The sequence below is a fragment of the Cebidichthys violaceus genome, unplaced genomic scaffold (assembly GCF_023349555.1).
Source record: "Cebidichthys violaceus isolate CVI_PGR_0920_01 unplaced genomic scaffold, fCebVio1.0.p SCAF_13, whole genome shotgun sequence".
Classification (NCBI taxonomy): domain Eukaryota; kingdom Metazoa; phylum Chordata; class Actinopteri; order Perciformes; family Stichaeidae; genus Cebidichthys; species Cebidichthys violaceus.
This window is the reverse complement of record NW_027176296.1, coordinates 6791068-6934144: the sequence shown is the minus strand read 5'-3', so window position 1 is coordinate 6934144 and position 143077 is coordinate 6791068. Positions and strand designations below refer to the sequence as shown.

Sequence of the window (143077 nt, the reverse complement as noted above, 5' to 3'; positions counted from 1 at the left end):
CTGTTTAAAAGTGACCCAGTATGCCAATGAGCCTAAATCTGCAAAATGGCATTCAGCCATGAATAATTTAATTATTTACACCTGTCCTTTTCCTATTGTGACATGTCAAAAAAAAAGGGCTATCTGGAAGTCAGGACCAACAAAGGTAAATCAGATAAAGGTAAATCTGAGGGGCCACATGTCGAGTAAAGAGATAAAAAAAGAATAAAATCAATGTTTAGGTATCACGCAGACCGGAAGTTTCGCAGTGAGCTTTAATATTTGCACATGAATTTTAAAATGGACTCTGCACTGAACCCATAAGGTGGTTAAAAAAACAAAACAAAAAACAGACAGGAAAAGAAAACAAGTCACAAGGTACTGTAATGTCTTGACTCGCCTGCTCTGAGACTGGAAGTTCTGGGAAGTATGGGATGTTTCTGGCCCACTCGATGGTGCTGAAGAGGAGCCGGGCAGCCAGCTCACAGATGCTGTCGATACCCATGACGGAGGCTCCACTGGCAGATGCCTGCATCTGGGCCTGACTGTACGGGTTCACATAGCGGCTGCTGGGGTACGGCTCAGCTCGGAGGAGCTGGGAGATGAGCTCTGAAACCGGCTGCCCGTTGAAGTAGTCCGCCCCAATGGGACCTGGCCCTGCACCTCCAACCCCACCAGCCAGGGAGTTGGGACTGATACCTGAGTGAGATGGAGGGATTCGTCCTCTCTGGACTGCTGCAAAAAGACAGACATCAGAATGAGGATCTGAACATCCTGGTGGAGATGTGTGTGCTGTCTGAGAAACAGGTCCTTGTCCCTTTTCATCATCATTCAAACTCGTCATATTGTCGCTGTTCTGTGAAAACTATGTGTAAAAAACCTTTACAGCTGTCTGACGTTTTAAATGATATATCAAGCTTAAGAGGTAGCTAAATGTTCTCAACCCAAAACTTTTTCCTTATGGGTTATATTATTTGGCTTTCTTTGGAAAAATGTCCAAAATGTAGATGTTTAGTCAAAAATGAAATAATGTTTTCATCAACAACCTTTTAACAATGTAATTATGAGGCATCGATTGCAGTACTGAGAGTGCTACTCTTATTTGTTGTCCTTAGTGATTATAATGTAAGACCTACATCTTGATGTGAGCACTCTGTCTGAGGTTAATGGAGAGCTGCCCTCTCTGCACCAAACTTTAATGAACACCACTGACTGTATTAAATATTAGTGAATAGGCTGTAGTTTCAAAGGCCAAAATCTCACTTAAAGCAGCGAGCATGTGCTTCCCTGTCTGGGTTAAAGGTGAAACAGACGTTCCCATCTAATATGGAAACAGTGCAGTCTGCGTCATGGGCCATGGTCAGCGTGGTTCATTAATAACCAGGCTCAATATAACCCCTGGCAGACTGTCACCTCACTGCACATTATGTATGGCACAGCGGCTCGCGGTGTCCTCTGACACAGACTGAAATACAAGTACGGTTATAGGGAACTGGAATACAATTACAAATGCTTTTGAAATAATTTGTGATGTGATAATGAGGGTAAGATTGCTGGTATGAATATAATTACACCAGGGGAAATGGGAATCATCTCTTCTTACTACTAATCAGCCATGCAGAAATTAAGCAAATTATAACTGTCATTAAATGTATATATATATATATATATATATATATATATATATATATATATATATATATATAGACACATGCTATAAAGAGACTCAGACGTGTCAGTGTTTTGAGTGAACTTGTCAAATTCGAGCTTGACAACATGCTTTGGTTGATAGTATAAATATTGTGCTTGGATCACTGGCAAATGTCAGTGGCTGTTTCTGTCGAAATCAGCATTTTCCCTGCGGATTACTCATTTCTTATATTTTTGTATGTGTGTTTCTAGGTATTTGTGCTTTGCTGAAGGGTGTTTGTACATGAATCAGGCTATTTGTTGGTATGTAAAGGAGAAGATATGATTGGTTTAAACCTCAGTGCTAGAAAGTGGCTTCGTACATATACTTAAGTACTGTATTTAAGTACAATTTTGAAGTATATGTACTTTGCTTGACTTCCATTTCATGCTACTTTATACCTCTATTCCATTCAATTTCAGCTGGAAATGTGGTATTTTTCTTTTTGCACTACACTACATTTATTTGACAGCTGCAGTTACTTTGACGATGAAGATATTATATAAATAACATATATGATTGTATTATAAAATATGATTAAATTCATGTTTAAACTAACCAACAGTATATAAAATACAAATTGGCTCCATCTCGCCCAGCTACAAAATTAGAATGCTATTATAATACTACTACTAATAATAAATGTTTACCTACAAAGTAAGTAGCTTACTTTTAATACTTTTAGTGCAATTTGCTGATCAGTAAAATGTTGAAAGCAAAACTTTAACCTTTAAAGAAGGATTTTTCAACTTTTACTTGAACTCACTGATTTGTTTGGCTACTTGGAAGCAGCGCAAAAGCTGTAAACATAACACTAACACAGTATTATCCCATTTTCAATGGGGAAGAAAAGTTATCCAGCAGTTGCTTATCTACACATCCAGCGATTAAGGAGCAACATTGGTGTTCCATTTGGGTTAAGTCCAATACTCTCTTTTAGCTCTGTTTTTGGTCTCCACCAACTCCTGAGGAAAGTATCTGTCTTTTAGCTGCTAAATGCTATGTTCACTAGTTAGTCACTAACTGTGTCTGTTTGATGTTTGATGTTTGCCATGCAATGTACATCGAAGCTTTCTGTTGCTTCTGGAAACACTGCTAATGAGAGCGAACCAAAACAGTAAAGTTGATGAGCTGAAAAATGCTAAAATGGTCTTTAGAGCTGATGGTCACACATAGTCAGTAAATCAATTAATACAAAAATAACAATTAGTGCAGCTTAAAGGATCTTCCACCACTGTGATACCTAAACGTACAACAATAACCTCAGACATTCATATGACATGGTTCAGTCTTAAGATTTTTCACCTCTTGCAATAAAAAACAAACAAACTCAGTCACGTCTCTACTAATCCTAAAATAAAAACCTTTTAACCTGCTGTGCAATGAATGACAGAGCTTTGATACCTTCTTTGCGCATTCCTACACGGAAACATTTCTTCAGACGACAGTATTGGCACTGGTTGCGGTGATGCTGGTCGATTTGGCATTCTCGATTTGATCTGAACAAAGGAAACAAATAATGAAACACTTAGTGAAGAGCAAAACAAATGATAGTCATGGTGATAGTCAGAGAAATTTAAATAAAAAGTGCTTTCAGTGAGTTTCTAATAATGAAAGAAGTTGACATTTACATCTTTGTCTTCCCCCTTTCGCTCCCTCTATCCTTCTCATTGACCCTATGGTGAGTGAACTATGTGAGCTCTGCGAGGTTGAAAAGCTGGCTGTGACCTTTGTAAATCAGAGGCCTTACCCGCCCTTGGCTTGCCTTTTACACTAGAACAAGATCTGCCAACATTTCACCGAGAGCGTTTTTCAGACATGACAAACTGACTGGAAAGGCACCTTCCATTCAGCGTTAGTGCAATTTTATGTGGAAGAAACAACTACATTCAGAGGCTGAGAGTAGTCTCAGTAAGAGCAGAGAATTAAGTTGCAACATTGGGTTCCTGTGGTGAAGAATAATGGGAATGTTGACCTTCTGAGGCAATCTATCCTCACATGACTGACCTTCAGGGCTTTCATTTATTTTCTTTTTTTCCCCATAAGCCTGTTTGTGAGACATACCCAAGGCTGGAGCATATCACTCTGAGTGATAGCTTGAGAAAGGACTAATCTGCTGTGTCTATTCATAAATGTGAATGTCGAAAAAAAAAAACCTGGTACATTTACCTCCCACCCCACATTTAGCATTTAAAAGCACTATATAAACATTTACTAAATGGTTTATAAAACACTATAAAGTAGTTGTACGCAAATATAAGGACATTTTAAGTGTTTATTGATATAGATTATTAGTCATCAATTACATCTTCTCCTATAAAGACATATTTAATATTATTACGATATTGTTGCTCATTATTTGTTAATACCCTAACCTCCAATTAAACAGGAAGAGATATGTTGTTGACAAATACATGAATAGCATTAATATCTGCTGACAACTACCTTTATAGTGTGTTATTAACAATTTGTGTTCCCAAAAGTGTTACCAAAAGAGACATTTTAGTCAGACAAGAAGAGCAAGCAAAATAAATTAAACGCGTGTCCTTTAACTCTATACTGTTCAAACTATAAACAAAACAAGACATCACTTTGAATCTCCCAGCAGCTCTCACCTGCAGGAATAGTTGAGGTTTCTTCTGATGCTCCTCTTAAAGAAGCTCTTGCAGCCCTCGCAGGTGAACACACCATAGTGCTTTCCACTGGACTTGTCCCCGCACACCACACAGTCCACCACGCAGGTCTTGTCTTCGTCCCCGACGTCTACGTCGCTGCTCCCGGCCTGAGGTGAGCCCTCCTCTTCCTCCCTCCTCAGGTAAGCCTTCTCCCCCAGTCCATTAGTGTCCCCGTTGGGGTTGCCCCATCCCCCGCTCACCATGGCCATATTCTCTGAGACACGCAGCTCTGTGAGTGGATCATACACAGACCTGCCCCGTCCCCCAGCCTCCGACTACCCTTTAAGTCTAAAAACTGATCCCAGACAAGAAAACAGCTCCAGACTTGTATTAAAGTCGGGTTTTGTCCAAGAAGATCTAGAAGTGGGTTAAAGAAGTTGTCCCGGACTCTCCCGTGTTGACCTTTCTCCCCTTTGCCGTCTGGTTGTAATGACCCGGAGGTCCTTCCCAGTGCTGTTTTCTCTCTTGCTCTTCTTTAATCCCTCTGCTCTCTCTGTTCTTGTCTTTCACTCTTGTGTTCTCTGTCCTGACCTTCGATCAATGGCTCCCGAGGTCTGAGAAAACTTCAGACACACATTGAGTGGTTCAGAGTTCAGGCAGGAGAAAAGGGTGCAGCCTTGCTCTTTTCACTGGAAACAATAAATTACACTTTGACTCTGTCTCTCTTTCTTCTTCCCTCCCACTTTCTCTCTAAGTCCCCCCCCCCCCCACCCGGAAGAAGTTAAAAAAAACACCTTACCTATCCCTAAGCATAGTAATGTGGAACAAAACAGAGTCGCTCTCCAAATGAAAAAGCGGCTCTGCCCCTCTCTCAGTGCTAGAATTTCTCCCAAAAGGACAAGAAAGTGGGAGGAAAATAAAACGCCGCTCTCCTTCAGCCAGGGTTAAACTGCCCTGCCCTCTCCTCCAACTTATAAACTAGTCCAACCAGTTCCTGCCGTGCAGAGGTGTTATCTGCTGATCTGAGGCAGTTCTAGTCCAGACGCACTCTTGACTTGTCGGGGCTGTTATAGAAGCAGAGGTGATTGTGATGAAGAGGAAAAATAAGATAATATTTTGCTCTGGAAATGCAAAGTCCCAAAGGGAAAAAAAAGAATTATGGGGAGTTTTGGAAATTGGATTCTGTTTTTCTTCTTTGTTATTCAGAGAGGACCCGACCACAAAGCCTCATCAGCTTTTATATAAGTATTTTGGCCAGGAACACCTCTCTGCCCAATAAATAGCCAAAAAGATCCAGCTGAAACTGATTCCACACTTGATATTCGAATAAGAAGTGGTGAGAAAGACAATACACTCCTTTCACTTGTGGAATTATGTCTTTGTGGTCTCTGCAGCTACAAAGTTCATCAAATATGTCCTCCTCTTCTGTGTCTGTGGTGAAATGATGTTTTCTTGTGGCTCCCCCAACTCTTCAGAGTCTGTCGTGTCAGAGGCTCGAATGTCACAGAAAAAACAAACAACAACAAGCCAAAACAAAAAGCAGAGTTGAGAAACCTCCTCCTCTCTCAAAGCTCCACAAAGTGTTGTCTCCTGTTTTGTCAGTGCTTGTCCATCCAGCAGTAACAACCAGAGGCCAGAACCTCTCCACATTCCCTGTCAGCAAGTCAGGGTGTACTGTTGCACTATTTACTATTCTACCCGTCCTTTTTTTCTTTTCCGCCCGTCTTTCTGCTGGCCCCGGCAGGAATAAATTAGGCAAACAAGCGCAGGAAAACCCCGGTCATGGACCTTTTAGTGAAAGCCAGACGCTGCAGTGGAGAGCAGCCCTGAGATAGCCTCCTCTCCTGCTCCTCTCAATCCCCTCTCTGTGTCTCTGCCTCGCTCCCTCCTTTAGGGAGAGTGAGCGTGTGTCTGTGTGCTGAGGGATTTGACACTGCTATTCAAGCCCTGCCGTTGCCATGGCACTGGATGCCTTATAAGGCCAGCGGAGTCAAAGAGCACAGAGTGGGCTGCAGCCACACACACACACACACACACACACACACACACACACACATACACACACACACACACACACACACACACACACATTGAAAGAATGCCTGGTTGCCTGACTGGCTGCCTGTTTCCCCCCTGACCCCGGGCCAGCCTGGAAGCAAAGGGGGAGTTAACCCCAACACTGCCGTAAGACAAAGAGGGGGGCCTCGGGTCGACGCACAGCGAGCGCATGGCACTCACACTCATGTTCTCCACTTCACTCTAATCCCAAAGAATTTCTCCGACTTTGCTGACCCAATAATAACAGGGACGGCCTGTTGTTATTGAGCAACTTGTCAAAAGGTTATATGATACGCCACTGGCTCCTTTTCACACCTGCTGCACACACTCACTGGTCCTTGTGAAGGAGATCCTGGTTAACTGCTGTCTCCTGGATGATTATGTTTGAGTTTTTCACGTGCACCTTTGAATGGGGTGATCAGAAGTTGTTGGCAGTAACACAGATGAAAGAAGAAAAGTTTAGATATACTGACTTTTAGTCCATTCTCTCTATTCTTTACCCTTTACCCTCATAGCTGTTATTCCTATTTCTGAATGCAAAAAGAGATATGCAAAACACAGCAACAGTCAACCATGGTCAAATTCCTTGTATGTGCACACATGCTTAGCCAACAAAGGTGATTCAATCTGTCGTTGTTCCCTGAAACCTTTTTTCCTGTGAAGGAGGTGCTACCTTTCTGAGGGGAACGCAAGTTATAGGATGGTGTTCTTGGTGGATGATGGGCATACAAAGCGCTGGACTTTGACAGTGGTGACTGGGGTTCACGTCCTGGTCCCTGCAACCACAAACATGTTTCTTCATGCTTATATATCTGTATGGGTGATACTGTATAGGAAAACCAATGAAATACATTGTCAGTGAATATGTTACTCACAGTTCAGTATCAACAGTTTATGTTGATAACGCGTACCCTGGCATCTCTACATTTCCTGTAAGACGTATTTGCTGTTACAGATTATCAGTGTATAGATGTATTTCATTTAATAGACAGGTTGACAGTGCGTAGTAATCCTCCTGTTTTCAACTTATCTTGTAGGTCATCTATCGTCTTGGCAGTCAGCAGTGCTCCTGTGGAATTTTCTTTGTCTGTCATACAAACAGTATTGTCATGTGAGGGGAGGACAAAATAAACAATCTGGCCTGCAAGGTTTCCAATAACAGCCTTCAATTTTAGGAGAAAAAAAAATACCCACAGAGGAGGTATTCACTTCCAAGCATGCCTGGTTAAAAGAACCTCTATGTACCAAAAAGTGTTTGCTCATCACATGGTTTTAAAGGAATTTCCCCAGAATGACAAAATATTTTGAACTTGTGTTGTTCAAAGGAATGTTTTGTCTCAGAAGATGCATGAGTGTCAAAGGAGCAAAGAGGTAAAAGTTGATAACAAGGCTGGCAGAAGGGGGAAGGACTTCTCTTGCGCAATTTTGTGTCTGTGATGTTAATTCAACCTTTTTGAATGTGAGCATAAGGTAACTTTAGCCCACATCCGTCACAGCGAGACTCATTGTGCATGGATAGGCCTTTTGTTTGGTTAAGAGGTCAAGCTAAGCTGCTGTAAGTTGAATTACTGTTTTCTTTTAAGCCCCTGTGTATGTGTATTAGCAGAGGTTGGATAATTTTGCAAAGATTTGGTTGTGGAACATCTTTAAAGAGTACAACTTAAATATCTTAAGTCTAACTATCCAGTAATCAAAAGAAACATATTGCATTTATTTTGTAGATATCCTCTATATACTTTTTTGGGGATGCAGATTTTTTTTAAATTACAGCAGATTTTGTGGAAACTGTTTTGTTGTACATGTGCTTCAAAGTTCACAAGTTCATTTAGTCTTTGAATCTTGTAAACAAAAACTAAGTGAAAGTGAAAACAAGACTTTCTGAAACATTTACAGGATGATTTGGGTCAAAGAAAAGTACAATAAAACAGTTTTTAAAAAAAACTATTATCAGTAACAATAAAACTCACAACGAAGCAGACCACAGTGATAAGTGCAGTGTGGATGAAGGATGTTGGACCATTGACCTGTCTGTCTACACATGTTTTTATCGCTGGATTTTCTGCAGTGTGAGGTTAAAACCAAAGTGCCCATGTTTGCAGCTATACTGTGTTTTGTTTGTGAGCCAACAGATGCAGTACTTCTATATATGTTTGAGTGTGCTTATGTGCACATGTAGCAGTCATAGCAACATAACAATGCATAAAAAGTGTGTTTTGTGTGTCTGAGGAAGAGTGTGCATGTGCCCTTGTGCATAAGTATATGCCTTATATATCTGGGAGTTATTGTGTGTGTGTATGTGTGTGTTCTTTGCTCTTTGAACTGCAGGTCAGGAATGCAGTTGCTCTCAGCGTGAAGTCGACTGTGGCGGAGTCTGCACATTCTCAACACAGTCAGGAGTCCAGAGCCACCAGAGTGAAGCAAAGAAACCGTTAGTACACTCACCTGAACACTGCACACACACACATACACACACACACACACACACACACACACTGACATGCACAGTGACATGACAACACACCTCCGATGTAATCCAAATGCTCCCTTTAAATAGCTCCCTCAGTTTATTGGAAATTAAAAACATTTTCACACTTTGTATGTGCTTGCGTCAGTGCTTCCAGAGTATATGCTGCTTACATCAAATGAAAATAATTTGGATGCCACTAGAATATTTCCCCAAATATTGGCTTGATGTATTTATATCAACTGTTATTGGTCAATCAGTGTTTTGGCATTGTCAGTATCAAGAAGGGACTATGTGATATTTATTATAATATTTTTCATATGGGTGGTTAAATTGCTAAACAGGTGTGTTAACAAACAGTCTCTCATGTCATCTTATTAGGTGGACTGGATGCTAACACCGATAGCATAGACATTGTATTATGTGAGCTTGTGTGTGGGTGATTCAGCATATTTTAACACATTTTTATTACATGTTTTATGATTTTATTTTTTTAAATGTTTAATGGTAAAGTCTGTGGGCATTTTGTGTTTCACTTGGCTGCCAGACAAATTTTCCCTTTGGGACAATAAAGGTAAAGGTAAGGCTGAAGTCATGAAAAGGCTTCTGTAGACATTGAAACACACGCACACACACACACACACACACACACACACACACACACACACACACACACACACACACACACACACACACACATCCGATTTACTTACATGGCATGTACATACAGGTTTAACCAGCTGAAGCTCTGCAGGCTGTAGGAGCTGCTTCTTTAATCTCCTCAGTTTAACAGAAGAAACTTGTGTCATTGTATCAGATACACATTGATAATTAAACTACACATTATATAATATACTGCTGCAATAGGTCACTTCTTCCTGTATTTGTTTTTAGAGAATGTGTTAATAGATAACAAACACAACCAATATAACTTCCACTGTCATTGACATTTTATTTTAAGTGTTACATTGGTTGGAAACAATTAAGGTGATTCTCTGCAAATGGTGGTGAGATTATTGGTCTGGAAGTGTGTTAACTGCATTAGTTAAAGTGCAGAGGAATTTGAAAACGTGGGTTAAACTTTAACTCTAAAGAGAAACTGTGGGTGAACAAGCAAGAGCACATAACTCTCTGCTCCTTCCTCATTAGCCTCTGCTGCCCTTTGGCCCAGAGGCCATAGGAAAAAAAAAATCATCTTCTCTCCCCTTCTCTCTCTCTCTCTCTCTCTCTCTCTCTCTCTCTCTCTCTCTCTCTCTCTCGCTCTCTCTTTACACAACACTCTCTCCATCCTCGGGCCTTTGACCTCAAGCCAATGACGGCGCAATTTACAATACACAGAGCAGTGGAACCTGCCAAAGAAAAACATCTGCTGGGGTGACTCCAGAGCAACACAGCGTCCAATCAATATTTGCCCTCCTCTCCGCCCAGGACCTGCTGGAGATGGTGGGAAACTTCCCATTTGGTGTGTGTTGTCATTCAAATCAGCTATATTGTGTTCGCTGTGAACAAGGTATCAACCCATTGTTTGTAAAGGAGTCAATGGAACTATGTACTGTAATAGCAGTGGAGCTTTCTTCTCCATGTTTTTGCTGTTAAGATAAGAATGAGTTTAAACTGTTGCTCTGAACTCTTTCGTTAACAATCTCCTTGTTTTGTTGTTGAATAGCTTCACAGTTACATAAAGCATTTTCCGCACTCTATTACATTCTGTTGGCCTACCTGTGTGTTCCAGATGAAGATATACCTCACTTTAGGAATAATAGAGTTTCAGTTATTTACTTGCAGAGAGTTAGATGAGACAATTAAAACCACTTTAATATTTGTGTACTACAGTATGAAGTTAGAGCCAGAAGGCAATTAGCTTAGCTTAGCATTAATACTAGAAGCAGGGGGGAACACAAACTCATCTCACAGACCACAACCTCTTAACAGCACATTACATGGTGGTGGCAAGTATGACCATGGAAACAATTTAATATTTAAGCAAAAACACTTAGTTACGTTAAGGAAAAACATCATGGTTGGGCTTAAAATAAATACATAAACAAAAGTAGAATATGTAAACACGTGACATAAGTACAGGAAATACGTTACTTCAAAATAACTCAACAACACTTTAGGACACAATCAGTGGTCTCAAAACCCGGCCTGGTTGAAAGTCTTGTGTTTATGTTTGTACTACGTCACCAGCTCTGGTCGTTGCATATTCACATTGATACCTTTAATTTGTGTGTCAACCCAGCCCAGTATTATGGCAAGTGGTGACACGGATCGTCTATTTTTACTTGTCACTCAGCACAAAAACAAGATAAGAAATTTGTCTTGGACACATACAGTATCTGCTGTTAAAAAATACAAAAATAACATAGTGCATACATACAGTACATACACAGACTGTCACCAGTCCACATGCATGCACACACTGTACCTACAGTACATGCACAGACTACCATTGTTTGGGAACAAAGGTTCCCAAACAAAATCAAACCAGGAACATGACGGTTACATTGTACACTTCTTAAACCACTTAGCCATGACAACGCCCTGAGATGACTTCAAACACAAAACTTTTACTGTTAAAGTAGCAGAATGACATTGACATATTATCAGCTTATGAAGTTGTTACACACACTAACATTAGCGTTCATTTGGAGTCGTGTTTCAAGCCACCTGATTGATGTCAGTCCAATACTCACTCTGCTATTAGCTTTGGTTTGACCTTCACAAACTTGTCAAGGGAAATATTCAACTCTTTAGCTGAGAAATGCTCAACTATGTTCACTATTCTCTGTGACAATCTGCTGTTTGGTGCTGCGCAGGAAGTGAACAAGGTTATTTCAGAGCTTTTCCGCTGCTTTAGCTGGAAATGAGTGATTATAGGGAACTAAACCTCTAACCAAAACAATGATCTTAAAGATAATTCTCTGCAGCAACACCTTTCACATTAGCTCTACTCGTTTGACTCATTGTTAAAAAAATAATTGTGCAGCTATACATTTTAGTTGACGTAATTGATTACAATAAGTTTTAAATATTCAAATGCAGATTATTTTTTATGGCTGGCTTTGGGGTCACTTATGTATTCACATTTTCATTGATTTGTATGGAACGCCATTATGGTCGTAATTGCTTTTATTGTTTGTCTTCTTGCCATAATGAAATGTCGTGAACAAAGCATCAAAGTATTTACACCCTTGACCAACATTGCTTTCAGTATATTCAATATGACATGATTTTAAAATATAACTGATGGTTTCAACTCAGACAACAGAAGTTTGTAATGATGGGGTTGAAGAGGCTGATGTGTACCAACTAGCTTTACTCAAACAACTATTTCAATCAGGAGAGACAAGTCAGATGAAGAAAAGATTATTGTTTATTATTAACAGAGGATTTGTATGATCAAGTCTTGTCAGGTGTTTGGACTCTGCAGGGAGATTTGTAATCAAGGGGCGTCTGCCCTGAGCGGCAGCCTGTAGAGTATTGGCTGATGAGGCTGATAGAATGATGAGTTGATGAAGCAGATGAATCTGCGAAGACTGGACAAAGATGGGGAGGTGGAGGGGGGCGTAACAGCAACAATAACGTACTGAAGGTAGAGAGACATTATATTTAAAAAGAGACGGCAGCAAGATGATAGGCGAACAATGTTTTTTTGTTTGTTTTGTTGTGCTATTGTATAGAGGAAACCTGGTGAGCTAAACAGCTGATATCATGATTGACAGCCCCGAACATTGACAGCAATGAAATTATGAGTGAGCATGCGTGAGGAGTGATTGGCAGATGAGAAATAAACTACGGGCTTAGGCATGCAAGGGTATAATCTTCCTGACTGAACTTATACTAGAGCCTCATTTAGCTAAGTGTTTTGCTTCGGATGTAAAATGATTACCATTGACAGATTGTCAATATGGATTTCAAAGATGAACTTGTTTGGCTTTTAACATCCAATAATTCCCTGTCTGAAAATATATTTTCAGACAGGGAATTAACCTAACGCTCTCTCTAGCCACAACAATTTGATCGTGTTCCCAATCACCAGGTTCAATCTCTTGTAAATCTGAGTCCAATCTGTTTCTCCCTGTTTGTGCCCTATAGGTCAAATACGTTGCTTGGGATGGCAGGAAATTAACCTAATAAGCTCAGTGAAGACAACTCAAATGCTTTAACAGGATTACGACGAGGCCACTCCCTCTGCCATGTTTCCCCTGAAAACACCTTATTGCTCTAATCTACTGCTCACAAGCTGGCGAGCTAATTGACCTCTTCTACGATCATCTGCTCTGGTATTGGTCTGGACTCTAAACTGTGCTCAGCTCAATTGTGACTTACCTGTAACGACTTACTAATTTAGGCCTACATCACAAAAACATGACAAGCTCTGTTCAGAAGAGAATTCATGGATTCCTATCACGAGTAAGCGTTAAGTTTATTTTCACAATACAATCAATGGAAAGGAAAGAGAAAACCAGTGGGATCATGGAAGACGGAAAAACATTTTTTTTTTCTGGTTGAATGTCATTCCCCATCTCGCTCCTCTCATTTTCTGTCATCTCTCTACTCAAACAGAGAAAAATGTTTAAAAAAATAACATAATAGAACCTGTAAAGACTGGCAAGGTCCTTTGAAGAAACCTTGTGATGCATTCTGCAAAATGTATTTCAGGTTAGGCTGTTTTATTTTTATGGGTAACAATTATTTCCACAGTTTGATTTTAAAAAGTACAAAAAGGGTTCACACAATTGTACACTTCCCTTGCAATGAGGGAAGGTTTACAGTGAGGCAGATCTGTGGATGCCTCTGACTGCAGGTAAGCACCTGGTGCATATGTTGGTAATAAGTTGATAATAGTTAAAGAAGGACTATTTTACGCTGTAGAAGGCAACCGAAAGAAGCTGAAGCGGATACATTTTGAGATTCAACACTGAATTTAACTGACTAACTGAAAACTTTTGGGGTTCAAACCACCTTTTTTGTTCTTTAACTTTGGTTAACCACGTCTCATTTGTTTTTTTGTCCTTCGACACAGTTTGAGTCTACAAGCATCTGGATCTTGAGGGATGAAACAACATTCCTCCACAAGGTATTTGTTCATTTGGTGTTTTGTTGATGGTGGTTGAGAAGATGTTGGTCCAAAACCTCCTACAGGTGTTCAACTGGGTTGAGATCTGGTGACTGTTGTCCACATCAGAAGGCAACTCCATGTCTCATGTTTCTCCAATGATTTATTGAGAATTTGTACTATCCCATTTGTTGGAATGAAGCAATCTGTTTTGTTAGTCATACCATTATCTAAAAATGGCATATGGGATCACATGAAGGGTTAATTTTTCAACTTTATGTGGTGTTATTGTGGTTCATGATGAACCACAATAACACCACATAAAGTTGAAAAAAAAAAGTAATCTCCTTCAGGAATTTTCGAATAAATGATTAGTTTAAAGTAAAAGATAATTTGTTCAATAGTCCTTATTCCAAATAAAAATAATCTTTACATTGTTTTACCATTTTCCCCCAAAAATTACATCTTATTTCACTTTACTAAATAAAGAACCAAATAAAACAAAGCCTTCCTGCAGTAAGTGTGCCAGGTGATCCAGGATGAATTTCAGACGTCAAACTCTTTTAACCTCAAGACAAGCAGGCATGCAATCCTTTGAGCTTGAGCATGTAAGTCCCCATTACTCGTCTCAGTTTCACCGGCAACAAGATTTCACTCTTTATCTGGTGGTTTTGGTGGTTGGTCTGAGCTATTTAATGTCATTATCTGACTGGGTGAGAGCACAAAACGGATGTGATCGGCCATTTGATTGAGGTCAAATCTCTTTCGTGCTTCTTCATGCCAATTGCACCCCCATCCTCCTGACCTCTCCACGGGCTGACTGGAGTCAGAAAACTCAGGAGAGCGGTGTCAGGTCAGCGTAGCACAGAGCAGAGAACAGAGAGATACAGAGACGAGGAGGAGATGAGAGGGGATATGGAGTGGTTGTGACAGGTGAGCTAATGGCTTTGAGAGGGCAAGGGGATGAAGCCCGCAGGCTGTGATCTCTTTATGCAGCTTACAGACGGACAACTTATTAAAATGAGGAACGGATGCAAAGAGTAAATGAGTTGACCTAAAACCCCTAGGTCACTGCCCCTCCCTTCTTGTGGTGGTGGTGGTGGTGGTGTGTGTGTGTGTGTGTGTGTGTGTGTGTGTGTGTGTGTGTGTGTGTGTGTGTGTGTGTGTGTGGTTATGAGATTGCGTCCACCCCCCACACTGATTGACAGCCTCTGTCGTTGTCTAATAATGGTTTGAGTATTTTTCCCAGGCACTGAAAAACTCCCCTATCCACAGATTTGAATGCTGGCTGTTACATGTGGGGGTTTTAAAATGTGTCCAGAGATGTAGAGCTTTAAAGTTACCAGATGAGAGTGTCACAGCCTCTATACCGTCCAAAAATAAATTACTATTTAAATACCTAATCAGTCCGTTCTCATGCGCTTTGTTTGCCTTTCTTATCTCACTTGTTCTTTAGTGCACTTTTACAAAACTGTATTTCAATGCATATTTCATCACACTAATAAAACTACAATCATTTTATCAAGCAAGATTACAGGAGACCTTTCATGCTTTCATGTTGGGTCAAGGTCAAAACAGGGTTTTAGTCATTCAACATAGAAATGTTAAGGAATGTTTGAATAACATTTATTTAAAATCAAAAACCTCCAGCAGTTCAATGAGTTCCAGTGGGAGAATGTCACATACACTGTATTGAAGTACAATGTTTTATATAGTTTACCTTTAGTATTTCCTTTTGATTCATATACTCCACTGTCCACTGGCAGCCATATATATATATATATATATATATATATATATATATATATATATATATATATATATATATATATATATATATATGTAACTGTATTTTTTTTTTTAAATCAAGAGAATGAGAAGTAATCATACAACAGTCCTGAGGCTGTAATACTGAGATAGATGCTCAAGTACAATTGCTAGTAATGTTAAATGTAGGTACTTATTCATTGCTGGACTATTGCTGGACTATTTTCAAGCTATGCTACTTTGTACTTCTACTCTGCTACATTTCAGAGGCAAATATTGTTATTAATATTAATATTTTATTGCAGAACGAGTGCTTTTACTTTGATCATTTAAGTACTTTCTGCTGGTAATATCTGTTCTTTTACTTATGTAAGATTCTGAATGCAGGACTTGTAATGCGGTACTTTGACATTGTTGTATTGGTACTTTCTTTGAGCTATGAATGATAATAAAAAAACGTTTTTCTTTCCAGAGGACAGTTTTGGCATAATTTGGCCTCTTTGATACAAGAGTCACCCAGAGGTTATAACAATCATGTTGTCTAAAAAACCTTTGATGAACTCAGAAGCTTAACATAGATCTTAGAGAGACAGAACACAAAATGGAACGATAATTGTATCATCTGCTCTAATGGCGGCTATTACAACAATAGAGATGGTGACCTGGAGGTATGGGGGGAGCAGCGAGGACCGGCCCTCTGTGGTGACCTCTGCTCTGGAAAGGGCAAGCTCAGGCAAGAGTCAGGGCGTCAGGGGCTCGCCACCTCGTCTGGCACTCTGAACCCTCCATTCACAGTCTAAGACAACAGCGCTGCATCGCTGTGACCCTGTGGGCGTGACACTCAACCTTTGCCTTAACCTCCTGACCGCCGGTCACAGCTGCAGCTGACCGGCTCGGGTAGGTCAGGGTGGGGGGGTCGGCTGGAGGGGGGAGAGGGGATGGAGATGATTGAGAGATGAGTGAGGAGAGAAGCTGGAGGGAGAGGAAATGGAGGTATGAGTGAGGTAAAGAGGGAAGGGTTGGTATAAAAAGATGGTCAGAGTTAGCTGGGTTTTTAAAGAGGTGGTTCACCCAAATTTAATTTTGTTTCTCAATTATTGTCAGTTGTGTCTGTTTGTTTATTTGTACAGATTTTGAAATATATAGCTTTTGCATTGGCAACAAATAGGCTACAATGAAATTACCAAAACCAAAAATGTGTTAATGTCCCAATACTTTCGGTTTTAATACTACATTAATAATCAATATTGTTTCATGTAAATAATCCACTTTTTCCCAGTTTCTGTCTTTGCTTGAGGCTACATTAACAGCTACTGGCATAACATACCCGAATCTCCAACCCAACTCTTGACGGTTGAGCTGCATTGTGGGTAATGTAGACGCCAGGTTTTGACAAGAAAGAAGAATGCATTGAATGAAAAAGATCATATCTTTGGGTCTGCTGCATCAATTTGTATCCTTGTCTTTAAACTGTTCATCGCGAGTCTGACAATGTTATAGGATTTAAATGATTAAGTGGAGTGAAGTACTCATTTAACTCTAAAAAAAAACTAATTTAAGCAATTGCTCTATTCCAAGAGGATCAGTTTTACACCAATGTCTCGTCATAGCCTTTTTTTCCAGCTACTAGCAAACCATTGAAAAGAAGGGGTAACAGTGAAAGGCAGAGAGAACTATGAAAGTGCTAAGAAGACAAATGGGCTGGCCGTACATTTTGTGTGCACATCAGCCATTGTCCTGGCCCCCATCCCCCTTCTCTGAGCTCTGTGACGACAGCACGGCCGGCCGGGGAGGGGCTTTTTTACAGTCAGTCGGCTTGTATGGGAAAAAGAACATGTGCACTCTCGAGGTCAGTCCCGAGCTCCTCAGATGGCTCAGTCCTTGAATCAGCCTAAAACATTCATGACTGCATGACAGCTGTTTCTGAAATAGGGAATGTCTCTTGTGATATGTCAGTCCTGTTAGACAAGTTAAGCTCTGGATTCCTTTTTCTGTTTATTGGTGACTCTCACAAAGGGTGAAAAGGCAGAACTTAAACTGCTTTCCATGTTCTACTGCCCTACATTCGCTATATTTACCTCTCTCAACCAATGAATGCCTGAACAAACTGCTGTAGATGTCCTTGATGGGTTGACAGATACATAGATGAAAAGGTACATATATCTCATACAAGCAAACTAAGTAACAATATAACATCTTAATAAGAAGACTAAGAGTCTACAACCATGCTAGCAGCTCTGTGAGGCCGTAGGCACAGCTTTGAGCGAAATGCTAACATGCTCACAGTGTAAATAACTCCACAAATTATAAAAAATACATATAAGCAACTTAAATTAATGATGCATTTGACTATTACAGTACAGCTGATTCTCTGACTGGAGAATCGTAGGATCACAGAACCGTCTCTTCCCTCCTCCACTCCAAGGCCTCCGCTGCAGCTTTTGGTGCTCCACTCTGGAGATGGTGACTCTCCATCACGGCCGCCACTTTCTGCTCCAGCCTCCACACCTGCTCCCGGTATTTCCGGCGAATCTGCCGGTACGAACTCAAGGCTTTACTGGAACAGAAGAAACCCACCAAGTGAGATACGATTTAATACACTCACATAAACAATGACACTACAAAACTACTTGTTTTTTTTAGCTTAAGTTGTACACGCAGAAAGATGATGATGAACAAGGACAAAAACATGCAGTCTATTAAATACCTTTCTTGAGATGCTTACCTGTGAGCTTGTGTAAGCCGGGCAATCTGCTCTCCATTGTCCCTCCTGTGTGAGGTGGTGTCTGACAGAGCTGTGTTTAGTGAGTCTTGAACTAAAGCCAGTCTCTTCTTCAGGGCTTGTTCTCTGAAAACAAAAATAAGATCAGATGAAACACAAGGGAGAACATCATGTAATTCTGTTCATTTTACTTAAGGCACTAAAGATCCTTACATAAACCATTTATAAACCCTATGTGAAATATCATAAATGTCTTTATGATGAGTCATAGCGAATGTGATATAGAGTGCTAACAGCTGAGCTTTGTTCAGAAGTATTCACTACTCGAGGTCAGAAGAAGAATGGGATGCTCTCTGAAGCATCTGATGGAGGGAACAAGAAGCCCTTTATGTCCAAAGTCTGCATTTCTGCTGACAGTGTTCCTAAGCAACAGATAAAACCAGGCAACAGATGTCTGAATGATTCATTTTCTACACTGACTACATTCATCAGGTACCTTTTTTTATTTACCAATGAATACCCAGATTTTTCTAGGAGACATTACATTCAATTATTTAGTAGGTTTCCTTGTTAACACACTCTAATAGGGTAATATTTAAATATTATTTATATATTATAATATGTGCCTTTACCAATTGTATTTTATAGTAAAGTATTTAATTAGTGCTCTAAATATTAGACTGCAGTGCACAGAGAAATTACAATGTCTCACCTTTGCAGGACGGCCTGCAGCTCTTTCAGAATGGGTCTGGTTCGAGGATCAGTGATGTCCCCATCGCTACCCAGTTTAGCTGCATTTTCACAGAGCCTCTGAAACATAACATTCAATTGTGATTATCTTTAAAGCTCAAAAGCTATTCCCCATTCAATTCCGTACTAATGAACATGGCATACAGTTATTTGAAACAGTGTTACAGTGTTGTGAGCAGTTTAACCAAAGAAGGATTTCTGTTTTATTTAAATTGGCTTTAGAGGTCTGAAGCAGTAAACGTATCCAGTATGTTTGAATAAAAAAGATTGAGAAAAGTTAGAAAAAATATACTTTATTAGAGCAGAAATATTTTGTTGTTCTTATTTTTTATCTTGTTAATCACCTTGCGCCTCCTCAGACTTATCTATCTTTAAAGGGACCCGACCCCTAGATTGGGAACCACTGCTCTAAAGATTGAGAATGAACCGTGCAGGACAGAATAACATTTATTATCCTGCAATCAGAAGCCATTGGGATTTTGGTTAAAATAGTGAAATAGCTAACTGCAAAAAGTCAATTATTGAGGCTGACCATGTACATCCAGATAAAATCATTGTTCTTCTAAACCAGTAAACATATACTGTATATTGAGGAAGAAAAGAAACCAGTTCTAGAGAGAAATTTTAACCCTTGAGGCACAAAGTTTGCGTAGCCCTTGTTTTTGAGGCCCTGTGTCTGCAGTGATAGACTGAATGCTGTGTTAACTTAAAGTAGCTGTTCAGCTCTTTCTCATTTGACAGTGACAGAGGTGTGTGATGAATCTGTGCTGCCGCGACAGGACAGCCCAGCAGAAGACCTTGTGGAACTAAAATATCCCTCTAGGCCTGGAGGGATTCTGCTTTGGTAGATGTGTGATTTCCCATGTGGGACACCCAGATTTGAATCAGGTCTGCCACAGTAGACCAACATCCTGCTCCCTCTTGCTCATTTCACCTTGACTTTGTATTATTTGATGAATTGAAAAAAAGGTCTCTGTTGCTGCTGTAAGAGTCTGACCTACCTGTTGTTCGGTCTTACAATCCTCTCTCTCCTCTCTCAGGCTTTCTTGTTCGAAGGCTCCAGCTGCTTCCTGGGCCTTCTGGGCCATTAAACCCCACTCCAGACACCTCAACTCTTTCTCCTTGAGGCGGATTAGCGCTCGCAGATCTGACATCTCCTCCTGAAAAAGTTAAACCATAATCCACAGTATGTTAAACGTAGATACAACGTAAGGAGAGCTGTGTATGTAGTAGTGGCAGAAGCACAAGATGTAGATATTTTAGCACAATCAGCAGGTTTTACCTCCACTTCTGTGGTTGTTGTCGGAGGTTAAAGCCCCAGTATTTAGAATTTGTATGTGATTTTTGCATTGGTCCTTTGTTGGTATTGGCCCTATATAGTTTTTAAAATCCATGGTTATCTGTCTTATCCCAGGTCCCCAGCTGAAATAAAACAGTGGAAGGTGGGATTATATGCGCCTTAACAATTTGACTACCAAAATGCAAACACCTCAAGTTTTGAACAATTTGAACAAATGAGATGTAACATCTTAATTCGTGTGTTTTAGAGGTGCTGGTAGGTATATTATGCTACCTTTTGACACAGACAGTCTAGTTGTTTTCCTGTTTCTGGTCTTTGTGTTCAAAATGTCAACCTTTTCACCAGTTTCAGGCCTCTCAATGCTCCCTGTTCTTACTACATACAGTGAAGTCAGATGGACAACTGCCAACAGTGTCTTGTACTGTGTGTACACTCCAAACACTGTGTGTTGGAATTGTACGTGTAGTGTTATGTAGTACAATATAGACGTTGCCTCAAACAAATCACCCAGAACAAGTATGACATTAGGACAAAGGCCACTTTTATGTCATGATGTCTTTGCATGGATGGTTTTGAATGCTTTTTATCAGTTTTAGATCTTGATTTCTCAATCATATAGGACACACCGCTCCTACCCTGACAGAGATGAGTTCACAGAAGAGGGAAGCCTTCTCTTTCTTGGAATCAGGAGGTTTGGCGTTATCTTTAGTCACATGTCCCCCTCTTGATCCAGCCGGGTGACCAGTTTCGGGGTTCATTTTGCCCTCAACTCCTGGGCTCAGCTTAGGTCGACAAATGGCTGCCCGGTCTCTCTTCAGGCGCTCAATTTGCTGACGGAGAACCGCCTCTCGTTCCACCAGCTCAGGTGTCCTGTGGGGTTATAGGTAGTGAGTGACCTGGCAAAAACGTGGTCCAAGAAATTAACATTTTTAACAATTCAAAAGTTCTTTATTATTGTTACACGTCATTGATTCCTGATGATTTTAAAACATTTAGTTAATAGCATGTAGATCTCTGGTGCTGGGACAGAATGATATATGAATACATGCAATATTTTTAAAAGGTTTATATTCTTCTATTTGCAATTTCAGTCTAGCAATAATGAGAGACAAACATTTTCCTTTCTACTCATTCCTATGACTGTGCTCGAATGTACAAGGAGCACTTTAAAACGTCACCTCTGCCCTGTGTGACTCTGTGTTTCCGTCTCCTCTGTGACTCCTGCTGTTGAGAAAGAGGTGGACAGCTCTTCAGGTCCCATGAGCTGAGCTGATGGATTGTCGGGCTGCTGCCTGTCACCAACTGCCTCTGATGAGAGGAGAAACTGTGAGCCTTACTGTGTGTGTAGGTGTGGGGGGGTTGACATGCATACATAGTCGTTTGTAGTATTAAAACATGGTATTCAAACACCTGCTGAGTCTGTCTGCAGAGGAATGCTTTGCTGCTTCTTGGCGTCATAGAGTGACAGAAGCTCACTGTAGGCCTCTTCACACTCCTCACTGTCAATCACAACCACAAAGACAAAATACGACGTCACTACATGAGAAGAACCTACATTGATACTGTTAGATTGCAGACATGTGCACATTCATTATTTTAAACATCCTTGAACGGCCTCTGTGTTTGTGTGTCAGATGTTTGTACCAGTATCTGAGAGCCATCTGCAGGGCAGAGCAGTTAGCCTCAAGTCTGTTTAGTGCAAAACTGATCTGTTCTGACTCTCCCTTCCTTCGCTCCAGAGCTGCAGTCAGCCGTTCATTTCTGGCCCTCAGTCTCTCAATGCACCTGAAATAATGAGGGAGAGGATGGGAGAGTTGAGAGCAAAAACGGGAGGGAACACCTTTGTTTCATAAAGAGTTTTAACTACAGAAATAATAAAGCTTCTATGTAGGAAGAAACCGTTTAACCGTATTGGTTGACTCAGACAAAATAATCACTGGTTTCTGTAGCCGTGCCTACTTACATTATCTAGATCCTCCTCAGACTCACCTGTTCAGTCGTTCTGTCTCAGACTCCAGGCTGATGGGACTAGGACAAGGACTGCATGAGGTAACAGAGCCCACTGGAGAACCATCGCCACCCACAGACAGAGGTGTTACAGCTCTGGCTGTTCTTCTGTAGAGTAAAGGTGAACCAGGGAACGGAGGAGAGGCCCAGTCAGGACTGAGAGCCCCTGCAGTGGGCCAGTAGGAAGGAGAGCGACCGCCTGACCTCCAGGACTTATGAAGACCGACCAGCTGAAAGACAAAAGAAGGGGTGCTACATTTATTTTTTTAACTCACGAATTGTGCTGAATTATCAAATTTGTATAGTATTTATGTACTCACAATTCTTATATTTTGCCTTACCCCTGTTATAAACAAAAGCCTCTCATCTACCTTGTTCTTGTCCTCTTCCATCTGGCTGAAGGTGCTTTGTGCTCTCTCCAGCTCCTCCTGGTGACTCTGCAAGGTGCTTCTGAGAGCAGAGTCTCGCTTCTCCGGATCCAGGATGTCCTCCTGATATTGGTCCTTTGGCAGGCTTGATGGGCATGAAATCCCAAACTCTATTTCCATCTCCTCTAATATCTGAAACCAGTGAATCGAAATTACTAAAGGGGCTGGTGGGATTCTAAAGATAGTCTACACACTGACAAATTGTATTCCTAAATTGATCCATTAAAATTCAGACAGCAATGATTGAACTCATTATGTCACTTTTGGAGTTAATCAGTGTTTTTTTTCAGAGTAACTCTCAAGTCAGTTTAGCAAAATTTGTCAGTAAATTTTATCTGACATAATTTTTTTATCTGCAGCTTTAATAACAGAAATTAAAAAATGTCAAGGAATCATGAGAGTTTTATAGAGTTTTGATACCTGAGTGGCCTTAACCCAGCTCTCCTGGGCTGCCCGCAGATGCTCTCTGTGCTTGTCTTGGTCAGAAGCTGTGATGGGGGCGGCCCAGGACCTTTTACAGCTGATGGAGTCCTCCACTGAAGATAAAACCTCCTGTAGTTTAGTCCACACTACACCACTGCCCCCTTGTGGATGTAATGTAGAGGTGCAGTTAATCGTGTTAAAATAAGTGAGTGGCAGTTTTACGTCTGAACTAGAAATAATACAATAGTTTCTTTTAAACTTTGTTAAGCATACTTTGTTTGTGTTGTTTGCTCCATATCCTCCAACATAACTTGCTGTATTTTACAGACATAGTGCATGTTTAAAATAATACATTAGTTTTCCGGCCTGGTTGGAGGAAAGATCTTATAAAGTGCAGGTGGAAAGCATCCAAAAGATGCATTTTACTGATTAAAAACAAAGTAATGTTGTTTCAGTGCCAACCTCGGTCAGTCAGTGGAGGTTTAGATGTGGCAGCAGAGGCAGTGCTCCTCTCTGGGCTGCTTCTGGCCAGCCTATGGGACAGGAGGTCTGGGACCAGAGGTCTGGATGGTCTTTGTGGTCTCAGATCCCTTGGTTCACTGCAGAATACCAGCAGCATTAACATTTTTGATTGTAAATACCACTTTGTTTACTTTGAGACAAACTAAGCAGACCAATATATCATTTATTAATGGGAAATATGTAACAACAAACCACCAAAATATGTATTTGGAGTAAACCCAAATGCGTTCATTCAGATCAATTGTATGGCTCGTATCAGTGCCACAGTTTAATTAATCCACACCTGCTTGCTCTCTTCACTAATGTTACCTTGGTGCCTTTAATGACCCCATCTTCTTGTTCAGTTCAGCAATGATGCTGAGCAGCGTCCCCACTTCAGCTTCACACTGAGCCAGTTCTGCTGGCGAAGGCTCCAGGTTTGTTGTGGGGTCAGAGCCCTCAGGGTCAAGGGTCATATGGTCGATCGGGGTCATCACCTCGCGGTCACACCCTGAACCAGCATCCAGGCTGTCACATCGAACCCGACAGGAATCCTGCAGACACTTGAAGTTGTATTTGGATTGTAAGAAAAATAATTTGCCGTATGTAAGTAATTATTTTACTGTTTTACTGTATATTAAAGCAAATGTCTTTTTTTCCCTTCAGTTGTACTCATATGTTTGCATATACATAATGTGTATGTTCTAATAATCTTACGCCATTGAAGAGCTGCTCATTATTAAACTGAGCCCAATAATACGTTCTGCTCCGTGTTAACCAGACATTGTTGCTGCACTATTTAGCAGCTTTTGTTTTGAGCAGCGGAAAAGGAGGAAACAAAAACATCCTGAGATCCAACTTCCTGCTGAGCAAATACTTGTGGACCAAATCATCTTTTATTGCGCACAAAGAATGTTCAGAAAAATAAAATTAGAATAAATAGTTTCTGTTTTATTCTATTCTCTATTATAGGAAATATATATGATGCCATATATATACATATATGTGTGTGTGCAAATGGATAAAAACAAGAAAAGAAACACCGTGGACAGGTCACAGGCTAAACAATCACATTCCTAATTTTAGGATAACACTTAATGTGTATAAAACATGCCACTCAGTCATCAATACTACTAAACATTTGGCTCCCATCTGGTCTGATCTGGTTTCAGGACAAAGTGCATCATCTTACAGTAGCAGGCAGATGACAGGTTTGAAGTACTTTGAAGTATCAGATTTACCCAGTAAACATGTAATACTTCTAGTCATGCAAAACCAGCTATGATAAGTGACATTTTAAAGACAAACACTGAAACACAACATCATAACTTACCTCCATATTTCTTGATCCTGATGTGTGCGGCAGTGATCTACTTCCTGTTGTTCCTGTTCACTGCCAATTAAACATTTTACAAAATGAGAGGATGTTTCCCTCAGTCTTGCTGTTTCTGTGTTATTATATTTTCCAATAGTTAGTCAGTCACTGCTGCAGTCTGCTCTCTGCATGCCTGCCCAACTGTGTAAAGTGTGATGAGTGAACTAAGTGGAAAACACTCAGAAAGTCATCCCCACCCATTCCCTGTGACTTTGTGTCCTTTCCTGTTTTGTCCACATTAGCTCCCATTTTTCTGGTCCACTAGGAGTAGCCTTAACTCTAGATATACACTGTAGACAGAAGTACGCACTACGATGTTGTGTAATTCGAAAAATGCATGAAGCTACAATCAATTTGGACAGTGACTTAAGAGACATGCTATGTGGTGTTTTTCTATCTCTGTTTACTGTAAGTCATTTACATTTGTAAGACAGTTTCTGCTGTGTCAACATACCTAGACTGAAAGTATTAAGCCAGATTCTGCAGAATTGTGTGAACAGGTGATCCAAACATGAATGATACAAGATCATATATTCAACACCAGATTCCTTTCAATATAGGGATGTGTTTTGAATCTATTGATACACCATACCATATTTTTTCAGCCGGGTGTCTTTTTGCATTGCGTAAAGCAGCCTGCATTTTGCAGTGGAAGATTGCACAAAAAGTGAAACATATATTTTGGCCACAGCATAAATACGTGTAAATGGGACTGATTCACAAAATAGATAAGCATTCATGGAGGACTTTGTTTTTTCTGTTTCCCAATCTCCACAAGGGAAAGAAAAAGAGAAAACGGGTAGAAAATTTAACTTTTCATTAAACTACATTACCCATAATCCTATGACATTTTACTCTTCCGGCTTCGATCATTTCCGGTAAGGAAGTAGTCCGATCAAAACAAATTCTAGCTCGTCGTTGAAATATTTTTGCAACTTTCAATGAGTTTCCCGTTTGTTGAATCCTAGACGTTTCGCGGTCGCTTATCACGTAAGTCTACCTGCACGTTTAAACGTAACACATTTAACACGTACATACATAACAGTGCGCGGTCATCGACATCACCTGTGTTAGCTTCATGGACTCACTGTCGTGCTTTCTGCACGCATTGATTGATGCATTTCTGACTAAACTATCTATTCTGTGAAGCTTAAACATCTCAGTGTTTGTACTGTGTTACTGTTACTGGCATGACTTTGAAAGTAGAAATACAATTCTAAAGTAAGGAGACACAGTGGTGGTGATTCTGAGATTCATTCAGCTGTCCAGTGTACGATCTGTGTTAAAAGTAGCCATTGTTTTTGTACTTATTTGTTGAGTGGCAGGTACAAAGACTTGGTGCATTTATGTTGTACTTGTATTTTAATATCAGTAGATGCAAACCACAGGAATGTGTATTTAGGTAAATTCTGGTTACAAATAATTATTATATCTTCATTGCCACGGAGCCAAACTCATCATCTCCACTTCCTCAGCAACTTGTGAGTCCATGGAGACGCCAGAGCCGGGTCCAGCGGATGGAGAGGAGCATCTGGTGGAGCTGCGACCTCGGACGCGCTCCAACCCTGAAGGTGCTGAGGACCGTCGCAGCAGCACAGGCAGCCTCGGAGGAAACAGCAACCCTAACATACCTCAGCCCGCCGTGGGGAGTCGTGTTGAGGGTGAGGGTGAGGCTTCAACCAGCGACAGTCCTCCCAGTTCCACTACCACAACTCTTTCAGTAGCTGCAGCTCAGAATATAGCCCCTGTTGCAGTAGTAGCGGTGGCTGCGGCTACAGCCAGTGCCACGGTGCCACTATCCACTGCTGCTGTTACGGCCAAAGAGAGGCCGAAGCCCACACAGCAGCAGCAGCCCACATTGACAACCCCCATCCCCCCACCAGCAGAGTACCAGCTCAGAGTTCCCCGTGTCAACTGTCCAGAGAAAGTGGTAGGCCCACATAGCAGTTCTGATTTAGGTTTCACATGAAAATTAATCCTTATTCTCACCTTAAAGCTTATTCTATCTGGTTTTCTTCATTTCAGATCATTTGCTTAGACCTTTCTGAAGAGATGTCTTTGCCAAAGTTGGAGTCTTTTAATGGGTAAGCTTCAGCAAAGTTAACCTTCATTCCTCAGTGCTCATATTTCATCTGTCATCACTGCCTTATTTGACCGTCTTTCCAAATAGGTCAAAGACAAATGCCCTGAACATATCCCAGAAGATGATTGAGATGTTTGTCAGAACTAAACACAAGATTGACAAACGGCATGAGTTTGCGCTGGTAGTAGTCAATGATGACGCTCTGTGGGTGAGTAAAGAAATGTCTTAATCTGAACGTTTATGCAATGTAACATGTTTTTTATTGATTATTGCCATCTTCTTCCTCCTCTTATGTACGTTCCTCAGTTGTCAGGCTTCACTTCTGACCCCAGGGAGCTGTGCAGCTGTCTGTACGACATTGATACCAATGTGTGCGAGTCCTTCAGTATCCTTGTATTCAAAACTAACTCCTAAACAATGATGAAAACAAATTCCAGACAGTGAAGCGGTACATGCAGTAGGACATTTTTAAAGAGATTTTAGCCTTAACTGTTCCTGTGTAGACCTTGAAGATCTTCTTAATGTAATGTAAGTACTGTCTGATTATTAACCTTTTTTGGTCTGTTAAAATACATGAAACCTGACATAGAAGTGTTAACTGAAGGTCCTCCTTTTCTTTTTTCATTTTCAAAGTCGTCAGAAGATTGAGCTGCCGTCGATGGACAATGTTCAGACCGTCCCTCCTCCATATGTGGTGCGGACTGTGCTCATCTACAGCCGTCATGCAGGACAGCTTCAGTTTAGCCCTTCAGAGGCTGTTAGTGTAAGTATGATGACTGCTGAGATATCCCTCTTCCACTCTGCTATTTCAGTTTGTTCATTTGTTTCTTTGTAATGTGAATTAGATTTTTCTTCCTGTTAGTATGTTGTTGGCTGCTTTGAACAGTGCATTCACTTTACATTGAAGTCAAAGTCTCGCTTGTTCTTGTGTCTTGCCACAGAAAATGCTGCAGTCTCCATATTTCTTCTTCGATGTGGTCTACCTACACAACGGGGCGGAGGAGCAGGGGGACGAGACAAGCTGGAGGGTGAGTGAATCTGCTAATGGTCGATTTGATTGTGTGCCAGGATGTCTGCTGTAGTTTGCCTCAAGTTTGTTTGGTGTGGTGTATCATTAGTGTATTTTAGTAGCAAAGAAAAACTTAACAGTTGCACATCTGGTGTCAGTAATAATTTGTGTCTGGACTATTTGAGAGACCTTTCTACGGAGCCTCTTGAGAGGTCACAGCAGGAATTTCTTTATGGCCTAATGATGCTTTCTTGGCTCATGTTGATATAGTATAATAAAGAGTAGTCACATTACAGCTGCCATATCCATAGCACTACAGATTCATAGCATTACAGATACAGCAACAAATGCAGCCATAGTCCAAGCAATAACTATATCCAGATCCACAGCTTCAACCAACACAGTCAGCAGTAGTTGTTAACCAGTGTCTGTAAACTGTTGGAGCTTGACCTTAAGAGAGGAGTAATGATAAAGCATAAAGTAAAGCATGGCTGGGCAACATGGCTAAATTGTCACGATGTAGATCATTTCATATCTTGTAACAATATATATTACGATACAGTATGTTTTCTTGCAGTTCAAAAACATTTTTGTTTACGTTTTCTTTCTCCAGGACAACTACACCTCTTTCTGCAACCTGGACTCAAAGGGCATGTGCTATTGCTTTGAGGTTTCCCTGAGTGGACCCGCCATCGAGCTGCACAACTGCATGGCCAAACTTCTGGCTCACCCTTTACAAAGACCTTTCCAGAGCCACGCGTCTTACAGCCTGCTGGAGGGGGAAGACCTCCAGGACATTGAGGCAACAGTGTAAACCATGGCACACTCATGAAGCCCCGTTTCTCTGTGAAATTCACACACTGTAGTTTACTAGAAAGGGGCTGGGGTTTTCTAAGTACACCTTATTACTGAAGGTTTTTCCATTAACTGCTGAAGAGAAATGATTTGTAAGCTGTAGTTCTAATGAAACGTCTGGTTTTTAGCAAGTTACCTAACTCTTTTGTTGTGTTTCCATAAAAGAATGAGTCATGATTGTTCTGAGTAATAAATGATCTGTTTTTTGGCTGTAAAACTGCTGGAGGTTTCCGAGGAATGAGGTGATAAAGTGGATGTCAGAGAGTCCAGGAACTGGACACAAGTAGAAGGAAAAGATATAGAATTTAAAAAAAAAAAAGGAAGATACTTAAAGCATCAGGCTTTGTTAAACTTACTCCCTTACTATTACATCTTTATTTTAAATCATCGCCACACTGATCTGTCTGTGAGTCTTAAAGGGTGGAATCAGTGCAAGGCTTTGTCTCAAACGGCCAGCTATCAAAAACTGTCAAACTGTAATATGATGTACTGTATCACAACTTCTGTGATATTGCCTTCCTGTTTAGTTAATAATTTTCACCTTTTGTTGCCTGTTTTAATGTGTTTTCTGTTTTATAATGGGTTGTTTTTTTAATTTTAAGTTCATTTGTCAGCCTTGTGTGTTACACAGACAATGAAAGAATGTACAGTAATGTAGAAGCGGCCCCTCTTTTGACAATGATCTCTGTGACTGATGGATGGATTGTGAACAAGTCCACACATACTGCCAGTCTAGCTGCACTTGAAACACATTGTATGGATGAGCTTTTTGAAGCTGTCTCTGAATATTAAAAAAAGGCATGTTGAATCATATTTTTCATTTTCACATGTGCTTTCTATGTTTTTGTCAGGAGATGGCAGCAGAACTGAATTCAAAGGCCTCGTTAAAAAGGTTCTGAGGTCCATGAGGATATAGTCTGATTTTTATTTTTATAGGTACCACATCCAAGTGTCAGTTTTCCTTTTTTTTTGCTTTGATCAGTGTTCATCTGTCTTTTAGGTTTTACTAAACCTTTCTGCCTTAAATCTCCAGACATCTTCACTGTCGAGCTTCATCAGTGTCACTTTATACATTACAGCATGATTAAGCAGTTATCGCAGCTTTTGTTTATCTGTTTTCCACCAATGGCATGAGTATTACTTCAATGGTCAGGATATATGTTCCTCTGACCCTAAATGTGTCTGGTCAGTTATCTTAAGAGGTGTTTTTTATCTCAGCCTTCAACCGTTTGGTTTCCTGTTTTCGTTCAGAAGTTGATCCGATGTCTGTCCTGACTCCTGTTAGTCACTCATTTTCTGTCACTCTTAACATACCTTCATAAATTAGTTTTTTTTCCGGTGAAACAGGTTCTCAGGGAGACAATGGGGAGCAGGAAAACCCCGGCCTCAGTGGACCTTTCCCCTTTTACACACTTCCCCAGAAGAGCTGGCTGTTCCTCACGTCATCACTGCAGATAACAGCGCGGGGGGGGGGGGATCCAGTGTGTCTGTACTGCAGGGAGAATTTGTTATTCCCTCATCCCTGAAGAATGACAGGTCTCTATTGTTTTCATTCTTTCACTCCTCCACTGCCATGACTCCTTTCCGTGCTCGCTGGAACAGGATATGCTGGATTTTTTTTTTGTTTGTTTGGCATTTTCTGCTTTGACTCCTCACATGGCTTACATTGTTCCTCCACCAGGGGAATATGATTAGGAATTCTACAGTCGCTATATTTAAATGTGGCACTGATGGGTGATCTTTTCTGGTTTCTTTATATGTCACGTGCAGACAGTGGTGGAAAATAACTGTGCATGTACTCGAGGTACTTGAGTATTTACATTTGATGCTACTTTATTCTTCCAATATATTTCAGAGGGTAATTTTGTGACTACAATTATCTTATTTTCCACTACAATTATCTGTCACATTCGTATACTAACTTGTTACTTTGTAGGTCAATATTTTAAATACAAAACATATAATTATCTAAAAAAAGAAAAGTATATATATTTGTGGCTAAAATACCCAACACCTTTCCTGGATTAACCTGTAAGGGGGCCTCTTTTTTTCCCTCTGCTGGTTGGTAATCCAGCCGTGTCCAAAATTAAGTAAAGTTAGCATTGAGAGGACTTCCAAATTCAAAAAATAAATCCAAAATGCATAAGTATTTTGATGTTTCAAGTACATTTTGCTATTAAGGTGACGCAGGTAACATTTTGGAATGCAGGATTTTTAATTGTCATGGAGTTAGTCTGTCAATCTCTGCACCATTTGGTTGTCCTGTATTGATTTTTATCATGTGGAACACATTAAATGATTTGTTCACAGTTTTTCAAGTCAATCTTAAAATCTTTTTTTTTTTTTTTTTTTGAAAGAGTAGATTAAGTTTATCAAACTTATGGTGGAAAGATCATATCAGACCTTAATTGGTAGTTGAAGCAGAGTATTTTTACTCGTGTTAAAACACGTCTGGAGGGGATCCTTATTTAATCTTCCTGCCCCAATAATCTCCTTTTGTCTCAACCACCAGAAAAATGTGTGATCATTTGGGAGGTGTTGCAGCTGTAACTGTGACGGAGGTCAATGGGGGAGGAGAGGAGAGAAGAGGGGAGGTGAGGGCTGGGCCAGGATGGACTTGAAGTGTGCCTCCAGCAGCATGTATAAACATGGCCCCTTTACACACCTACAGGTCATTGTTGACATCCATCATACATGCCATTTCTGCGTGTATCACCCTGACAGTGAGGCAGAGCTGTAGAAGACAGATACACTTCTCACCACAGTTTTTTCATTCCATTTCTGCTCAACTGTGTTCACCTTGAAGCACCTGCTCTGCAGAGAAGATCACATCTGAACCGAAACCTTGTGGATTTTTGCAAAAATAATTCCTGTTTAGTTCTTCCGAAACCAGCTGCCATCATTTCACCTCCATCAGCCATGTATAGCTCCAGCTACTCCCGGGCCAAGTTTGGCCTGGAGACAAGGGAGCCCCTGCACAAGCCCAAGGGGAAGAGCTGCGGCTACTACATGAGGATCGTCTTCTTTTTTTCCTCTTTGATCCAGTCTCTGATCATCGTCAGCCTGGTGCTCTTCCTCATCTATGGACAGCCAGAGAAGTCTGCAGAGGAGAAGAGGGTCCAGGTCAGTGATTTCTTCTAGTATAATCTTCATTTAATAGTTTGTTTTGTATATACATTAAATGTATGTATATATGTTCAGTGCTGTAAAATACAGTGATGATGCTGAGAGATCTCTGATTGTTATCCTGAAGGAGCTCGAGCTGAACTTCAACAGGCTGAGTGAGAACAACATCCAGCTGAGAAAGGAGAAAGGCGAGGTGGGAGCTCAGCTGGGAGCTCGCACAGCTGAGAAAGCTGCTCTGGAGACAGAGTTGGCGAAGCTGAAGACCGTTTCTAACAAATCAGAACATATGCAAAAGGAGAAGTTAGTAAGTAGATGACTTGATTCATATAATGCTGAGAGAAGCAGGTCATTTTGTGCAGCTGATAAGTAGTTTTAACACATCTTAATCTTCTTTAAGAAATTCTCTACAACAAGTACAAATTAAGGTTAAAGTAAAATTATACAACATGATTATTTCTTTAGGCATGGTTCTAGTTTTCCTATTGGTGACCAGTGGTGGAACACGAATCCAGACGTTTTACTTAAGGTATAATACCACTCTGTAAAAATACTCCATTACAAGTAAAAACCATGCATTGAAAATGTCACTTAAATATAAGTATTTATCTTTATTTATTAGTGATGCTGGAACCATGAACGGTTTTTCATTTTTACAAGAAATATTACTTGAATGATTATCAGATTAGTTTGTTGACTGATTTTCTGTCAGTCGGCTCATCGATTTATCAAATATTTTCAGCTCTAATTGTATAAACTGCTGGATAGTTTAATTTGTAACAAACATAAGCTCTTCATATATTTTCTATGTAATTTTGTTAATTTGTAAATCAACTAAAGCTGTCAGATAATTGTAATAGAGTAAACATTTTATTATTTCCCCCTAAAATGTATTAAGAAGCATAAAATTAACTCAAGTAAAGTACCTCCGATTTGTTCTTAAGTACATTAGTTGGGTAACTGTACTGAGTTCCACCACTATTAGTCGCTATCTTAATAAAATAAAACAAAAAATGAATCATCCTGTAACTATATATATATATATATATATATATATATATATATATGTAAAATATATAAAACAAGTAAAACAAAAATGTATTATATATATATATATAATACATTTTTGTTTTACATTTTTTTATTTCGATGTACAGGCTAACTGTGAGAGAATGGTTGCAACACTCAGCATGATGGCGCGTCGTCCCACCCCTCCGATCCAGCTTCCTCCTGTGGTCACTACTAGCGGTATGTGCTCCAATTCTTTACTGTTGGGAGATTTAATCTAATGCTATAATACTGTTTAAATATTTTTTTAAATTACTGTTGATGAACATCAGAAATTTTGGCAATAATGAATGTATGTGTAAAATAATAATATATAAATGTACAGTAAAATTAAAGTCCATGTGGTTCAGAAAAGACAAGATGTTGGCAAGTAAAGCAAATAGTTTTCGGATGCATTTAAGTAAAAATAATATTGGTACCACTTCATGGTTAATAAATAATTTACTTAGGATTTATAGATCAGTTACAAGACATTAATAGAGCAACTTTTGGGTGATTAGTTGATTAATGACCTCACCTTTGGTGACTAACTAACATCCTGGCAAGCCAAAAGTTATCCTGACTAATGTCTAATAACCCATCTATAAAACATGATTTACTAAACATCAATGCCATTACTTACACTTTGTAAAGGGTGACTTATTAGAAAATGGAACCAGGATATTAATAAACATAGAAAATGTCAGTGTTACTAAAAGTAAAACTGTCTATTTAAAAGTTCCTGTGATAATACTGCTTTCCACTGAACTCTCCAGGTGAAATGAAGACTTTGCAGACCTTCAACGCTCAGCAGAAAGCTATGATAAACCTCATTGAGGCAAACTTCACCCAGACGGTTCAGTACCTAAGCCAGGAGAGAGACAACGCCCTCAAAGACCGAGACACACACCACCAGGATGCCATCACCCTGCGCAGGGAGAACACCCTGCTGAAGGAGCAGCTCACCACCTACACCAGGTACTGTTTCTCCACATGCTCTGTTTCTATCTGAAAATATTAAGATTAAACACATTCAAGTCTTTGTTTGATATTGTTTTTCAACCAGGAAGTGCAAAGAGGACTTTGCTCACTCTTTGGACGGGATCAAAACTGTGACCGGCGATTTCTTGACCAAGATCAACAACCTGTTTCCCCACCAGCTGACCTTTCACCTCACATGTGACAGCCAGAAGGAACAGATGGAGAAGATTAGAAACAGCTGCACAAACCTGTCCAGAGAAGTAGAGAACAAGTTCCAGCTGTATTTAGACAACGTGGGCAACAAGGTATGTGCAAGATATTAAGTGATTCTACATATGTGTTGTTTAGATGTTAGTATTTAAAATGAGAGGGAGTAGGCAGTGAAATAACTGTGTTTTTACATTAATAGGAACTAGAATTTACCCATACATCAACTTATATGCAGTGGTGGACGACATACTCAGATCCTCTACAAGTCTTCAAAATCCTGTTTGGGTAAAAGTACAAAACTAGTAGCGAGCGAGATTTAGATATATTATCCCAGAGGGAAACATTCTTTCACAGCTAGTACAACACATAAAGATACAGATCTATACACCATCACATTATCAGCAAAAGTTACTTGAATTATCAAAAGTAAGACTGCTTGTTTTGCAGAACAATGGCAACTATGGATCTGGTCCATCATAAGGATCATAAGATGATTAATGAGGTAGAACAGACAAAAAGAAGTTCTGATAGTTGCTTTTAAAAAAAAATATTGGATACTTTTACCTCTTCAGGCCTCGGAAAGTAATTTAAGTGAAACCATCTGATCAGTTTAGTGGGAAAATCTTGTGTAACAAGATTATATAGTACAAAATACATTCTATTTTATTAAGTTATCCTTTCTCTCTTATGTAAAATCTTAATTGGAAAAGTAAATAGTGACTTATGTAAATGTAGTGCAGTAAAAAGTAAAAATAATTATTTCCTAAATGTTGTGGAGTAGAAGTATAAAGTAGCATAAAATGGAATTACTCAATTAAAGTATCTAAAAATTATAGTTTTCCGAATTTGCACTCCGTAACTCTGATGGAATATTCCAAGTAACAAATTGAATAGGAAACCAGTTTCTCAAGGGAGGAAGTGAATCATTCACATTAAAACTACAGCTAAAGAGACAGACGTCCTCTGAGGCGACCTCAGAGTCAAAGTAAAAAAAGTGAAAGAAGAGTGAAGAGTGAGCCTCTGTTGATAAAGCAGCACAGTGCTGGAAAACAACTACATAGCCTAAGCAAGTAGCTTTTTAATAAATCATCAGTTCTTCATGAACTTATTATGTTAACTTTTTTCTCCTTTGTCAGAAGACCGGTGGTAATTGTAAACTTTTGTTTTACAATTTTTTTTACCATGTTGTGCATATGTAGGCACAATTCTAAACCAATTTAGTTCTATTCATGATTATTTTTGTAGGGATAAGTTTATAACATTACACACCAGAGCAGACAACAACAACGGCAACAAAAAAAATCTTAACTACATGATAAATTTCTCTTTAAAAAATGTGTCAACTCATCACATCTCATCTCATCTCATCTTCAACCGCTTATCCGTGATCGGGTCGCGGGGGCAACAGCTCCAGCAGGGGACCCCAAACTTCCCTTTCCCGAGCCACATCAACTCTAACTATTATTTTCATTACCAATGAATTTCTTGATGGTTGGTCTTTAGAAGGTCAGGAGATGACATAAAAAATGCGCATCACATTTACCAGGAGTGCTTGTGACAGTCTTTTAATGTCTTGTTTTGTCTGACCAACAGCTCAAAAACCAAATATATTCAGTTTACAGGCATTACATGCATTTATGGTTGAGTTTAATATTATCAAATTTTATGAAATGATCAAAACTTGCTTCATTGTATAGTGTGTCATAAAAAGTCATAGTCGGAAAAAAATCATAAAAAGGTAATAGCATGTTGGAAAAGTCAGTAAAAACCACAGTATATTATAATTTCTTTAGTCACAAAATAGTGAGTGGACTATGTACAAAAATAAAATCTGAATATAGTATACAGTGTACAGTCTAAATTGTTTTTAAAAAAGTTATAAAAAAGAAAAAATAGAATGGTATGTTCAAAATAATCATAAAAAAGTAATAATATATGTTGAAAAAGGTCATAAGGAAGTCATAGTATAGTATGTCAAAAATTGTCAAAAAAGCCATATTTTGGTATGCCAATTGAAATGGAATGAATTTAGAAGAACATTCCTATTCAAATGAACATAGGATGATCAGAGTGGATGTCATTTTCATACGTAATGTACTACTGCCATTGCATAGAACTGTGACCGCTCTCGTGGGCTAACTCGTTCCATGTCTATGGTCAATGCATGGTGCTAATTGCCATATTCTTTTGAACAGCAAACAGTTCAATGTTCATTCTACTCTCATTCTATTTCTATGGATGGAACATAATTTGCATCACAGGCATCTAAATAGCAAAGTCCCTCAGGGAGACATTCAGTGTAAATTTCATGAATGAATGTACTTCTGACGTTGAGGAAAATGTACATTAAGGAACGCTCACAATGATAGATAGAAATATACACATGGACAGAAACAATTGCATTTATGTAAAGGCACCATCTGGAAACATTTGGTGCAGTCAAGTATGACACATTTTTCAACCACAGCCCCCTTATATGAGGGTGACTTTCTACTGCAGAGCCTATCAAAGTATTACATTTAAAAGGAAAAACATGGCATCAGATGATTATACCACATTTATTTAGAAAAAAATGATTTTCTTCTTTCAGGTGGCTGAGATCCAACTAAAGTCCAGTCGTCTGGAGGTGCAAAACTCACATTTGACTTCTGAACAGCAGCAGTGTGAACGCAAACGCAGTGAGACGGTCGCAGAGGCAGCCAAGCAGCTGCAGCTCACGCAAAAGACTCATGACGACCAGGTAGATATAGTGTGTGTGATTGTATGTGTGTGTGTGAAAATAAAAAGTAATTTACACATCATACTTAAGTGTCTCTTTACAGGAGTGTATGTGAGAAAGTAAAATGGAAACCCTGCGGGACAAGCTGATTCCCTCAGTTAATGGTTATACAAATGTGACTGCCAATGTAAAATGTGTACTCTTCCCCTGTTTTAACAGGAACTTACAGTAGCATGAAAGAAATAATGGTATATATATATATATTATTTATTTTTTACATTGTTTCCATTTAAAATAAAACATGCATATTTTGTTAAGGTGGAGAAATTACTGATTGAGCAGAATCGGCTAAGAGAACAGAAGAAGCTGCAGGAAGACAGTTTGGCCCTGAGAGACAGAGAGCTTCAGACCCTCCAGCGAATGCTCCCTGCTCAGCCCAATATCAAGGTAAAATAAAAACAGAGGACCAGCTATTTACTTTGTACAGACATATGAAAGGAAACAAGGGAAGGCAGCGCCCACAAATGATTTCAAACCTCCATTCATTTATTTACAATATACATTTTTCGGTTTATGTAAAGCATAATGTAAGCTGCTCTCAAAAGACAATCTGGCTAAATAACTTGTATTTGGAGTGTATGCACCCCCGTGCCTTTGGATAAGATGTACTTCACTGATTACATGGACAGCAGTGCAGAGGTAAGGTGGTGCATGTGGACTCAGCAGAAAAAAAGGAATCTGAGGGCAGAAGCAGGAAGGATGGACAGGCAAGATAACAAAGGAAACATTTAAGCAGTCATAAGTTCACAAAATGCCCCATTTCAAACCCCACAGTAATTAGTGTGCAGCGTAGGTGTCCATGCACCCTCAGAAAAAGCTGCATATTTGTGGTGTGTGTGTGTGTTTAGAATGTTAAATAATACTGAAATAATCTCATTTGTTTTCCAGTCCGGTGTTCCTAAAGCTGCCAGCCTACAGGCCTCTATTGGAGCACCTGGCATCAGTAAAACTCCAACGGTAAATCTTATATGGGAATAAAACACAATTAATAGATCATATAATATTCATATGAAGTGTAAATACTGTACAGTGAGTGCAGTATTTTGGTGACTGTACAGAGCATGTGATTACATTTAGCCCTAAAAAGAAGATTAATCAAAGTTTGATCTTTCATCATTATAGTTCTTTGGTGGTCTTCATGTGAAACTGTGCTGAAACAAGACCTCATTGCTGTCATTGATATTTGATTATACTTATCAATGTTTTGTCTTTTCAGGTAAGATGAAATGAACTGGAAGAGTAATGAAGGAAGGCACACAACAGGCTCCACAGTGATCAACATATTGCCTTTAAACATTTTTAAGGACATGTATATATTCCTGATTCAACACAACTTGTAAATACTTTAAGTTTATATTAATTTCATATTACTGTTGTTGGTCTGTGCATGCTTCTTTTTTTTCTTTTCTTTTTTTAGCTCTATGTGGAATAGTAGATTAATTAGTATTTTACATTTACTGTTTGATAGTTACAATTGCTGTGAATAGCCTTGGTATCTTCCAAGGTAAATGTACAAATCTCCATGACACTGGTGTAAATATTTTCTATTGTGTGTCACTCTTTGTGGTTTCTGCTGTTAGGAAAATCTTTTATTTCAAAATCAAATTAAATGAACCAAAAACGGACTCACTCCTGAACTGTCTTGTCCTCAGTCTTGTTCCTCTCTGTCATTAAAAGTACAACGACTCAGACAGGATTTTGGGCAGCAGCTGCTCACTTGTCTGCTATAAACAGAATACTCTTAAAATAGCGACATTTATGTTTCCTGGTGGTTCACAAATTGAATTTCTACTGCAGCCGTATTTACAATACATACACCGACCAAGTCATTAACACATCTCCAGAACTTCATTCAGCTGAACTGAACCGATTCAGAAATCAGTAGGAAGACATTTGGCACGAATTCGACTGGAAGTACTAGATCTTTTACGAGTTCAGTGCAGTAGCTGTTAAATGAACTGTTCTCAGGCTTTACTACTTCCTCTTTCTTTTCATAAGCACAAGATGATGAGCGTATTGCATGCGTATACTGCAGCTGGAAACAGCTGTATTTTCTTTGAACCGTTTTATATTATTTTAAAGTACACACACACACACACACACACACACACACACACACACACACACACACACACACACACACACACACACACACACACACACACACACACAGACATCAGCACATGAACTGTTACAAAATGTACCAACATCATTACAGTCAATCTTTTTATTATATCGAAAAAATGAAACATATTACACTTTTTTCCAAAAAAACACATGACTTCTTAAAGACTGTTCTGTTCCCTATCCATTAATTTCAATGTTTAATTTACTACTCTAGTTAAGTTAACTGTTCATTAAACTGCATAAATCAGCGTTCATGAATCAGAATCTAAATTTTCAAGCTTGCATTGCACATGGAAATATTAGCATTTAGACAGAACAAATATTTAGGAGTCCTGCATGTTGTATAATAAATCCCATGAGGATAAACTCCCAGGCTGACTGCACTGATGGATGTGAGTGTTACAGGTAAGACAGTCTGCCTCCTGTCCTCAGGAAATCCTTTGTTTAACATGAAGTGTTTTCAACCCCATGTATAGACCTAAACACACCATGACTTCTAATCAAATGGCTACAGGGTGGTACTGGACCTGGCTACGTCAAACTTGCATCTCAGGACAGCCATGAATCACAACTACAGGAAACTGACAGACAGAAAGCTAAAAGTATAAATATATAGACTGAAATGTATCCATAGCACCAAGTAACAAAATCTGTCACTGGGAAAAGCTTTGTTTCTGGCATAGAATATCTGGTTAAGTTTGTAATCAGCATTCAGTATCTAATGCATTTCACACATCACAGTTGTGATAAACATATCACACACAGACACTACTTCAAAGATGAACCAAGCTCCAGAATTGATTGCCACTAATTTGTACGACAGCAAGTCCCGCTTTCAGCTTAAACTCCGCCTGTGTGGTAATTTATCAGGGTGAACATGAAAGAGGACAAAAAGGCTGACAGGGCAGTGCGGAAAGAGGAAAGGTCAGGTAGCAGAGACAAAGTGGAGAGAGACAAAAAGGCAGTGAGACGGGGAGTTATGATGGTGTACAGCAGGGCAACTGTCGTCAGAGACTGGGCGAGAAGAAACCAACTGGGGAAGAAGGGTGAGGAGTTCAACAAGGAAACATAAATATTTGATCGAGGCAAGATTGACAAGGGAACAAAGGGCACAAAGAGCATTGCCTCCAAAAACTGTCCCTTTCCCACAGAGCAGGAGGGGAGCTGGGAAACTCTGGGTTTCTCTACATACTATATGTATATTACCTGCTTTATGGCCAGAGATGGACTTAAAATGTAGTTTTCATTACTATAAATCAGAACATATTCATACTTGTACTCAATGTGACAACAGCTACAGTGTAGCATGAAATTAGACCTCATCAATTCAATCTTTGTAAGTACAGGTACCTAAAATACTTCTTTCACGTGATAGGTATTATGAACACATGAAGCGTATAATGTGGAATGGTACACCATAAGAAGTCCATGCAACTAGGTGCTTGATGTGCCTTTATTAAAGCCTTACATTCATTTTAGTTACAGTAACAACCTGATGAATCTTCAAACATGTAATGACATGTAAAAACGCAAAATGGCCAGAAACACGATGAGAACATGGTTCCCTTTCTGGTGGATGTGTAAATAGCTAAGACGCTGTAACAACTGTAAGATGCTGTTGATGTTTACAGCCTGTTGCACTACCTCCTAGCTGTGAGAATAAATTAATAATGTAGGTTTAAAGGCAATCAGCCCTTATTTCTCAGATTTCTTCTGTGGTCTCTGATTCATGACGTACATTTGATTCGTTATGAAAACACACATTATCCCAATTATTACATACAATTGCGTACAGGATACAACAAATAGTCATTTAAAATATTACAATTTCACACACACACACACACACACACACACACACACACACACACACACACACACACACACACACACACACACACACACACACACACACACACACACACACACACACACACACACACAGCTGTAATGATATCTGCTCCCAAATAAAAAAAATCTTCATTGTCCTGCAGTACAAGTAAACATCCATGACCTTGCAGAGGTCTGCAGCTGGCTGTATTTGAAATGATCTTGGCTGTTTTGTTGCGACCCAAGAGCCCAATGTTCAGCTATCAAGGCTTTCCGAAGCTATTTTTAAATTACGACTTAAGACTTGCAAAACTCTTGTCCAGCACATGGGGCCTCCTAGGCACCTGTCCTCTTGTGAAAACTATTTCAGTCTTCTGAAGAGCTTCTACAGAAGGGAGCAGAGTGACCCTGCAGCAAAGAACACAGATTTTTATTTTTTTTCCACTCTTGTAGGGCCTCGAAAGCTGGCATAATGATGTGGTGGTGCCCTTTCTTTACCGATACTCTGGGATTAAACAAGAATGCAGCCTCCCTTTCTGAGCAGACTAATGCTCAGAAAGGTATTTCATGTTTTTGCTGATACTTAACTGACTATTTTCCAATGCAAAAGTCTTTGAAGATGATATCCAGGATCTCTTCTGCCCCGACATGTCCAGTGATCCGGCCTAGACTCGTGAGAGCCAACCGGACACCCTCAGCTGCCAGAGCGAGGTCAACGTCACGATATTGCTGGTACTGAGCCAGGGCCGCAAAACACTGCTGCAGGTGGGCTCTGTGACGGGCCTGGGTCAGGGTGGGGGCACAAGACAGAGGGTCGCCACACCTAGAGAGGAAGTTAAATAACAAAATGATTGAAATATAGTTTTTATTTTGTCCTTTTAAAAAAAATAAAAAAATGTACATGCTATTTTATGCCATTTTTATGACTCTTTTATGACTTACTATACTACAACATACTATGACTTTTTAATGATTTTTTTGGACAGAGTACACTATATATATTATATTTTGTATTTAGTATATACTATACTATTACTTTTTTCGACATAAAATTCTATGACTTTTTTCTGACACACTAACTATGGCTTTTTTAACTATTTTTTGGACAGAGTACACTATGACTATTTTGTGACTTTTTTCAACATACTATTCTATTGATTTTTCGATTGTCTTTTTTATGACTGACACACTATACTATGACTTTTTAATTAATTGTTTTTGTTATACTAAGACTTTTTAATTTATTTTTTCGACACAGTATACTATGTCTTTTTTATACATACTATATCATTACTTTTTTTTTTTTTACATATTATACTACGGCTTTTTATAACTTTTTTCGACATACTATACTATGGAATTTGTATGACTTACTGCGTTTTTTTTACATACTATACTATCACTTTTTTGACTTTCTACACAATACACTATAGCATATTTATGACATTGTTACGACATACTACACTACGACTTTCTATAAAAACTTTCGACATACTATACTATGAGGTTTTTATACTCTTATATTCTATGCAATGGATATTTACGGCCTTTTTATACATACTTTACTATTGCTTTTTAAAAAATATATTATACCAAGACTTTATTATTTTTTTAGATATACTATACTATGACTTTTAATGTCTTTTTTTGACATACCATGCCTTTTTAACGTCTTTTTTGACATACAATACCACGACTTTTATGACATACTATGACTTTTTAATGTATTTTTTGACATACTTTGGCATACTATGGCTTTTTCGTACATTCTATACGATGGCTTTCTTTTGACTTTTTTCGACATACTATACTACATACCATAATTATGACATACTATACAATGGTTTCTTTATGACGTTTTGCTTCACAATATACAATGATGTTTTTCGTCATACTATAATATGACTTTTTATGACCTTTTTATACATACTATGGCTTTTTTAAAACTTTTTTTGACATACGGCATTTAAAAAAAAATGTAGGATGTACTATACTGTGGCATTTCGACAGACTACAATGACTTTTCATGACTTTTTTACATCAATCTTGTTACATATAAATGCATGAGGAAATCACAGACAAATCAATCTTTTTGATTCAATACAACATTTAAGTGAGATATGCAGTCTTTGCTTTGGAACAAAACAAGTAAACATTAGTAACTGTAAACTCACAGAATCTTGACACTGCTGTGCAGCACTGCAAGGAAGTCCTGCAGTCCCTCATTAGTGTAACAAGAAATCTGACAAACAGGAGGGAGTCCAGAGACCCGTCTCAGCTCCCCGTCCAGCTTCAGCCTCTGCTCCTCAGGCAACAGGTCAGTTTTATTTAGCACCAAAAGAAACCTGTCTGCAGGAAATACTGTAGTAAGAAAGGAATGAAGAAAAAGTTGATAAATTACCAATGATTCAACTATTACTCTTTCAGGCATTGAGATTTCTATTTAAATGGTCTCAATGACTATAAACTATCTTTCAAGCCTGTACACTCTCTAGAATCCTGCTCAATTTCCACCTGCAGTAATCCAAAGTAAGTAGATGTCGAATTACTCTCTGGCACCATTTAATAATGCATGATGAAGCTATAAGTGAGCAACTGGTGTCACAATAAATGTAATACTTGTGCTTAAAAGCAAAGAACTGAGGTTGTTTGATGGGGAAACATTTTACTTTGCCAGAGTCTGTAACTGTTCCATGCATATCTACTTAACTGTGGTTGAAGTGACTTGAAAATATGATTCCAAACATCCCTGACAGTCCAGGTGAAGCAGGTGAGGCCAAGATATCATACCTGACTCAGGCTGCTCTTGAGTGGGCAGGACACTGCTAAGGTACCCCTGAAGGAAGGTTACAGCTTGCTTTGCATCAGACGGTAGATGAGCACAGTCCACAACCACCAGGGTCAGATCTGCCTGTTCCACTCTGGAAAAAAGGAAATAGCCTCAACTTTTGATCTGGAGCTATTCATGTGATCACAACAGCATTTTGTCATATATTTTTTTTTGGTTTTTACTCTTAAATTCACATAGCAAACCATGAGCCTCTCTGTTGTTTTGTTTCAGAAACAATACGGTGTGGCCCACAAATACTGTGAATAATGGCAGCAATATTTATAATTAATTCATCCAAATGGTATTCACTTTTAGTACTCCTGCAACTTAGTCCCACTGTGCAGTTAGCAGCACCAGCGGATGCTTGTACTGACCACATCCTTCCTGGAGTGACCCAGGTCACAAGCCTCTGACCTGCTCCCTGCACAAAAAGTTCCCCGTAGAATACAAACTGCCCACCCTTCCTATAGAGCAAACAGGGCGCCCAAATAACTTAAACAAACAGTAAAGGAATTACAGAATGTTTGTTTTGAAAATAGTATTTTTGTAGTTACATCTTCATCTGTATTTTCACTGATGTGCTTGGTGACTCATTTCCTGCGGCACGAGCCAACAAATAATCTTTAGATTATCATTTTGTAAATACATTTACTAAATGAAATGCACTTTCAACAGTACTCTCTCGGAGTGAAAAGGTGCGGCAAGTCCCCTTAAATGTCTAACAAATTAAATTTATATTAGTCACAGGTAGTGATGTAATATCTAATAGATGTGTCAGATGCTTTATCCCCCTGCCAAGAACACAAGTACTTGTGGAAACATTTGTCTTTCTAGGGATTAGGCCCACCCTTTTTCCTCCTGCTCTCTAACACCAAAAATCATGTCAGAAAACATGTCTATGTCTCTGAATAAGAGCTGATTTAATACTGTTTGTATGTGCTAGTGTGCCCATACGTCTGATAGTCAGTTTGCCTGTTTGTATATGATAAAACAGCAATGACGAGTGCTGCAAGTACTGCCATTCTTCCCTAGTGTAAATAGTGGAAGCAGCTGTCACAAATTGCCATATATGTCCATTCTTTACACCACACATGAAGAACCTCTTAATGGTAAATACTCTACAACACGGAAAGGAGGCTCTTCATTACGCAACCTCCTGAGAGTGTTTGTCCCATGTATTTATAACTATGGCTGAGCAATAATATAAACTCTGGAGGTTACATCCACATTACAAAAATATAGCATGATGTACAGGGGAAAAGCAATGACTTATTTCTTCCTTTCTTTGTTTTCAAGGACATATTCCATTGGTGCCATGGCTAATTTGTTTTGTGTTATATTAGACACAAGTGACACATTTTACACATGTACTACTACACATGATGTTCTCTACGTGTGTCACTATACTGTAGTTAAAATATTCTTAATACTCTAATAATATTTCTTAATATTTTTGGTCTGCCTCATCACAATTTTAAACGCAGGAAACTGAGCAAAATTCCTTTAAAAAAAAAAATAATATTAATATTAAAAGGGTTTTCTCCCCCTACCTTTCCCGAGCACGGCGGACCCCCTCTCTCTCCACCAGGTCCGGGCTCTCTCTGAGGCCGGCTGTGTCACTCAACAGGACAGGGAATCCACCGATGTCCAGTGCCGTCTCTACTATGTCCCTGGTGGTGCCAGCAATGGGAGACACAATGGCTGCAGGTCTCTGGCCTGGGGATAAAAAGGTTAAGGGATAAAGTTGGCATTATTGTTTATTTTCTTATTGTCAACAAATCCCATGAAAAGACCAAAACTAACGATGTTAGCCTGACTTTCAACACCTTCTGACTTCCTTACTCTGTCTGTGTCAGTCCCAAGGCCAATGTGTTTCTCCTAAAAGATTATAAATACAATTATTGGACAGGCTCATTACAGTCCTGCAACAATTACCAGATTTTTTTTCAGAGCATTTGATTTATTAATTGCTGTCCTGCCGGGATATAATGAGAATTTGCACAAATATAACACACATTGTTGAAGAACATTTCCAACGCTAGCTTTAAGATTGTAATACCTGACAGTATAGCTGTAGTGTCTGCAATCCAGGATGAACTATTTAAACATGACATTATTTGTAAATGTTTTATCTACATCACACTGGATTTTTCTGTGATGAAATATCTATTCAAATATATCAACAGTCACATTATTTATCGGCCTCAATTAGTAAAATCTATACCTACTAAAGTTCTGCATTACGCAAACAAAACAGAAGATATTTTGTCATAATTTCTATATTATCTTTTCAAGAACTTGGCAGACATCCCCAATGTATCCCATGTGAAATAACACTGCCAACTCATGAATAGTTGTCTACGCTGACTGGGGGGGGGGGGGGGGACTAATCACAAGAGGAAATGATAACAGGATTTTATCTGAAGTTTGATAAATATGTCTATTCTTCCGATGCTGTGAGGAGACCCTGCCAAGCCCCCTCTTTAGATAGTTTATATAGAGTGATTGTAAATGATTAAGGATACCATATCCTAAACAAACATAACCTTAGACCATAAACAATGGATTCATTAAGTTGCCACCAAGTGTGGATAAACAAGGGAAGAACTAATTTAGAGGGAGAAAATGGAAAAGCAACAATTTCACTGTTTACCTTTATATCTTTATTAGTAATCGTCTGGAGCACGGCCAGAATCTAAATTGGAAGTAATTAAATCTGTATCTGGAAAAGTCGGACTATTGTAATCATGTGTGCCAGGAGCAGGAGCTACTGTTCACAGATTGTATATTGTGGTGATTATGAGATCGTTATTCAGCATGACGTGATGAAAATAACAACTTAGAAATGTTTGTAGTTCATGCTGCTTAATTTCAAAGTCAGACTGCACAAAATCCCATCTTGTCAAGGAAAATGATTCTTCTCACTTTCAGTGCATGGAACACAGAATATGTATTTATATGAATGAAACACATTTCTCAAAACTTTGCATGTCCATGCTGCTTATAGGATGACAAATGTTGCCTTCTTTCCCTCCCAAACCATGGCTGACAGCGGTATGATTGAACAGTAAGGTCTGTATCTAGATGATAGTAAGTCATACTTTGTGTTAATCCCTTCACGATGTGTGTATGTGCTGTCTTGGTTCTCTTACAGAGTGTGTTAAGGAGGCTACTTTTCCCTGCATTGGTGGCTCCTGCGATGACCACCTGGACTCCGCTGCGTAGCCGCTCGCCCCTCCTCTCATCCTGTAGGTGGCGCTCCATCTCTGCTTGCAGATCACACACCCATTTATCCACTGTGGGAGTTGAGAAAGAGATAAAGACAGAGTAAGGACGGGACGTCACGAAGGTTTCCTATACAACTTCACTTTCATGGCCTTGTGAAGGGAATTTCTGTCCATTGAAGGACAAAGGCCTGTCTGGTGTCTGACACCATTTGTCTGGACGAAAAATGGGTCATTGACATATCTCTTTCCACAGCGGAAAAATGGTTTTGACAATCCAAAGCAATACTTACAGTACCTACTGTACATATATTTAAAACAATTTTGATTGACTCAAGCACATTAATTCATCCAACTTGGGATGACTTGAGAAAAAACAGAAAAAAACTTCAGATATAAAGCATGCCATTTGCTGTATGTCTTCAGATGGTAAAGTACTTATGTCAGGTTTTCTATTTTTGGAAATTAGTCTATTATTATTTGCCACTCTGAGGCGCAAGTCCACATTTCGTGCCACCAAAACTAACAACCCTTCCCAGGCTTTATTGTGTCGAAACTTCTCAACATCCGAGGCTTCTGACGAGCTTTGCCAGTGCCAGATAGCAAAGGACAGACTAAGGGGGGACATCCCTTGAAACACACACACACACACACACACACACACACACACACACACACACACACACACACACACACACACACACACACACACACACACACACACACACACACACACACACACACACACACACAGCACAGTTGGACTGTAAGTTGCTGCTGACAGCACTATTCCTGTAAGATTGGCTTGTCAGGTTGGCTTTGAAGGTAAGACAAATGCCTCTACTGTCCCCCTGGCCTTCTCTCCACACTTCCTAAAAGGAAATTGTCTTTTAAGCAGTTTGAGGTCTACGCTTCTCCCTACAGTGCAACAAACACACCTGATGGCCAGTTGGCGATCCAAACAGGAAAGCCAGCCGGACCCCTCTCTCTTCAGACAGAAACAGACCCCTCTGAAAGCCCAAGGGATGACTGTTCTGTTATTTTTCTCCTGTAAAGACGAGGACAAAGTGTACACATACCTTGGTTTAAGACCCCATCCTCAATGAGTTCATCCTCACTGAAGTCTATGAAGGCCTCAACGTGAGCCAGACACTGTGCAACACACAAAAGAGAGAGGAGCGAAGGGAAGAGGCTGAAATCAGGGTGTGAAGTTAACACCTTGGATACCCTGAAAATGTCAAAATCAGCAGTTGGGGGGGCCTCAAAAGTTGAGCAAATTTTGTTCCCATTTATAATGGAATGATTATTTGATATTGAAGTTTTAAAAGTTGGGCAGGGAGCACAGAAAAAATGAGTGATGGTAAACAGGGAGCCAATGTACAGTTTATCTTGCTGGTGCTGCAGCTGCTTACATGGATATAGTATTGTGCAATTGTGCTATTTTCATCCAAAGGAGAGAATCCAAACAATTCTTACATACCTAAACAAATAATTAAAAATATTCAGTAACATTTCAAATTTTTCTCATGGCATATTTCATTAGTGTGGTGTTGTAGTATAGCTATGTTGATTTAGGGAAACAATTAACAGTTTATTAATTATTTTGCACATTTTCCCAGAGCCCAAGGTGACAACAGATGCAACAAATGCAAAGATTGTTTTTAACAGTGTTCACCCATACATACATTGATACAGTGTATGTTTAGAAACATTAGACACTAACATTAAACATTTAAATGGCCTCCTCTGTCTTTTTCCAGGACTAGTCTTACATCAGGTGCAGTAGGTCATGTTGCTACTTCACATCATTGCCACAAATTTGAAATTTATTTGAAACTATGTAGAATACAGAGGGGGGAACAGCTTCGGTGTTTCCACAACAGCGCCGATCTGTATCTTGATTGACAGGCGGAACATTAACACAATAGTAGTTCCATTAAGCTGAAGTGTTCATCTGCGGTCAATGACCTGCTGCTCTCACCCGCCTCAACACGACGTGAAAGGAAATCTAAGCCTCTGTCAGGATTAGATTTAAACAAGACAGACATGAGAACATATATACTACCATATCATGGTAATAAGCTTATTCGAAAGTCGTATAAATTAATGTAAAACGTGTACTACTAAGTCAGGTGTCTTACCCAAACAACTTATATGCAGAAACTTAACACACAATACAGACAGGGCTTTGGATGACTACAAAGCAAAAAAAGAAAGTTGCCATTTACTCTACCAGAAAGTTCAACTGCATGAATTTTACAGTTACAGTTGGTTCAAATATAAAGTGGTGCTTTGACTGACGATGTTGTTTTCCTACCCTAAGCGACCGTATCACCATTCAGTCAGGAACACTGTTGTCATATATTTAACCATTTATTGCAACAAATGGAAATACAGTTATGCTTGGCGCTGATGGCTCTGCTCTGAAGATACTCCCTGGATTAGCAAGGTAGCATGCTAAGCCAAAACAGGGAGCCTGATGCAGAACCAAAGACAAATTTATTATGTGTACTGAAAACCTCTAACAATGTGTCCTGGTGAAATAATATGACACAAGCTATATGTAGCATTCAACGTCAGCAAGGTCACTAACCCCTGTTTTTACAGTTGCATTCATTCTTCCTCCGTTACTCTACCCTTATCTGTATCATTTGGTACACAGTCCAGAATACTGTTTAGATAAGAAAAACAATACTGCTGCCCAGAATAAATCCATGTCTTCATTGTGTGCCTGTCTTAATACATACAGCAGCTGTGCGTGGTATAATACATCTTTAATCCATCCAAAACAATACAAAGCCAGATGTGCCAAGATGGGAAAACATTAAATGGGTGTCACTTGAGTGATGCGTCAATAATCAAAAATAGAAATGGGCCTTTGAACATTACTAGTGGTATAGTACGAATTAACAGCTCAACGAGGTCGCTCAGTGGTACTGACTCAGTTCTGGTGGCAAACAGTGCAGGATTACACGTTTGTATTAACAAAGCTTTTCTGAACAGAGAGGAGATGCTGTTGTCACCGACTTGATCCCCTCAGCCATTTCACTCATCAAATGTCATCTATTCAACTCATTATTTTGCAAGGTTCTCTGTTTTTTTCTAATCCTGTTTACAATAAAAAATAAATTTATACATGTACCATACAGATAGTATTTTGATTCTCAGTATTGTGCTACATGTGCCACAGCAACATGAAAACAGGAAGTCTCAGATTCCCATTAATTAATCCATCTACGGTGTGTTGAAAAAGCAGCTGTGGCGGTACAAAAAAGAAAGCATTGTTTGGGTGTGAAACTATTGAGGCCTGACTGAGGCAAAGTACAGACAGATTTTTTCCAAAACACTGTTTTCAGAGAAATGTCAGACATGAACATGCAACACAATGTCTCTCCAGGGGAGAACTCATATGAAGGTATATTTGTGTCTTTATTACGCAAACAAAAAAAAAAGTTTTGAAAGCAAATTTCTCAAACCTTTGCTTTAAAAAAAAAAAAAAAAAACCTACGCTTTCAAAACGAAAAGCCACGAGTTGAGTTTGGACATAGTGGGCGGGGTATACGCTGCTGAATGAGCCAGGAGTTTCTATTGGTGGGTTAGATTTGGATCCCGGTATCGGCTTCCACTGTAAACACGGCATATGTCCCAATCCAGCCTGCATCCTTCAGTGGACCCAGCCCTAGTCCGAAATGAGACGGCCTAGGCTACAGAGGACTTCCTGTTTGCGTCAGCAGCTAACTTTATGCTGCCCATAGGCTCCCGTGCCTAGAATGCCTGCTCAGAAGGATTATGCTGTATATATGTATATATATATATGTATATATGTATATGTATATATATATATATATATATATATATATATATATATATATATATATATATATATATATATATACGTATATATATATATATATATATATATATATATATATATATATATATATACATACACACGTGTATATATGTATATATACATATATACGTATATACGTATATATACGTATATATATATACGTATATATACGTATATACGTATATATACGTATATATATATACGTATATATATGCATATATATATATACGTATATATATATATGTATATATTGTTGAGAGATCGTAGAAAAGTATGAAAGTATAAAAGTATAACCTTCATAACCTGTAAACTTTTTGATTCAAAGTGTAACCATTAAAACATATATACTTTTACATTTTTGATAGATGTGATTAAACCATATAAACTGCATATGTGCCTTATATGAAGTAGTCACTCAAAACTTATACAATTCTTCCTCTTTAGAGCAGGATCAAACCAGTTGCATTCTGTGTCTAATCTGAAAACAGGAGGACTCATGTGTGAGAAACTCCTGGCTCATTCAGCAGTGTATGCCCCATCCACTGCGTCCAAACTCAACTCGTAGCTTTTCGTTTTGAAAGCATAGTTTTTTTTTGGTGAAAGCGTCGGTTTTCGTTTTGAAAGCGTAGGGGTTTTTTTTGCAGCCAAAACATCTAGTTTCATAAGCAAAACTAACAAATAATTTATTCTCAGTTTATATATTTAAAATTTTTGATTGCAGTGTGAGAAATTTGCTTTCAAAACATTTTTTTTTGTTTGCGTAATAAAGACACAAATATACCTTCATAAACTCCAGGAGCTCGGCTTGTTTTTGCTGTCATGCTTACTCAGAATTAGACAGAACAACAGACTTTCTAAAGGTCCCCTAAAAGTCTGGTTGGTCGAGGTCCAAAGGTGGTTGAGATCAAGTCAAGTTGAAAAGTTTAGCAAATAAAAAGTCTGATTACACTATTCCAACATCCAAACTGATCTTCGTGTAGAAACTAGAGGATCATTACACAAACAGGTTTTTATAGTACAGATTAATTCAGTTCATTGTTTATAGTGCGGAGGAAAAATTACTCCAAACTTAATTTAAATCTTTAATCTTCTATTATATACAGTAGGCAGGAAAAACTTAACTTCAAACCTTGTAGCATTGGAGACTAAGGTGAATCCAAAAAGTAAGAAACGTGTTAAGACTGATTTGAGACCAGACTACACTTTCTGTTCCTGCCACACATACTAAACAGACACCTTTAAGCCCTGGGCTCTAGTCCTGATGGAAACATCCGTTTGTTGTCCTGCTTATTTTGGAAACCACTATCTGTACCAGTGAGTGACCTACCCGTTTCAATTTGTGGCTCCAGTCCTGATAAAGGCGTCCCAGCTCTCCTGACATCTGCCTGAGAGCCTGTCTCCTCTGAGCCTCTGTCTCAGCATGGATCAGATCCCCGAGCCCCTCCACCTGCAGGGAGCATTATACAGTTATGATTGCTGCACATGTTTTATTTATCCATTTCTTGCAGTAATGTTTTCATTCTGTTAACGTTATGTATCAGACATGTTTCCCCATTATGTGATGCTGTGTGTAAGATGCACAGTATACTGCTACAGTTCCCTGCTACTGTTAAAGACAGCATTTGCATTATGTTGTGGTGCTGCAGCTTTGACGTCCAAATTCTTCTCAGGGACATCTTTTCTCATTATCACACTACGATGAGATTTCTTTTGACCAAAGGAAGCCTTTTGTTTCATTGATGGGACTTTAAGAGGCATTTTCATAATTTCCAAGATAAATATTTCCAAATTGTCAATTTCCAATTATTAAATAAATATTTTTACATTTACTGTATGCTGCTGAAATGTACTCAATCATAATAGACTGTAAACATAATATCCAGAAGAGCCCCTTTCAATATTGGAAGGCTGCATATTTGGCAGCTTTTTGAAGAAAATCACCATCTACAGAGGCCCAGTAGCTTTATCCGTACATAAACGTTTGACAGCCCAATGAAAGATGTTTAAAGGGCAATATATGTTTAAAAAAAAAAAAAGACTTTTTTCACCGTTGACATTTGATGAACTTGAAATCCCTGTTCATTTCTGACCCTGTTTATTCCACATTTACCCTGTAAATTGCTCTGAAATGCTCTTTGTATGTAAATCTGCACATATCTGTCTTAGTGTGTTTTTACATTCTCGTCTTGACCTACCTCCGTTAAACCCAGCTTCCCTGCTTGAAAGGCCCTCCGTGTGAACTCTCCAGCTTCAGCAGGCCTCATGCCAGGCACGCTTCCTGAGAGAGAGAGACACACACACACACACACACACACACACACACACACACACACACGAAAGAAATGAATGAGGCATGAGTTGGGCATGAATCATGCACACAACTCACACACAAACAAACAGAGGAGGATCAAACGCAAGGTCAATGTGTCACTCAGGGTTCACTTGGAATGAAAACAGGCACAAGAGGGCAGATTAAAGAGGGGAGGTTTTCATTGTCTTAATGACCATTTTAAAATTCTCATTAGTAGAAGACAACATTGATTATAAATCATGAGCATCATCATGTACAACACTAATATTTTCCTCTCTCTTACTATTCCTGATTAATGATAATCTTACATAATTGGTGACAAGCTTTCATTAACATTATTAATTTATACAATACTGCCCCCTAGTAGAACAGTGAGATAACTGCAGGTAATATTGTAATATTACTTGTCAGTCCCAGAGGGAATGTGCCTTGCCACGCTTGCCAAGGCACATTTTATAAGTATCTTAGAAATAAGAATATTTTCCCTTTTAAGTCACAGTGATGGGCAGTCACATGACTCAACTAGTTACTGTGTTGCAGACTTACAGCTTTGGAAGTCAAAGCTGTGGAGACACACATACCAAACACCCTGCAAAGGGACGGTGCACCACATGACACTGTATGTATGTGTATACTGCATTATATGAAGTTGTAGGATATTGATACTCAGAAGGATATCTGTATTTTACCTAGAGCGTGTAAGACAGCAGTAATGACAGCAGGACCGCCGTGGATGTGGAACTCCACACTGTCCTCTCCTGTGAAACTGTGTGGAGCTAAGGACATGAACACAAGAGACACACCAACTCAATATCATTCAGTCATTTAATATGCACAGGACCAATATGTCAAGGAACACGTCAGTAAACTTGGGCTAGTACAAGTGGCTGATTCTGATAGAACTTCAGATATTCTAAATACTGTGATGAGTTAAAAAAAACTGCTCTGCTCTAGCTTGAAGGTAAATGACTCCAAATGGCAGCAAGAGAAAATTGTTTAAAAGGCATATGACGCAGGAATTGAAGCTTAATGCCTAATACACACAACACAACTTTAGCCCATATTTTCCACTCCCAGACAAAACCCACACATCAGAGGCAAATCCTCATTGTTTTGGCGCACACACATCGGCCCTTGGGTGCCTGCGTGTGCTTTGTGTTACATTTGCAGTTGTTGTTGTTGTTGCGGCTCCTAGGGTGCTGGATGTTTGTATTAATAAACATAACACAGTGACTGAAATACATAGGGGAAATAGTAAAGGCGAGTGGAAACTGGCTAAAACCTAGTTTGGTGACCTCATCGTATCATCCAGATGAAGAATCTTGTAGTGTGTGACCCAAAATTAAAAGAAAAGAGAAAACACAGGCAGAGGGCAGTGTCTCTGTAGATAAAAGACACCGTCACACACTTCTAGTGGGTCATAAATGATGATTGAGAGGGATTGTTTTTGTATGGGCCCACACATTGTGTTTTAGGAAATCCTGTATAGTATACTTTTAAAACATTTTGAACATGAGAGATGGGACTTGACATCAATATCCAGCAACCAAGAAGTGACCCTGGGTGCTGGAAGTGACCCGATTAGGGTATTTTAACCTACATCCTATGATACTGCCAAGTTTATGATTGTATCCAGAGAATTGTTGGCGGGGAAGTCCCTTTTGCACTCGCTTATCTCTGTTGGAGAATCCGTCCACCCTGAAAGACACAATTCCCTCCATCCATACTGAATGGGTCCAGACCACTAGTATGTTGGCAAGGAGACTGCTTGACCAACAATCGAAGTCAGCTCATGCACCATCAATCACCGACTGGCATAATCTGCTTGCCAGGGTGGCTCAATATGAACAGGTATCATTTTCTCTGATGGGCAGAATAGAAAGGTATTGTTTGTAATGGGTCTCTTCATTACATTAATGGCCCTTAAAGACAAACCCATGGCTTAAGTCCCTTCAATGTAGACGACTACAAGACAGCCACAATGAATGTCTTAGTCCTCTATTTTCAGTTATGTATATAACGTCCTTTAATCCTTGTTTTATGTTTGTGTATATTTCTAGGTCTTTCAAAAATTCGATAAAATGTCAATGACAAAAAAAAAATCCAGCAACCAAGCTGGTTTGTCATCACTTTACACCCAAATGTGTATGTGTGTGTGCGTGTGCGTGCATGCGGTCAAAGGGAACAGACCTGGGAACCAGAGGACAAGTCCGCGGTCCAGCACTTCTTTGGATTGGGGGTCTGTGATGCTGCGTAACAGGGCCTTGCGTGGAGGGGGCCGGCTGTGTGTGAGCCCGGTCATACACCTCAGAGCAGTGGCTGAGGCTGGACCACTGGCTCGTACCACAGCCACTCCACACCTGCCGTGGCCCGATGATAATGCAAAGATGGTCTCAGCATCAGCTAGTCCAACTGGGACTCCATCACAGGTGGACACTAACCTGCAAGCTGGAGTTGCTCTGCAGGAGATAAGTGAATTGTAAGACACCCGTACCTTCTGACTTTAGTAGACTAATGAAGTCTAATAATCTAATATGCTATTTATTTTTGTCCAAACAGACATGCTATATATTCGTTTACATCAAGACAAACTTATAGCCTATATTCTGGAGCACCAAAACTGACAAAATGTAATACAAGGTCATTACACAAGTGCAGTAAACTGAAATTGTCAGTAAATAACACTTAATTAAAGGAAAAGAGAATGTTTTATACTTGCATGGGGAAAGGAAGAGATAAATTAGTAAATGTGTGCCATGGCAAGGAAATATTAAAAACTAAGGAGTCAAAGCCAATAAAATATAAAGAAAAGAGAAAAATGAATTAGGTTTTCATGTATTTAATCAAGTGGTAAAGGAAAAAAACAAATCGTTTCGCTTTTTTTAACCAACTGATTGAAGTTTAAAGCAAAGGTATAAAACTTTATATTCATTGGAATTTATGTATGTGTTCAGTTACATTTTTGCCTCATCTGAAAATATTGTATTGCCTTTTTTTTTGTTTCACAACATGTATTGTAACATACATTGAATCCCTTTTTCAATAATTTACATAGCAAGATTCAAAGAAAAGACAGGTTACATTGTGGCCGTTTCTGCCTGAATGAGTGGCCAAAATACAGAAAACGAGGTGGAATTGTTAACAAACCTTATCCTAAGATTGTGGACAGCAGCTCTCCATATCCCACGAATCATTGATGGCAGCATACTCATATTATTCTGACACCAAACATTTCATGTGCGGTTTCTGGTGTGGCTGATTTTAGAGACTGACGTCTGCAAAACATGCTATATCTTTGACGAACTCATCGTGTTTACCTTATTCCACCGTTAGCTAATGTCGGAGAGACCTGTGAATGTAACGTGAACTGGCAAATGGACACATTTCATGGACAGTAACTCCTTTCAACTAAAGCTACATTAACAGGATTCTACTGCTGCTGCTTCTCAATCGTTTACATTTACCACGATGTCTGTCATTCCCTTTGTCGATTGTGATTGGACGGTGTTTTCCACAGCATCGACGGTTCTAAAATCTCATTTGTTCAAGACCTGTCAATCTGCAGTAAGTCCCGCCTAATGTGCGCCATTTAATTCGGTCCGTGTAGCTACTATTGCCCTCTACAGGTACTCTTCACCGTACATAGCTGACTATCTATCTATCTATCTATCTATCTATCTATCTATCTATCTATCTATCTATCTATCTATCTATCTATCTATCTATCTATCTATCTATCTATCTATCTATCTATCTCTTATAGCTGAAACGACTAGTTGTCAAATCATTAAAAAATTAAAAATGGGAAAATCCTGTGACAGATCATGGAAACGGACTCTCTCTAGGGAAACAGTGATGATAGTTGTGGCGCTTTCTGAAACTGACAAATAATGTGCAAATCCATTTGGATTAAAGATTAGTATTCTAGGTGTAAAAAAGGCACAAGCATGAGAAAAAATATGTTTCTTCAAATACAAAATTGTCCATCTCTACACAGCAACATGTTTGTTTTGTAAAAATTGTTACTTTTTAGTTTGATTTGTTTTTGTTAATGAAGGCCATCTTCAGTAAATAAAACTTGTAGGTGTTTCTGACTGCATAATATAAAGAAAGGTATAGGTTATTTTAAGGTTTACTATATATATAACATTAGAAAACGCCTCTCAGTTAAAGAACAATTCAACAGCACCACAGTCTCTAAAATGATGTAGAGTTGAACCAGCACCTCTCTTAAACTGTTTCTACTAAAACTGAGCGTTAATTGTTACCTCAAAGAAGGTAGGAATAGGAGTTATTGCAGGGCTGTTGTAAAAGGCTGCATTAGTTCTGGCTATAGATGTATAAACTGTATAGTGTAAATATTCTCTGTCATCGTGATCATTTTCACATTATTGAATTACCACTTGTCATTTTGTCGTTTGGTAAGAATCATTTTTTGTGTCTTTTACTTAAAAAATATTGGTGGTGTGGTCTAGTCCTTCATCGTCCATATCAAAAAATATAAACACAGAGTAAAAGCTGTGTGTGTGTGTGTGTGTGTGTGTGTGTGTGTGTGTGTGTGTGTGTGTGTGTGTGTGTGTGTGTGTGTGCGTGCGTGTGTGTGTTCCACTGCAGCTCCTTGCAGCTGTCAGCGCAGAGGGTGGTGAGTAAGCAGAATTTATGCTTGAAGACGAGGTACTTCTGAGCTGTGAGCCATAGAAGGGGGAAGGCTGCCTGCCTGCCTGACTGCCTGCCTTCTGCACAGTGAAACATGGTATCCAGGAGGGCTGGCCAAGGAAGTAGATTGTCTACATACATGCTGAAGAGACATGGCCTGAGGCCCTGTTTTCAATCTTTCACCTGAGACTGCATTAATTCATAGGCTGCTCTGTGCACACAAAGCATGACAACTGCCACCTTACAGCTGTTGTGCACCATCAATGCACAAACATCTTTGTCTCTTCTGAACAAAAGGAAACATTTTCTTTTTTAGGAACATAGTACCTCTCCTGACCCACCTCACACACGGTTTAATAACTCTTCCACTGGTTGTAAAACTGCACATGACCGTTTATGATAGAAACATACTGTATATTTCACCATTATAGAGGATCCACCAACTGAGTCTGCGCCATCAGTGTTTGTTTTGAAGGATGTGTTTGGGTGTAGGCTCGCTTTGACAGGGTGGCTATTGTTTGCCCATTAGAAAAGACATAAGGCAAATGTGAGCACACATGACAACACTATTTGCTTTGTAAAGTAAACTTATAGTTTGTTTATGTGAAGAGATTAAATTATTACTTTTACAGCTGCTGATAGAGAGTAGCAAGTGGACTAAAGTGAAGAGACATACTTGTCCCTACCTGAGTGTCACTAAAAATTTAATCTATGAAGATATTTTTTGCATTTATGAATAAGTCATAGTCTATCAAATCTTCCAGGACAGGGTATAGTGCATTCTCACAAGACAGCAACCTGCTGGACTGCAGGAACCACCTGCCTGATAGACCTGCTGCTGAGAGGTATTGCTGCTATTGTGTTTAAATTAAAGGTGACAGATACAATTTCTTAAAGAGACAACTCAACAGCATTTTGGATGTCACATAAATGTTATCAATACAAGCCATACATTTTGTTTGTGCCTTAATGAATCAAGCGGATTCTATTTCTGGCACCAATTTCAGGCCTAGCTGCTGGAAGACAGAGGTCACTGTTGGGCAATAACTATAAATTTCCCCTGGAGAACGGCGAGGCGAGACTGCAAGGGCATGCATGTAAGAAAAAAAACACTGTTATGTTCTTAAAATATTTCTGTCGGATTTTTAAGTCTTAAAGTGAGCTGTGCATGTAGTGATTTTGTAATAATAGCCATATTACACAACCTGACTTTATATTGGAATTTCTCATGACAGAATTTCTTTTAAAATTTGCCTGCTGAGACAATCTGGGACATTACTCATATTATCATGAGGCTGCTATGGTGAATTGTTGTAAATTGTGTGTGTGTGTGTGTGTGTGTGTGTGTGTGTGTGTGTGTGTCGCCCAGCCCCCCTCCCCTCCGCACTCCCTCTCTTTGTCCCTCCTCTATAGTCGTCGGAGGAGAGCTCTCCATCTAGCCGCGCATCCTGCTCCAGAGTACCACCGCCGCTGCACCGACAACCTTCACTTCACTTTCGCACTCATTTAACCCCTTCACTCGGACACCCGCCGATCGCTGCGCTACACCCATGCGTTGCCCTCCTCCTGAGATGCGATACTATTGTACAATTTCCCGGAGAATATCTTCATCTTCCGTTGCTCCTCGCTGATAGAGAGCATGCCCGACACGGGGTTGGCAGCGACAGGCGCTGCAGCCGCGGCGGCCGCCGGTGGTGCGACCGCCGCCGGCGACGGCACCGAGAGCTCCCGGCACCGACACCGAGCACAGCAGGGAGAAGCGGAGAGGCCGGAGCCGGGCGCTGCCCCGTCACAAGGCTCCTCTGGTGTACTGGGTGAGTCGAGTATTGCTTCTTTCGCTTTGGACGATGCGGTTTAGGAAAGCGCATAAAGGAAGAGAGGATAGGTGGACGTGATGTTGGGGAACGAGACGAGTACCGCACCATCATACACCTCGCGGCACCGTTCTTTTGTCTCCACGAGGGCGACCCAAAAGTACCACTTTATTAGACTACAGGCCTGTAAATAATGGTTTTGACTTGTATCGCATTGTCTGTATGGAAGTTGCTTTTTAAAATTAGCCAATGATAGTATATCCTCTCCAGGAAAATGGCTACATTTTGTCACATTTAGTGTCTGGTTTTGACCTTATTCTCGGTTACCTCCTGTCATGACATGCCTATTCCCACAGTATATCGGTAGTCTAGGCTACTTGTAGTTATTTCTGCTATATATTTTCCACTGCACCTTTATTGGCTGTTTGCAGGCTACCATTGGCTGCTAGTTATTTTTATTTATGTGGTGTATGCGTATTCCGTTTAGTTCTGTATTATGAGATCTGCCAGGTAACCAAATGTTTTTGAACTTCATGATGTCATCCAGCGATTTCTAAACTACTGTAGCCTGATTAGACTGTCGCTGTCTATTTCCACGTTATTGCCTCACTGTCAGTTTCCATGCTATTGGATGGGGCAGGTGCATGTTTTGTCATTTGAGGTTTGAGCCATGACGGCTCTCACAATGATATTGCCATAACTTGGTGCCGTTGTGTGGTTTATACCCCAGTATCATTCCTGTATTATTCTTTAGGGAGTCCTAAAATTCTACTATTATCTACCTTTTAACAGTGTACACATAACAAACATGCTTTCTGTGTACTCTCCATGACCCTGATAGTGTTTCAGAATAGAACAAATCATAGTTGTCTTGTTGTGAGAATTGCAAGTGAGGCTATTTTTGGAACATAACACAGTATTAGCCGGTGTCGAGAGAGCCTCAGCTGCCGAGCCAGGGTTGTTTTCGTGTGTGGGGTGCAGACTGCCTCAGCTCCCTGCGTGTACTGCTGCAGAGTGATGCAGTGGAGCAGTGGGCTGTCAGCCGATGAGCGCCCCTTTCCACACTTGGTCGAGGTAACTTGAGCCGCCGACTGGAAGAGCAGCCTGATGCACCCAGCGGTGCCTCCTCGGGTCCCGAATGGGTTTCAGGAGGGTCAGCAAAGTGAACATTTGTTCAATTTTACAGCTACTTCAATTGGAGGACTGGGAGTCTAAACCTGTAAGGGTAGAGGCAGATAGCAAACATCTACTCTCATGTAAGAGTCTACTGGTTCCAAACCCTTAATAAATGGGGGTCAGTGGTCTAAAATGTGTAGGGTTTAGTATCAAAAAATGTATACGTTATTGATACTGACCAAAATGTATCTAGCATCAAAACTGTCAAGTACTGAAAGCTGCATCGAATGCTAATCTTAATCTTTGATCAGATAGTTTCAGATCTGAAATCAAAAGTTTACCAATCAAGGCATGGCTGCTTTGTTAAAGTAGCCTACAACAGTTGAAAAACCTCTTATTATAGTGGCCACATTATTACAAACAAGACCAATGCACTTTACCTGCAGGGTCGAACAATCTCACGCACAAACAAGGGAATAGTGTACAAGCTTCAGTCACTCATGTGAGAATTTACAGCCACACGCTGCTCCCTCATTATACCTGTAATCATTCAATAAATGAACACTGTCACAAAGATGACAGCAGTGAACACATTTAGGTTTTCTTGAAAGAGTACTTAACTAATACAAGTAAAAGAACCCCAACCAAAAAGCATCATTTGTATACGAATGGGTACGTAATAAAGAAAACAAAAATAAATCTTGTAGCCACTATAGTTCTTTTTTTTGTGGACAGAATTTACCTTTTGTTTGGTGAGAATATTATGTCTGACAGTGGGGTTAGGGTTAGGGTTATGTAGGGTTATGAACAACAGCCTTAGGGAATGTAAAAGAAAAAGTCTCAGACAAAATGCATCTCAGACAATACAAAAAATACTTTACAGTTATGAAAAGTATCTAAGGTTGGCCTGTAGGGTTTTGCCCTCTTGGAACCTCCTGCCCCCACTTGCCTGTATATTTCCTCGCATTGGTCATGAGGCAGAAGGATTTTGTTTGGGGACTTCAGTGGGATTACCGTGATATCACATAACCGCCCTCACACGTGTCAGTGTCAGTCAGCACTCAGCTAGCACAGCCGCAAGTCAGGATGATTTCTCCAGTTGAGATTTTGGTTCCAGCCTGAAAGGATTTTCCTCACTGGAGGCTTGGATGCTCGATTGTCTCCATGCCTCCACCACATTTTCCTAATCCCCCCTCAGTAGACTGGAATGACTTTGATCCTCTCAGCCATCTTCCTTTGTAACTCCAACACTCGCTAGCCAGCGTTTCAAAGATTAATTAAGCGGCCATCATTAGAAAACGCGACATAACAGTTGCACCAATTAGTTTGTGTTCCCTTTGAGGCCAGTGTTGATAAGATTCTGTGTTATGGAAATCAGGTCATGTAACTTGCGGTTGCCAAATCAGCCAGCGCAGTGGTTTAGGATTTAGGACATTTGTTGGGATATAAGGTGAGATTCTTGATATGGAAATATTCAGTGTCTCTGAATATGTTCCCAATAAGCTTTGTGATTTTAACTCTCTCTATTGTACTATAAATTACATTTTTACTTTAATTCTATTTTCAATCATTAGGTTTAAGTTTTTTGTTGTGGGCTGCTGAAACCTGGGGCTTAATGAGATGGTGTGGAGATGACAACTAAGTAGTTTCTCTCATCAGGATGGTGTCTAAAATACTTCAGTAATTAATGTATTGTAGCCACATGCACGGGCATTCACATTTTTGTCTCATTATTACAGTCTGCATCATGTTCTAATTGTATATCTAAGATATGCTACAACTTCTAAACTATATGCAATAGGTTTCCCTCTATAAAATATATAAAAGTTAGTAAAGGTTAGTAAAGTCGATCTAAAATCTTTTTTTCACCGATAGTGAAGGTCTTTTCTGAGGCAGTCGGGGGATCTGAAGGGTTGAATGTTTACTTGTTTAACTCCATCCTTGACGCTTGGCATGATTTATATGCACTTTACAGTCTGCAAAATGCTTGAGAAAAATGTATTAAGCAGGGATCTGCACTCATGTAGACCTTTAGCCAGGGCTCTGCTCTCTTGCTCTCACTGCCTCGTAAGTAAGTAGAATACCTCAGCTTTACTTCAGACAGATTTAGTCAGGTTCAGTGTCACACAGGTTGCTTTAAATACAGCAGTGTTGGGAGGAAAAAGCATCTGAACTGAACTCCTCGAAAGAAGAGCTGTTTTTCACAGCAGCAGACAGGCTGAGCCATTGGTTTTGTGCCCTCCTACAGCTTCATTAGTGATGAATGTAATGCAGTATGATATAATGACAGCAGTGTCTTGTGCCTAATGACTCTAAACGTAATGCCTATATCGCTGCATCTCTTTGCCCGTCTCACTCTTACTAATCGCATGCTCCACAGACATATCTTCTCCTCTCCCACTATAGAATAAGTACCGAGCTGCACATTAGCTGCATTAGCGAGTGAGGAAAATCGGCTCTATGTGGGGTGACCTTGCTGCTAGCAATGTTGGAGCTTTATTAACCTTACCTGATCGGTCAAACACACCACTGACAGATTACTCCGGTACACCAGCTCTTAATGGAGAAGACATTTATGATAGAACTAAGCAGACCATCAGGCTAACTATAAAACTAAGTGGCTGGCTCCTTACTGTGATAACACTTCATATTTAGTATGGGCTTGCCTTAGAAAGATCATTGCAGTGAAGTAGCTGCAGGTCAGATGAAGGTAAACATCTGTGCTTCAATCATTTTAATAGATGTTAGTTTGTGTGACTGGTAAATTTGTTTCATGGTCTATTTCAAAGCATAGTGGCGGCATCTGCTCAAGCAAAGTACCCAAACTCATCTTTCTGCTGCACTGAAAATCCATCACTTCTTGTTTCTGTGAGGATTAAGGATGCATCAATCCGATACTGACCTTATCAGGTCATGAATTGGCCATGATGTGACCGATCCATATTACATATTACATATAATACAGTTTCTTCATCAATGTCAAATTTCTGTGTTTCTGCCATCAGTTACAGTAATTCAGTCATGGTGGTCAGTTGACTCATTTTTTGTTGTCACAGGAATCCTTGCCTTCATATTACATTATATAAAAATTAGTTCCCCACTTTTTGATATTCAGATTTAAAAAAATTAAAAAAACGGCATAGTGTTCTCTGCTGGTACCCTGAGTCGAGGCATCGGAATCGGTATCTGGGGAAAACAATTAGTATTTTTTTTCCAGGTGGTTGATCTTTTTGTGTCTGTGTGTTTTTTTCACTGAGGAGGGTATGTTTGTTGCACAGGGCCCTGTACCTATTAGCCAGTTTTGGAGCTGATCAATATGCTTCAGAGTTGCTATTATGCATTTAAAGAGTGTTTCTTGCATCAAATAAATTCTTAAACAAAGTGAGAGCAGCACGATCCGTTGATTTCCATCCATTTAGTGACAGATCAATGTGGCTGCACCATCCGACCAACAGCTCAGTGTGTTTTTTGTTATCTGAATCTTGTTTGCGTGGTTCTCCAAATGTCGAGATGATCCCATACATGTAGCCTACCACCTGCACTATGAGACACCTTCAGGTTACAGTATCCCCCTGTGACTGCTGTGTAGATACCTGTATCCAGAGCCATTATGTTTTAGGAAGTCCCTGTCCTACAGTTGTGATAAAGCCTCAGTCTTGCCAGTGGTGATTCACTTGCCCTAGATTCTCAGTTTTTTATGGCTTAATCATATCAGCCATAATGCATCTCTGCCTCTAGCCAACCAACTTCTAAATCCCCATCCATGCTCTCTGAAAATGTACACTTTTTCCATTTATAGCCGTGAAGATTATCAAACTGTAAGCAGAAAATGATAGTGCACACTCCAGAGCTTAATGCACTCCAAGCTCAGAGAGAGACAGAGAGAGAGAGAGAGAGAGAGAGAGAGAGAGAGAGAGAGAGGGAGGAAGGGAGAGAGTGGTGCTGGTGTCTCCTGTCTCCTGTCTCCTGTCTCCTGCCTAGTGTGGATGCAGTGACATGTCTCAGAGACCTTATCGGGGAGTTTAGGCTCCATTCTCTGGGATCAAAGCAGAGTCAATAACCATCCTCCTCCTGTGAGTAACTGATATTGCATTCCTGAAGGGAAAAGTAGTGCATTCGGTCACCCTGTCCTTTATCATCTCTGACTATACTGACAAGGACTGGATTTTATTTTATTTTATTTTTTAATTTTTTTTTTGGTAGTTGTTAAGCAAAGTTATGAGAAATACAATGACCATGGTGAAGAATGCTGTTTTTAGCCTCACTAGTAGTAATTGCTTCACATTAGCCACTTTGCAGCCTCTAGAGAATGCTAAAGGGCCATGAAAGTGTAACATACAACACACGGGGGAGAAGAGCTCTTTCTCCTGCAGTCCAGGTCCAGGTCAGAGCCAGTCAATGAGAAGCAGGGGAATCTTTAAGCACACTCTGTCTGTATTGCAGGTCTTCATCATCTCTATCGTTCTTGTTTCTCTCTTAACTCTCTCCTGTGACTTGTTTTATTTACCAGCTATATTGTTTACATTGGTTTACCTTTTTTCCTGTGTGGCTCTGTATGTTTATCTTGTTCAGTAAAGGTGAGGGGCAGGAAGGGAGCTTGTTCAATGCGAAACAGAATCAGTGCTCATCGGCCTCTACCGTTAATCTCCGACTGAAGTGTTCAGAGAGAGTAACTCATGCGCTGCTCTGCAAAACTGGGGAAACAACACTTTCTGCTCATATATTAGCATAGCGCCCACAGCTGTAGATGACAGATAAGAGCTTAGCAGAGGGTTCTCACCTCAATATATTCCTTTTTCTGTCCTTCCTTTTAATCAGTTTTCCTTGTTGATGTGGAAGATATATTTAAGAGAATCATTTCATTTATGTCTTGCCAGAGGCAACATCTGTCACCAAGGTACATACCCTGGCATATTGTTAAGTTATTTTCACAATCCATTTGATTATTATATGAAAATATCTATTGTTTAAAACACACATTTGAAACTTACATTAATAAGTGACATAAGTGATGTTGCTAAATGATTAAATGAGTCCGTTAGACTTAAGATTATCCCTAAACTACAGCTTTTACTTTACATTAACTTTCAGGTTGGAAAAAGTATCAAGTTATGTAACAGTATTACATATATATTCTGTATTAGCTCTTCATTGAAGATTCTTCATATTTACACTGAATTAAATATTTAAACACAAGACTCCATGTTTTAGTGGAAATATTCTTGAAGTCTTGTGCATCATTTTATGTTTCCTATTATTCACCCTGACATCCTTGGGAGCTTTTGGGTTGTCACTAGAATTTAATAAATAGAGTTCTGTCGGTTCAAACAAAGCTTTCCTGCTCAGATTAAGTTTGCACTGACTGGTCCAATGACGTGTCAGTGGGGTAAAAGAGGTTGGAGTGTGTGATTAATACTGAGGTAGTCTTCACTCTTCTCCATTTTGTTTAGTATAAATTTGCATATTTTGTTCCTCATCTGAAAAGTCCAGTCAGATTCTGGCCCCTGCCTTTAATAAGAATTTGAATGTGGTGAAAGCCTTTTCACAACCAAGGAACATGCTGTTCCTGCTCATATGTTTGCACACTGTCAATGTTGACTGATGAAAGCCTTCAACAGTAAAGTACAGGCTTTCATTTAGCTTCCCTCTGCCTTTACCCCTCTTTTTCCTCCTTTCTCCTTATCTTTTTGTTTACTGTTCAGTCCACACCATATAAAGTCACATATACTTTATGTGCCGTCTGCAGCAACACGCCTGTTTTGTTGGCTACATACTGTACCTCATGAGCTTGCTGCAGCTTTTACTCCTGTCATTTCCCTTAGAGAATTGCTATGAGAAGGCTGCGATTGTGCAGTGTTGCTGAAGAAATTGGTTGTCAAGGAACATAGACAGCATCGCCACATCCTTATTTGCATTTGAGAGCGTAATATCTCCTGTTTTTCACTTTTCTCCAGTATTTTTGTGGAAGCATACGAGTCAACAGCCTGTTGTTTGTATGAAGATTTCTGAGTATAACTGTCTCCATTCACATAGAGAAGAGTAATTAATTTGCCTCTTTTTAAAAAAAACTGGGCCAGTTTCGCCTTAAAGATGTAGCGAATTTGAAAAACTGTAAAATTAGTTGAATGTGCTCAATTCCGCACTAGTTTTTGATGAATCAGTTATTATAGATTTTAATAAAACAACCATGTTACACTTCCTGCTGCTTCTTTTACAGCACTACTCGTGTTACAGCGCTAAATAAATTAGAATGAAATGCTGCCTAGATCTTCCTCAAGCTCTTTTTTTGGCACAAGAAGTCAAAGCATCATTCCTTCCTCTGCTTGTCATTGAGTGGGAAAGGAAATGGGAGGAATGGTTTAATGTATAATAATCACTGGTTCCTCTGGGTATTGATTGGACTCGGAGCCTCCCTCCCATCTTTCCTGTCCAGGAATAGAATATCGTACCATCATAAAGATCAGTTAATCCACAGCCATCCGACTGACTGACTGACTCACTCATACAGTATCTTTTCTCTAAATTCACTTGTTATTATCCTTTCCTCTTCTATTTCCATAGTGCACAGCATCATTTCTGACGTGAAAAGAAATACTTAGTTTGCCTGATGCTTATTGGATTGTGTCACCACACTAGTGGCTGATTATCTAATGTTTGTAATTACGAATGACCTCCTGAAAACTAGATCCCCTCAATTTTAAAGAAAGCAATCTAATTTATATATTTCTTCCCATAATTCAATTAACTTTCACAAGATAGACGTACTACAACTTTCCTAGACAAATGGTTGCTAGGTTTGAGTCTGCTACAGTCCGTCAGATGTACAGTAACAGGGCTACATCAGATGCTAATGCCCACTGTTAAAGCTCTTTAAAAATGTATGAGTCTGTTTTCTCTGAACGCCTCAGTTGTTGGGTCCTCCACATGACCCTGTGTGTGCTCTGAGTTTAAAAAAATGTTTGCGTCATAGTGATTCAATTTGCATTGCCATGCAGCAGCAGCCCCCCCTAAAACTTTCAAGTTTAATAGTAACATATTTTTGGAAATATATTATGTATTTGCTTTCTGCTTTCTTGCTCAGTTACATGAAAAGATCCATACTATTCTCATGTCTATTCAAAATGAAGCTGCAGCCGGTTAGCTTAGCAAAGCATAACGCCTGGTAACGGGGGAACAGCTAGCATAGACTCACATAGCCAGACCTTTCTGCACAGAGCTGTGTCAGCACTTAAGAAAGGGCTCCGCACATTATCATTCTGGTATGGGGTGGAAAATACTTTGGCTTGTTTGTATTTCTTTAAACCAATCACAATCGTCTCTGGTGGCGCGAAGCACAGGCTACAGCAACGTCAATGCCCATGCAAAACAGAAAGCAGAAGTCAAACTACTGCTGTCGGATGGTAACAAAGCCGCCTACCAACCTCTCTAAAGCTAAATTATTGTCCCGTTATTTGTTGTTTGTTAAATATGTAAAGACACACACAAACACACACACACACACACACACACACACACACACACACACACACACACACACACACAAAAAGCCAGGCAAGCTGCTTCACCCTGTTTCCCATCTTTATCTTAAGCTAAGCTAACCAGCTGATGACTCCAGCTCCATATTGAACCCACAGATATGAGAGCAGTATTGATCTTCACATCTAACTCTCTGTAAGAAAACAACAATTTCTTAAGGACTATAATATCAATTCCATCTTAATTGTATTTTTTTTTCCAGGTATTTGGCCATGCTGTGGTGCTGCAGGGATCCTTAAGCCGCTCCACACAACACAGAAATGACCACTAGGACGTGTTTGCATTGTTGCTGTGTGTAATCCTTGTCCCTTTGTTCTGTGTTAATCAGAAAACCCTTCCTTCACTTTGGCAGTTGTCCACTACTCAACAAGGAGGTCTTTTTGCTCCACAAAGGCTGCTATTCACCCCCACTATATTCATCATCACCACTCGCTTATTCATAATTCGTAATCCCCCCCTTGACAATGCTCAATTCAGCCAGTTAGATAACCAGCCTGTGGTTGTCTGAAGGAGAAGTCTGCATCAACTGGGTAGTGTTGAATCCCTATTCAACACTGGCTTCTGTTCATGATTATTACCTGACTGAATAGTAGACTACATGAATTTGCTCATTTAACACTACCTTCATAACAGATATGACAGCTCATTCACTGCTTCTTCACTGAGGTGCTGTAGCTCACCCAAATTAACCAGCTAACCCAGAAAGACCCACCACAGAGAGTAGGAAATGAAGGAGGCAAATTAAGGGAAAGAGAGAAAGAAGATGGAATGGGGGAAAAGTGATACTTCAACTACTCTGCTGTGTGAGCACTGTGGCTCTTTTCTGGTCTTCTCTTGTCCTTCTCTTGGCCTGCAGCCACGGGCGGCTCCAGTATCACATGTAATCATTGTTATTTTGAGGCCAAGGACGAGTCCCTATTATCCTCTATGCGGCTGTTAATGAGGAAACCAGAGTTCTGACATCCACCAGCATTGACATCTTCATCCCATTTGTCACAAAGGTGGAACAGACACCTCCTATCGCCCTCTGAAGAAAGACAGTCCTAATCTCAATTACATCATATACAAGTTCTTTTTATCTAAGAACAGGTTTCTCTAGTGATGGTAGCAGCGTGGTTCTGGGTATGACTGAAATTATCTCAACAATAAATGGATTGCCATTCATGAGGCCTACTGACTTAGGTGATCCCCTAACCTTTTGTCTTTTCGTAAACCATGAGGTTAACATTTTAGTTTTTTAGTGAAATGTCTCAACAACTATTATTTGGCACAGACATTTATGTTCTCAGGATGAATTGTAATAATTTGATGATCCCTTGACTTTTCATCTAATGCCAACATCACTTTTAATTTCTTCAATACTTTGGTTTGTGACCAAATACCTGCAAAACTATGGACATTCCCATCAACCTCAGCTGTAATTTGTGTTTATGCATCTGAGCATCCGAGTGGTAAAAAATCATTACACCATCCTCCGTCTTGTCTTTCTAAATCGGAGATATAAGGAATTTCTTTTTACAGCTATGATATCTCCTATTGGTGACTATAGAACTACAGAATCATTGATAAACCACTGGCAACATGACTACAAAGCCCCCATAGTTGTTATATCTAGTAAGATCATTCAGCTAATAAGAGCTAAAGATCATTTTGTATTTGGTTTCACTTGTTAACAAAATAGCACAAATTTACAACAAATCTTAAAGCTAATATGACATCAAGGCTGGCAGTTGGGGATCCATATTGGAGTAATACGTTGACTCCAACAAGTTGGAGTAAAGGTTCTCCTGTTGTTCCCGTTGTGTCACTATTGCATGAATTAAGCATTTATGCTAATTAGAAAATGTTAGGGTGTTAACATGCTAAATGTTAGGACAAACATAGTCAATCATAATACCTATATTGTCATTTTGAGGATGTTAGCATGCTAATGTTAGCATTTAGCTCAAAGCACTGTATCCTTACGTACAAACTCACAGACCTCTTAGTCTTGCTTTGTTTACTGTCTCTGATTAATTGGGATAAATGAGATGCTAAGACTATGCCAGTAGTGGTTAAAATGGCTGGAGAAAGAAGTATGTTAATTATAATAGACCTGATTTTAAACTTTTATATATATTAAAGGAAACCAGTTTTGATTTAATGATTTTTTAAAAATGCATAACACAGCTGATATTGTGCCTAGCTGACTGTCATTTGTCTTTGACAGTCAGCATTATATTTTTTCTGTACCTTCAGTCCTTTGATTGTCAGTATTTACTGATTGGTGAGAGAGGATTTTTTTGTAATGCGTATGGCAGAAATTAAGCTTTTGCGAAAAACACTGTTGTGTTAGTGCTTTGCTACTGAGGCATCTGCACTTTGTTAACTCAGGTTTATTTGTATCACGATTAAGCATCGCCCCTCTTCTTTCCCTCTGTCCAGTTTGAAGGCATCATCCATAGGAGCTACATGTCCACGATGATGACAAATACCTCTTGAGACAGCATGGGTGAGAGGAAAGGCAGGAGAGCTGAGAGAGAGATAAAAAGAAAGCATGGGGAGAAGGAGGGACTGAGAGATTCTGCCCAGTGGGGCTAAGCACGAGGATTTGGATGAGAGAAAGAGAAAATGATAGCAACAAAAAGATATAGAGAGTAGGGAGAGAGAGTGAGACGTCCACGGTGTAGAAGAGGGGCGCAGACTTAGGTGAAAGAAAGCAAAAAAAGACATGTGGAGTGCTCTGCTGCAAAGGGAAGAGGGGGCTTTCATATATTCTAAAACACATCTGTGTGTGCAGCTGCCAGTGAAAATAAGAGATGCAATGTGGAATTGGGAGTGTTTGTCAATTTGGTGCCAAAATGTATGCAGACTGTGTACTTTGCATTGGGATGGTGCAGGTGGCCGTCGCGACAAGCTAGAGAGCGATTCAGCGTTTGGAAGTTGGAGAAAGCAGGAGGGAGGGAAAAGTGGGAGGAGACAGGGACAGATAGGTGGGTTATAGTTTGCTTTTTTCTCCCCTCAAGACATGTAGGCTGCATTTGCAGAATCCACAGCTTGATTCACATAATCTTCACAGGTGGAACGGTCTGATTTGATATTTATTTCAGACATTTTAGCTGCATGATTTGAGGACTCACGTCGTTGTTGAACTTCTCTATGTACAGTGATGTGGTGTTTTCTGTTTGTTTTTTGTATGCTTTTCTGTGTGCTGTGTGTGTTTTGGGAGTTAGGAACCGGTTTAAAGGGGCGCTGTCTGTCGTTGGCTGTCTGACTGGGTGTGGACTCTCTACAGGATGGCGATATACAGAGTCAGGGCTGGAAATTATTCTAATTAAGGAAATTGTTGGGTGATTGAACTTGATTAGACTCTCTGTCCCACTTACTGATGTAATCGTTCTAATAGGGTCATTTGTTGCATTCACACACTCAGTAGTTGTGATAATGGAAATGTTTTCTTCCCGACTTATTTGTTATAGCTACATTCCCTCCTTGTCTCTGCGGAGTTCAGTCAGTATGTCTGGCTTTTATTACATTGCGTCTGTTTGCGTCTCTCTATCTGCCTCTCTGTTAGACTGGCTCGATAAGAGTCCAATGACTCGCTGCTGAAAAGATAGAAATCCTGTTCTAGTCTCCAGCCTCCCAGGAAATACACACTGTTGCCAGGCATATTTAGAAAAGGCATTTTTTTTTAGAGGTGCATTTGAAAGTACAAATCCTCAGCATCACATCAGTGTGGTAAATTTACACTGCAGGCCTCAGCTGTTTGTATGCATTAAGGTGCCACTGTTAACAGCTGGTCCATGATAGGCAGCAAAGGGAAAGTATTTTAGTATTTAGTTTATTTGTATATGATGTAAACCCAAATTAAAGTAAAAATCTATTCGACATTTGCTGCCCACATACTGCTTTTGTGTTCTCTTTTTTTGTTTCACGTTAATGCTGTGTGTACAATTACTAAGAAAGGCTTTTACAGGTAAAGTGATCACCTGATTACTCCTGTAATTATACACCATCGGTGGTGACTCAGCAAATATCTTGCATACTTGGTTAAACAAACAAGGGGCCTTTATGCCCAGTCTAAATCCAGACAGTGATAATAGGGTGGCTCTCAAATATAATATTTCAAAAAGAACTAGATGCATGTAATAAATTCCAATATCTTACTGTTATTATCCTGTTGTGTGGTTCCCAGGGGAAAAAATCCTCTATTCTATTGAAAGCATGTTGACTTAAATGATTTCATTATCTATCTAATAAACTATACCATTCTTTTGACCTGACCCAAAGATTTGTTCCAGCGGCTTAAAGATTGACCCCAAAACTTAACCCTTATTGACTGAGTAAAATCTTCCATGTTGACCTCGTTGCACAAAACACCTTAAATTAAGATTTTCCTTAAAGTCTGTTAAGGTTTCCTTGATTTTAAATTGTTGAACAAAACACCCTTAAGTTTTTTCACCTTAAGATTTCCTTAAAATGTTTAATTAAGTATTGAAGTAATTAATGTCTTATACTTAAGGAATCCCTTAAAGTTAGTTAAATTGTTGCACAAAAGACCTTAGAAACCAAAAGAAGAAAAAAATCTTAAGGTATATCTGACTATCGAAACGAAATATGGTTTATGGTGACAAATGAAGAAAAATCATCCATAGAAGACTGTTTTTTAAACTATAGGAAAACAATCTCCATGGAAACTGTTGACTATTATTGCTATAAAATCTCAATGCAGTGAATTCCTTAACTAAGGAAATCTTTTAAGGGGTTCTGTGCAACTCCCTTAAGTAAGTAAAAAATTAAGCCCTTAGTGTCACATTTATGGAGAAAACATAAGGCAAGGCAAGTTTATTTGTATAGCACATTTCAACAACAAGGTAATTCAAAGTGCTTCACATAAAACCATTAAAAGCATCAAAACATAAGGCAAAAGAAAAGGAGATTTAAAAACGATTAAGAACATTCATTAAAACATTAAAAACAGGAACAGTCATTAAATCACTAAAAAGCAGTGTAAGAAAATAAAATACAGTAGTAAAATGCAGTAATGCAGGAAATTGATTAATATCCTTGAATCTGGTTCAATCAAAGGCAGCAGCAAACATAAAAGTCTTCAGTCTTGATTTAAAGGAGCTGAGGGTCTCAGCAGACCTGCAGCTTTCTGGGACTTTGTTCCAGATATGTGGAGCAGAAAAACTGAACGCTGCTTCTCCATGTTTAGTTCTGACTCTGGGAACAGAAAGTAGACCGGTCCCAGACGACATAAGGGGTCGGGATGGTTCATAAGGTAGCAGCAGATCAGAGATGTATTTGGGCCCTAAACCATTCAGTGCTTCATAAACCAACAGCAGGATTTTAAAATCAATTATTTGTTGGACAGGAAGCCAGAGCAAAGACCTCAGAACTGGAGTGATGTGATCTACTTTCTTGGTCTTAGTGAGGACTCGAGCTGCAGTGTTTTGAATCAGCTGCAGCTTTCTGATTGACTTTTTACAGAGACCTGTAAACACACCATTACAGTAGTCCAGTCTACTGAAGATAAATGCATGGAAGGTTTTTCCAAATCCTGTTGAGACAGACATAAGTCCTCTAATCCTTGATATATTCTTCAGGTGATAGTAGGCTGATTTTGTAATTGTCTTGATATGGCTGTTCAGGTTGAGGTCTGAATCCATAACTACACCTAGATTTCTGGCTTGGTTTGTGGTTTTTAACGTCAGTGATTGAAGCTGAGCGCTGACTTTCAATCGTTTGTCCTTGGTACCAAAAACAATTACTTTTGTTTTATCTTTGTTTAATTGAAGAAAATTCTGGCACATCCAGTTGTTGATTTGTTCAATGCAATTAGCCAGCCCTTGTATGGGATTATAGTCCCCTGGTGGTATAGTTATCTAAGGTGTTTTGTGCTACCAGCCCCTGAGAGTTATCAGAAAAGTCACAAAAGCTGCGAGGACAGAGTATGCATCATAAAGTTTTTCCTTTAGTGTCTGTGACCTTCCCTTCTTAGTGCTTCACCTGAGTTTCTATTAATCTATCGCCGGCTCACACACATGCAAATAGACAAATACTGTACCTGTGTGCACACACTGACAGATAAACACCCCACAGAAATGCTTCAGAGAGCAACGCAGATCACAGAAAGACACCCTGCTTGTTATTACTGCCTGGCTGCTGTCTGATAAGTGCCAGCCCCGAAACAGTCGTCGCACTGTGAAGGCCGTGAGTAATACACGCTTTATATGTATCACTGCTAGTTCTGTGCCCTGGTTTCTGTTACAGGGCCAAAAAGGGTTTTCAAACTCACAAATTATTTCTTTTTGCTTAACTGCTATATTATATACAGATTACCCAACTCGGCTGTAATAAAAATATTTTGAAAACTTGGTGCAATTTTTAAGGATTTATAACTTTGTACTCAACATTAACTCTAACCATTTGGACGCAAAAATGTGTTTCAGTGTAAAATCTGCATGTGCACAATATCTGTAGCACTCAGTCTATTCCAGAACACTGATGAGGTAAAACTGGGTAACAGCCATCAATGCCAATTGATTACCCGCGTTAAATCAATCGTAGAAGAGGGAGATGAGGATAATGAGAAGCAAATGAGTTGCAAAAAAAGGATTGTTAATAATGGCTGTGACTCAAAATCAAGACGGTGAGGATATTTTGTGTATTCAGTGAACTGCATGTAGCTAAATCAATATTTTATTATCGACAATGTATCACCTCACTATATTTATGTGAAAGGGGTCTCTCACAGTTACAAACTACATATTATCACCTGACTGCAGTTTCCCTCAGCTCTACAAAGATATATAGCTTATTTCAGCTCATTGTTTTTGTTTTCGGGCCCACAGTTTACATTACTGTTTTGGTTCAGTTCTTCTATTCACATCAGCATCATTTTCAGCTGCAGCAAAAAAATAAAAGCTTTGTAAACTTCCTGCTCAGAACCAAGCTGACAGAAGAAGTACATTTCCCTCAGGAGCTGGTGGAGACCAAAAACAGAGCTAAAAAGCAGAGTGAATATCTGACTTTTATTAATCAGGTGGCCAGAAACATATCATTGCCAATGTTTTACTTAACAGTGACTCTGAAAACCCTTTCTGATCCTGCTAATAAACAGCCTGATGCTCTGCTCAACTGGCCATTGTTTCATGTGTATGTTCATGGCAGCTGAGAGGTGGTTTGTTTGCGTAGTGCAAAAACACACTTTTACACATGCAGACACGTATCTGTCAGACTGGCCTGGACTGAGCAGTGAAGCCTTGGTGGCTGTGTAAGAATCGATGTCTATCTTCAACCAAATACAAACACACAAATGCATGCAAACGAACGGAACACATGCTCAGTATTGGGGCTTGTAAACTGAAGCATTGTTAAAGTGGTGAAACCAATCTGTTGGCTGTACCAGGAGAGTGTGTGTGTGTGTGTGTGTGTGTGTGTGTGTGTGTGTGTGTGTGTGTGTCTGCTGTGTGCGTTGCCCTCAGCGATGAATACAGGACTCGATTAGAATTGCTGTCATGTCGCACCATTGCCTGCAGCATTTCATCTAAAGCACAGCGGAGCGGGCAGTCAGATTTCCGTATCTAGGAGTACCACTCGAGATTAAATAGTCAGAAATTCCTTGCGCTGTTTCCTTTTCGGCCCGTTGCGATGTTTGAAAATGTTCTTCAGAGGGGAAGAGCGTTGTGGAACCAGATTAAGTTGTCACAACCTCTTTGTAAGTACTGAAGAGGGATCCTTTAAATAGTAATGCTGTCTCTAAGTCTTGGTCTGTTCAAGTTTGTAACACTAATGTGTTTTGATTTATCTAGACAGAAAATATAATTTTCTGCCAAATGTGTTTTTCATGGCATCCTCTCTGTATCTCTAATGACTCTAATTTCTTTTTTACTTTATTTTATGAAAATATAACATTTTAGGTGACAACCAAGGTGCTTTAAGAGAAGACATGGTGAACAAAAAGAGCGTCAAGATGAGGAGATAGGACAGTTAAAACAGTATTATAGCTAAGCCATGATACTAGGCTAATAAATACAATCTGAGTTAAAGCTACAATAGTCAATATTCATTCCCATTAAGTATGGAGGAATGCAACATCTACATATTATCACATAATAAAATTGTTTTGGTGAATGTGTTGGCATACAGTTGACTATCAGCAGACACAGAGCAACATTTCTCTCTGGTTTGGTCTCCACAAACCCCTGAGGGAAATGTATTACTCTTAAGATGCTAAATCCTTCATTTTATTCACCAGCTAGTTGCTAAATGTGTGTGCCTGTGGTTGGTAATGGACAGGTAGCTTACAGTGGGGTTATTACAGCTTTTTACCTGATAACAGCTGTGGGCATTGGCTAGAAATGAGGTGGAGATTATGGGCCAGAAAACCAAATTATTGATCCGAAATGGATCAAAGGCTTTGTTGGGATGAAGGTTACTGCAGAGTTGGGTGATAATTAGTTCTATAATACTAGTAGTGACCCCTTTCAATTAATTATACTTAGTAAGTTGCAAAAAATATGAATAGGGACTATGCATGTTGGTGCAGTGCTTCTGTGCAAACATTCAGTACAGCAAACATGGAGAGAGTATATTCCCTGGATAAGGCTGGTTTCTGGGAAGCCCCACTATGTGTCCCTCTCTGACACCACTCTGAGCAGAGGGACACACAATGATGTTTTTATATGACAGGTGTTTATTGGATCCACAGAGCATGCAGAGACACTGTGTGATTTACAGCATCATGCTAGCAGCGGTGATATCATGGTTAAATTTACAGCTTGCCATGACCTCGACCTTTGTGAGGGTGTATGTCTTTGCATTCACTTTTGTAACCATGTAAGCAAAACGTGAACCAGTTCTAGGATGTACATTGACTTCGTGGTAAAGTAAGATGATATGTAGATTTATATTTTGGTCTCTTTTTACTGCATTCAAATACATAAGAATAAACAAACAGTATATTATTGGATGAATTGTGTGATACTTACCTTATTTGTGTGTGATCTCTGGATCAGTGCCCCACTTTTGCCCCTCTTCTGCTGCTCCATGCCTCAGTGATCACGGTGCTGTTGTGGGACAGGCATTCTCTCCCGGCTGCTGTCATTATTATTCAGGACCCAGGAAATGGTTTTCACAAACTGTCCTCTGCCAGCTGAGTAGGGTCTGGGGTTAAACTGGTTACAGAATCACTTGGCGCTGCTGCCCTTCTGAAGAACATATCAGTGGGAATATGAGAGTGGGTCAGTGAGAGATAAATGAGGTGTCAAAGATACAGTTCATTTGAGCCTGGATACAAAAATTGCAGTTGTTTTGAAAATGTTTCCATAACGTAACTGTATCCACCCTAGAAGAAATGTGTTATTTTCATTCAGACTGCTGCATAATGTCATAATGTGACACTACTGGGTGGCTACAGTGGAGCTGTTTTTGGTGTACTGTTGACCTCAGGAATAGAGACAAGGTAATTCCACACAGGAGGCTGCATTTCCATAGTCAAACTTTCTACGTATTGTGTTCTTTTACTATTCAAGGCTTATATCTGGGCATTCTTGAGACTCAGAACATATGACAACACTAAGAAATAGCTTCACTTACATGTGTTGAGTTGAGTTGAGTGTCTGTGTGTGGATGTGACAATTCAGAGAGTGTGGACAATGTGTGGCCTCTGGTCTTGGCAGGGCAGGATTATCTCCGTCAGTCTCATGTTGTGAGGCGAAGGGGCGTGACATTTAAATCTGTCCCGTCGAGAGGGACGATTTTTGTGTGTTTCTTTCTGTGTGTGTCGGGGCAGCATGGGTAAGAGTTTTGGAGTGGGGTTTGCAGAAAATGTAACAAATGTTATTGCTCCTTACACTCTCTCTCTCTTTCTCTCCCCCTCTCCCGCTCTGTCTTTCTCTCTGTCTCCCTCTTCCTCAGATAAGTTGTTTGGAAAGCGGCTGCTGCAGGCTGGGAGACACATTATGTCTCATAAGTCTTGGATGAAAACGGTGCCCACGGAGAACTGTGATGTCCTAATGACATTTGCAGGTCAAGCACTTACACACACTCGCATGTTTGAATTTCTATACTTGTGAGGACTCTCGTTGACATAATGCAACCCTTACCTAAACCTTAACCACCACAAAACATGCCTAAGATCAACCCTTACCCTCACCTAAACCTGTGTGCTACTAACGTATATTGTCATTGTTTCCCTGAGCCCAAAGTACTATATTCAACACAGAGTCTTGAACTTAAAACGGCCCTTTGAAAAAGTGAGGACCGGGCTTAATGGTCTAACTTTCCAGTGTCCTCGCTCTTTAGGCTAAATATTGGTACCCACAAATATAGAAGTAAAACACAAGCAGACACATTTGCATTATGCAATTTAACACAAAATTGCCATATGAAACACCCTTTTTATTTTTATGCTCCAACATAAATATGTATATGTATTTAAATATGATTTGAACTGATAAATTAAAGCTGTGAATTTACTTTCTCACTCTCCAGGCAAGGAAGAAAGCAATACTCTTGTATTCCTTTAAATTTCTCCCATTTAAAGATATTATTCTGTATCTCTACGAACACAGAAATCCCATACTACCACTGAGCAGAAGAGAACTTTAAAATGTACTCGTAGAGATCAATACAGTTATATACTGTTGATAATGACATTGATCACGTGACTTGATTTTATGACTGGTTTGAATCTGAACCAGCTAAGAAAGCAGAGAAGAAGAGTCATTCTCTAGTATTTGTTAGTACGACTCTTAACTCCAGCTGCTGCTCATGAATAAATAGTACAAGACTGTGGGAGTACTCCCAGCAGCTCATGTGTACAGTAATGCGTGGGTATAGTTGAAAATGTATTTTTATTTTTCATTTCCTGTCACAGACACTACAGATGACCACACGTTGCTATGGCTACTGAACCACATACGGCTGGGAATCCCAGAGCTCATCATCCAAATACGACACCACAAGCACACGCGGGTCTACGCTTTCTTCGTCACCGCTACATATGAAAAGTAAGGCCTCGTTCCAAAGGTTGCAAACACATTTTAGCAGGGGTGTATTTAGTCATTAATTTATATATTTGCTTATTATTGAATGTATGGCTTCAACTGAGTCGTAATTTCATTGTTCATGAATCTGTCAATAATAACTTTTTTGATTATTCAAGTATTTGTTTTTGTCAATTGAATGTCAGAACAGAAACAAGTAACAGAAACATCTTTAGATATCTTGTTTTGTATGATCAACAGTTCAAAACCCAAAGATGTTCAATTAACAATTACATAAAACAGAGAAAAGCAACAAATCCTCACATTGGGAAAGTTAGAACAAGTAAATGTTTTTATTGATAAATGACTCCAAATAATGATTAATAAATCAAAAATATTCTGTCGACCGATTAATCAATAAATTATTTGACTTCTAATTGACAGCCAGGGTAGGTAGACATGTACTTTGTGGTGGAAAAAAAATCCTATACCCGCTTTGCGTGAGTCTTCTAATGCTGAAATACATAATACCAAAAACCAGGTTGTCTTTTAAGCATTTATTCTCTGCGCAGAGAAGGTTCAATCATCACAACAGAATGCGTACAGTCTCAGTGAGGAAGAACCTCGAAAAAAGTGAACAAGCTTTCTTTATACAGAATGAGCAAAGGTGGGGGCCGATGGCCGATGTTACAGACATTTCAGTCTCAGACTTTTGGTCTCAGACTGATAGGAACAACAAGTGAAAACAAACGGCCAGCAACCAAAACAAGCAGCCCAAAGGCCTTGGCATGGAACATTCTCATACAACACAGTTAGTTATCTATGTGAACAGGCAAGGGAGAATTATTCTTTTGCACAACAGAGACACGGTGAAGTTCAACAAAGTCCAGAGCAAAATGACTTATGCATGAATACAATATACTGAGTAGAAATATATACTACGTAAAAAATTACCATTACAACTTACAGTTATTTATTGTTTTTAAATCAGAACAACTATGTGATATAATACAATAAAGATGTAAGTGTATGAAAAATAAAAGAAGAAAAGAAGAAAAAAATTAGTGCCAATATCTTGAGTTATATAAGGTTTTATTATTAGATAGATAAAGTAGATATAGTTGTTCTCAATGATTTAACATCCTTAAACGAACAGTTTGACATTTTGGAAGTGTGATTAATCTCTTTCTTGCAGAGAGTTAGATAAGAAAATTGATTCCGCGCTAATGTTTGTAATCTGAAGAAACAGTCCGTAGACAGTTAGTGTAGTTTAGCTTAGCATAAAGGCTGGAAACAGAGGGATGCAGCTAGCCTGACTCTGTCTGCAGGTAACATACTCGGCCTACCAGAACCTTCAAAGTTAACTCGCTTGTTTAATCTGCACAAAACCTTCTAGTTTAGCTTCATATTTAGCTTACAGATTTAAAGTGGTACATAAGTCCTCTCATCTAACTCTTGGCAAGAAAGTAAATACATGTCAAAGTATTCCTTCAAACTGATTAAAATATTTCCAGATTTGTAAAGACTTTCTTTTGATAGCCCAACACTGTTAGCATTAGCTGAACAATATTCCAACCTTGCAGAACATCAAACCAGTGTGATTTCATCCTTGCTTACACAACCTGCTACAGGTGCACACAGTAGTCGTACTACTGTTTAAACTGTAGCCAATTAATCACCTTGTCACCCTTGAGAAAATACAGGAAAAAAAGCTAAAGCAGCTTTTATGAACAGAGATAGAAATGCCAAATGAATAATATGGTATATATCACAGCTTCCTCTAGTAGTTTGAGGTTTATTTATTTTTAAATGTTACTACTGGAGTTGGGATGTTTAAGACAAAAATGTTCTGTTTGCTCTTTACTGGTGTAAAATTGTACCTTTGTTTATTGTGGTATTATATTTAGCTGCAGCTATAGTAGGCACAGTAGCTCGTACACAGTGAATCGTTAGTGAGGCTGCCGTGATGCCTGGTTTACTGTATCAGCATCGCTGCTCTGCCTCTGGCTGCAGGTTATTTAAAGTTTTGCAAAAGGTTAGAGTCAGGCCAAACAGTATGGATTGCGTTTGCTCTGATTACACTGCCCAGACATGGTCTCTTGTTTTGAAAACATCTCCAGGGGAATCGGGGATGAGCCCAGGGTCATTTTAATCTAAGCATTGACTTTGGTGTATAAATACTGAGATATACAATTCAGGGGATCAGGGTGGCACTTGCTGTTCCATACTGCACTTCACCTCTTGACAAATGTAGAGTCAATCTGTTGACTGTGCATGTAATAACAGGCCTCTTGAAAAACCCTGAGAGTCTCAACCAAACCTTTTTACCAATGAATGGAATAGAAATGGACAGATGGCCTGAAGGAACGAGGAAAGAGAGCCAGATAGAAACAGATGCAAAGAGAGAATAAGAGAGAAAGTGAAGGAGTGAAGCAGAAAGACAAAGAAAAAACAACAGGGAGGGTAATGTGGTAGGAGGATGGAGAGAGTGCTTTCTGAAAGTGTGCCAGTGGGTTTTAGATGAAATGCTCAAGTAAAATGATTGCTGTGTGACTAGAAGACCCCTCTCCTCTCTCTCTCTACGCACACACACCTGCTGTCAGACAGGTTGACCTACATTTCATGTGATAGAAGAGATAACCCAGAAAGTATTTCATCCTCCCAAACTCACCTTGAATAGTCATTCCCTTTGCATACTGAAGCGGTGAGAATTCTCTATTCAAACCTTCCTCTGTGAGAATACCAGCTGAGGACTCTAGGCTTGATTTTAATAAAAATCTTTTTAATATTATCCTATCAACTGAAAGACATTGCTTTTTCTCCCAAGGTTTATTTTGAAAGAGAGATCAGTATAGAATCTTGGTATGAGATCAAAACAGCTGGGGTCACAGTTTCACTGCTGTTCTCATCTCATCTCATCTCATCTTCAACCGCTTATCCAGGATCGGGTCGCGGGGGCAACAGCTCCAGCAGGGGACCCCAAACTTCCCTTTCCCGGGTCACATCATTGTGGCCCGATTCACTGCTGTTATGTGTGTCAATCTCCAGTTGAAAACAACTATTAGCAGACAGTACAATTGTAGAAATTAACATACTCAAGTGTGTTATACAGCTAATGTCCTCCTTCTCTTTTCTTAGCTCACATACCATCCACTACTCATTTCTCGTTTCTGACGAGGCAATTTACAGCATGCTGTCCTGTTCTGCTGAGTTTCCATATTACGTCTGATAGATATTTGCTAAATTAGCATAAACCTTACGTGGAGTGCTTTTCCTCGGGCAGTATTCTGCTCTTTTACAAGGTTAGCTTTGTCCACACATTCCCTTTGACTGTGTCGCCAAAATAAGACTAATTTTATTTGGGGAGAGAAAGTATAAAAGGCGACAAAGTTTTAGATTAAATAAGAAAGGGGAAATCTTATCCAAATTCATGGCAGCAGCAGAAGCTGCGCACCTCTGAAAGCCCTCGCAGTTATTGGCTTGGATTACTAAACAGTTGGGTTAAATAGATACAGCCTGTTTTATTTCCTCAGACAAGGACCTTTGTTGTGATGGTGCTGCGCACTAAGCAGTATTCAGTGCTGATACAGAAGCTTACACCTCACATTTCTGTTGTAATCCATCATGGTGCTGATCGTACTTCACTGTACTGCTCCTCCAAGTGCCCGGAGCTGCATGATGGATGGATGTTACAGGCCCACCTAGGCTGCAATCCTGCATGTGTGTGCATAAACTTTATATACATTATGTATATGTACATGTGACAGAGAGAGGTGAGCTGACCGCCTGGAGGGTACAGAGGGCGTGGTGTTGCATTATTCCTGCGATTTCAGCACAAAGCCGCTGGGAAGGACAGAAGGAGAGGAGGGAATGAAGGAGGAGGAGGGGGAGAAGGAGACAAAGGAGACGACCGTGCACAGGAGATAGAAAAGGATGAAGAGAGAAGGTGGATTGAGAGAGGTGGGGAGAGTAGAGAGTTGCTGTAGAAAGGAGGAGGGAGGATGAGAGGAGACATGGAGGAAGGGCTGATGGGAAATGAGATGATGAGAGACTGATGAGGTTAAAGCATTAGAGGAGAGATCAGGTGACTTTAACACTATGAAGGACAATCCTTCTCTGCTAATGTTGTTGTTTGCTGTACTCTGCTTAAATTGATTTTCATAGACATTTCTCCAGCTATCCACAACAGGATTGCAACTGTTCTCCTTGTTATTAATAAGTTGATGAGGTTTATTAACAAATTTATTAGTAGTTAATGTGGAAAAAATGTCAATTGTCAATAATTTTCCAGAGCACAAAGTGAAATCTTCAAATTGTATCATCCAACCAACAGTCCAAAGGCCAAAAAGATAACATTTACAATGATATAAAACAGAGAAAAGCAGATCCTCATATTAGGGTAGTTGTAACGAGAACATTTCTGCTTGATAAATTACTTAATCAATTATCAAAATTGTTACTCATAAATGTCAACATTAAACAGGAAATGAGTCAGTCAAAGAACAAGGTTATGTAACCATTTTTCACAAGTGTTCAACAATCGCACTGGGAGAAGACTTCTGATGCTCTATAACACTATCAGTCTCGCATTGTTGTCCCCCAGTTTGTTGCGAGGTGCTGAGGAGATGGGATTGAGGAAAGCTGTGAAGCCCGAGTTTGGCGGAGGAACGCGAAACTTCTCCTGTGAGGAGGATTACATCTACGAGAACATCGAGAGCGAGCTGTGTTTCTTTACTTCACAGGTCAGTGTCAAAACACGCAAATCACACACGCATATGCAAGTAAATATGCTGTCAAGGCATCGCCTGAATTTACTCTCCTGTCCTCTCGTTCACTGCAGGAGAGGCAGAGCATCATCAAATACTGGCTTGACAATCTACGGGCCAAACATGGAGAGGTGCTTCATAATATCAACTTCCTGGAGGGCCAGCCAATTAGTAAGTTGCATCATTTTACAGTACACTATGTGATATTTGTTTTAAACAGGTGGAACTTCTTTGGCAGCTTTTGGTAATAATCCCTCAGTTGGTTTGGTATTAAAACTATTAGAAGCATAATTATCATGGATTTGATGGTTTACTGTATCCGACTGCATGTATATAGCGCTTTTGTAGTCTTAGCAACAACTCAAAGTTTTATAGCATAAGCCAGCATTCACCCATTCATGCACTGGTGGCAGAGGCTAACCTTACAAGGTGTTCATCAGGAGTGATAAACATTCACACGCACACTTAGAAGCATTTTCGGGTTTAATATCTTTTTAACTTACTTAATGCTGTGCTTTATTCTTTTCTGCAGTCCCGGAGTTGAGTGCACGAGGTGTGATCCAGCAGGTATTTCCTCTCCATGAGCAGAGGATCCTCAGTCAGCTGATGAAGTCCTGGGTCCAGGCTGTTTGTGAGAAACAGCCTTTAGGTCAGCAGAACAAAATACTCATGAACACGAACATACTGTACAGTATACATAACACTCTAGTAAAACCACAAGACAGAAGAAAGTACTTTTGGCATACTGTGAATTACCTTCACCGCTCATGGTTCCTTGTTCTATCCTTTAACTATTATAATAACTGTCGTATTATCCCTCTAATTTGTCATACTGGTGTTTACAGATGATATCTGTGACTACTTTGGTGTGAAGATTGCCATGTATTTTGCCTGGCTGGGATTTTACACCACTTCTATGTTATATCCTGCTGTGATCGGCTTCGTGCTGTGGATGCTCACTGAGTCAGATCAGGTGAGGAGAGACGCTATTGTAGCATAAAGCAACTTAAATCCCCTACTGAAAAATGATCACCATCCTAGTCCAAGTCTGCGTGTTTGTGTTGTTTCAGACGAGCCGTGACATCTGCTGTGTGGTGTTTGCACTGTTCAACGTGGTGTGGGCCACTCTGTTTCTGGAGCGGTGGAAGAGGAGGGGGGCTGAGCTGGCATTCAAGTGGGGAACACTGGATACGCCATCTGAATCCCTGGAGGAACCACGGCCGCAGTTCCGGGTGAGAGAAACTAAAACTCTGACTCCTATCTCCATGACTTCTTCTCTTCTCTTTCAGGCCCTTTCATACTTTCTCTCTCTCGGTAGGGAGTGAAGCGCTGCAGTCCCATAACAGGTTGTGAGGAATTCCACTATCCTCCTTGGCGGCGGCGTGTATTCAGGTGGCTGGTCAGCCTGCCTATCTGTATCCTCTGTCTCTGCTTTGTCTTCCTGGTCATGCTCATCTGCTTTGAGCTGCAGGTCAGTCAGCTGTCAACATCGGTTTTCTACATGCCCTGCTTGTATAAATGCAGCAATTATAGTTTCAATGATAAAAAAAATCTTCTGACCCTGCATCTGTTTTCTTTAGTTTCAGCTAATTTATATTATGGGTGGATGTACTGATGCAGCAAGCCTGTTAAACGTCAAAGTTTTACATGCTATAGGTAGAGCTTGATACGAATAAAGCAGGAGAAAATACCTACTCCTTCAGAATGGTGGTCCAAGAGTGAACACAAGTGCTTTAAATGCCCCTTGATGTTTTGTTTTTTTCTCTGAGGTGACAAGTAAGAACCTGTGATTGTGTCTCTGCAGGAGTTTGTGATGGGGATCAAGGAAATGCCTCGGCTGGCTCGCTTCATCCCCAAAATCATGCTGGCTATCACTGTGACTGCATGTGATGAGGTGTACAGGAAAATCGCCTGCTGGCTCAACGACATGGGTGAGAGTCAAGCTTCCAGATTTTTCAAGATCCACATAAATAAGATAATAAAAATGATCTTAATAAGACTGGTTTCATCAGATATCTTCAGTAATCTCCTGTAAACACTAATCAGTGATTAGTTTAAATTTTACCGTATATTACATTTATGAGTCTGGTAAGGGATGATTTATTTTGTTTTTCCACAGAAAACTATAGACTCCAGAGTGCCTATGAGAAAAATCTCATCATCAAAATGGTTCTTGTGAGTGGCTTTTCTGCATAATATCTTAAGTACCCATGTGATTTGGAAACTTTTTAAAACAGTCCCTTTCTTCTTAATGACACCTGGCATTTCTTTCTTTCACAGTTTCAGTTTGTAAATTCTTATCTCAGCCTTTTTTACATTGGATTCTACCTCAAAGACATGGAGCGTCTGAAAGAGGTAAGAAACATCCCAGTTTTAATGTTCCTCTGTCACACATTAACTTCAGTAATTCATTTGGCCTCCAACATCTGTCGTTCTCCCATCCTTAAATGCTTTGCTCTCTCTGCTTACATGCATTGATTTCCATAACCATCCATCCGCACATCTCATCCATTTGTCCATCTGTGGAAGATGCTGCTGGTGTTGTCTCTGTTAAGGAGTCTGCAGCGGCAGGTCTGGGTCAATGTGCTGCCTTCCCTCTTCCTCAAGATCCAGATGCATGTGGTCTCTGTTCCCTGGTTCTTCAGGGCTTTACTCGGGTCCAAAGTATGCTCCCTGTGCATCCACAGTCTGGGCGAGCGGTCTAATGTTCATTTCTGACCACCTCGGTCTTAACCTTGCATGCTCCGTGACGGTCATGACATGAACTTGAACTATCAACCTGCTTCGTTCAAAATTATTGTGTGTGTTTTGATCATATTTGTCTGGTGAAAACCTTACAACTTGAAAACGATTCAAAACCAAATTGATAATTTCAAAATGTCATCAGGACAAATATATTTCGTTTTTTCTTACTTCTTAAAAGGACAGTACACGTTCACATGTTTTTCCTCTTACCTGTAGTGCTATTAATCAATCTAGGTTGTTTTGGTGTAAGTTGCCTGGTTTTGGAGATATCAGCAGAGACGTTTGCCTTTCCTCCAATATAATGACTCTATGGCACTTGACTTGTGGTCCTCAAAGCGTCCAAAAATAAATTTGAATAACTCAACAGCAATCTATTTCCAGAAATCATGACCCGGTTACTTAAGATAATCCACAGACCTTGTTATAAAGCAGGTGGCAGTTTCATGTCGAAACTATACTTCCGACATGAAACTGCCACCAAAACAATCTAGATTAAATAATAGCATTGCAAGTAAGAGGAAAAATATGTATTTATTATTTTGGGGTGGACTGTCCCTTTAAAAACACCACGTTTTAGAGACATGTGGTTTTCACCAGACATATATAATAGATGAGTGGTTTACGGCGGTAGACAATTTAAAATGTAGCTGTCCAAAGATGATGTCCGATTGTTTAAATGATTGCGTTTTATTTCTGACTGATCGAGTCACAAATTGTGACTCCTCACGCGCATTTATGAGCAACATTACTAGTTGCAATAGTTGAGTGGTTTTGTCTTTTTTTTTCCTTTGACATGGAGATGTGGTGTCAATGTTGATTTTTATTGGCATTTTCCTTCCGTGCAGTTTGTGTGAATTGTTTTCCCGTTACAACTCTCGCTCATGCCTCAATTCTCACTGTCTGTCTGTCAGTTTCTGTTTCACTCTTAGCCAGAGTGCCGCCTCATTGAGCTTGTCATATTCTGTTAACATCGCCTGACTTCCATGTCTGATTCCCAACCAGTACAGCCCAGCTTCTGCAAATATTTGTCACAGTGTATTTACTTTTCTGCTTAACAATCATTCCACTTAAGACTGCATTACAGCACAAGAGTGAAATAACATTTCAAATATAAGCAGACAGCATTTTTCTTACTTGATTTTCATTCTGAAGTTAAATGAATAGAAACCAATAGCCTCAAAGGTAAGAAAACCCTGGCAAAACATGCACTGAAAAAACCCCACTGGTGTAGTCCTTTTAGTGTCTGAAATGAAAACCATCTGGTGTTGTCAGCTTGAGTGTGCCAATGTTCGACTCTGTTCCGACTGTTCCAGTAGGTAACAGTGGGAGAACAGTGTCTCCTTTTCTCCCATCATTGACTGAAAGTAACTTTCTATCTGTTTGGGTTGTAATAATTATTAAAAAAAATTCCAAATAAAGTAAGTTTTGCCATTCTGGGGGTTTGTTTAAGACCTGTATGAAGGTCTGACTGCCTAGGTTACTTCTCTTGTCAGACTCGCTTTGATCTCATATCTCTGCAATTAACTTGTTGAGTACACTGTTAGTATACTGTACATAGTAATGAAGCTCCAAATCAGGAAATATTCTCAAATGGTAATAAACCTCAATTATCCTTCAGGTTAAGTTTATCTGTACTTCCTGTTGTTTGTGTGATTTGGATTTGTTCGGCAAGCTATGAGTATTACTGAAAGGCCTTGAGTGTCCATGTTCATCAGTCATTCGCCTCAATACATCATCAGCCATTGAAATGTTGTTTCAGTGGTGTTAAACTGCACCTCCACAGTGAATCACATTGTTCAGAAAACTGCGGCTGCACTGCTCCCTTTTGGTTCTTTCAAACATATGGCACTTTTGGGGCCCAATTAGTGACAGATGACATTTCTAATTTATAGGGAACCGTCTAGCAGCAGTTTTCTGCCTTATATGATTTTCTTTGTGGATTGAGTCTGCATACAAAATTGTGTTTTGATTGATTTGTCGAATCTGTTCCATGTTTATCCTACTGCTTTCTCAGCCGGTTATCATGCCCTCTCTTCTGTCCTCTTTTTCTCTAACCACCCATTTCCTACCCCTTGCATCTTACGCGTGTCTTTTAAATGCTCTGATTAGTTAGACAGTATGTTCACTTAGTGTAGCAGATAATTTTGTCTGAAGGTTTCTCTCTCTGTCCTTGTCAGATGCTGGCCACTCTACTCATTATACGGCAGTTCCTTCAAAATGTGAAGGAGGTGCTGCAGCCTTACCTGTATGAGCGTCACAAGCTGGGCGAGCTCACACTGAGAGCTGTGTGGGACCTCCTGGTCTCAGTGCTGCTGAAATACGGCCGGCTGGCAGCTGGAAAAGCCCAGGCCTCTCCCACCGATCAGGCCATGCCAGGACCTGGACTGAGGGGAACCAGGCCTGGATTGGGGCAGCTAGATAGAAGGTCAAACTCATTATTTTAACTCTCATTCAATTATTATATGCAGTAAACATACACTTCAATACAATGTACTTGTAAGGTTTACATGCAAGGTTAGTCACAACAAACAGACCTGCACTTGACTGTCATTCTCCTTATACTCCGCTCAGGTTTCATACATGTTGTAGAGAAGCCCGGGAACATTCAAATATAGAGCCACATTATCTGCACTTGATATTGTCTGCACGCTGTGTGCAGTTATGATTAATGCCAGTCGGACACTGAGGAAATGGACAGAGCACCGCTGTGAGCGGTTAACACACATGCACATGTTGTCTGATGTCTATCTGTTCTTTCAACTTCTCTCAGGGAAAAGAAGTGTTTGAACGGAGGATGCGGGGTGCCTGATGAGGAGGAGGGAGGTGAGAAGGACGAGGTTGACAGCGGGAGGTTCAGTGAAGGAGAGACGGAGGAGGAAAGTCTGATTGACTGCGGTTTGAAGCTGAGGAAAGTCAGCTTCATAGAGAAGGTATAAGCTGTGTGATAACATACATTTATGAAGTGTTACTATGCTTGTGCTGTGGCACTTTCATATGTTAACACATGCAAATATTAATGCAAATATAGTAACAACAGTTTTTATTTGCATTAATCGTGTTCTGTGCTGTTGCTAATCTGTTGTTGTTGTTGTTGTTAAGGTGGACAGAAGACCAGTCTGCAGTGGGCCCCCCATGGACACCAGTTTTCTGGAGGAAGGGAGCCCCACTATGGTGGAAAAAGGAATGGACCCTGCCTCTGTATTTGAGATGTGTGACGATGACGACGATAATGGCATCCATGATGTGAAGGAGTCAGGTGGGGGAGCAACAGGTGTGGCTGAGGGAATTAATGCTGCTGCCGGCGCTGCTGCTGCTGCTGCCAGCGCTGCACCGCTGCCTTCTGGGTCTGAGAACAGCACATCACTGCGCCACAGAAGAAGAGGCAAGAGCACAGAGAGACTTGAGCCGAAGACAAAAAGGGAATCATGGATTGACCCCCCTGAAGTGAGAGAGAACAACACGCTCGCTCAGGCTGAGATGGAGAGCTGCATGCAGACTTATGCTGTAAGAAGGACTATATACTGAACTTATTCTATAAACTAAACACACTCTGGGTGTTAATATTCTCATATTGTGACCAAAAACGTTAAAAGTTAAACCAAAATCCTTATCCTGAATAGTAGCAGTACAGTGACAGCAGGCAAAGAAAACTACATGTGTACCATGTCATTTTAATTCAGCAATTCAAAAACTACTACCTTGTGCGCAAAAGCTACGTTGAAAGTGAGCAACAACCTTGCACTGCTATAAGAAAAACTAGCGCTTGTGCATGAAGCTCACAGTAACAGCTGGAGGGATTTCCAGGGGACTACTTACTGTGATTAATGATGGTTGGATTCAAAAACATATTTGAGATGAATTCTGTGATTTGGAAAGCTCCAGGTGACTCATGTTCCTTCCCCCGACTGATACAGTTATTGCAGGAATACTTTTTTTCCCTAAATCTCTACAATGGTTGAGTAGAACGGTATCATTACAATGAGAATAACAAACTTCTTTTCATGGTTTTCCATGAAACCATGGAACTAATATTTCCTCCAAGGAATCTGCCGCATAACCTGATAGCGCTCCTCCACTATCATCATTTATGACCTTATGACAGCTAAACAAAGCAAACAATGTCTTTTTATATTTGGTACCATGGCACACTGATTTAGTCTACAGAAATGCAGTCTAGGTGTCTAGTTGCATTGAGAGTGTACTTACTTGGTAGAGTTGTGGTCTAATCGTCCACTCTGCCCCTCTCAGGACACCTTCCAGGACTACCAAGAGATGTTTGTCCAGTTTGGCTACGTGGTGCTCTTCTCCTCGGCCTTCCCTCTGGCTGCCATGTGCGCTCTCATCAACAACATCATTGAGATCCGTAGTGATGCCTTTAAGCTCTGCACCGGTCTGCAGAGGCCCTTTGGAATCAGAGTGGAGAGCATCGGCCAGTGGCAGGTCAGAAAGACACTCTGTGAAAGTTAAAAAAGGCTCATGAGAGTTTTCTGCCATTGTTGTAAATTGAGTCAATTCACTTTTACCATTGCATATGTGACAAACACTGGCTCTATTTTGAAAGTCATACAAGTGTAACTGTGTAGCATTCACATTAAATTGATTGAATTGTATAGCACAAAGAAACTGCAATGTTAAGCTTCCTCTTTTTTCTCCTTCACAGACTGCGATGGAGGCCATGGGCCTGATTGCCATCATAGTGAATTGTTACCTGATTGGTCAGTGTGGTCAGCTACAGCGTCTCTTTCCGTGGCTCAGCCCTGAGATGGCCATCATCTCCATCGTCATCCTCGAGGTACAGCAGCTCCTTCCTGCAAGTCTGTTTAAAGTGCTTAGAGCAGTGCTTTTTCAAACTTTTTCTCAGGGCGCCAGCATTTTGTGACCCAGAACAAAATGTTTAGTAGTCAGAAAATGTGCCAGGTATTTAGGCTACAAACAAGTTTACAACTGTCTGTATTTTTGTACCTGCAGAGACTTGTATGGCAGGGTTGTATGGCAGAAGATACCCAAATGGTTTCATCAAATGCTACAGATGTTATCTTACACAGAGACATGTTTCTCCCTGATAATAACAGAACATATTGCAATCGTCTGGTGACCCAGAGTGGGAAAATAATTTAGAGGAAGATGTGGTGTTGTCATGTGCAAATATCATAAATCACATGTTGCGTTGTGTCTTTGTTCTAGCTTGTATACTCACAAAAAGGTGTCTAGCAACAACTATCTCTTATTCTATCCAAGTGACTGACAGAAGCACAACATTAACACTTTTTACACTGATGAATAATAAAGCATGAAATGGGTTTCCAGAGTGACAATCTTTATGAAAAGCACAAATAGAGGAATTGGAGCTCTCTTCATGTTTGTCCTCTTACTTATACTCCGTAACATATTTAGATACAGGTTTTGTTAGCGCTGCACTCTGTGCCTGCCTATAATTGGGAAACGGGTAAACAGCCTGCAGCTCTGTTTTGGCCTGATAAAGAAGTTGGCCTATCAGGAGGAGGATTTCACGTCCTAGATGATGTTGTGCAAGAATTAGTTCCAGTAACATACGCTTAAAGAATCTTTTGAAGCATTTTGCATCTGATCGGCATTGTTCTTTCAATTAATCCTTTTTTTTCTTTCATCCCAAACTTTCCATTTCTACCTACCCGTATATATCTGCAGCACTTTGCCGTCCTCCTGAAGTACGTCATCCATGTAGCCATCCCTGACATTCCTACATGGGTTCGAGAGGAGATTGCTAAACTGGATTATCAGCGCAGGGAGGCCTTTAAGGTAAATCATGTGACAGCAAGAGAAAAACATAATTATATTTGTCTGGGAGAAGTTTTAAGAGATGGATGAAGTTCAATAATTATTCAGGTGGTTCGAACAAGTCTTCAAAGGACAACCTCATTATGTGCAGAGTTCTGTATTGTAAGAAAAATCTATAGTAGTAGCTATCAGAGGTGCCAAACCTGCTGCAAACAAGCTGTACTGCGACACTGCACCTTTCTTTTTGGAACTAAATTGCTTATTTTAAACTTCTGGTGATATTTTAGTGATGATGCTTTTGAGAAACACAATTGATAGAAGGTAGAAAAAAGACTGGGCTGTTGTAGTGGCCCCTGCAGTGGTAATGCGGGATTCTTGGTAAGGGATTTGTTCGATGGGTAGCACTGCAGTATTGTAATGGTTAGCTGGATTGCTGATTCTAGTAAATACATTGTGGGAATGTTTGTCTTCCTCTGCAGAAGCATGAGCGGCAGGCACAGCAGCATTACCAGCAGCTGCAGAGGAGGAAGAGGGAGGAGGAGGAGAGGCAGAGGCAGGCGGAGCATATGGCCCGCAGGGAAAGGGAGCGGGACGACAGCAAGGGCGACTCCTCTGGGGATCACCACCACGACAAAAGTCACGGCAGCAAATCACGTGGTGGGGGTGGAGGAGGAGGAGGAGGGGGCAGCGGGTCGGACAAACCCAAGAGGCCCAGCTCTCTTTTGGCCAACAATAACGTGATGAAGCTGAAACAGATCATCCCGCTGCAGAGTAAGTTCTCCTCGAGTGGCGCCCGTTCCCCTCAGTCTCCCACTGGAATTGAGCCCAAGCTGCCCGGGTTCCTGAGCTTCAAATTCCTTAAGTCACCTGAGAATAAGAAGGAGGGTGCTGCGGCTTCTGGGGCTGCCACCACAGCCGCTAACGCCACAGCTACAGCATCATCATCATCAGGTAGCAGCTCTCAGGAGCGTTCTCAGTCTCCCAGCAAAGCCTTCAACCCTGGGAAACTGTTTAACTTTGGAAAATCTGAGAGCGGGACGTGTGTGAACGGAGCCACGCTGCCCAGACCCGGGGAAGGATCATCATCACAGACGTCAGACAGACAACCATCCAGGTCTGACTTGAACGGTGTTCCAGACGAGATCCCCTCGCCTGGAGGGGAAGGGTCAGAGAACGGACACGCAACAGACTTGGACCCGGCCGGCTCTAAAGTCTAGTAGCTCCATAAATAACAAACTTGCCGTTGGTTACATCTCAACAGAGGAAGGGATGTGTTTACTGTGAGGAGAGGCATGACCTACCTTCTGTGCTATCACAGGCTATGTGTAGAAGTACTTGAAGGAGAAGATGAAACTGATGAGAGGTGACTGTTGTTTTGGTTAGCTTTTTGGCTGAGAGACAAAAAAAAACAGGCTCTATAAGAAAGACGTAAGCCCTCTTATCATGACTGAATAAACACACACACGCACACACAAATCCTTCCTTGTCTGCAATACATAAAGAAATGCATGAGCTGCGTTTCTAATATTTTCAAGCCTTTAAAGCAGAGCGCTGTGTTTCTTGATTTCTTCTAGTCATAAATTGTAAGCATCTTGTTGGCCTCCAGCTAGGACATAACAGCCTGTTGTGGAGGAAAAAGATTAAAAAGCTTAAACAGTATGAAAGGATCACAGATTGTACATCAAATAACTTTGGAGAGTGTTTTTAGCCATCACAACACAAGTGATCAATAGATATTGTCTAATTGTAATTGTGAGGAATTCTTGGGCCCTTCACTTATATATTGAAGTGGAAAAAATGGAAAAGCAATATCAATCAGTTTGAATTCTTCTCATCAATCATCACACAAACCCTCCCTTAATAAGCATCCCTGATGTATCACCAGCTTTATTTTCAAAGCAGAGGTGATGTCTGAGCTTTGAACCCTTCTTCCCATCCTGTGAAAGTAGCAGATTTGCTCGAAAAGGAAGTAAATAGCTCAGTAACTTGAGCTTTCATGTACCAGTATTTTTTCCAAAAGTTTAAGTGGAAGACAGACAAAAAAAAGAGCAAAAAAAACAAAACAAAGCAGAAGTCGATGAACGTGAATTTGAGAAAATGGTGCATGGAAGGCTGCTGTCCTCCATCCAAGCCTGTAGAGCGTCTTGTAAACACAGATGGTGCTTCATTTCACAAACTCTAACCAGACTTGGCAAACGAGCGTATAGTTAAAGAAGTAACATTTGCACTAAATGTTTATGCCCTGCATAGAAACCTATCTCGCTCTGCAGGAGAGAGGGCCGACACCAGCCTGCCTCATACCATTATGCAAAAGCTGGGTTGTTTAGCTTTTCTCCTTTCACACAGTACATGCGATCTACTCACCTGCCCCTGCTCTCAGCAACTATGGCATTCCCTAAATATTGAAATGTTTTTTTGTCATTTTACAATAGTTGCTCTTATCTGTGTTGAGCTCCATATCTTTTGTATATGCACCATTTGCTGCATTGTTTTATCACAGTGCTGATGATGGCAATTTACTTTTTTAACCAAAGCGGTATTTTTTGGATTATACTGTTCATTCAAGACGTACGTGTACTCTATGTTCTGGTCATGTACGTCAACCTTGTTTATGGTATGCATTGCACAACTCTAGCAAGCAAAACCACCATCTAACATTAACAGGTATTTCATTTCTGCAGGGTCTCCAGAAGGTGGCACCAGAGTATATTTGCATAGCAAAATGTGTTGGTGAGCAGCTTGTTGTGAATCGATATTGACCCATCACACCAGTGTCTAGTCATCAGTGTGCAGCAGGGACCGCAACAGTAAGGCGTCCATGTAAGAACACTTAGAAAGGAAAATGTATTAGGGTGACATTAGACAAGGCCATCACACTGTATGTTGAGAGACAGAAACATTAACTATGCATTTCCATCACCTTTGGCAAGGATTTTGGCAATAACACTTAACTCCCCCACTCGCAGCACACGTCCTACTGCATTATCCCCACCCACTCTATGCATCTTTTCTTTGTGTCCCTTCAATTTCTGTTGTCAGCTCTCTCAGCTCCCACCTGTCTCATATTTAATGTGAGGAATCCCCTCCTGACTCACAATTAATTTAATAACAATTATCTCATCCATCTACCATTTGTGTTTACAGAATTTGTCTAATCGAGGAGTGATGATGGCATTGAACTTCAAACTGCTTTTTAAATTATGTTTCTGCTTTCATGTGTCTGTAACAACTTCATAATAAGTAAAGTCCAGTCACATGCCTAATGAAAACACAAAAATGTACTTCCGTTGACAGGCAAAAAGATCTTAGTGACATTAAATGCAATAAGGAAATAGACAGGACATCAATTTGTATGGTCACAGTATTATTTTACTGTCAATCTAAACTATGTTCTTTTTTATATTTGGAACACATTGTCCATTATCAATGTAAAATGAGAAGTGCAAGGCTGAGCGAAATGTAATATCTTCAGTGTCTTTGTGTATCACAGGCTGGTCATTGTTAAAGGACACTTGATAGAGAACAGGATGGTAAGCTTAGCTGAGCATCGTCTCATCAAATCCTTTATTCCTGCAGCAATTGGATTTCAGGGATGAGTAACAACATGATGCAATAGAGTCCAGGTATTAATAATTGGAAAGCTTGCGTAAAATATCAGAAGGCAGTGTCAAAGTAGAAGTGGCTAAAGCGACAAGGCTGAGAGAAGAGCAACGGTTTAGGTCAAACCTTCATGTATGTAGTTCCTTCTTATACAGGGAGAACTTACACTTCAACTTTTTAGGATAGAACTGGATAGCATTAGCCAACGTATCCCTTCTTTCATCCTTGCACTCTTTGCAGCAACAGCAACTTCTGCATGTTGTTAATAGGAAGGTCTTTAAATAAGTAATGGTTAAAGTAAATTACCAGATCTTGGGGATCAATGGAAGCTTCAAGAGATGAGACAGCACCGGGCCATGCACAGGCATCCCTCGCTAGAGGACAGCAGCTCAGACAGCTGAGACCCATCAGCCGTCTGTAATTCACTATCAAAGCAACAGCAGTTCTTTAAAAAAGTTGGGCTAATCTAGACAGTACTAGAAAGGACTGAATTTAGTCAATTTTCTTCTGGATTTTAAGAGTGGATGTGAACAGTTGAGGTTCTCACCACAGCTACATTAAAACCTGACCCTAACCTCAAGAGTTTAAGATAAGACATCTTAATGGAAGCCTCACTGACTGAACATCATATGCTCTTCCAATGTACAGCCGTACAAAAAAATCTTTTAAAGAGGAATACTGGGAAATGGGATTATTTATTTATTTTAATTTATTTTGTCATATTTTTGTAAGACCTGAAAAATAGTTAATAAAACTATTTCAAATGCATTTCATGTGTTGTGACCAACTTGCTCCCTGAAAAAAATCCTGACTTTCTTTCTTCACTCTCAAATGCTGATTTCAACACTGGGTATAAGAATATCCTTAAATCAAGTACGTAAAATTATCTATTAGAAGTACCACATGACAAAACCCCAGTTTCAATCCAGTTTTATTTCAGCAAAGCTAAAAAGAACATGTCTGATCTAACACACATGAGATGGGGCAAGGCTTAGGGTGTTATAGAACAGTCTATCTGAGCAGAAGCATAATGTGGTTTTACACTTCAGACACAGACAGCATTTACACTGTAAGTAGGAAGATGACTGACCACAATGTCAACCCACATTACAGCATCCACTGAAAAAAGGACAGGAAAAACAGGAGGCTTTGATGTGACTCTGATGGGCAGTGATAATATAAAAAAAGAAAGCTTTATTCAGTATTGTACAGTATATGACACCAATACAAACTGAAGCTCAGGAACAAGGCAGGATGGCGACTGCACTTTGCTGTGCATGCTTATTGTGCATTCTATGGCTGAAAATATAACACCTCTTTCAGCCGCCCTGTGTACATCTACACCAGCTCTCAGACAAAATCCATCCAGGGCTGTCACAAAGACAAGACGAACTGCACAGCTCTCCCGGGCCCTGAGCTGGGGGAGCTAAAAGGTCTGAACCATGATGACAGGTTGTAAGGCCTCTAGGCTGATACCTTCCACAGTCACACAGGATAACGCCACAGCCTCAACACCCCTCAAGTTGTATTACTGGTCCAGAAGTATAATACCCAGCTATGGAAACATCAACATGCAAGGGAAGGTAACTTCCACTGGGCACCGGGGCTCTTTTCTTCCTTTCTCATTTTCTATTGTATCCATAAGCATGTATTATTTTACCAAAAAAAAAGGCAGACACAAAGATACTCCATTAGATAAACTAATTCTGGTCCTGGAAAATATATACACACATGTTTTATTTTCTCCCTTTTCCAGACATTATTTGAGATTTTTTCTCCAATATCTTTGCTGTTACCGTGTTGCACAACTGAAAATCCAATGTCACAAATCCATATTTGAGCTCTACTTTTTCTTTTACATCTTTTGATGAAAGAACAGCTAAAACTCACAGAAAATCCCATTCTTACTAGCCTCAATTAGCCAGAAGGTGGTGCTGGATGTAAAACATTTCTCAGAAACACCAACACGACATTTATCCTATGAGCACAAGTCCCAGGCTAGAGTGAAGATATGCATATTCACCATAAACACACATCTACGGGGGATTCTGGAAGAGTTGCTTCTACTTTGTGCTGTTCTGTTCACAGTGCAGTCTTGGTTCTGTTGATTCAAACAGTGTGAAGAAATGTCGAATTGCCCCCATGTGGCTGCAGAGTGGGCAGTGAAACCGAGAGGGTGGGCACTGTGGCTGGCAGGAAGCTCATTGCCATACATAAACAATAATAGTAATAAAATTAAAACAGTAACAAAAAGTTATCTTTGCACAAATCAGGACAGACTCTCCAGGTGACAGATGGCTACAAGTCATGTGCCAGTAATGAGACTGTTTTTAAGGATAGTGTCTGACTCCTGTCAAGTCCCTCTGTGATCTTAAAATCTACTCTGACATTTGTTTCAACTGTTCATTCGCATCACACATACAGTACAATACACACTCACAGCTCAACATGCATACAAACATATACACATTTACTACTACACAGAGAATAGCCAGCAAAGATTTAAACAAAAAAACATCAGTATAAAGTTTCCTCCCTAACAGCGGCACTGTTCTGTCAGTGACCCACAGTGACTTTCAGATCTTTTCTGGTTACATTATTTTCACTCACACACTCTTTACACTATGAATGGCTGCTTCGTTGACTTGAATTTCCCCAATTCTCTGAGAGTGACTCTTAATTTAATACCAGAAAAAGCATCCTGCCATAGTGCAGAATGGCCAGAAATATTTACACTGGTGGGATTATCCTTTGTTATTGTTAGTTTGTACTGGCTATACTATGTATACGTACGTACGTACGTACGTACGTACACACACACACACACACACACACACACACACACACACACACACACACACACACTTATGAGTCCTCGTTCATCTCTTGGCTATCTGTCCTGGCGATCTTCCTTGGGGGTGCCGGACTGTCACCCTCACCTTGCTCCTGTTCCCTTTTCTTTGCTGCATTCTGTGAGACACAAATGAAACAGCAGTCAGTTAAATCGCACAGTTTATGATAATCCAACAACTAAAGATGAATCAATAAGAGAAGCCAGATTAATAAAACTATCTCCAAAGGAATTCATATGCTCACCTTTTTGTCCCACTGCTGATGGAGGTAACGCAGGAGGATGTTGGTTTTCTCTGTTACAATAACTGTAGAACAAACAGTCAGCACATTACTGGAAAAATATGTTAAAAATATATTAATTTAGAGCAGTCTCCACAAAACTATGCTCTTAGTGAAAACAAATTATTGACCAACTACTGTACAAAAAGCTTATGTTAATTCAGCCTCACTTACAAAGTATGGTTTTAGGTTTAAGTATTTGTCCTCCCGTTTTGCTATGAGTTTAGCACTTACTCTGTTCAGAAGGGTAATCTCGTGTTGGAAGGTACACAGAGGGCCTCCGATTCTGAAAAACAAGACAGAAAAAGGTTTCAAATTACAGATTATATGTGGTTTTGAGTGTAATTAAATTAAGGGACAATCACAGCATTTTTGATTGTTTGTAATTGATTTATCTTGAGAATGAGCAAATATGTTATAGACAATTGTCGAGCATTTTATCCATAGCAAATATTCCTTAGGATTAAAAATGACAGTTTGATGATATACATATTATCAGAGGCTACTTACAGATGCTTTACAAACGGAGTCTGCATGAAATCTGCTGAAGTTGCTCTTATTGTAGACAGGAAGTCCTTTCAAGAAATCCGCCTGGAAGAAGGGGAGGTGATTAATAAACAACCCAGCGCTGGTTTCTTTTATTTAACATTTAATCTGACCCTAAAAAACTACAAGTCCCAAGTCATCCGTCTACCTGCTCTACACAAATATTATACTACTTTAACAAACATGATAATTCTCCTGTGGCATTTTTATAACAGCAATCCTAATTATCGCTTGGCATCAGTATCAATAGTTTTCTACTACAGATCATGTTAGATAAAAACACAGTTGAGGACTCCATGCAAGTGACTAACGTTACAGACCACAACATACCAGTCACTGAGTCAGTGCTGGGCGTTCCCTCTTCTAGCAGCCCATGCACGCTACCGGGCCTGCTACTCTCCCTGTAACGTCCCCAGTCACCCCCCAACTGGACATGATATCAGATACAGTGTACACAACGTGGTTTCAAATTAGCACATCAAAGCTGAGCAGCTCAGAGCACAAACCGATGCCGGCTTGGCCTCGGTGAATGAATGCCAACAGGAGAAGCAGGTGTGGCTAGCAGCTATCTACTAGCTCAGTATTACCATATGCCCTCGGGGTACTGTGGGATTAAGCTAACGTTACACGCCTGGTGTATGTGGACTACATACCTTCTCCATGATGATGGTAGAAATTCCCAACGTCGCAACTCCGACTTGTGGACTTGGCTTGGTGTCTGATGTGCTGGTCGTGATGGCAGGCAATATGTTAAGGGTTAGCCGCGCTAGCTTACAAGCTAGTTAACCGAAACAACTGTTCTATCGGACCCTCTTGTCAAAGAAAACAAGGATCTTCACACACGAGTAGCTGTTTCCATTCTATATGCCAGTGTCCATGAAAAAAAAAATGTACACGGAGAGAAATTAACCCAGTATGTCATTGCATGAGTTAGCAAAGCTCGTTGCACAGGACTTCTTCAGCTAGCATGATGGCTGAAAGGTAGCGACGCTACATTGACCACGCCCCGAACGCGGCCATTGGTCTAGACTTGCTCCCACGTAGTAGTAGCTTCAACCCGACAGCCAATCATTAAACACGACATATCATTATATCATCATAAATATTGACTGGGAAATCTTGCTCTCACACATGATGAGCATCATTATGAAAAAAACAAAAAAAACGTCACCAGCTACTGACCATACAAAGTTCACCCACTTAAGAGATGTTTAACTGTGAATTGGCGCTGGACATCTTGTGAGGGAGTATCAAAAAGAACTATAAGCTTGAAATTACTTGAACCCAAAGATTTACTGATATTTAAAACGTGTAATAGTAGAATCAGTTTGAAACATAAACACATTTAGAGGCATTGTTGCAGTTTGAAGCTTTTGGTTTCACTTCAGCTTAATTGCAATCTGACTTTTTTATTAGAATCTTTTATTTATTTTGTATTTCTTTATTGCTATTATTATTATCTTTAATAGCCAGGTATAGGTGTATGCTCTTTCCAGCTATCTCCCTCTATATGATACTGAAGTACTATCAATATCAACATATTCTGTGTTATGATCATATCTGTATAAAAAGATACACTTTGAATTAACCATAATGTGTTACAGCTGGAGGGAGAGCTATAACTATCTCAGTGGGTTTGCTGCGTCTTCATTTCTGTGGTCTTTCTCACACCTCACTGGCACCTGCAACTGGACTTTTTACAGATAGTTACCTAGCAACAACAGCCATGGCAACTGCCACAGCACTGGAAAATGGGATGCTGATAAGATGGAGCAGCTATTGTGGAATATATATTTTAATGGTATCTTAAGGAAATGTGTGTAACAGATATGACAACATGTACAAATTTAACATTTAAAATTAGGAGAGGAAACTCAAAACAGCAAAAATTGTAAATGTACAGTTGAATGAATTTTCAAGCATTCAAGTAATGCAAAAAAGTGTTATAATAGGTGTTATTTAACAAACCAACACATTTTAAAGGGAGATAGTGACTTACTGTTCGCCACCTCAAGTAACAGTTATGATGGCGAGAGGTGTGCAAACAATGTGGCTTTATTTGCATGAAAGTTTCAGGAAAAAACAAACATTGAAATTAAAAAGTACACAATAATATGAATATTAACATCACAATAATGCCTCTATAGAGAAAGTTGATCTTTTACTTATGGCTTGTTGTTGCTTTCACGTTGTTTACGTATTTGAAAAATCAATTAATTCAAAATTCAATGAGGCTATTATTTGGTAATAATACTTGTATTTACTTTGTATACTAAATAGAGACGTTTTTTATGTTTCAAAATAAATATCCATTAGTTGTCTCGCGTCAGATAGCAGCAGGGGGCAGCTCTTCACATCCTTTAACTGAACAAGGATGTTTCACTTTGATGGATTAAATAAACACCCTGCCATCAGACCGGCGGAGCTCCGGCGCGTCTCCAAGCGCCGTCACAAGCATTCCAACATGGAAGTGGGGTGCTGGCACACGCATATATTTTGGATCTACCTCTGAACCGCACAGAGAGATCTGCTGTCCGTAGGCTAATGTTGGCAGCCATGTGGAGGCTACCTACAGGACAACAGAATCCAGATAAATTAGATTATTGGATTGCCTGCAACAGATTATAGCTTGCCTACTTCCTCTATGCCTCGTAAGAAAACCACATTAATCTGATCATATTTCACGCGGAGTTGTTGGAAATATACAGGTAAGCATTTTTTTTTCATGCCTCCTCTTTTTACTTGTCTTGTGTGGTTTAGTTTTGTTATAGTATCCTGTAGATTATTGGCAACAGACGGTCGCTACATATCAAGTTGCGTTGCAGTTAAAAGAGACAGACGGGTTATTGAGTGATATAGAAATGTGAAATTCAGTTGAATGTACCAACAGAGTAGACTTAAAGGGAAAACATTCTAGCACTTGCCTCATTTTCTGCATCAGACGGCAGTGAGTGGCATTTTAACTCGCTTTATTGTTATCAGTGAATAGATGTGGACCACTAGCTTCACCAGATCAACAAGTTTTATTCTACTAAAATCAGCAACAAAGTTAATTTACTATGCAATGAAGCCCTCGTTGTTTTCTGTGTAAACAGTTATTTTTGTTTTTGTTCAATTGGTATCTATTATATGAATCTGCTTAACGTTTTTTTTAAGGGCCACAATAACTGTCCTATTTGAAAATGCACAAATTAATCAAAATCTTTTTATTTTTGAATAAATTCCTTTTTGCTGAACATTGTAAATGAGTTTCTCAACAGTTGTGTTTGGAGCATTTGTCTACAAACAAAGCAGCATGCAGATAGTGATGGTATATTTGTCTTAAGGGCATTACACAATACTATAATGCAGTCCATAACAAAAGATATATTTCAAAGATAAACAGCGTTATTTATTTATTTGATTTAAATTGTGGCATACAACAGCAAGCAATTGCAATACCTATGATCAGGATTCAACGTTTAGTGGCACATTATTTAGCAAGCCAGTAAACCAACTGTAGTTGTTTTTAATCCCCATGACAGCATCTACTCTTTTCTGGGCATCAGTCCCCACTGTGATTGTGTCTGACCTGCATGAATCCTTATATAACAGCCTCTTGCAGTCACTGTCAACAGACGCTATAACGTTACAGTTGTAACCACAAGACGAATCAAACTTACTGCAGTGCTTCAGCACAATGTCCAAATGTAAAACATCAAGCACAAGGAAGCAGACTAACATAATAATGAGACACAGCACCGGGATATTATTGAAGAGAACAGTGTTTTCACTACATAACATTCAGTTAGGGAAGCAGTGTTGTGACTGTGAGGTGGACAGTTCAATACTTGGACCAGCTTCATAATTGGGGTGTGAAAATTAAATTGTGGTCCTTGCCTTTACCTCATTACCGTCCGTCATGATTTGCCCTTTATTAAAGCAGTTAACACCTGACATGCTTCGCTACAGTGGTAGTACTGGGCAGGTATTCGCAGGTCTGATTTTGCTTAAAAAGAGCACAGAAGCAGTGTCCTCCTGTCCTCTGGTTTGTAATAGTGAGGGCTGATCATTTGTATCACAGATATACCAAATATTCTACCAAACTTAATTAATTAAGATATGCAATACATGTGAGAGTTGAATCAACATGCACTTGCATCATGCACTATGCAGGATATTCTCACAGCATCAATTAGGAGAAAGATTGGACCCTTGCAATCCCTTCTTATGTTGGTGTCAGTCTTGGGTTTTCCTTATGAAAGAATCTATGCTCTACCCATTGATTAATACGTTTTGACTAGATTACAGTGACTGCTATGAAAAAGAGTCTAGGGAATACATGGAAGGACAGGATTTTACCACACAACAGCACCTCTATATTTGGTTTCTATCACAAAGCAGCAGTCTATTTTAAAGTTGATTCTAATATCTGAGTTGGATGAGTGGAACAATTTCAAAGGGAGGCATGGAGGATAAATGGGAGTTTGTTGTGTCTGTAATGGTAGAAAAGGACTGTAAAAGATACGTCTATTCTAGTGTCAATGTTGAATGTAAATGGACACTTAGAAACAGAACAGAGGTTGCAGAACAGAAAAAAACGTCACACCTTGTGTCTCGATAATGGATGCCTTTTGATATGAGAATAATATTAGAGGTAAACGTGTCACCCACAGTGATATCAAACTGGCCTGCTCAGTCAGTTTGCACACAGCACTGTACAACACCACCGTTTGGATAAAAAATATGTGCAAGTGTAAGTACAAAGGGTCTAAGAATTGCCAGCAAAGCAGGAATGTCGTATTACATTGTGTCCATAATCCCCAAATGAAAGTACCCGATGGGGTTGCAAGTGCAGAAAAAGATGCAACAAATCACACAGAAGGTAAAACTGTTCTTGCACAGTGTCACTGTTTTCATCAAGAGAGAAGATAGACAGATTGTTGTGTGGACTTAGACAGAGCGTATAATCCCCTCTAGCAGGGAGGAGAGTGACAGGAAGGTAGGATAATGACACCAGCAGAGAGACTTGCAGACCCTGCTTGGCTGCTGTGCTGTTGCCATGGTTGATAATCAACTGACAACCTAACATATACTGTATACTGTAGCTGAAGTGTGTATGAGTATGTATTATACAGAGTCTCATCCATTCTTCAGATATTTACCTCTCTTCACGTTCATGTTTTTTAAAAATTAACAGTTTGGAGCTCATCAAGAAGCCAATTTGGTATTGTGGGTTGGTGTAATAAGTAAATATGAAATCCTTATCTTCAACGTGAGCCGACAGTTTTTCCAAATCATCATGTGAAAACTGCCATGACTTGAATATGCCTGTGATTCTTCAAATTTGTGTGTTCTCTATATGAGCCTAATTTTACACATTGAAGTAATCTAACTCTCTTTTATTTTCTAGTTTGATTTACTTACTAAGCCATATTAATAAAACATTAATACCATTAATTACGATTGGTTGTTTGGTGGTTTTGACAGATAGTATGGTAGTATGTGCCACTGCAGAGTGATCACATGGCGGACAGCTTTAACTCAAGGAGCTATTACTGGTCCCGTCTATTTATACCCTCAAAGTCTGCGCTGAGGGAAGATGCTGCTCAGATACGTCTGACAGAAAGTCTCAAGGGTGTGAGTTGTAATTAGATGTCAGATTGTAAAGGCAAAATAACTTGTTTGCTTCGTTGAATGGTACGTTTAAGGTTCCCAAATGCTCATTTATTAAAAATGGCATGACAAAACAATGCAAAAGAGTAGTAATACAGCGATATTGGGGCAGATACTTATACTGGTATTTGGGAGTAAGTAGAGCATATTATGGTAATGGTATGCAGAATGATGTTTAGTACACATAAATGTACAATTCTTAGAGCTTAGATACAGATCCCAGTTAAAAATATCATCAGATGTGTAACAAAAGAATTAAAAGATATGAACAATATGAACTTTAACTTTTTCTGCTTATTTATTGCATGTTAATCAACACACACACACACACACACACACACACACACACACACACACACACACACACACACACACACACACACACACACATTTTGATTTATTGCCGATGTGTTTTTTTTAACTCCATCTTTGTCTAATTTTTTTAATAGTATACAGTGTGTTTGTTTTACATTTTACTGTTTTCTTGTTCATCCTCTCTCTTTTTTAATCTAAATGTGCTTTAACTTTTAAAATACATGTACGTTTACTTCTTTTGATATAATGCATTCGAACATCAAAAGTTACATTTTTTTTATATTTTTATGTTCGTGATAAGCATTACATTACATTACATTACAGTCATTTAGCAGATGCTTTTATCCAAAGCGACTTACAATTTAACATTGGTAATCAAAAGAACTACTAGTCACCAGAAGTCATAAGTGCATCTCCTTTTCCAAACAAGCATCTAAGAGCATGAAGCAGAGCATAACTCAGAGCCAAAGTACAGTGCGGAAACAAAGAAAAACAGTTAGTGCTATAAGTAATACGAATACAATAAGTGCAACAAGCTAGTATGAAAACAATAAGCGCTAAGTGGAAGGCTCAGGGTAGCACTTCCTGAAGAGGTGGGTTTTCAGCCTGCGCCGAAAGATGGGCAGCGACTCCGCTGTCCTGACGTCAGTGGGAAGTTCATGCCACCACTGTGGGGCCAGGACAGAAAACAGCCGTGACCGGGTCGATCGGCCGCCAGGACCTCTGAGCGACGGGGCAACCAATCGCCCCGAGGCAGCAGAGCGAAGTGGTCGGGCGGGGGTTTAAGGCTTGACCATGGCCTGGAGATACGAAGGAGCTGTTCCTTTCACTGCCCTATAGGCTAGCACCAGAGTCTTAAACTGGATGCGAGCTCTTACAGGTAGCCAGTGTAGAGAACGGAGAAAGGAAGTTGTGTGGGAGAACTTGGGGCGATTGAACACCAGGCGAGCTGCGGCTTTCTGGACAAGCTCCAGAGGTCTGATGGCCGACGCCGGGGCTCCAACGAGTAGAGAGTTGCAGTAGTCCAGGCGGGTGATGACAAGAGCCTGGATGAGAACCTGCGCCGTCTCGTCAGTCAGGAAGGGACGAATCCTCCTGATGTTGTAGAGCAGGAATCTGCAGGAGCGTGTAACGGATGAAATGTTTGCTGAGAATGACAGTTGGTCATCCAGGGTCACACCCAGGTTCCTCGCAGTCCGAGTCGGCGTCACCACGGTATCATCAATGGTGATGGACAGGTCCCGGTGCGGGCAACCCTTCCGCGGGAGGAACAGTAGCTCGGTTTTGTCTAGGTTGAGCTTGAGGTGGTGTGTCGTCATTCATAAGCCAGTACCGGCCAATAATATCAGACCGTTGATTTATTAGTATCTAGTTAGTGAGGCTCTAATAGACAGAAAATACACTTCACCACTGAATGATATTCAGATGATTCTTCAAACTTAATAATGAACAGAAATAGAGTTAATTAATAAAGTTCATCTAGATTGTTAGGCTTCACTTAAAGATATTTTACCAGATTACAGCTAAATGACTGTAATGTAATGTAATGTAATGCTTATCACGAACATAAAAATATAAAAAAAAATGTAACTTTTGATGTTCGAATGCATTATATCAAAAGAAGTAAACGTATATGTATTTTAAAAGTTAAAGCACATTTAGATTAAAAAAGAGAGAGGATGAACAAGAAAACAGTAAAATGTAAAACAAACACACTGTATACTATTAAAAAAATTAGACAAAGATGGAGTTAAAAAAAACACATCGGCAATATAGTTTAAATAGCTTCAACTGAAATGGAGTACTTGCTTGTAAACATGGTTAATTTATTATAATTCATGTGTCTTAGGTTTTCTGTGATATTTCTGTTTCATTTACGTGTGTTGATTTTTGTGTGTTTTTACATGAATTTGTTCCCTACAGACTGGCAGCCATGCTGACCAGCTTTATGGAGGGTCTTCTCTGCTGCCTCACCTCAAAGTCGGCTAACGTTGTGGTTCCTGCAGAAACCTCAGAATCCACAGATGGCTATGAGTTTGTGGAGGTGAAACCAGGCCGCGTCCTGCGGGTTCGACATATCATCCCCGACCGGCCGGTGGTGGAGGAGCCCACTGGACCCGGTGGGACTGTCAGCTGCAAACGAAAGATCACAGTATATCGTAATGGACAGCTTTTCATTGAGAACTTGGGTGACAGGGCGAGTGCAGAGCTTAAGAACTGCCAGAATGGAGAGGCAGAACCAAACAGCACTGTAGAGGTTGAACTGACTGACTGTGGTAAGTCCTCGGCACCTGTCAGCATCCCTGAGGCCGGGTCTGAGCCTGTCGCAGCTGGAAAAGATGGGACAGCTGAAACAGCAGCAGCAGGAGAGGCACCTGCTGCTGGGCAGACTGACCAGTCGCAGCAACCCAGGAAGCGCAGGAGGAAGCCCAAGCGCACTGTGGTGATCGACTGTGAGAGGAAGATATCGGCCTGTAAAGGGACACATGCAGACGTGGCTCTGTTCTTCATCCATGGAGTGGGAGGCTCACTGGACATCTGGAAAAGCCAGGTGGACTTCTTTTCCAGGCTGGGCTATGAGGTGATCTCCCCGGACCTGGCAGGTCACGGAGCCAGCTCAGCACCGCAGATAGCTGCTGCATACACTTTCTATGCCCTAGCTGAGGATATGAGACTTATCTTCAAGAGATATGCACGCAAGAGGAATATTCTCATAGGACATTCTTACGGGTAAATTTAAGATCACAAAATTCATGTAGCACATAGTATTGACAGAGAGGATTTGGAAGACTTCAGGAAATGCCCGAAAAATAGTTAAACATCACAATTAAAGTGAGAAAGCAAAAGACACTTAACTGCATATTTATTAGCTTTGTTGCCATTCATATTAAGCCCAAACAAGCAATGTAAGAATGTTTCTCATTTACATATTGTGTAATTATAGCAACATTGACATAGTTTGAATTTACAGTTTTATAATTGCTTAATCATTTCATAAATGTTTGAAAAATGTCACACATTTGCCAGTTCTTCTGTCTTAAAATCAGATTATGTAAGGTTGAAGGAGAAATAACAAAATCTCCCTCTTTGAATTCATAAGCATAAGATGTACCATTGCGCAATTCGATACATGCAGCTGCACTTGGTACCTTATGGTGGTTAATATTAGCTTTAGATAGATATTGCAGTGTAACAGATACACTAAGCTTTAGCGTCTGTGTTGTCAATGCCACTTGCAGCCATATTGATTATAATTTAGCAAAAATTACAGAGTTGCTTAAGGTTTTGGACAGTTGGTCACATTTTCTTATTTGTTATTCAGTATTTGCTTCATATTCTCCAAATACTTACATCCAAACACTTTCCAGATATGCATAATCAAAAAAGGTAACTACCACAAAAGGAAAAGCATGGTTACCTTGATTCTTCTATCCTGTCCTGTAACCAGTCTTCTGCTTTGCCCTCCTAGTGTATCGTTCTGTACCTTCCTGGCCCACGAGTATCCGGAGCAGATCCACAAGATGGTGATGATCAACGGAGGTGGTCCCACAGCTCTGGAGCCCAGCCTCTGCTCCATCTTCAACCTGCCCACCTGTGTGCTTCACTGCCTCTCACCGCTGCTAGCATGGAGCTTTCTCAAGTAAGACACACAGCATCGCAACACTAACAGTAACAATTTTACCAGCCAAAACTGTTACCATGCATAAACATAATCGCTCCCCTATAACTGATTGTTATAAGGTATTATGAAGTACATTAAAATGAGGCTTAAAGCTGCAGCAGGTAGCTCAAATTGATAAACATTTGTTTAGAAGTAATGAAAATTAGTAATCACATTTTGATGACAAAAATAAAAAAAAACAATGAGCATCATAAACATTCTCTATTATAAATCATGTCAAGGTAAAATATGAGAAAGCTCATCTAATGAGCAGAGGTCGAAGGCTGAGAGCGTGTCTTCCTGTCCATCAGTCCAAAGATCTGATCTTTAATCACCGAAACTTGTAAAAGCTGTAATCAAGTGAACAACAACTGTTCCAACTGAGATACCCAAACATTTATGTTGCTGGCTATGGGTGAGTGCCATATTTATGCAAATGTCACCTTAATGTGGCACTGTTGTGTTCATTTCACCCACAGTTTAATGTCGTCAGAATCTTGTTTTTTGTCTTTGCCCCCAACAGGGCTGGCTTTGCTCGACAGGGTGCCAAGGAGAAGCAGCTGCTGAAAGACAACAATGCCTTCAACGTGTCGTCTTTTGTGCTGCGCGCCATGATGAGTGGGCAGTACTGGCCTGAGGGGGATGAGGTCTACCACGCTGAACTCACGGTGCCCATCCTCCTGGTTCACGGCATGCATGACAAGTTTGTCCCCATTGAAGAGGACCAGCGCATGGCGGAGGTGAATGCACTTCTTCAACCCCCAAAGCCCGAGATTCAAACTGCAGGGACACTGATGCTACTAAAGACACTCAGTGAACTGAGAGAACCAATAAGTCATGTCTTTTGTCCAGATCACAATAATTAAAAATGGAGCAAAGATATTTTATTCCTTGATGGCTTAGGCCCTAAAGCACCATCTTGTTAACATATCCTCTGTTGTTTTTGCAGATGATCCCCACTATTTTTTCCACTTCAGTTCTAACATTCTTTACTAATTTTGTTGATTTTTTTAAACTATACAATATCTACCATATGATGTTTTCATACCATAATCTCTAAAGTCTCTCCCAATACAAGGTTTAGGTGGTCTTTGGTCATCAATAGTCAACAGTCTAATGTAAAGTATAAGACTTTTTTTGTTAATTGGATAAACATTGCAACTTCCTAACAGTCCCTGAGCTTCAGGGACTGTTCATCCAAAAAGACAGAAAACTACATAAGAAGAACAAACTATTCCCTTACTCAACAATACTTAGAAATTAATTTGTTTTTGGCATTCTAATAATTACACTGAACTGTCCTTTTGTTTCATTTTGTTATACTAATGACTGAAAAACCAGCTGTGATTCAGAGGTCTGGAAGCAAGACAGCGCCATAAAGCATCTTGATGATTCTAAAAATCTGACCTGTTCTTTTGCTTTAAACTGTCTGTCAGATCCTCCTAATGGCCTTCCTGAAGGTCCTGGAGGACGGCAGTCACATGGTCATGATGGAGTGTCCTGAGGCTGTCAACACACTGCTTCATGAGTTCATCCTGTGGGAGCCGACCAGCCCTCCACCGCAGAAAAAAGAGTCCAAAACACGTCCAGAAACTGCCAAAGTCCAATCTGACAACACCAAGGCTACATCTGACCCTTCCGAGGTCCGACCTGCAACTGCAAGGCAGACCTCATCAAACATCAACACAGAGGAGAAGCCAAACAGCAAGGCCAAGAAATGATTAAAGATTAAAGCTGAATCTTCAAACGGTTGTTACACCATATCATGGCTAGTCATGCTCTTTGCAGGTCCCGATAATCTGAGCTGGTTTTAGCTGGTGAACCTGATGCTTAGCCAAAAGAGTCAGTTTATCTGAAATGGTCCAGCTGTATGCGACACAATGCAGGGAATTCAAGTTTGGGTCCAGTTATGTCAGCTGCTGAGCTGAAGGAAGAGAAAGAGGAAAAAGGATGCTGGTGGTCCATTCTTCAACTGACAGCTGTCTGTCCTCAACATATATCAGGGAAGATGGAGCTGTGCCTTGAAGTGGAGGGTGGTGATGATGCCAGGGTAGTTAGAGACAGAAACAGTAGCCTAACATACTGCCATGAGGCCGAGGGTGGAAATTAACAGTTGTCAAGCGGCAAAAGTGATACAATTTGACTTTTTTGGACAAATCAAAAAGTGTCCCCTGCCACACTGACAGCTATATTTTAGAAAGTATAACACTTGATGGCCTGGTCAGTAAAGTAAAGCAAAATCAATGATTTGTATGAAACGTACTCCTGGTTGACTACCTGTTACACTGCCCTACGACTGCAAAGCTGCAGCAAAGCCAAAAACCTTATGGAAACAAGTTGGACGCTAAACTAGCCTCATGTATTTGCCTACTTGATGTGTAATATCAAATTGTGACATGTTGAGCTAGCTGTTAAATGTCTGTGTGTGTGTGTGTGTGTGTGTGTGTGTGTGTGTGTGTGTGTGTGTGTGTGTGTGTGTGTGTCTAGCTCAATTATTCTATCACATATAATGATTGATTTCAAACCTAACTTCTTGTAGAGATGAGAGTTTTAAGTGGACACACTGTTTTACACAAAATGGCACTGAAAACAAATTGGAAGGCATTTCTCATTTAGAAATGTACATTTAGTATTTTGGGAATTTGTTTTTGTTCTTCGGCATCTAAGAGGTGAACCAGAATAATATGTTTGCACAATACAATAGAAGGTCAAAGATTAGAAGTAGCCTTACCTACATACTCACACGACATATGGGATTCAGCTGCTTCTGGTTCTGTTTTGTGTGACTAAATTGTGATGTGTGAAGCTGAACAAAGGAAGAATGATAAAGAGATAAAGACAGAAGTGAAAGTAAATTTGATGCTTCCAAGAATTCTGAGAAATGTGTGTTCAGTCAAGTGTTTCCTGCTTAATGTAGCAACAGTTGAGGCTCAGCAATGAATCATAACATTATATGCACAGAATGGGCCAGAAGATTTAGCACAAATCTCTTGTATAAGAAGACTTGTATTGTGAGACAGAAGGGTTTAACAGACAACAGATATACACCCCAAACTGTAGCACACTACAGTTTGTTAAAAATATAAAATTATGTAGCCATGTGCTGTTACTGTAGCATATTTGATCATTAAAATACTCTATAAAAATAAGTGAACCAAAGTTGCTGACATAATTATCAACTTCTACGTGGTATAAGGTGGTTCCTCTATTTCCTGCAAAAAAATACACATTGTGTAGGCAGTTCTTTGATATATTATACTTATTTCAAAAACCCATATTTTTTACTGTAATGGACTGTCAGTGCTAGAAGATTTGAATTAATTAATTTATTGTTATAAATAAATATTAAGCATGTATTTCTCCCCAAAACTGCTATTCTACAATGTCTTTTTTTTTACTTGAAGAAATAAAGTTAAGCTCGAATAAATTAGCAATAAATTAGTGCAAAAACTGTTGAGTCTGATGTATGGATACATCAGTACATTGAACTCCACAGGGCAGACAGCTATTAAATCCTCTGTGACTGTTTCGTGACCACTGCAATAATGTGTGTATGTCTTAACATTAGCCGAAACGTTCTCAGTGCTGCGATAGTTGTAGAATTTATAATGTTCACAAACTTCTGAGCCTCAAACAGAGAATCAGAAGTTTGATTTGGAAAAAGTGTGAATGCAGCACAGATGTTCTTTCTGATTCAACAGTGTTGATGGTTTTTATTTAGATTATTATTTTTATACATTGTATTTCTATTTATGTTGGGTATTTAGGGATTTAAAATACATTGTAGCAGGGATTCCAATGAATCAATTGAAATGTATTTCTTATGTCGGAGAAATGTGACAGATATTTATTTAGACTCAAGCTAACAACAGATCATCATTTCCATGTGGAATATACGGATACTTTGTTTATATGATTGTGCTGAATTTGAGGAAACTGTTCATTTTGTATCTTGTGCGTCTTAAAATTTGTAACTGATTGCCTTTGAAAATTATTACACAAACAGCTGATTTTAAATTGTATCAAGGTAAAGTATTGTGAGTTGTCCACAGTTTTATCCTCTGTCTTTTATATTATATTTTATAATCTTTCAACTTTATTTGTATTTTAGTGACTTCTGTGCCCTTGTTGTAACTTAACTAAACAACTGAACACCTGGTTACCAGTTGATCCACAGTCTATTAAGCAGTTGGGTGTTAAGTGCCTTGCTCAAAGGCAATCCAGCGGTGAGTTTTTGGGAGCGTTATTCACTAATACTCTTGGTGTTCAAAGGGAATCAAAATGGCAACTTTCATTCAGAAGCCCTCCTTTTTAATCTTTAGGGCATTGTTTCCACCTGTCACATCTTTTGATGAGCACTAGCTAGCTAACAACTCCACAACTGTCATCAGATTTTGATTTAAATATTGCTTAATCATGATTGGTGAACGTAAATATGTGACATTGTCTTTCCAACAGAGCCCTGCCAACGTGAGAAGAGCACAGACATCTCTCATGTGAGATCATCAAAACTGTTTTAACTTTTGCAGAAAATGTTCATGTAGATGATTGATTATAGTAAGAAGCTGATTTACTTGGGGAAACCAACAAAATAAAGTTAATCTATGCAGAAAAATTAAACTTTATTGTTAATATGCATATACTCAACATAAATAACACTTTTTATGTTAACAAATAATGTCTTTTTTATGAAATGACACAGTGTCATATGACAATTTTTGAACTGAACGACTATATATGTGTGTGTGTGTGTGTGTGTGTGTGTGTGTGTGTGTGTGTGTGTGTGTGTGTGTATGTGTGTGTGTGTGTGTGTGTGTGTGTGTGTGTGTGTGTGTGTATAACTGTAGATGATACAATCTGTTTATTTAGGGGGGAAAAAAAATACAGAAACTCAATTCAAACTCAACATGCACTTATATAGGTATAATTTAAAATTTCTCACAAAGGCCCCTAGTTTGATGACAGCATTTCTGGTTAACGTTGCTCACAGAACTTATTATTTGAATCCTTACACTTTTCTGCTGAAAATATTTATAACTTAGAAAAATTATATTTTTGGAAATTGACATAATATTTGATCAAATTCTTTAACAAATGTCAACACAACACTGTGTGAAAGCTTTACACTGTTTATACATTCATACTGTTAAGTAATTAAAAGAAAGCATTCAACTAAAGCGCTTATTCCCAAGAGTAAAGCCAGCCAGTCAGCCCTCTCAGACCTCCACAGTGACAGTGGCACCGTTGCTGGTGTCCTCTAGTGGTACTGTCTCTGTTTCAGGCTCCTCTTTTTTATCTTCCTTCCCTCCATCAGCCACAAGAGGAGTGCTCTCTGCTGCCGCTTGCTGGTTGTTGCTGGTAGTGCTGGTTGGCTGCTCAACCTTCTCTTCCGCTGGCTGCTCCGCTGCTTTGGTTTCATTGACAACCTGGACGGAGTCACCCGTAGAGGCCTGCACTGCTTTCACTTCCCCGTTCTGGACAGGGAAGACACCCTCCAGGGCCTCGTACAAGAACTGGTACTGCTCCTGTAAGAGACGCAGACAGATTTTAGCGGAAGCATAATCCTAAAAAAAAAAAGGTCTGTTTAATGTCGTCATATACATATACGCGAAACCCATCCCTAGCTTATTGGGAGCAGTGGGCTGCTGAGTAGCGCCCAGGAAGCAGTTTTTTAGGGGTTCAGTATCTTGCTCAGGGACACTTCGGCATAGGACATGTAGCAGCCAAGGATCGAACCGCTGACCTTGCCAGACAACCCTCTCTACCCATTGAGCCACGGACACCCACGTGCAGTGCTGTGCTGTAGAGTAAACCTTTACTTTTCTTTACAATACACAAATAAGCGCACCAGAAAACAGCTTTGTATGACTCATCTTACGATATTCTATATATTTTTGTTATTATCAAAACAAATGCCAGAAAAGATCAAAACCAACAATTCATATCCTTCTAACAAGTGTATCTGATTCCTCTGAGTTCTAAACTATTAAAAACACGTGTTTCCTTATTACGATGAACATGGGCACCGTAGTTTATTATGAGTCAATCATACACCGTCCTGCTGCCGTAAACACTCACTAAAGCTCAATTTTCCTATAATTCTTCTTCTTTAAATAAAATGAAAAGCAAATAAATTGAAGGGGAGAGATAATTTTGTTTTCTGGTGAAGTGAAATACATTAACAATACATTAAACCTTTGGTAAAACCTACCACAGTATGTAAGAGGTACACAACAACTCATCTACCATGGCAGAACATCATCTGTCAATTATTGACATTATTGAGTTACTGACCAGCCAAGTGCTGTAATACTTTACACTCTCTACACTGTTTGAAGTTAAAGCTGTGACACTGTGTGCTAACAGATATTGAGTTCCTCTTTCTTACCAGGTGGGAGAGCATGCCTTGTCTCTCCTTGCGTAGGGTTTTGGCCACCTGGAAAACATCCACCAGCTTCTCAGTCTCAGCGCTGTCCAGCAGGTTCCACAGAGCACAGAAAATCCCTGAACGGGACGAGCCATCACTGACACACAGACACACACACACACACACACACACAGACACACACACACACACACACACACACACACACACACACACACACACACAAACACAGAAGGTTTAGATCACATTTTTGCCTCTATTATATTATTTGTTCCTATTAATCCTTTTAACTTTACCTTTTCCAGGTTGTAGCGGGCTGCAGCAAATATATAGTATATATAGATTGCTGTTGTTAATTGCTACTGGTTATGTTAAGGGTTTCAGACAAATAAAATAGACTTGAATAAACAATATTTTTTCAAAAAACACATAACTGATTGATATGTTGATTGGTTATTCCTGTTCTGTTTATACATATGATTAATCATGAGAACTGCACATAAATGTTGCTCTTCCACTTTGTTGTACGGAGCTTAATGAAAATATATTTTTCACGCCAGACTGCTAAATTGTCTCTTTAGAGCATCTTTAATTGTAATTAAGGATTATTAAATTTTAGGTGCTAAAATTAGAATCTGCTGATATTTTTCTACAAATACCTAAGGTCTGTAACTGTATAGTTTAATTTGGTGTCATATGATCTGTGACCTTTATCAAGCTCTATAAGCTGACTTCGTAGATCTGCCCAGAAACTAAAGTCGGTGGGGAGGATTTGTCTTCCAAAAGAGATTAAAGGCCTGAAATTGAGCTTTGAAAGCTCCTTATAAAAAAACTGGATGTGTTGTGGCTATATACACACTGCCCCTCTGAGATTCCAGGGGACATTTTCTGTGAGGTTGTCTTACTTGCAGTGGACCACAATGGGCATGCTCCTCTGTGATTTGCTGCCGCCACAGCTGTGCTTGATGTCCTTGATCATGTCCGTGAGATCTTGAGCTTTCTCCGGCAGCTCGCCGCTCGCCCACTTCAGCAACTGGAACTGTTTCACTGGCCGACTCTCTTTCCTCTGTTGACAGAAATGTGGGGTTTAAAACAGCTTGTTACATTGAAATGACCGGTCAGATCACAGGTTGATGCTGATAAATATGGGAATAGAGCCGGGCAGACCTTGCTAGTAGGTTGCTGTTGTGTTACCTTGACGTGACGTATCAGCATATTGCGGCTGATGAAAGCTGGGGAGGTGTCCGTGCTTGCCAGTTCAACCTCAATGTCCCCAAATGTTTTCTTGTCTTTATCCCAATAGACACAGTCCGACTCCTGTGAACAAGAAGACACATAAGAAAACAAGTGTATCTCCCATACAGTATATGCACCAAGAGCATAGAGTATTCTGTATGAAAGGTACATACAACATTATATATCATGATATGTGCATGATACTATACCTGATCTCCCTCACTGCAGTCTGAGAGCATGACAATAGTAGATGCTTTCTTCTGGTAAACCATCGACCAGAAGTCAGCCATGGTGTCTGGCAGCGGAGTCTGCGCTGCGAGGAAGGTGCGTGGACCCCAATATCCCTGTGTGGGCAAGAAAACACATCACACATCTATTGTTGTACACACTCATAACAAATAGGATGTGGTAAATTCAATTAGATTTGTCTTGAAATTCAACCGACTGCATGCAAGATGGGAATTCATTCAGAGTTAATGAGATAACGCCTGCTACAACAGGAAAGATGGTAACAGGAAAACAGTTTGTCATGCTGCAATTAAACAAAACACTGTTATTTTTGTCCTGGCATCCAGGTCAATGTCAGAGGTACAGTATGCAGAAACATGTTAGTAAATAAGCTGAAAGTGCGAGTAAAATGACATACATCTATGTGGGAGGCATTGATGTATATAGTGGACTCCTCATTCTCCTCATCTGATGAGTCTTCTTCATCTTCTTCACTGGGGTCACTATCATGACTGCGTCCTTCATCTAGCTTCAGCAGCACTCGGTTGTAGTCATCTGAGTGAAGTTAAATTGAAGATAATTACTCTGGTATATGATTGCATGTACACTGTAATGCACATTATAAACATAGTGCATATACACAGATATATTACGGTTGTTATTCTATAGTTCAAATTGTCATTTGTCCCTGTGTTGAGCTGATACTTACATGGGATGACAGATGAAGAGCGATTCTTCTTCTTGTTCTCTTCTGTAATCCCTGTGTTGAATGTCCTCCAGTTTTTATAGATGGGGAGTCTCTGAATTACAAGACAAAGACATTTCACCAGTGATATATGAAGGTCTGTAATTTCTTCCATATTAAATAATAAGAGGTGGGAAGGGGAAAAAAGAAAGGGTAGGACTACATTTGGCATAGTTTTAAAGGGATTAGAAACACTAATGTTGTGGAGTGTCATACCTCAAACTCGTCCTCCATTAAGGTGGGTTCATTTCCTGAGTTGTTTTGTTTTAGCGTGCTCAGTGTGCTGTGGAGCTCAGACACAGTGATCTCAGTCTCTCCAAACTGATTGTGTTCCAGCAGCGCCTGGTGAATCAGGATGTACTGGGCCTGTGTGCGGACAAACGTATTTAAAAAAACAAAGGACATACACTTTGGGGACACAAACTGCTATTGAGCTACACAATCCCCCACTTAATTACTGCGCACAACTATCTTTTAGCTTCTGCCCACTGGTGGGCGCTAGAGAGCACACTGTTTCACTCCACATCACCATCACACTCATTAAGCCAGGCATGTATAGTGTAACACATTCAAAATGTACATTGACAAACGATAAAGCCAAGATCCTGAAGTGCACTACAAAAATTATTATAGACTTTGTTATAACAGTGTGCCATTATGAACAAAAAATAAATAAAAGGTATTGGAAATGAATTAATGATAAATACCTGCTTTTAAATAATGCATTAATAAACTCAGAATAAAAAGCTCTGGATAGTGTAGTTACTAATCAGACCATAATCTTGGACAACAGTGTAAAGTAACACTGTATTAACCTCTATGTATAGAGTGTGTGTTTGTTTGTCTACATAACGGCTGTATCAATGCTTGTGTATACTTTTTTGCTTAATTATCTTTATTTGTTCATGTGGCTTTACTTCCTGTATGTTTGGTCTTTGAGCTGTGAGTACATACACTGAGACCTGGAGTCACATTCTTCAACATACTCAGCCAATTAACGTAACTCTATTGAGACACACACTGTGCCTAAAATATGACCTAAACTGATATCTCACCTCAACTTGAACCGTGAGACATCTCTGTCTGCGGAGTCTAACTACGTAGCCATAGATGTCCACTCTGCCCTCCGCCTCCAGACCCTCCATCATGGCATCGATGCCAATGTAGGTGCCTGTCCTGCCGACTCCCGCGCTACACATGAATAACATTGTGTTAATACATGTTGGTACACATGTCTATCAGTGGCAAGTAAAGATGAAGTCAAGCATCAGTTTTAAAGCAAATAGATGGGAAACGGCCTGATGAATCCCCCTGAAACCCAGTGACATCTTTTAATCTGTAATAAAGCAAGTTCAGTGGTGTGCCTGAAAAGACTCTTGAAGATATCTACTGTGTGCACAACACTGTCGAAGGACTGTTCATTAGTACAAAGAAGGTGAATTAGGAGTCCAGTTTGGAATTACTTGGCTATGAACACAGACTTTACTGCCACTCTGTCAGTATAGGTACTACTAAATGCAGTTTAACAGCAGCACACGTTTATAAAGACGTATACTGTATATAAAGATAAACAATAAATCAATAAGGTGGTGACAATAGGAAGGTATATGACTGCGATATATACAAATTGAACAAAACACGATACAGAATGTAAGATACAAATGAGTACACCTCTGACAGTAAGGCACTAAATACTGGAAAAACTATCACAGAATGTATTCTCAGGTTTGGCATGCCTAGAAGTAAATAATGGGAAATGGGAAGATACTGGTGTACTCTGTACCACCAAACTACTAAAAGAAGAAGAAATCACATCCAGTGTAACAAAACCACAGCTACGATTAGCAAATTAAAATGTTGTTCATGTTGATATTTGGAAGAAACAGAAGTGAATGTTAACTGATCTAGGATGGGAGCTTGAACTTACCTGCAGTGAACGACGATGGGGCCGCTGAAGAAATTCTTGAAAGCATTGACACGCCTTCTCAGTTTCAGGAGGAGATGTGGCTCCCCGGGGACGCCGTGGTCCGGCCAGCTCATGAACTGGATGTGGGTCACCTCCCTCTCTGAGTTCTTCTCCCTCCTCTGCAGACACACATGGTTATGCAAATATGCACAAAGACATATAATAACACTGAATAATAAATATTCAATCAAGTATATTAAGATAAAGATGGACAGAAATACTGGCCTTTTTCTTCTACACATACTCACATGTGGACACACACAATTTAAAAAGCGAGAACATACATTTCCATATTAAACGTTTCATGGAGACTCACATTAGTTAGGCTGAGATGGCGAATGGTGTAATCCGGACAGTGGTCCTCTGAGTTCAGCTTCACTATAAACTCCTCAAAGATCTCTGTCTCCCGGTCTGGAGACGGCCAGTACTGCGCACATTTGACCTGCAACACAACATGTGAGAGGTGAGAAAGAGAGTGACGGACACATTTTACATATCAGTAACACATCAGTAACACTGTTGCACTTTAACCCAAAACTCAAATATGCAGTCGATGCATGTTAAAAGCAGATAAGTACAAACAATCTCCAAATGAGAACACAGTGTGCGCATGAGTATGAATTTTGGGCTTGTCTATATCTGATACAGTAGCCTACATGTGGCCGAGTAGCTATGACGTGAGTGTGTTTAAGTTACAGACAGACTCAAGTCAGTCAGTTATGTAAAAAATATACTTTTTTAGTGATTGCTTACACACTTAAAGTGAATACTTAAGCATCAAAAGTTTTGTAACCATGCCTTAAACAAAGGCACTAAAAATACAAACACATTTTGCTTTGCTCTGTTTGCAATTCTGCAACACACGTCTTACAAAACACTATACACTGTTTCCTACATTAGATACAAAAATGCAAAACATACCTGGAACTGGCAACACACACACACACACACACACACACACACACACACACACACACACACACACACACACACACACACACACACACACACGAACATACAAATTGAACACATCTGCCTGAGCCATACAAAATAGGTGAGCTTACCTGAGGTCTTTTAGTGGACCAGTATAAACAGACCTTTGATAAGCTCACCTCTTTTTGGGAACTTTTGAAACATGGAGGAAGTGTGAGCAAGGGGACAAGAGGAGGAGGATGAGAGGAGGAGGCAGGACAATATTTAAAGTCAACAAAAAGTTTTAACTCCTGTTCTTACCCTGTTTCCCTCTTCACAGCGTGTTACCATGACAATGATGGAGGACTGCTGCTCCCAGACCATCCTCCAGAAGTCACTCACAGTCTCATCCTTCGGCCCTGCGGCACATACAGAATATCTTCATAGTCTCATCCAGAAACATAGTGTTGACTGAGTGTGTGAAGAATATGAGAACTTTACTTTACCTTGAGCTGCAATGTACTTTTTGGATTCCTTGTACCCCTGCAGGAGGAAAACAAATGATGCTTAATAAGGTGTGTAATATCAGAAAGGGGTTATGAACCATGTCTCTATTTAGCTCCCTAAAACTGTGCCGTTAGGCCAAAAATGTAGCTCTTTAACGTGGCTATTCTGGCTATTATTTTTTTGTTGAAATGTGTATGTTGTTTGGTCATTCTTATGACTGCAGCAGTGGTTGGAAAAGCTGTAGTAGTGTGATGTGGGTGTTTTTCATACATCAATGAAGCTGGCATTGATGTAGTCACATCCTGCCTCTCCATTTCCGGTGGTCAGCTGGACACGGTTATAATCATCTGGTTCAAAACAGGAAATTAATAGATTATTACTTTTTTTATCACAGAAGACACCTTAACAACCCTTAATGAACGAGGAGTGTGTGCACATTTTCTGGAAATGAAGAAGCTGTTTATGGAGGCATAACATGAAATGTAATAGGTATATCTCACATTGATTCAAATATTGGAATAAAACCAACCTGCTCACTTATTTGAAACATTTTCCAAAATAGTTGAATACACTTAGAAATATTAAAGAAATAGCTGCCACAGTATATACAGTAAGCACAATCTATGAGTGTAGACAATCCTACTTGCAACTGATGGTGTGATTTACTGTTTTGTTGGTGAGGTTTAATGGTAAAAACAAGGAATAATAGAACACATTACACAACCGGACTTATGCATTCATCTCTTTTATCTACAAAGCCTCAGGTGTTGTTGGACAGACTCACATGGCAGGATGTCCACATAGCGGTTCTTGGAGACATTACAGGGCTTCTTGGCCTCTTTCACGGTGTACCTCGAGAAGATTCTGGGGATGCTCTGAAAGCAGAAACAAGTTATGCCATTTGCCAAACACCAAGCAGCAATTCTAAAGTACCATCCACACTTCTAATCTATGAGTGGGTAAGGCCCTTAGCATACACAACTTCATTAGTTCAAGTCCAGCTTGGACTTTTACTACACTATTGACCATCTTCCTCTTTGCCACTCTGTTACATTCAATAAAGACCAATAAATACCAAAAGCAATGCTCCAAAAATAACAAAGATATAAAATTAACCTGAAACTCTGCCAGGAAAAGTCTTCCCTCATCAGCAAGCTTCCTCTTGTAAGCTTCAAGCAGGACCTCTGCTGCAATCGGCTCGACAGGCATCAGGTTCTCCTCGTCATCTACAACAACAAACCAGACAGCAGATAAGATACAGAAACAACATAATGCTAAAAGTAATTTATTACTAGTCATTCCTCTAAATTACAGTATAGTAACTATTTGAATATATTTCTGTGTTTTTATGAATTATTTCTCTTGAAACATGCTTCTATATTTTCTAACAAGGAATTAAAGAATACTTCTGTATACTCCGATTTTTTAAAAACATAAATCATCTGAAAACAGTAGCTGCTACACGTGAGTGCCTTTTATCGCGTACTTAAAGATTGCTTTAAACATCTGGTTCAAGACAAAATCCAGGATCCTGAAACAAATCTAAAATCGACTCACTTGCTGTAGAAATAAGCATCATGTTTTCACCCAGGTCACTGCAAATTACAAAAAAAAGAGTGTTGATTGGCCCAAAATAATTTTAATTATACAGACATTATATATAGAGAATGGAAAAAGAAGGCCTACATAAAGAGCTTTATAACAGTGATGATGTTTATGTCTGCAATGCAATGAAAGTTCTCTTTGTGTACTGTAAAAGAAAATATATGTATTGGATATGTGAATATGTGTAAAACAAAACAATCACAGTCAAACTGACAGAATAACCCTTACTGGGACTTTCTGCGCTTCAGAATGTATATCTTGTAGACGACCAAAAGCAGAGCCACAGATGTAAGGATGATGAGGAAGACCAGAAACCCAATAACAGCTTTGTCATTATCTGTAAAATGATGGAGAACTAATATCAAAGTGGTGGCATTTATGTTAAAGATGCAATGTTTAGAAATGGATGTGTGTACCGTCTGTCAAAGCAAAATGTGTTAAATGATTCAACTGAACAATGTGAGACAATTTTTGGCATTAATTAGAACAGCACATACAGGAAGTGGTAACAGATTTTGTCTTGGGATTGCTGCAAAGTTTTCCATTGCAAACAGTCACCTGGAAACACAAAAAAATCCCGTAATCATGAATTATAGCATTTGAACAAAACGATGAATAAATCTTGTGAAACCAAAAATTAGGATTATGCAAACCTCCAGTTTATATTCCGTTGAGTAGCTTAGGTCTTTGAATTCAAATTCACACTTGTTTTTGTAATCTATCTTCATGACACCAAGAAGACTTGCATTGTAATTCCTATCAGGCCCATTCCAACTATTTTTATAAGCACAAGATACTCTTATCACGTTATGGTCTGCAACTTCCACCGTCAGTGAAGTAATGTCTTCTGGTACTAAGAGAGTGAAGAAAAACAAGACATTTTCCTTTAGCTACAACACTTACTCACAGTCATACAGTGATACTTAAGTTCGCTTTAATAGCCGTTTTAACACTGATAAGCATCATTATGTGTCGCTGGATTGGTTGTCCTGGTTGTCAGTAGTGATATAAAGACAAAATGTGCAAAGAAAGATAATCTAATTTACTTTGAAAACAAAAAAAGGATCAGAAAATATAATTATTTAGTTATTATTCTGTATTCTTGTATGTCTCTAAATGATGAGCGATGACGGCTTCTAAACGTTTTGTCCCACACAGCTGTTATGTTAAGGATGTTGTGTGAAGAATCTGTAGGTCTGACATTACATACTTTACATATTTTTTAAATAAAGCTGTCCTGAAATGTAAACTGTAGATGTTAAAGCAGGAAACTTATTCATTAAGAGATGGTCTATGATTGGCAGACACATAAGTAAATGGAATAACATGTACATTACATAACAAAAAAATGGATTTCACTTCAAAGTTATTGTTTGTTTAAAATGTATTATTTAAAGACAGGATTTACAGTGAATGCAAATGTCATGAAGTAATGTTAATGCTTTTTGTTTCTTATATTTGTACAAATTAATTGGAATGTATCTGTCTATAATTCTAGTCAATAATTACTCCGGTACCAAACTCCAGACTCTACTCACCACCTGTGATAAATAAACAGGTCAGAACTGACTGAAGCTGAACAGAGAATAACACGTAGAGTAAACGCTGCACTTCACTAATGATTGGAGCTGCATTGTAATGTTCATTATAATGGAAGCGTGGTGTTCTTATACTGTAGGCCTACATACTGTTATGTGTATTGGTATCAGGGATTGACTTGCTGTCTGGTTATCATCATTTAATGTCACATGTTTAAAAAGACAGACAGGAATCAGATAAATTACATAAATTAATTTATAATAATGGATAGAACAATTTGCTTTCAGAAATATTATTACTAAAACCGTAATAAATAAATTGTCAGTCTTTTTTTTTTAGACACTTACTTCCAGCCTCAGTTTTGTGTTTAACAGTTTTTGATGTGTTAACACTCAAGTCGTTGTATTTGGGTTGGACTTCACAGGAATAGTAGGTGTATGGTTTCAATCCTGAAATATTACACGTTCCTCCTGATGAATTTGAGTTAGCTGGAACTGCAACATAGTTTCATTAGTTTGGTTGTGTTTGACTTAACAACATAGCGACAAAAACAGAATAACAGAAATATACAACAGCAGATTGTTTTGTTTGTCAAGTTACATTTGAGTATACATTTTGTACTATTAAGCAAACAAAAAAATAACATTGAACTGTTGTTTTTTTATGGTTCAATGTTATTTCTGTATCAAACTTCATAAAAAGTAAAAGTGTTGAAAGCATGAAGCACTGATTCAAATGTCCACAGTATGTTTCACTATTCAGGTTAACTGACAAGTCAGAATCAGAATCAGAATCAGAATCAGAATCAGAATCAGAATCAGAATCAGAATCAGAACTGTTTTTTTTACCAGAGTATGTTGCACATACAAGAAATTTTACTTGGTGGCTGGGCATAACATTAAACAGTCAAGTAAAGTGATCTCAAAAGACTTCCAAAAGTGCATTTCTGTAAAATGAATCAAATGATAATATGGTTACTCTAAATACTTTTACTTACTACGGTGTTTCTGATTGACGGAAGAAGGGCTACAACTGCAGTCATAAGAAAGCTTCTTAAGATCAGGAAGGACATCTTTACAATTCAGACTGGTCGTGTTCCAACTCCACTGAATGGAGGTATTGGTGGCCTTTGTATTTCTGACGTCTATTGTGAGACCTGTTGGAACACATCAGACATCTGCAACACTGAACTGAACATCTGGAGCTGTTCTTTTCTCCAAAGTCATCTTAGGATACAAGTTCTTATCATTGCACGGAGGAGAAGTGAATATTTACATACCACAGTCAATCCTGAACTTGACAATAGTCGTGTTTTTTATGGTGATATTGTTGTGCTTGATCTGACCAGTACAGTTGTAGTATGTGAAGGGCTCCAGTTCAGACCATTTCGTGATGCCATTGAGTTCATTGGCTTCTGTGGAGACACAAGGATGACAGCTTTTCTTCAACTGCTGGTATTTGTATCTTGGTGCCAATGAGCGCTTGGACTCAAATGTGAACACATTCACAGCAAATTAATACATATTCAATTTACATTGAGTCATTAAGTGCACAAAGCAATACCTCGACTTTTTCTTACCCCAAAAGTCAATTTAGACTCTGTTTTAAGTAAAACTGTTACTACAGTGTGAGCATCTACTGTGGCAAATGGTCTCTATTTATTTCCAAATAAATCCATTCATAATGTTGCTGACAGACAAAGTCTCTTTACCTGCAGTCTTTCCACCCTGACAGGTGTAATCAATTTTGAGAGTGTTGCAGTTTGGAGGTAATTTTGGTTCTATTTTTCCAGGAAGTTTAGTTGGATGCACCTGAATTATTTCACTTGGATCTAAGAAATCTGTAGAAAAAAAGGAAACAGCACACTAAACATGATGACACAAGGTCTACACCACATGCAATTCAAACACACAAGGACTCTTCTGTACATACCAACAGTGATGTTTTTGTTGAGGGTAAAGGAAGCCCCACACTCTTTTGAAGTGAAGGTTAAATCTGTGCATATGTCATTGTAATCAGGTTTGATGCAGAACATGTTATTGCCTGTTTTACATGGCTTAAATGACATATTATTTGATGTTGGCTGAAAAGAGCTGATGTCCCATTCACTCCGGTAACAAACATATCCAAGCATGCTGCTGCCATCTTCAACGTCATCATGACCTGAAATACACAAGTGAAATGATCTGCACACATCCGTCTGTTCGTCTTATTTCATAGATTAAAAGAAGATACAATGAAATTCAGTGAATTATTTTGACTCACTCATTTCCTTTGTCTTATTTATAGATTCAGGTCCACAAGGTGTTTCTTTGCCAGCGCTGTCGATAAACTTCACATTAAGCTCATATTCAGTACAGGGCTTCAGGTGTTTGATTTCATGAGAGCTTTGGTTGAAGGACTGAACGATGCGTTCGCCATCTTGGCCCTTTTCTTTAATGTTGATGGTGTAGTTGGCAGTGGTAGAGTTCACTTTCAGCAGGAAGCCAAACTTGATGATATCGACTTTGAAAGAACCTGAACACAATATCAACAGAGTTAAAAAATCTCCTACTGTGGTTAATACAAACCAGCTGATGACAACTTTTAATCTCAGACAGTTTGTTCATTTCGATGTTGGAAAAATGATATAATTAGTGGTTTGTTATGTGTGTTTGTTAAAATGAGTGTAAAGTTGAAAAATAGTACTGATACTCACATTGTTGAGTTGAATTGTCTTGTGTGGGGGCTGGAGAACGCATTCAAAAGAGATTAGAGAAAGAAACAACAAATTTTAATATATGATTATAAAACTTTGAAACCTCCAAAGCCACTTTCAAGTGAAGCAAGTTTAAGTATTTCATAAACTTCTAGTAATCCATTCCTTGGCAGTGCTAGTGTTAGTAACTGTTGTCTATACTTATATAAATAACTGTCTTATCACATTCCTCGACAAGACAAATGGAGGGCATGTAAGGAGAAAAATCCAACCTTTGGTTGTAGAATTGACTGCGGTGTTGGGCGTGGTGATTGGAGGTGAAGTCTGGTTTTGAGTGGTGTTTATTTGCTTGCTTGGTTTGGGTGAGGGAGAGGTGCTTGCAGGAGGAGTAACGGCTGTAAGATGGAGAGCATGCTGGAAGTTCATTTCAAATAGAACTACTAACAGTCTAACAGTCTTACCTGATACAATGCAGATACCAGCAATATCACGCTGAACGCAACACAAATCTTCCCAATAAAACTGAGGGGGAATACATTACCAGTCGCGCGGGTTAAATTGAGCGTTGGACTTGGGGAGTTTGAGGTGATGGTTGGTGAGGTGAGTGGAGGTTTGTGGGCAGTTGTTGAGGTGTCTGAAGGCGTGACAGCAGCTGTTGTCACGGTGCGTGGAGTTGAGGTGATGACAGATAAGCTCGTCATTGTAGGTAAAGTGGAATTTGTGGTGTTGTGTGGAGGTAAGAGGGTTGAACCATCTGCGTTCCAAGAAAACCAAGATCAGGCCAAACAGTATTTTAATGGTAGCTCCTACTCATCAAAAGGTGCTAGCATTTTCCCTCCAATGATGATGACCACATATTGTAAATCCTGTTGCCTCTTGTTACAAATATGGTGTTGCTATGTGTCTATCCTTCACTCACATTTGTTTTAACAAGAAGAGAAGAGGTGAAAAATAAAAACATAGTAGCACTGGGCAAGAGCAAATTTATATTCAGAGAAGGAAAGGCAGTGTTCAGCTGGATGTGCTCAGTTACAATAGCAGAAATGGAATCGGCATGGCGTTACCTGTAGCTGTGAGATTAAATACAGTACTTCCTGTTTTTGGACATAATGCTGTCTTTCTTTGATAAAACACTCGCCAGGTTGCCTAAAGGTGCCAACCTCAAGAGGATTGTGTCAACAGAGGTACAGTGATGGCATAACGTTGCATCAATAGCTACCTAAATAAGCTTCTTTTCAGAGTCAATAAATGTACTAGTATTAAACCAGACTTGATGAGAATCAGCTTGATTTAAAAGACAAATTTGACATCAACTTTGTCTCAGATAAACTGTAGAATAAACTCTAGGTATATTTACATAAAGACAGGATCAGTGGATAAGATGGAAGTTTTTCGAATTTTCCAGAAAATGTCATATTCATACAGATTTATTTTCCTAGACACAGTATAACTTGACATACAACCTAGAAAGTAACCTCAGTATAGCAATCTGTCTTTTTCTTAAATTACAGTAGACTCACTTTGCAGGCACTTTAGACAGGGAAGCAAAAACCATAGATGCATTTAATGGGGTGAGCAAGCATGGGATCATTACTGTATATAACTTAATCAATATAATAAGCACAAACACTATGTACCCTCACTGGAGTATTTTTCCATAATAAGGGTCTAAATTTACTCTCCAAAATGTATTGGAATAGTCAGTAATTGTTAGTTTGCTTTAGCACAGCAAGCAGGCCAGTTAAGGAGAGACACAGCAGGTGAAAAGGCTAAAAATAATTAACTACTTGATACCATCTTGGAATTTCTCTATTTGATTACTTACATGAAGACAATTATTTTGTAATACAGCTTTTCTGAAAAGTTATGTTCAAATATGCAAATGCTGCATTGTGTAATTAAATGATATGATAATTTGCATATATTTCTAGAACAGTAATCTGAACATTGGATAAAGCCAGGCTAAAGATTCTTGTTTCATTCTTTCAACATGTTAGAGTCAAAAGTTTTTATTGGTGTCTTCCATTAAAACCTTGGGTGAGTCAGCTCACTTAAACCGAGGCGAATGTCAAGCAAACTACTTAACAAGAGTGAGAAGATATATTTCGGCCACACATTATACATAGAGCACATTGTTTCCATTATCAGACCAAATTAATTTTATAAAGTTCTACTGGCTTTGGTGCTGAAGAGATAAGACAGACTAAATAGAGTGTGAGGTGAAGGTATTGCACAAGGCAAAGCATAGCTGGTGGCATAATTCGAATTGTATTCATTATAATAATAATTGAGTGTTATACATGTATGTGTTGCCCACTCACTTGTTTGATTTGAATCTTGACCTGCAAAGAGAAAAAATGTAAATCATAAGAGCTTTTTTGTTGTGAAAGTGTACATAGAATATGCAGAAAATTAAAGAGACAAATAACATCAAAAACTGTGATTTGTTCTTTATGTTGAGTCTTATTAAAGTGTCCACTTTATCAGACCGATAAAACTCTTCCTGCAGGGCCAAAAGCATTGTCAGGTCAAACAGAGGAAAGCAACCATTTTCATCTGAAGTTCTGCATGAGGTTGCTATAACAATGCTGCAAGGAGCCACACTTGCTATTTCAAAAAAAAGCAAACCACAATTTCCTGCTTTGCACTGAAACCTAGAACCTCTCCACACTTGCACAATTACTTTCAGTTTGCACAGATCACTTGCTCATATTAAAGCACAAATGGACTTTTTCTCTTGTATCCTTGTTTTTAGTTATTAGAAATGACAGCGTCACCTAATATTTCTAATAATATTTCTGCATTTTTATCAAACTCTGTATTCTGATATTACATTTGTGTTATTATAACATGTTACGTATTATAACATGGAATAAAAAAGGCTTGTAAAAAGCTGTTTGCTCACTACATCCCTGATTTTAAGACTGGATTTACTCTAAACACTTCTTGGCTGTTTTGTCCATTTGTTCGTTATAATAATCGCAATGAGTGTGAGGTGATGGGGGCAGTCAAACAATGAGTCTCAGGATGTGGTTTTGTGTGCTCTTGTTTCACTACATCGAGCAGAGATGCTTGCTCTCTGCAGTGACATTTCCCACTTCATACTTTGTAGTGACTAATTTGAATTGTTTCAGTGAAAGGTTTGAGAGACGCACTTGTGCTTTATGAACATTTCAAGCTATCCAAACATGCGTTTTATCATAACTGAGTTCATAAAAATAGTTTTAAGTGAAGACTGCTTGGTCCATTTTTCTTGTTCAGTGTCTTCATGGCGAAGTGTGAAACAAAACTGTGATACTGTAACTTCAGCCTGTTCCAGGTCACAAGCTTTTTCGTCCAAGTTTGAGAAAAAAGCAGAAGTAGAAAAGGGGAGACAGGGCGACCATGGAGAAGGTATTCAATAATCACAAGTTAGTGACAGTAAGAGACTAAATGCCTGATTTGCTTGACATTTTGTAAAGGATGTATGGATCTGCCTGTCATGCATCAGTTTTCTCTCTATCACTTGCCACCATCAGTCTTTTTTTATCTGCCTCTACTTTCTTCTCATATTTTGCATTAACAAGCATGCACATGTTTAACATTTCTGACCTCACTTCTTCATTTTACGCACTGCACTTCCCTTTTTTTTCCACAAATTCTCAAGTAAATTACTTGTGCTCTTTCTCAGCCTACTTGGTGCTCTGCTCTGCCAGGAAATGAAGAAAACTCAGAATGGAACACGGAAGTGGTCAACATTTTGACAACTCTGTCCTGCTACAGCTAAATGAAGCTTGCAACTATTTTGCATCTAGATCAGTTTGTGTGAACAGAGAAAGCACTTCTCATATTTTCTGCTATTTAACATCATGGTAAAACACCATAATATGCAAACTTGTGATACAAGTACACATTGCATGACAGAAGTATTTACTGTTTAATAATTATCTTCCTTCACAGGGGAACTTTTCTTCAGAAACAGCATGACCTGATTTTGATACTTTTAAGTAGATTTACCTGATAATACTTCTATTCTTTTATTTAAGTAGGATTTAGAATGTAGGACTTGTAATAAAATATTTTCACACTGAGGTATGCCCAGTGTTACTTAAGTAAAGCATTGCATAAAAGTAGCATTACCACTTTGTAAAAACACAATTACACTTAAAAGCCTTATATTCCAAACTGTAGATGTATTTTCTATTTAAGTATAAGATTCCATGATTTTCAGGCAAAATTACCTTTTTAAGAGATATATTGTTATGCAGTATATCACACAGTTGGAGCTGATTCTAGTTCTTTTTTGATACTGGTAATACATGTTGTATTTACTATATATCAATGCATTGTTGTTTTTGCATATTCTCATTATAGATTTTTAAAATCTTAATCTGCAAAGAAACCATAGAAAATGTGCAAATTTTCCCTCTGAAATGAAATATCATTGCTATTATAAAATGTTTTAATTATAACAAAAGATGCTCGATCAATGGAAAAGAGAAGACATATATAAATAAAAATGTCTGTTAATGCGGTGTACCATGATGACTCACCTCGCTAACCATAGTTAAGAACTACAGTATGTTAGACATAAACGACACATGCTGACCCTGACTGACATTAAAGACAGCAGAGTGAAATAAATAGATTGAAGGGTTCATTCAGCTCATGAATACAGACGTCTCCGCTGAAAATAGCAGAAATTATTTGATGTGCTGAAAAGTAGCAGAACTCTGAGTGATGCAAGAGGCAGCAAGGTGGGTCTGACTTAACACACGCACATATGCTGCACACGCACACACACGCACATGCACACACACACACACACACACACACACACACACACACACACACACACACACACACAGATCATATACAACACCTACAGCCACTAGGGTTGAAGTGAAGAGCTTGCAGGGACACACCCAGAAAAAAAAACCTCTCATCTCTGACAGACTGCCCCCCCACACACACACACACACGCAAACACATTAACACATACACACACTCGCACTATCACACACACACACACACACACACACACACACACACACACACAGTCAAAGCAGAACAGAAACATGATTGCAAAAATTCCCATAGCTTTGTACCAAATGAAAGTACATGTTTTAAAGAGTCTTCTTATTAACAGCTCTCTTTGAATGAACATAACTGTTTATTATTTTGCCAAAGGGGCTCACAAAGCTGTCACTTATCAGCTTCTCACATCACAACTGTGTGCTGTAATGTCTTGTGTTCCTGGGTTTGGAAAGTTAAAGAAACGTGAAGTAGCACAAACGGAGGCACAACTCAAAGACATGATATACTGTAGCTTGTCATTTCTGCCCTCGGTTTTTACTTAAAATGATTTTATTTTGTGCAGGGATGTTTTTCAGTTTGAAAAAAAAAGAGCAAATTGTCAAGTGTTTGCGCTGACTGATTCATCTCTCTATCTGAGGCATGGAAAGAGTTTCACCTTTTCTCATAAACACAATCAACAATATGCTACAATTTCAAAAGCAACTAAGTTAGGAGTTTAAAGCTGGATTTTCTATTCTTCCAGAAGATTTTCAGATGACAGACACAAGGACACAACATATTAAAACACAAATGCTTTTCCTTTCCTTCATGAAGAAGATGAAGATGGATACTTACAGTTGGCTAAACTGATGATCCCAGCCCAGAGCAGCAGGATCTTGAGACCACAGAGACCTGCCATGTCCAGGACGTAGGGTGTATACGGCTACACACCATACAGTACAGTCCTAGAAGGGACCAACAGGCAGATGTTCACAAGCCAAACTGAAGCCGTATTTCCACTTCTTAAGTAAATTCTAACAGAAAATAAGCAAAATTACATTATTTTAAACTACATACGTTTTCTGTGTTATCAGCGGACGCAGCTTCCTGGACTTGTTCCCCAAACCCTAAACCTCGCCTCTGGTTTCAAGTCAAGCAAGACGGAGTGATGTCACACCAAAAGAGCCTGCCTTTACCTTAGCATTTAGTGAAATGAGACAGGAAGTCTCATTTCAGCTACGCCACCAAGAACAGGAAGTCTTCTCTCATCTAATCTTTACTTGCTTCTGCTCAAGTGTGAAATCCCTCTGACTTATGAAAAGACAGAGTGAAGTTTAGCTTTAGATTAAAGCCTTACTTTTACTCAAACATTGTGTTTTGACATATTAGGCTTTTAGATACATGGCTGTTATCAAATTCACAGTTTAACTTCCAATCAACAGAGAAATGAAAGGAAATGTTGATGTTAACACACATTGAGGCTTTCAGGTTACAGTTTTCTGTCTAGTTGGCTTTTGTTAGATTGTTTGAAATCAGACTTGATGAGAACATTTTACTTCAGAGACAGAGATGTACACTAGTGAAACTTCTCTGAGCTCCTCTTCTTTCTCAGTGACTCCTCCCTGTTCTTAAGCTTACAGACCTACAGTCGCTCAGCCATGTAATCAAAAACTCACGAGGAGCTAGCACTGCAATGTGCAAGGAAAAAGATGGCGTCTTTCCTTTCTTCAACTTTTTTTTTTCTTTCAGTCCAAACAGAGAAAACATGTGGCCATTGGCTCCAGAAGTGAATTTCTTCATTTCTGCTGTTCCTTCTGTGTGAAATACATTTATAAGGGATGTTAGATCTCTTCAAAGTCATTGATCGTGCATGGTGTTTGATCATCATGCTCTGCCTTGGAGCCCAAAATGCTTACTTCTGTTTACATACACAAGAAAATAGGGGATAAAAGAGGAAGGAGAGGAGTAGAGAAACTCTCCGGGGAGCGAGACTCACACACTGGGTGGTGAGCTGATATGAATTTGGATGAAACACAGTCAGCTATTTCATGCAGTATATGAAAATAATACATGCAACCAAGCAGACCCATTTTTGAGTTTAGACAGTTAGATACTGAGCTGGGAGAGGCTTTCACTTGAACCTGCAGTTATACAGTGGCTGAAGCTCAGCGAGGATGATGTGAATCTCTATCGTATATACAGACTACAAAGTAAAGACCAGAACACAATAGATCACATTAAACCTTTGAATAATATTTGTGTTTATTCTGAAGAGATTCAAGTGTTTACACAACAGTGTCATGGTATATTTCTGTGGAAATAAGTGTGAACCTGAAACCAAATAGGCACATCTTGAGTTTCCGACAATGAGCTCACATTTTTAGTATGACGATCTAAATATGGATTTCCTCTTAGACCACTGAAACACATGGTATTTGGTTATTTCCAAGTCTGAGAGTATAGATTCTTTTAATCAGGAAGTGGCTCTTAACCTTTTAAGCCCGCAAGCAGCATCAAGTTAATGCAATCTAAATTAAACTGTTATCATTCGATGCAGACAAGTCACGCAACCATGTAACTTGTCTTTGAATGATGTCAAGTTACCAGATCTGACATCATTGTAATCATTTTAGATCAACATTACCAATATACTTCCTTACTTCAAAAACCTATGAGATATATTGATATTCGTGACAAGAAATGACAAAGTCTTAACCTCAAGAACCACACAGACATTGAACCAACAGTGGAGCACAGAGCACATTTTCCTTGGAAGGAGAAGTCAAGTTGCCTGCCAGAACCTGTTGTTGACCAATCAGTGACACGGCTCCTTACTCATAGTCACATCTTTTCTCTTTCATTACAAATTTGTATTTAATATATATGTATAGGAGTACTACTGCAGACTGATTAATGACTACTCCGTTGGACTTGATTTGCAAACACATATAGTAAACATACTATGTTCATATATTATACTACATTTATTATTAATAATATTGATAATAATGTTATTATTATTATTGTTGTTGTTGTTATTATTATTTATTTATTATATTATCTATTATACAATACTATGCTTTGGATTTAGTGTCAGGAACTGAAGTAAAGAGAAACGTGCCACTAATAAACAGAGACCCCATGACACATTGACCATAAATATCTGTGTTTGTTATTTTTTTCCTCTTAATATAGCGTTTTAGCTTTACAAATGTTGAAACATTTCATAGAACACAAACAACACTTGAAGGCATAATTGTTTTTTTTTCCTTTGGTCTTAATCACACAATAAAATGACACACTGTTGCCTATTTGAGCCTCTCGTTGTCTTTTCACAAACCAACCTCAAATTGAAAACAGAAGTCACATGGCCTGACAAATGACTCAATCACTGGACAGTGTCAGCGAACCACTATAACTCTCCGCATATTATTTAGTTTGAGCTTAAACTGCAACTATGAACATGTTGTTTTAGAAATAGTTTAATATAAGTTTTAATTGTACGTTATTTGGCAAAGATACAAAAGAAAAGCCGCTAGAGACAGACTGAGACAATCTATTAGGTCCTGAACTGAACCTGACAGAAACTCATGCATGTTCTTGGCAGTGATGGAGGACACTGTGGTCCCTATATGTTGCATAAGCTTGAGACTCAACATCACATCGGTATCTAATATCTTTGATCTCTTTGCATCATGTTAGCACATGTTATTAATACCATTAAGCTGAAAATAAAACTGTATTATTTCTGCATTTGCAGTTTACATTGAATTGCTGTGTTCGGAGCCAATCTTGTGTGACGTTCATACACAGATGTGAAGTTTGGTGTTGTGTATGGGTGTCTTAGCATTTTGATTCAACACTTGTGGCTTAGGTTTACATTCAGTCTCATTCTATTAGTCACTTTTGACTTTTTAATGACAACAATTTTCCATGATCACAGAGAGGTTGTTTTCCTAATTTTTACAAAGTGGTTTTAGTTGCCTTTTAGTTTAGTGGCCTTCCTCACGAGTTTGAACACTCATTGCTCAGCTTTAGGGACCAGCTGTCTCTGTTTGGATTCATCTAAAGTTCCCCTACAGACATCTTTTAAGACATATAAAACACTTTTCTCTGGATCACAATTTGTGCCTGAGATGTTCAAAGTAAAAATTAATTTCATTGAAAAATCCAGAATTTGTGAATATACAAATATTGTTAATTTTAAAGGTTTGACTGCTACACGCTAGATGTTTCCTGCTTCACTAAAAGTCCACTTAAAGCATACGTATGTTTACTGGATGCTTCAAGTTTCAGATTTGACCATGATTGGCGTCCAATTGCTGGCAAATGGTGCACTGTCAAATAAATAAGTTGTTGGTAAAGAAAGCCAATTACTATAGGGAGCCTATGGGACCCAGATATTTTATTTTATTTGCAGCAGATCAAACTAGAGATAATATCAGTGCTACTTACTTCTTTGTAGTTGTCATGAACGATTTGAGGGAATAGACAAACATTTAAGGAAATACACTTCAAGCCCCCAGGAAGAGCGTCAGGCTTTGAAGCAAATGTCACATTGTGACCAAGCCGTCAAACAAAGCCTTTTATCCATTGACCTGCATTGGGAAAGATCTGTAACTCAGCGGATACTTTTTTTTTTTTTTTTTAAAGGTAAATCAACTTTTTAGTAGAAAACTTAAATAGCAAGTGCTGAATGTTGTAAAATATCATGAATTAAGTGTTATTAATAGCAGAGTATAGCAAAGTTATGAGGAACTGTTGTTCATTTGTTTGAGCAGAGGCAGAGTGGTTGGGAGGCGTGGTTAAAGGAAACGCTAGTGCGCTTGCTCTATGGGCCCATGGACCATGCTGGAAGATGGAGGAGACAGCTAGTCTGGCTCTGCAAAAATGTAAAAATCTTACATCTACATCGTACAATATACAATATTTCCATAACAGTCCTAAAACTACAGTATATTTTGGTTTAATGTGGGGGAAGATGAAAACCCATGAAAACACATCAATGATTTCAATGTACATCATGATACACAGAGGGAATCACACCCTCTACATCATACAAAACAAGCTCTTAAACTAAGACTATTTTCATTTTCTATTTGCCCTTGACTGGACTAGCCTTAGATGAGCTCTTTTTTAGTGGTTCCCTGTTTCACATCCATCAGAAAGAAACCTGTGAGGTGAAGGGAAACTAGACTGTCTTTCCTTCCACATCTTTCTTTGGTTGGTAAGATTTCAGTGGGGTATACTGATTTTACCTTAGATTAGGTGCATTCCTGATGCTATTACAAGAGCGTAATGAATTGAAAGGTATCGGTCTATAAGTATAATGGAAACGTCCTCAGCTAATGTAAACATCAAATGTAAACCAAATGAGGGTGTTTTCTGTGCAATGAGAATTAATTGTTAGTGAAAAGAGTAAAAGCATTTCTGGCCTCTTTTTAAAGCTCTGGATGTTTATATAGGGGTTGAGGAAGGGGGTGTGGTTTTGATGAGAAACAGCTTCCCCAATTTCTTTTTTCCTCTCTTCAAGTTCTACAATCTCGTTGCTCAAACGAGTTTTATCTAGCTTCCTCTCCTACCTCTTTCTCTCTTGTCGTCTCCTCTCCCCTCCTAATTATTGTAAATGTCTAAAGCTCCTCAGAAATAACAGCGAGGCCAGCGGAGGGAGGTCCCAGACTGTCTGTTCATTTTTGTGCTGTTAGTTCCTCTGTGCAGTCACAGCTGTGACCACAGGGAGGTGTTATAAAAATGGATTGCAAAGCGTGCGTAGGCCTGTGTGTGCACTACACCCAAATGCACGCAAGTTTCCCTTCACTTTTTGCACGATGCACCTACACTTGTATGTGGGTTACAGGTTTCGGATATCATCATTCTGCTTTTCACCCTTTTCAACATGTGCCTGTTGATCTCTTAACAGAAGTTTTAACCAACTTATGCATTGTTTAAAGGTGCTTTTAAGGGCATTATAAATATGGTAACCATGATGGTAACATGTGTATGCAAAACATTAACAATTTATTAAAGGGCAATCCTGCTGTGTTTTACTTGTAGACAACATTTTGTTAGAAAACTAATTTTGAGTAAACTTGAAAAAGAGAGATACATTTTTTATCAAAAGTTTCAATCTCAAGTCTTCAGGAAGTAAAGACAGGGAAAATGATGACTCAATAAATTTAAGTCAAAGATCATAAAAGTTGCACTTGACTTTTTCAAAGTGCTGTGTTTGTGTTAAACATTTAGCCACAGAAATATAAAGAAAAATAAATGTATTAGAAATATTGGTGTGGTAGGCTCTGAGTGGCAGCTTAAAGGCTGCACATGAATAGCTGGCTCTTCTTACTGATTACCAAAAAAACAACAGTAACAACCACCGTTTGAAGTTAGCAAGAACAGTACCATCCCAGTACAGTTATACAGTTAAAACACTGCTCATACTTAAATGATAAAAATGTAGGAAGTGACTTTTCTCTCTTACGTCAATAACATATAATAATCAAACTTATCCACTATAACATACATAAACATCAACACACAAGCTGTTGATCTCTGCTATACAAGATTCTTAGTTAAACTAAATGGAGACACAAAACTTATATTATGTATGTATCAGAAGGCTAGAGAGAAGTTTTCACAGCAACCTCTTTTACACTTCCTCTTTTTACTTCCTGTCTGCACTCTTTAACGCACAGTGTCACCATTGCACACTGCTACGGTGTCAAGCTTTATTTATGCATCCTCTCTATTGAAAGTATCGTTTACATGAAGCTGTTTCTTTCAGTTACAGTTATAGAAACATATTTTACATTCCTTTCAATTCTCAAATCTCCACAGTGAACTAGCAGTCCTCGTGTTGTGTTACTTAATTAACAAAGTCAGCCTCCGTTACCAGAGTGTCACAACACATCTGTAATGGTGAAGCAACTGAAAACCACTGGAGGGCAGTGTGGTTTCACGTTGCACCACAACCGTCCCCCTTTTCACACATATTTCTCCCCTCACTTGTTTTTTGGAATAGCCAAGTGGCTGAATGCATTTTATACACACACAAACACGTGTACACACACATACACACACGCTCAGTGTTGCGATTTGGACTTCTTTTGGTTCCTCTCTGCCGATGACTGACAGTTTCTTAACGAGAGCAGCCTAGAGCGTTTGCCCTCCAGGCCTGTACATCAACCATCAACATACAACGCATGCACAAACTCATGCGCATACACGCTCATGCCCATATTTATACACACACACACACACACACACACACACACACACACACACACACACACACACACACACTTCATACATGCTCTCTATCTGCAGACATTCTCTGTCCCATTTGCTAGGCTCAATCAGTTCGGCCATTGTTCAGAGAGTGTTTGACAGTCACTAAGAGACGGTTTGAGTTTAGCAGCATTATTATGTTTCTATGAGGCAGCCTTACCCAACACAGAAGGAATGTCAGCTGCACCATTGTTCAATCAGGCTCAATACAAACACGTTACAACACCACCGAGGGCTAGCTGAAGTGCATGTGCGTGGATGTGTGTGTTGGTGTGTAGTCATTGTGAGTGCCACAATGGTGAGACGGCATAGCTGGGGAAGTGAGGATGGAAACCCAGAGCAGCATGTTTTCTCCCCCCCTCCTCCCCTTCATGATTCATTCCACCTCTCACCTCTGTTCCCTCTTTTTTTTTTTTCTGCGGAGGAGAGAAAACCCAATTAAAATACTATGTGGATGGATACGATGAAGAAAGACATACCTCCTCCATGACATTCTCTCTACCCCCCGTGTAGTGACAGATCTGGTGCATTCAAACCGAGGTGAAAAAATGTGGTAGATCCCGCCCTCCTGCTGCCATTAAATGTTGATGTATAATATCATATATATATATATATATATATATACACACACACACACACACACACGGCATGAAGATTAATGTATAAATCTAAATCTACCACGGATTCACTTCACATACATGCATATGCTATATGCATGTATGTAGCTGAGGGAGAGATTCCCATATGCCTAACAAATACCTGGTGCAGCAGGAGTGGGAGGATGCATCCATTTTTTACACTTCACACACACACACACACACACACACACACACACACACACACACACACACACACACGGATGCATGTATATCTCTCTCTCCAACCCTTCTTCTCTTCCTCCGCTCTTGTTTTCCTCTCTTCCTGACCCAACATCCGGCCATCCCAGGAGATCCTGCTTTCTGCTGCCAGACTGGGCCTGTATAATACACACACACATGCGCAAAGAGACACACACACCCCGACTCTGTCTCTCTGTGGACATATGAACTGCCAGTCAAATCCAGCAGAAGCTCAGTACAGACCTCATTGCCTCTCCATTGTGGGGGTCAGTTGCTGGGGATAAGTGTGTGTGTTCGTGTTAGAGTGTGTGTGTGTGAGTGTGAGTGTGAGTGTGAGTGTGAGTGTGAGTGTGAGTGTGTGTGTGTGAGTGTGTGTGTGTGTGTGTGTGTGTGTGTGTGTGTGTGTGTGTGTGTGTGTGTGTGTGTGTGTGTTCACAGAGAAAGACACAGGGTCAAGGGGCTGGAAGAGTTTGAGGACTCCTCTATTCAGGCCTGCTAAATACTGTATGCCACTGATATTTACCTGCTTCAATATTACAACAAAGCCCCTCAGGAGCGTGTGTGTGCTTTCTCAGCAGAAGGGGAAAAAACTCAGCAGCCCGACTCTAATCTCAAGTCAGCAACAGCACAGGTATACAACCCATTAAACATCCCCCCCCCCCCCCCCCCCTCACTGAGCCTTCAGTGAGGAAGTCCAGAGAGACAGCAGTAATACTGGTCTCTCTCTGTCTCAAACACACACACACACACACACACACACACACACACACACACACACACACACACGCAAATCCAGTTCTGGGATTTGAGTGGCCATTTAGAAATCTGGACGGCAGTTCACTGACCCAGCACTAACGAGGCAGCTAGCCCATCCTTCAAGGAGTAGCGCCTCTTATCTAGTGACCACACAGCACCGGCTATCTCCTGACCGTGTTTGACCACTGGTTAAACTGATTAGCCAATCGTCCAGTCAAGTTACAGTAAGCAAAGATACACTGATGCACATGCAATACACTTTTTTGGCCCTGGATGGGATTTATTTTTACTAATTGCGGAATGTGAGCTATTTTTTTGTGTATGCTTGCAGCAGCTTAAAAGTGCGTGCTTGCCAGTATGATATAATAGCAGAGAAGAAATGCCACCCTGGCACTCTGAGAGGCAAACAATAGCACAGTCGCTCCACTACTATCTGTCCAGTTGGATCAGACAAATGGTCAGTGGTGGAGAGATGGCAGAGTGGACATGTGATGGCCAAAGTGTCAGGGACTGAGGATTCACTCGTTTAATGAGAATCTATGGCCTGGACTGATAAAGGGCCTGACTGAGAGGCTGTGACAAGTCCTAATGCTCACATGTATAAATGATGTGGGTGGTTGAAGGGGGGTGTCCTGGTACGATGTGTGGCTGCGTGGAATCAATCCTTCAGAGAGCACAAGGGCTTAAGAACAGCCCAGAGACTGAAAAATGGTTGAGGGCAGAAAATCATGGAATCTACTGCGAGAAAAGTGAGAGGAGCAGAAACAATGTACAAAGAATGGTTAAAGAAGCATTGAAAATGTAAAACAAAAAATCATATCATTGCACAGTAAAATGGGTCAAACATAAAAGGAGAAACGTGTCCGGAAGTATCGGAAAGTATTCGATCGGACGGGAGCTGAAAGTCTGTAGAAGAGCCTGGTGCACGAAACATTAAAGGAAACATTTTAGGAACTACGCATGTTTGCTTCTTGGTGATGATTTATCTAGATCAGAGGACATATACCACTCTCATATCAAATTTAAGGCTTCATCTTGTAGCACAAAGAGTGGAAACAGGGGGAACAGCTAGCATGGGTCTGTCCAACACTTAGAAAATACTACCAGCAGATCTAAAGCTCATTATTTAACATGCTGTATCTTGTTTCTTTAATCAGCCGCAGAGTACAAATTATATTCTGTGCTGGACTATGTCTTGGCCAGGACCAGTTGCCAGGCAGCAAGACTCCAGGAAGTTCTGCTCCCTCCCAAGAAATAGTCCGACAAACCCCGGCCGGCCACTTTCATTGTTTCTATTTTTGTGCTAAGCTAAGCTAACCGATTGCTGTCTATAGCCATATATTAGACAGATATGAGAGTGGTATCAATCTTCTAATGAAACACTTTGTCAGCAACTAAATGAGCGTATTTCCCAAATTGTTAAACTATTCCTTTAAGGAATGAGCAGATCTCAAGGTGTAAAAATTAAGATTTAGAGTTTTATTTTTATTTAAATTGACGGAAGTGTCATTTTTGTAATCCCGTGTGGCGGCTATTCAAAGCACTACACATCTCAAACAGCAATCCAAAAAGTACACACATACAGGCAGAACACACACACACACACACACACACACACACACACACACACACACACATACAGACACTCACACACAGACACTCACACACAGCCTTTGTTATGTTAAGAGCGTTTGTCTCTGTACGGCTCCAGCAGAGAGGGGTTAAAATCCGATTGAGTCGATATCACTGGAGAATAACACATTCAACGCGCAGTGTGAGTGTCTGCTAGTGTGTGTGTGTTTGTGTGTGAGCAACATGGAGCCTATAGGGACTTCCTCCCTCTCCATCTGCAGCCCTCAGTTGAAATAGAATTGAATAGTCTGAATTCTCAATAGTAAATGTTCACAAAGTCAATACCAACTGTTA

General features: G+C 39.6%; 9 protein-coding genes across 18 annotated transcripts in view; 4 read left to right on the top strand and 5 right to left on the bottom strand.

The window, feature by feature from the left end:
* nr2f6b (nuclear receptor subfamily 2, group F, member 6b) overlaps positions 1-5028 on the bottom strand; it is a 6379-nt gene extending 1351 nt beyond the window's left edge. Inside the window, exons 1-3 of one of the 2 annotated variants that reach the window (XM_068707558.1) lie at positions 4285-5028; positions 3074-3168; positions 380-714 (exon numbers count right to left, since the gene is read on the bottom strand). In XM_068707558.1, the coding sequence (XP_068563659.1) occupies positions 380-714; positions 3074-3168; positions 4285-4553 (699 nt within the window). In that variant the 5' untranslated portion in view covers positions 4554-5028. The remainder of the gene's footprint in view (positions 1-379; positions 715-3073; positions 3169-4284) is intronic. The other variant, XM_068707559.1, reaches the window with a different exon arrangement.
* Positions 5029-15724: 10696 nt separating this feature from the next.
* Positions 15725-25279, bottom strand: ushbp1 (Usher syndrome 1C binding protein 1). 4 transcript variants are annotated; one of them, XM_068707554.1, is made up of 14 exons: positions 25100-25279; positions 24097-24329; positions 23728-23864; positions 23263-23426; positions 22786-22974; positions 22397-22644; positions 22052-22192; positions 21818-21906; positions 21586-21715; positions 21043-21277; positions 20109-20267; positions 19070-19167; positions 18361-18483; positions 15725-18192 (listed from the first exon to the last, which is right to left on the bottom strand). In XM_068707554.1, exons 1-14 carry the CDS (start codon positions 25103-25105, stop codon positions 18027-18029), a joined length of 2118 nt encoding a protein of 705 aa, XP_068563655.1. In that variant the 5' UTR covers positions 25106-25279; the 3' UTR covers positions 15725-18026. The 4 variants fall into 4 exon arrangements, with proteins under 4 accessions (XP_068563655.1, XP_068563657.1, XP_068563656.1 ...); XM_068707556.1 differs by having other exon boundaries at positions 23263-23378; XM_068707555.1 differs by having other exon boundaries at positions 24097-24320.
* A 739-nt stretch (positions 25280-26018) lies between these two features.
* babam1 (BRISC and BRCA1 A complex member 1) lies at positions 26019-29901 on the top strand. Its single transcript, XM_068707553.1, has 9 exons — positions 26019-26131; positions 26617-27071; positions 27167-27225; positions 27312-27432; positions 27531-27609; positions 27728-27752; positions 27858-27987; positions 28166-28252; positions 28847-29901. Exons 2-9 carry the CDS (start codon positions 26631-26633, stop codon positions 29045-29047), a joined length of 1143 nt encoding a protein of 380 aa, XP_068563654.1. The 5' UTR covers positions 26019-26131; positions 26617-26630; the 3' UTR covers positions 29048-29901.
* A 1819-nt stretch (positions 29902-31720) lies between these two features.
* On the top strand, positions 31721-38858 carry plvapb (plasmalemma vesicle associated protein b). The gene is made up of 9 exons (XM_068707552.1): positions 31721-32211; positions 32342-32518; positions 33369-33459; positions 34035-34236; positions 34325-34544; positions 37040-37189; positions 37487-37615; positions 38117-38185; positions 38445-38858. The coding sequence occupies exons 1-9, from the start codon at positions 32008-32010 to the stop codon at positions 38451-38453; spliced, it is 1251 nt and encodes a 416-aa protein (XP_068563653.1). The 5' UTR covers positions 31721-32007; the 3' UTR covers positions 38454-38858.
* Positions 38859-40794: 1936 nt separating this feature from the next.
* Positions 40795-56852, bottom strand: gtpbp3 (GTP binding protein 3, mitochondrial). Of its 2 annotated transcripts, none has more exons than XM_068707550.1 (11): positions 56551-56852; positions 55594-55862; positions 54093-54179; positions 53288-53370; positions 52420-52539; positions 48319-48391; positions 47168-47311; positions 45566-45731; positions 43976-44106; positions 43360-43546; positions 40795-42008 (listed from the first exon to the last, which is right to left on the bottom strand). In XM_068707550.1, exons 1-11 carry the CDS (start codon positions 56613-56615, stop codon positions 41777-41779), a joined length of 1557 nt encoding a protein of 518 aa, XP_068563651.1. In that variant the 5' UTR covers positions 56616-56852; the 3' UTR covers positions 40795-41776. The 2 variants fall into 2 exon arrangements, with proteins under 2 accessions (XP_068563651.1, XP_068563652.1); XM_068707551.1 differs by having other exon boundaries at positions 43360-43534.
* Positions 56853-59497: 2645 nt separating this feature from the next.
* Positions 59498-97134, top strand: ano8b (anoctamin 8b). 2 transcript variants are annotated; one of them, XM_068707548.1, is made up of 19 exons: positions 59498-59873; positions 78429-78539; positions 79390-79522; positions 84102-84240; positions 84339-84435; positions 84797-84913; positions 85110-85237; positions 85335-85496; positions 85583-85735; positions 86069-86195; positions 86384-86439; positions 86545-86619; positions 89187-89434; positions 89780-89939; positions 90109-90513; positions 91258-91449; positions 91670-91801; positions 92677-92787; positions 93246-97134. In XM_068707548.1, exons 1-19 carry the CDS (start codon positions 59699-59701, stop codon positions 93981-93983), a joined length of 3459 nt encoding a protein of 1152 aa, XP_068563649.1. In that variant the 5' UTR covers positions 59498-59698; the 3' UTR covers positions 93984-97134. The 2 variants fall into 2 exon arrangements, with proteins under 2 accessions (XP_068563649.1, XP_068563650.1); XM_068707549.1 differs by lacking the exon at positions 59498-59873 and adding an exon at positions 76085-76227.
* Positions 97135-97280: 146 nt separating this feature from the next.
* On the bottom strand, positions 97281-101024 carry dda1 (DET1 and DDB1 associated 1). Its single transcript, XM_068707546.1, has 5 exons — positions 100698-101024; positions 100009-100089; positions 99733-99784; positions 99463-99524; positions 97281-99336 (listed from the first exon to the last, which is right to left on the bottom strand). The coding sequence occupies exons 1-5, from the start codon at positions 100704-100706 to the stop codon at positions 99232-99234; spliced, it is 309 nt and encodes a 102-aa protein (XP_068563647.1). The 5' UTR covers positions 100707-101024; the 3' UTR covers positions 97281-99231.
* A 1542-nt stretch (positions 101025-102566) lies between these two features.
* Positions 102567-112105, top strand: abhd8b (abhydrolase domain containing 8b). 2 transcript variants are annotated; one of them, XM_068707145.1, is made up of 6 exons: positions 102567-102752; positions 107938-108290; positions 108345-108744; positions 109484-109654; positions 110199-110415; positions 111112-112105. In XM_068707145.1, the coding sequence occupies exons 2-6, from the start codon at positions 107948-107950 to the stop codon at positions 111394-111396; spliced, it is 1416 nt and encodes a 471-aa protein (XP_068563246.1). In that variant the 5' UTR covers positions 102567-102752; positions 107938-107947; the 3' UTR covers positions 111397-112105. The 2 variants fall into 2 exon arrangements, with proteins under 2 accessions (XP_068563246.1, XP_068563245.1); XM_068707144.1 differs by having other exon boundaries at positions 107938-108744.
* A 2173-nt stretch (positions 112106-114278) lies between these two features.
* Positions 114279-133438, bottom strand: ptprc (protein tyrosine phosphatase receptor type C). 3 transcript variants are annotated; one of them, XM_068707543.1, is made up of 32 exons: positions 133350-133438; positions 133128-133237; positions 129818-129838; positions 128038-128250; positions 127769-127891; positions 127497-127526; positions 127064-127315; positions 126731-126961; positions 126510-126638; positions 126078-126212; positions 125796-125954; positions 125146-125292; positions 123913-124112; positions 123757-123817; positions 123488-123596; positions 123212-123249; positions 122771-122880; positions 122439-122529; positions 121925-122001; positions 121654-121690; positions 121469-121566; positions 120552-120677; positions 120197-120354; positions 119325-119460; positions 118486-118635; positions 118234-118324; positions 117943-118079; positions 117506-117640; positions 117255-117377; positions 116966-117126; positions 116064-116199; positions 114279-115200 (listed from the first exon to the last, which is right to left on the bottom strand). In XM_068707543.1, the coding sequence occupies exons 2-32, from the start codon at positions 133189-133191 to the stop codon at positions 114892-114894; spliced, it is 3987 nt and encodes a 1328-aa protein (XP_068563644.1). In that variant the 5' UTR covers positions 133192-133237; positions 133350-133438; the 3' UTR covers positions 114279-114891. The 3 variants fall into 3 exon arrangements, with proteins under 3 accessions (XP_068563644.1, XP_068563645.1, XP_068563646.1); XM_068707544.1 differs by lacking the exon at positions 128038-128250; XM_068707545.1 differs by lacking the exons at positions 127769-127891; positions 128038-128250.
* Positions 133439-143077: the final 9639 nt, after the last annotated feature.

What these genes read in the sequence shown, in the direction of transcription:
- dda1 (XM_068707546.1), bottom strand. An exon ending in ACTCCGTTTGTAAAGCATCT is followed by an intron (nt 99,785 to 100,008) that starts GTAAGTAGCCTC and finishes CTTGTTTTTCAG; the next exon opens with AATCGGAGGCCCTCTGTGTA. An exon ending in AGATTACCCTTCTGAACAGA is followed by an intron (nt 99,525 to 99,732) that starts GTAAGTGCTAAA and finishes TTTGTTCTACAG; the next exon opens with TTATTGTAACAGAGAAAACC.
- babam1 (XM_068707553.1), top strand. Translation starts at nt 26,631, where the DNA reads ATGGAGACGCCAGAGCCGGGTCCAGCGGATGGAGAGGAGCATCTGGTG. An exon ending in TCAACTGTCCAGAGAAAGTG is followed by an intron (nt 27,072 to 27,166) that starts GTAGGCCCACAT and finishes TCTTCATTTCAG; the next exon opens with ATCATTTGCTTAGACCTTTC. An exon ending in CAATGTGTGCGAGTCCTTCA is followed by an intron (nt 27,610 to 27,727) that starts GTATCCTTGTAT and finishes GTTCCTGTGTAG; the next exon opens with ACCTTGAAGATCTTCTTAAT.
- ushbp1 (XM_068707554.1), bottom strand. An exon ending in GGGTCATTAAAGGCACCAAG is followed by an intron (nt 23,865 to 24,096) that starts GTAACATTAGTG and finishes GGTATTCTGCAG; the next exon opens with TGAACCAAGGGATCTGAGAC. An exon ending in GAGACAGAACGACTGAACAG is followed by an intron (nt 22,193 to 22,396) that starts GTGAGTCTGAGG and finishes TCATTATTTCAG; the next exon opens with GTGCATTGAGAGACTGAGGG.
- gtpbp3 (XM_068707550.1), bottom strand. Translation starts at nt 56,615, where the DNA reads ATGAGTATGCTGCCATCAATGATTCGTGGGATATGGAGAGCTGCTGTC. An exon ending in GGATGGGGTCTTAAACCAAG is followed by an intron (nt 47,312 to 48,318) that starts GTATGTGTACAC and finishes CAACTCCCACAG; the next exon opens with TGGATAAATGGGTGTGTGAT. An exon ending in TAGCCTCCTTAACACACTCT is followed by an intron (nt 45,732 to 47,167) that starts GTAAGAGAACCA and finishes TTTTATCCCCAG; the next exon opens with GCCAGAGACCTGCAGCCATT.
- abhd8b (XM_068707144.1), top strand. Translation starts at nt 107,948, where the DNA reads ATGCTGACCAGCTTTATGGAGGGTCTTCTCTGCTGCCTCACCTCAAAG. An exon ending in CTCATAGGACATTCTTACGG is followed by an intron (nt 108,745 to 109,483) that starts GTAAATTTAAGA and finishes TTGCCCTCCTAG; the next exon opens with TGTATCGTTCTGTACCTTCC. An exon ending in AGGACCAGCGCATGGCGGAG is followed by an intron (nt 110,416 to 111,111) that starts GTGAATGCACTT and finishes ACTGTCTGTCAG; the next exon opens with ATCCTCCTAATGGCCTTCCT.
- ptprc (XM_068707543.1), bottom strand. Translation starts at nt 133,191, where the DNA reads ATGGCAGGTCTCTGTGGTCTCAAGATCCTGCTGCTCTGGGCTGGGATC. An exon ending in AAAGTACATTGCAGCTCAAG is followed by an intron (nt 121,567 to 121,653) that starts GTAAAGTAAAGT and finishes TATGTGCCGCAG; the next exon opens with GGCCGAAGGATGAGACTGTG. An exon ending in TGCTGATACGTCACGTCAAG is followed by an intron (nt 117,127 to 117,254) that starts GTAACACAACAG and finishes TTCTGTCAACAG; the next exon opens with AGGAAAGAGAGTCGGCCAGT.
- ano8b (XM_068707548.1), top strand. Translation starts at nt 59,699, where the DNA reads ATGCCCGACACGGGGTTGGCAGCGACAGGCGCTGCAGCCGCGGCGGCC. An exon ending in CCTGGAGGGCCAGCCAATTA is followed by an intron (nt 84,436 to 84,796) that starts GTAAGTTGCATC and finishes TCTTTTCTGCAG; the next exon opens with TCCCGGAGTTGAGTGCACGA. An exon ending in TTGTGAGAAACAGCCTTTAG is followed by an intron (nt 84,914 to 85,109) that starts GTCAGCAGAACA and finishes TGGTGTTTACAG; the next exon opens with ATGATATCTGTGACTACTTT.
- plvapb (XM_068707552.1), top strand. Translation starts at nt 32,008, where the DNA reads ATGTATAGCTCCAGCTACTCCCGGGCCAAGTTTGGCCTGGAGACAAGG. An exon ending in CAGAGGAGAAGAGGGTCCAG is followed by an intron (nt 32,212 to 32,341) that starts GTCAGTGATTTC and finishes GTTATCCTGAAG; the next exon opens with GAGCTCGAGCTGAACTTCAA. An exon ending in CAGCTCACCACCTACACCAG is followed by an intron (nt 34,237 to 34,324) that starts GTACTGTTTCTC and finishes TTTTTCAACCAG; the next exon opens with GAAGTGCAAAGAGGACTTTG.